Source organism: Lepisma saccharinum, chromosome 7, assembly GCF_977018435.1.
Source record: "Lepisma saccharinum chromosome 7, izLepSacc3.1, whole genome shotgun sequence".
Taxonomy (NCBI): Eukaryota; Metazoa; Arthropoda; class Insecta; order Zygentoma; family Lepismatidae; genus Lepisma; species Lepisma saccharinum.
Window position 1 is genome coordinate 472,874 of NC_139235.1, and position 144,179 is coordinate 617,052.

General features: G+C 38.1%; 2 protein-coding genes across 6 annotated transcripts; both read right to left on the bottom strand.

The window, feature by feature from the left end:
* Positions 1-13,108: 13,108 nt before the first annotated feature.
* On the bottom strand, positions 13,109-61,358 carry LOC145989673 (32 kDa beta-galactoside-binding lectin-like). 5 transcript variants are annotated; one of them, XM_083124880.1, is made up of 6 exons: positions 61,213-61,358; positions 33,738-33,826; positions 28,107-28,314; positions 23,808-24,026; positions 21,610-21,698; positions 13,109-14,876 (listed from the first exon to the last, which is right to left on the bottom strand). In XM_083124880.1, exons 1-6 carry the CDS (start codon positions 61,294-61,296, stop codon positions 14,552-14,554), a joined length of 1,014 nt encoding a protein of 337 aa, XP_082981006.1. In that variant the 5' UTR covers positions 61,297-61,358; the 3' UTR covers positions 13,109-14,551. The 5 variants fall into 5 exon arrangements, with proteins under 5 accessions (XP_082981006.1, XP_082981004.1, XP_082981007.1 ...); XM_083124878.1 differs by lacking the exon at positions 61,213-61,358 and adding an exon at positions 51,999-52,285; XM_083124881.1 differs by lacking the exon at positions 61,213-61,358 and adding an exon at positions 51,828-51,870.
* An 18,019-nt stretch (positions 61,359-79,377) lies between these two features.
* Positions 79,378-113,870, bottom strand: LOC145989674 (HMG box-containing protein 1-like). The gene is made up of 7 exons (XM_083124883.1): positions 113,656-113,870; positions 109,402-109,673; positions 107,342-107,862; positions 105,441-105,710; positions 101,483-101,618; positions 99,517-99,732; positions 79,378-93,884 (listed from the first exon to the last, which is right to left on the bottom strand). The coding sequence occupies exons 2-7, from the start codon at positions 109,659-109,661 to the stop codon at positions 93,734-93,736; spliced, it is 1,554 nt and encodes a 517-aa protein (XP_082981009.1). The 5' UTR covers positions 109,662-109,673; positions 113,656-113,870; the 3' UTR covers positions 79,378-93,733.
* Between the last annotated feature and the right edge of the window lie 30,309 nt (positions 113,871-144,179).

Consider the following 144,179-nt stretch of genomic DNA (forward strand, 5'->3'; position numbering starts at 1 on the left):
TCATGATGAAATTGAGCTCCCAACAATCAACATGGTGTTTGTTCATATCATTCATTAAGAGGAAATGATGCCTCTCGCTCGAGCGCGACCGTCTCCCGAGTTTTCCCCGTTTACTTCTGAAAGAAGTAATCAATTCCACTCTTTCTCCGTAACTATTGGACTTACGACCTTCAAATTTTTATGGGACACTTTTCAAAGGTTTATTTCATAATCTGTTCCTTAAAATTTTCATTATCACAAATGGTTTGATATTTGGTTTTATTTACATTAAATTTGGCAATGTTCTTTCCAAATGCCATAAACAGGCGAAGTCAACCTCGACCCTTTACACGGGATGGGGTCTTTCCCGGTGGTTGGAGGGTATTTTTCCCCCTCATTTCGGTAGGACCGCGAGGGAAGGGAGGGGTGCTAATGGCCTGCCTGCTTTTGACCACGGAATGCTTGAACCTCCTTTCAGTGTGTTTTATGAAGCAACGGGAGTTTGTGTTATTTGTAACAAGTGTCAAACCTTCGTTGGAAGAGTAAACCTTCAAGAAATGGAAGATCGAAGAGAGAAAAGGCGCAGAATACCATATTCAAAGGTTCCAAGGAAGAAATCTCGGCAGGGTGCTCTTCTTCGGAATTACTGGAAAAACCGCAGAGAAGCTGAAGCACACATGTAGGCAGGCAATCATATGTTTCTGACATTTTTCCTGAGTTCACAATATTTTTTATTTGCTTTATTTTTACTTCAACTTTTGTGCAATTTTGGCTAATTTGCGAAGATGGGGATGAGTGATTATATGATGAAATTGATGAATGAACACTCACAAACATCCATGACCAGGTCGGGAACCCCAAACCCCTGGCGTTGGAGCGTAATGCGCTAACCACTCCGTCACGGGAGCCGGCTGAGTTCACAATAAAAATTGTTTGCATGTCCGGGTAAAAACAAATATTTAATTTTGATTTTGTGGTTTGATTGAATTGGTTTATTTTATTTGCTTTTCTGCCACTTTTAGCTAATCGTGAAGATGAGGATGAGTGATGTTCTGACGAAACTGATGAACGGACACTCACAAAGAACACTCATGCAAAGCCCTGGATTCGAACCTTGCATGCCTGGCATTGTTGCGCACAGTGATAACCACAGCGTCATGTAGGTCGGCGATTTGGTGTATTAAAAATAAACAGAGAATCCTTGTGTATTAAATCATTCTTAAGCGAAGTGATAGCAAGGGACACCAGATCAGCAAAAATAAAAAAAATAAAGACAAAATGAAATAAAAGTAAAGAATATGGCTTCGGTAGTCTACTCGGTAGGGCGTCTGACTGCCACGCGGGAGACCGTGTTTCGATTCTCGAGGTGGGTCGGAATTTATCCGGCCTTGTCACCACATAAAGCGGCTCTGAGGCTCACCTAGCCTCTAATCAATGTGTATCTGGGGGCAACCCTTGGGATAAAGGCGGCCGGATCGTGGTGCTGATCATATGACCGAGGCCCAGAATGTGTGGGGCCCTACCTCACATCCCCTAAATGTGCGTTATGGCACGGTGCTATATGCACGGGGAACTTTGCTTTACCTTACCTGTGAAAGTAATGACGTCCTGTACAGAAATTTATCCACGCACCCCTAACGACCCCGCAAAATTTCTCAACTCTCACCTAAAATTTTTCACTGAAGTCCAATTTATGATTATTTTGGCTCTAAATTTACCCTTACACTCCTGTAAAATTCTAGGTTGACCCCTGGTCATATAAAATCAGTATCGTTCGGCTTGCAATTGCAAAACAGTGATAGACTTTTTGCTAGATTCCTAGTAATACAAACTTTCTAGTAGAACAATATCAAATTCTTACTTATTATACTTGGAAAATATTTCTACTTAGTAACAACTTTTCTCCCGAAAATTTTGGCCAGGGTATAAGGCCGGAGGCCACTCACCATCGTGAGCAAATTGGGGAGCTACGAACGATTAGCGTAACCCGGTCGTGGAAACCTGTAACAACAACTGAGGGTTCGTCGTGCTAATCACACGTCATCCCGTAACTGGTAGCATGGCAGAGGCGCAACCACGAATTTTTTAATTTTTGTCTGGGGGGCAAGTACGATAATAAACGTACCAATAATAATAATAATATTATAACATTATGATTGTTGATTTTCTTTATTTTACTTTGCTTCTTGTGTCACTTTTGACTTATTTGCGAAGATGAGGATGAATGATATGATGAAATTGATGAATGGACACTCACAAACATCCATCCTCAAGTCGGGATTCGAACCCGGGACCAACATTATTATTATTATTATTATTATTAGTAGTAGTAGTAGTAGTAGTATTAGTAGCGGTAGTAGTAGTAGTATAAAAGACGTTATTACCTATGACAGATCATAAGTTCTCTAGTTGAAAATGTTGTATATAAAAATAATCACGCTGTACAAATTATAACTTTGACAGCGCTGCAAAGAAAAGTCATATTGGCAATCACATTGTATAAAATAGAGGAATAGGAGGGTGGAGATATTCTGTGGCTTAGCTTAATGGAAGCGGTGGTTGTAAGTTTTTGCGATGCATGTGAATCGCATTGTTTTCTAACAAATTTCAAGCATGTTTGCATGTAAAACTTAATAAAAATCTGAATTTACTAACACCAGACTTGTTTTTTGACATTTTTCTTGAGTTAGCGTATGTGGTTGAAGCCTGAAAGGTAAAAATCCAAGTAAGGAAGTTGGTCCCCTGCGATTCTCCAGTTGCCAGAAGTGCTACGAGAATAGGTAGGCGGTCATAAAAGATTTTATGAGACTCAGTACGCTGTCTCAAAGACTTTTCGTCTAAAGATTATAATGTGAAATATTTTACATTATCATCGCAACTAGTTTGCAAAAACGAAATATGTGATTCCACGATTGTGATAGTGTTCAACTAGTTCTTGTTTGGTGCAAAGTGAACTTAAGTTGTTTTAAGTGAAAAATAAGAAATATGGAGCAAATATTGGCTGAATTGCGAGCAATCTCGAAGTCACAAGAGGAACTTAAACAGGAGTTGGGACAAGTGAAAGCAGAATTTAAGTGTGATTTAAAGAATCTAGAAAAAAATATAAGAGCTGATCTGAACATCCGACTGAATGTCATGCAGAAAGATGTGTCCCTACACAGGCAGTATTTAACAGTAGAACTAAAAACTATGATAATAATAGAAACGTAGCAGTAATTCAAACTAAATGTACTGATCAGTCTAAAGACAGAGGTGACAAACTCAAGTGCGAGGTTGTTGATCATTCCAGCACACAGTGTAACTCAAAAAGAAATGTAATCACCAATGCTAATAAGTCTACTTTTTCGGGAAACGAGTAAGTCGCTCATGTCGAGAGGGAGGTGTCATGAGTGTACCTGCTAACCCTCCTTTGCAACAACCCAACTCTAGTAATCTTAATCCCACACGCAAAAAATTTTACAATTCAGTCAAAACAAATACCGAAGCACAGGTCATTGAACCCTTGTACAATAATGTTCATTTGCTAGGTGATTCCATGATGATCCGCGTAGCAGAAACCTTGGCAAACTACACTGTTTCATATGATTCACTAGGTAAACGGAACATAGGGTTATGTACTAGCGGCCAAACTATTTCCAACCTATCTCAAAAGATCTGTCCAGATACCAAAGTTGGTAATAAAGTGATGTTGCTTATTGGCACCAATGATTTTTTGAGATATACAGAGCTACACAAAATGAAAAGTGACCTCAAAGGTTTAATACACAAGTTATTACCTTTAACGAATCAGTTAATATTACTCACGTTACCACCAATCCCAAAGTTGTTAACTGCTGACAATCCTGATTTGTGGAGTAAGTGGAGTCAGTGGAATAATTTTCTAATGGAGTTGGGGAATGATGAGAATCTCATTGTAGTGAATATTAGTCATCTGTTTTTGAATGCAGATTCCAGTATAAAATTGGATCTATTTGAAAAACACTTAGGAAATCCAAGGAATGGCCGAATTGATTTAATTCATTGGTCAAAGTCTGGGATGAATGTAGTTTTTGATTTCTTGAAACAAAAAGGTCTGTTAAATGATGTCAATCAAAATGAAATCACAGTCCAGGCAGACATACACCAGTTTAACTCGTTAAACTAGTTACGAGCTCATGTCAAAAAGCAGGTGATGTGAGTGATGCGATAAATCCTGCTATTCATTTTATAAACTTAAGTGAATGTGATGAAATAGATTGCAGTGCAGAAATCAAAAATTGTAAGCAACCCATAAATACTAATAGCAAGCGTAAACCTTCTGCTCACATAAAAGTAAGAATAAACAATAAGGAATATACTTCTTTACTCGATAGTGGCGCTGAGGTCAGTGTTCTCTCGGAAACCCTGTGGAAGTCTATTTGTACTCAGGCTTCTAAACCACGGCTATTGCCAGTTACGGGAATTAAATTAGTTGATTATACAGGGAAAAGGAAAGACAAACTAATAGGTTCCACTCATTTGAACGTTGAAATTTGTGGACTTTCCTTTTACATTAAATTCCTGGTAGTCAGACATTTAAAAGTAGACATTATTCTCGGTTTAGATGTCCTATACAATATTGATAGTACTTTAGACTTTGTCCAGCGAGGCTTACTCTTGGAATCGAGCGAAGGAAGCAAATTCTCCAAATTTATCGCTGTTTCAAATGAAAGTTGTCCGGAAGAAGAGTTAGATTTCAGACCTTCTGTATCTAACATATCCCCACGGTCATCCTCTCATCCTTCTGATGAAGACTTGTGGAGAAGGGTTAAAGAGTGTGAGCATTTAAATGAGTCACAAAGGATAGCTTTAGTTCAGTTGTTAAAACAATATAAAACATTGTTTTCTGAATTACCAGGTCTCTGTAACAAGTATACACACACAATAGAACTGGATACTTCCACACCAATAGTTAACAAAAACTATCCAATACCATTAGCATATAGGGATGAAGTTGGCAGGCAAATAGAACAAATGTTCAACTTAGGCATTATTGAATATTCTGAGTCAGAGTACCTATGTCCTCTCCTAGTTGTAGTCAAGCCCGGAGGAGGCATTCGTCTCTGCTTAGATCAGAGAAATATCAACAAACATGTCAAGCTTGAGCAATTACATCCTATAAACATAAATGAACTCTTAATGAGTTTCCATGGATGTCAATGTTTGTCCTCCCTAGATTTGGTTAATGCTTTCTGGCAGGTCCCCTTACATCCCAAAGCAAGAAAGTATACTGCTTTCAGTTTTCAGGGAAAACTTTACCAGTTCACAAGGGTAGTGTTCGGATCAATCAATGGAACGTCTGCTTTCATTAATGCTCTGACACGAACCTTGGAAGGTACGGAATCTTTTACAGTATGTTATGTAGACGACGTAATTGTCAAAAGCACGTCTTTCGAACAACATCTTTTTCACTTAAGACTTATTTTTGACAAGTTACAAGATGCCAACATGACACTGAGACTGGATAAATGTAGGTTTTGTCAAGTCAAGGTGGAATTTTTAGGGCATTCTATCAGTGCACAGGGTTATGAGAAATCTCCCAAGTATGTTCAAGCCATAAAAGACTTACCTGTCCCTTGCAATATCAAGCAACTGCAGAAAGTCTTGGGAAGTTTCAATTGGCTATCAAAATATGTTAAAGATTATGCCATCATGGCACATCCCTTGTACCAGTTATTGAAAAAAGGCAAAAAGTGGGAATGGGATGAAAGTGCACAATGCTCCTTTGAGTTGTTGAAACAGTCCATTATTGCAGAAACAATGCTTTACCATCCAGATTTGAACAAACCATTCTTTGTTCAAACTGATGGATCAAATATAGGCATTGCAGGATATTGTTTTCAACTGGTAGACAACAACATGCGTCCGATTGGATTCGTGTCAAGGATTTTGAAACCTTTTGAGAAATCATATACGTCCACTGAAGTAGAAGTGTTAGCAATACTCTTTACACTGGACAAATTTAAATCACTGTTGTTAGGTAGAAAATTTACTGTTATCACGGATCATAAATCCCTCACGTGGTTAGAATCTGCACACACTTGGAACAATAGGCTGACTAGATGGTTTATTCAAATACAACAGTACTCATTCCATGTCGAATATTGTAGAGGTAAAGAAAACCTCTTGGCAGACCTGTTGAGCCGATCTTTTAATGACCATGATAATGAACTCATATTCATGAATAACTTTGAGTATCTTGATGAGTCATTAATATGTGATAAAAACAATTTTGTTAATGAACAAAATAGTGATCCGTATTGCAGTGGTGTTAAATCTGTTCTCGCTGGTTGTGAAAGTTCACAACAGAGCAAACATCGAAACTGGAAGAATATATACCTTATTCACAATGATCTACTTACCATCAAAGATTTTCACAATCCAAACCGGATAAGAATATGCGTGCCTCAATCATTAGTAAATCTTGTACTGCACAAGTATCATGATCAAGGTGGTCATTTTGGTACAGACAAGACACTCGGTAAAATTTACCAAATATTTTACTGGCCTCATATGAAAAGAGACACAAAATCTTACATCACTGATTGTGAAATTTGCATGAAAAATAAACCAGATAAACATCCTCCTAAGTATCTGGAAATCATGCACAAACCCTCAAAACCAGGTGAAATATTATTTATTGATTTACAAGGTCCATTCATACGTTCCTCCAAAGGTGAAAAATATTTACTAACAGTATTAGATTCTGCTAGCCGTTATCTTGTGGCATATCCTATTGGCAATAGTACAGCTTCCATCGTAACTAGAAAACTAACACATTCTTACTTCATCCATTTGGGAATACCAACAATCATTATATGTGACAATGGTCCACAATTTCGTGCAGAACATTTTACAAAAGGTATGCATGCTCTCAATGTAAAAATTTTTTACATACCCAGTTATCATCCAAGTGCTAACTTAGTGGAGAGATATCACCAGGAAATAAATAGATTGATGCGTATATTTTGCAATGGTAAACATAAGCAATGGTCTAGCCATGTTGCTGCCATTTTACATCTGTTAAATAATTCAATTTGTTCCAGTACAGGTTATGCTCCTATAGAACTCAGGCTAAATATTGAACCTCAAAATATCTGTAAAAAAGTACTAACGGATCGCATTCCTGATGTAGAGACGTGGAAAAATAAGCTGCTTATGGCAGAAACATGTAGTTTCAATAAGAGACAAAAACATATTATAAAACAGCATGAAAAACAAGCAACAAAAATTCCAGTAAAGCAAGGCGATCTGATCTTCATAAAACTGCATCCTCAAAGTGACACTATCACTTGCATTATAAAAAAATATTGTAATTTATACCAAGGTCCTTTTGTTTGTATGCAAATTCATGATGATAACACAGTGAAAGCCATATGCTGCAACACTGGAAAAGACATTACAAATATTTCCGTAAAAAATATCAAAGCTTGGCATTGTTCATTGGACAAACAAAAACTTTGGATAAACAAACTTTTAAGCATGCGTAACGATTTGCAACTTCATGAGTTAGGTTTGGAGCAGTTGCATGATGCTGTCTAACGATATTTATTAAGAGCATGATAACAAATTGTAAATTATAGTGGTACCATATTTGTGATATGTGGAGTTTGTGCATACATGTTGTCTATTGCATGTTATGAATGTATGCATGCTAATTTATGTATGCGAGATGCATATGTTATGATTTTATCTCTGCATGCAAATTGTACATGATGTGTTTTCTTTTTTTTACTGATGCATGTAAACTGCACGTGTGTTGTTTTGTGTTTATTCTTGAAAATTGTACAAATTTGGTTCTGCGATTATGCATACACACTGTACACATGTGTATTCTGTTTTGTGTTTATGCATGTTAAGTTATTTAATATATGAATTTGATATTTTGTCATAATCTTACATGTTATATCTTTGTTTATGTGGTGTTTGTTTTGTAACTAACTTCTTGCATGTAAACAATGTCATAATTTTAGTAATGCATGAAGTATTTGACATTTCTTCTTGATTCTCAGTAAGAAAGTCAAATTTCCCAACCCCGGGGAATTTATGACAGATCATAAGTTCTCTAGTTGAAAATGTTGTATATAAAAATAATCACGCTGTACAAATTATAACTTTGACAGCGCTGCAAAGAAAAGTCATATTGGCAATCACATTGTATAAAATAGAGGAATAGGAGGGTGGAGATATTCTGTGGCTTAGCTTAATGGAAGCGGTGGTTGTAAGTTTTTGCGATGCATGTGAATCGCATTGTTTTCTAACAAATTTCAAGCATGTTTGCATGTAAAACTTAATAAAAATCTGAATTTACTAACACCAGACTTGTTTTTTGACATTTTTCTTGAGTTAGCGTATGTGGTTGAAGCCTGAAAGGTAAAAATCCAAGTAAGGAAGTTGGTCCCCTGCGATTCTCCAGTTGCCAGAAGTGCTACGAGAATAGGTAGGCGGTCATAAACCCTCGTAAATTATGCAAGAAGGGGGTAGAAGTTGGTGCTAAAGCATTTGTTTTCGAACAAACTATCTAAATTATTTTTTTCAACATATTCAATTTCACATTAATAATGGAAAACAAGTACTCAAACTATTTTTGAAAGATAGTAATGCTTGATAAATGCATTCCAAATATAATTCCCTTTTACATTAACATGTATAACTCATGCACGATATAGGCCTATGTTTCGCACATATGCAACATGGAGCGACGTGGACACTAAATTGTGTACGTATTCAAAGTTTCTTTAATGCATATTATATACAATATAATATATTATTTAAATACATTGCACAATAAATTCATCCATCTCACAATAAACCAACAGCAAAAATTACATAAATTGTGCACGCTCCTTTTCCTCAACAATTGCTCATACATTTAAAACAAAATCAATTAATAAAAGTGTTACTTCTCTCTCTGGTAATTTACAATGCATTACAGAAAACAACCTGCGATCAAGAATATTTTTAGATCCAATTTTTTTACCGACTGAAATCAATATTGATTTAACAGGGCGTAAATAATTTCACGAGACGCCAACGCATTCTCTCTTTTACAACTTTTTAGCCTCCCCGATGGCGTAGTGGTAACGTCGTCACCTTGTGATGGAGTCCCGGGCTCGATACCCGGTGGAGGCACATGGCAGTGCTTCGGATCCCACTTTAAACTGTATGTCCAGTCCCTATTAGCCTTTCTTTTCATAAAGTGGACTTAAAACCACAATTCATCTCTTTTCACTTAGATCGTTCGGCGCCCAAGGCCGACTCTCGCCACCCCCAGCTACGGTTCGGAACTTGATAATACTAAGAAAAGCAGGTGCGAGCGAAGCGAGGAAGAAAATTTTACGAAAAGTTTTTTTATTTACATAAAATTTGAAGTTGTGGGCGGTAATTGTCTCTTGCAGATACACTTCGCCGTCAATGTTTGCCCCCCCCCCCTAGAACTCATTTCCGTCCAAGGTTGGGGTGGGGGGCAATGCCCCCCTGTAGTTGCGCCACTGTTGCATGATCTCCCTCTGCTGAGGCATGTGGGAGTGATGCCGGCAGTATCTTGGCCTGCATGGACCTTTGCGCCATGGGTTATAATTATAATTATTGTTTACAGGGAGACAGAAATTGTATTGTATACGCTTCATCATCCTCATCGTCGCGATTAAACTAAGAGTTATAAAAGCAACGAAAATAATAAAAATACAGTCAGTTTATGTGAATTATAGGACTCTTTTTCCCATCAAAGTTGATCTAGCGGTGAGGTGAATATAAGTGTAATAAACTTAAATATATTGCTCTTTATATCATTAGATTAAGAAAGACGAGATGGAGGAATAAAAATATGAAACTGGGAGGAAGAGCCTCCATTATGGTACCATCTTAGAATTTATCCAGAGTGATTAAGTACAAACTGATATACGTACCTATATTTCTACATTTAGTGGACAGCCTCAGTGGCCAAATGATTTGAGTTATCGACTCAAAATCTCACCGCCGAAGATTCCAGGTTCGAACATCGTCCTGGGTAATGTACACGTTTTCTTGAAAATTCTATTAATGTTTGAATTAGTAAGATTTCTGGACAGATTTCATTAGTGTATATCCCACGTCATATATTGATCGCTGATCATATAAATTAGAAACTATCTGTTGAAAATATAAATTACAAATTTGCGCTATCTGGGTATCGTTCAATTTGTCTTTCGAACATGGATTCGCATAAAGTGTACGCAATTTAGGCTTTTCAAATCTCATTTCACAGTGGATGTTTTTTTATGTGGAAGCAATTCTGTGAAGACTGAACTAAATATAATCTAAAAACTAATTTCTGACATAAGCACAGAAATAAGCATAATATTTCTAATGACGCCTTCTTTGACGAGATCCCAAGAGAAGAAATGGAGGACCTCTTCAACCTGGACATTAACGATAGGTTAATTATCATCTCTTAAACATGTAATTCAATTTCTGTAACAGTGCATTAATTATTATAACAGGCCCGAACCCGAAGTGACATTGGAACATGCTCTTCACAGGAATATTAGAAAATGGAATCCAAGAAGTTAAATGAAGATAGACGTGTTTAGTGTTCCAAGGTAAAAACCTACAATTTTCTGACTGTCTTCGTTTGGATATCACTTTAATTCATTCCTGAATTAACAAACTTACGGACAGAAAACGGCAACAAAAGTTTCACTAGAATAACTTACGAAAAAAGAAGCTCAGTTGTAATAAAATAAGCCAACTATTTTTTTCAGCGAGTTTGCAAGTGCTGAGTATTTAGATTCAAAATAAAATATTAGTGTTGAACTAGTGTTTATTGACTAAATTATATATTTTGCACATGTACATATTTGTTGTGTGTATATGATAAGAAAGGGTTTCGCCGATAAGCTGTCATTCTTCTGCTGGCTTCCTGCTTAATTGACTTCTATAGTGAGTACAGTTTTAATTAAAATTATTGATTTGATTTGCTTTCTTTTACTTCGCTTTTTGTGCCACTTTTGTATAATTTGCGAGGATGCTGATGAGGAATGATATGATGAAATTGGTGAATGGACACTCACAAACATCCATGCCCAGGTCGGAATTCGAGCCCAGGACCCCTGTCGTCGTAGCGAGATGTGCTACCCACTCCGCCACGGGGGCCGGCAGTTTTAATTAAAAGCAACACAATTAAAATCAATCAATCTAATAATACAATAATCAATTTTATACGGAATAATAATATATATTTTTGATCAGAAAGGGGTTTGTCAATAATAACGAACAGAAATTAATTTAATGATGATGGCTTGAGGAACTTATATGCTATAATATTGCATTGGTCCAGTGATTGGTAACTAATTTAAATTGATATTTGTCAGTTTTGATGATTATACCATACTGTCCAATTGTTAGTATGAACTATAAAAAAATTGAAAGGTATTTACGAATAAATTTGTTGGGACTGGGCATCGTCCTATAAAAGAAAAAGATACTAGGCCGCGGTCTCGAAAAGGTTGAGAACCATGGGGATAGAGTAACCATACTATCTGCTCTGTGCTCCTATGGTCACAAGCAAGTGGAGAATAGAAGCTGCTGCGAATTTTGTCACGCTGCTCCTGCCCATGGCTATGGTAAAAGGCCGAGGCTATTTATTCTGGAGGAGGCAGTTCACCCCCCCCCCTCCCCTTTCTCTCAATCCCTCCCATCGGGCGAAACACTAGAAACCACTGCCCGCTCGGTCCCCTCGATTCTCGAAACCTGTTTTGTTTACCCTCGCTGAAAATGAGGAAGAAAACGGACTCTGAAAGTGAGAAGTAGACCATTTAGCGAGGCAATTGTACGCTGTTGCCAAACTCAATATAATTAAAATCAAGTATGAAATCATTAGTGCTACAGAGAATTTGAGTGAATAGATTATGAAATAAACCTTTGAAAAGTGTCCCATAAAAATATGAAGGTCGTAAGTCCAATAGTTACGGAGAAGGAGTGGAATTGATTACTTCTTTTACAAATAAACGGGGAAAACTCGTCTTTCTAGGAAAGGGAGGGGGAGAGGGTCGCGCTCGGACGAGAGGCATCACTTCCTCTTAACAGGCACATTATCAACGTGGACACCTCATCAAAAAATTATGTAAACCTCATACATAGCACATTTTCTAGTCAAAAGCAAATCCAAACAGAACTTGAACATTCAACAAACACTAATAATAATTCATTATGTTCATGTTGCTGCTCATGATCATGTTTATACAGTAAGTCAGAGATTAGTGAGGTTGGCATAGATCAATCATAGTTGAATTTGTAACTAATGACCATACCAAAATTCCTACATTGCTCTGCTTGTATATTATGAGTGTAAGAGGGAGGACAGGGGGAGGGATATAATTGCACAAGAGACATTTTAAGGATTTTTCATAATATATGAAAACAGACATTTCTTTCTCTGTGGAAGAAAATACATATATCTTAATTATTTCATTAGTTGATGGATATGATTAAATGCATTTAATGAGTAAAAGAAAGATTCAGACTATTGCAAGATGCATATTTTTACAGATTGTCCATGTAAGTGCAACCATATTAAACAATGTAAGAATATATCTATTGTAATGTTCAATGTTTTGTCACAAATGCATGCAAGTATTTCTCAAGAGGAGTGAAAAAGAAGTATGTTTTTTATATTAGTTTTAATATTTTAATATAAAATATTTTTGGCTGGTAAGTGTAATGTAAGCATGGGAGAGAAGTGTTGGTGTCCTTCAAGGATAGCCGAGAAATCTCTCTTTGTTAACTCATTAACACAATGTTAATATTGTGACTATTGATCGGACTGGTTCTTAATAGGTGTTCCAGGAATAAATAATAATAATAACCCGTGGCGCAACAGCCTGTGAGGGCCGGGGCCTACCTACTGACTGCCGGCCTAATCCCCATCTGCCGAGTTGGAGATCATTCAACCAGTTACAGGGTGAAGTGTGGCAGGGGTGCCCACAGGGGACGATTCATGAAGCGCCTGCATCATAAGAATTTTTTGGGGGGGGGGACAAAATTTCAGTTTATCTACCAATTCTACATATCGTCACACAAAAATGAGTGGATCATTTCGTTTGATTGACTTGTTATTGATTTTTAGTTATGGTTATTAGATGTTCAGCATCCATCTACTTCATGATTTAACAACTTCCACATGAAACCTGTAGCAAACATGAAAGCAAACCGTACTTTTTCTATCCTTAGTATTTTAATTTCAACTGCAATGAAAGGTTTCGAATGTCATGCACCTTTCGATTGTTGGCATCTCGGCCATTGGTTAACAGTGCCTGGTGTTTTCTTTCAGTTTTAGTGTTGGATGATTTTAGGCACGATTAGTTTCACTTGTATGTGTTCCTATGCTATGACTGACTGGATAATTGTAAAACACTGTCAGTTTTTGTTGTCTAAAGCTTACATATTTCGAAAATTTAATTTTTCAAAAATGAAATCAAATTATCCACATTCAAACAAAAATCAACAACTGCATGTTTATCCAAACTATATTTGTGTGTGGGGGGGGGGGATTTTGATGAACAATTATTTTGTGGGGGATTTTGATGAACAACTTTGGGGGGATGCATCTATGGCCTTGGGGGGGATGGGCACATCTGAAGTGTGGTCACCATGATGAACCCCCAGTCCAGTCATTGTTGTAGGTTTCCATGACCGGGTTATGCTACTCACTTGTAGCTCCCCAATTTTCTTACAATAGTGGGTGGCCACTGGTCCCATACACAGGATGAAATCTCAGGAGAAAAGTTGTTAGCTTCCTCCCCAAGAGGCTGGAACCAACATGCATTCCATAGCCTGAGTCCACAGTGTAGGACTGCAAGAATAATTATATTTAAAAAATGAACAGGGCATGGACTCATTAAGAGGGCAGTGGTGGCATATCTACCAACTAGCAATATAAATTACAGGAATTTTAGTGTGCTTTGATGATTCAATAACAATGGCAATAATCTCTCAACTGTGTGTGCAACCCATAAAGAAAGCTTCAAGAGATACTAAACATTACAGTTAACACAAAAGTTATATGTACAACAGTTTCATCAAATCATAAACATAAGTCAAAAGTTAATTTCAATAAATAATGTGCTTCTTTTTTCATTCAGTTCATTATCACTGTAATTAATATAGTATACAGCTTACTGACCTGTTAATCGACACTTTTGACCTGTAACCTTCATCACATCCACTCATACATGCATATAAAAATATATATTTTCTTCAGGCAACACCTGGAGGATATTTTACACATTTTTTACATGTTAGCTGACTGAATAAAGCAATGGCTAAGCTCATTATCAAGTACATTGTAAAAAAGTTAGAAAAAGGAAAAGCTTCATTGACTAGTTGATGCAACTCATTATTATAAACACACAATTCTTGGTTGTAAAATACAGTTGACACTCAGATTGTGCTTCGGTTGTACCACACTTGTACTTAAATAGCTCAGCAGCATTAAGAAAGGGGCTTTAATATTCGATGTTCCATAGTGATGAACACACATCATTTTTCCGCATCTGTGTGGGGAAAAAAACGCCTGTTATCGAATATAAATGTCTTTCACCTGAACATCACCTTGAATGAGTATAGTATCTATTATATTGAGTTCCATTCGATGTTTAAATTTTGTGAACTGTTTGTCATTGACGTGGATTTCATAATAGTCCTTGTTGCATACAATTTGCAACACAAAGTCTTTGCCTGGCACGAAGGGAGACTCTCCGTTTCTTTCTTCACTTCCCCAGCTTCCCTTAGTCCACGTGTTCCTCACCACGATGTGACCTTCTCGGAAACGAGGGTTGAAATGCAGAGCTACTGTTGGATGGGGGTATACTTGCTTCCCCTTCTGAAGATTCACATAAAAACTGTAATGAAATGAATATATTATTAATTAACTACTACAAATTACATTAGGAATGCAGCTAATCTATACTGATTTTGGATCACATCCAAAAACGTAAAGTTTAATAGTTCTCTGAATGTTAGTGACAATGGTTCTACATTATCATGCAACGTTAATCGGGCATTATCCATTGCCTAGTGCATTAAACTATTATAATAATAATAACAATATCTTTATTTAGTGGGCGAGGTTCAGCGCATGCTGTTCTCCCACCTAAACATTGTCATTATACAGTCTACAGTCTTGTGTTCCGGTGAAATTTCTTTTGGCAGTGGTGTGAATCAAACCTATGATTTTCACTACAAATCCGGTGCTTTAACTAATTACTCCACAGTGCCCTAGGGAGAGAAGAGTTGTTCTCCCAAAACGTAGTGTTAGAATAAGTATAGTTTAATCCAAGAAACCAAAACTGGTTGGCACAACGTAAGAACATACCGTTTGGCAATGGTAATTTTGGCCGTGGTTCCAACATTGGCCCAACATGTGGTTTTTACGTTGGACCAATGTACTGAAAACTAAAGTATAGATCGGTTTGTGTTCCGATACATACATAAGTTATTGTGAGGCCAAATGTAAACAATAGTACAAATTATTTCTGAAAATTAAAAAAAATACACAGCACTTTCTCAGTCACATGGTATCGTTGTTTTCAAGGCACCATACCTTCAAGTGGTAGCACAAAAACCTTCTAGAGTTTACTTAGTTTTCCACCTTTCACGGAATTTAGTCTGCACACAACATTGCTTAACCACCTTCACAATAATAATAATACCTGTATGAATGTTCTTGTTCTGCTACAGCTAAACAGACCAACAATAAGCAATTCCCAATACATCCATGGCAGCTGACAAAGGACTGGTGAGCGACTGCAAGTTAAAAATAGCTTCTACTTTGAATAAAAATATATTATATTTTCAGTATGTGCTGTGACTGAAATATTTGAAGAGACACTGTTACATGTCATTTATTTCGCACACTAGAATTTACAACATACTCTTGAAAGTTGTCTTAGCATGAGGAAGTTGTTTGTAAAACTGATTTTGACTCACTTTTCCATGGTTGGGCAAATGTTGCCAAGCACTGTTGGCCCAACGTAAGACCAACGCCAATTTGCCAACCAATGTAAAGCCAACCTTTCCCACGTAAAAACTGACATTGGCCCAACGGTTGTGGTTACTTGGGGAAGCACTACACTATGGATAATGTGTAATTAACATTCCATGCTAACTTAATGTTTCCATAATTATAAGTAATATATCAAAAATTAAACTAGGAATGGGAGGTTTAATATGATGTATCCAATTCCACAATTGTTCATTTCCAATTGAATTTGAATCTTGAATCCATATCCAAATCTTGGTTCTCAACTTTTGGAACCAATATTGAATCCTGGTTCAAATTCAAATTCTTTATTTACGTGGGCGAGGTTCAGCCTGAGGCTGTTCTGCCACCTAACCCGTGTCATCGATTACATTTAAATTTACATTTCTTATACATACGTTATTACAGTATTAATACAGTGTGCAATAAACTGTATGATTTAGTTACAAAATCTACTGATAAAATAATTCTAATAAATGTATGAATAAAGTGATACAAAAATTGTTAAAAGACAACTACATAAAAATAAAATAAAATGAATGAAAAATAAATAAAAATAAAAACATGTAGACAAAATACATAACATAAACATACAAGTTACATCATAGTATTTGAACACAATCTCTGCTCTTCCAAAAGAAAATTCTTTACTTCATTTCGGAAAGATTCTATTTTAGATATGCTCGACATGGTCTTAGGTAGGGCACTCCATATTTTTGCAGCAAAATATGAAAACGACGACTGATATGCTTGTGTGTTGCAGAGTGGAAGGTTAAATTTGAAATTATTTCTTGTATGGTGGCTGTGAATACTGGTGCGAGGGATCAACATGTCTGCCAGATACGACGGCTTGCCAGATGTAATAATTTTATGTATAAGGCAATATGTATGCAGTAGCCGCCTACGGTACATATTGAGGATATTCTTATTATTTATGGAAGGTAAAATATGTTCACGTCTCGGGATGCAAAATATGAACCGCATGCACGCATTTTGGCATTTTTGAATCTTTGCTTGTAAAGTTTTATTTATTCTACCAGAGTACACTACGTCACAATAGTCGAGAAATGGATATATAAGTGTTTCAACTAATCGCTGCTTGATTTCTGAAGATAATAGTTTTTTAAATTTAAACAAGAATCTAAGTGTTCCAAATGATTTATTGATTTGGCGGCTAATATGCTCATTCCATGATAGACGAGTGTCAAATATCAGTCCAAGACTTTTAACTACTTGAGCTCTAGGTATGACATCATCATTTATTGTAATTGTTGTATTAGTGTGCTCGACCGAACCAATAGCATTTCGAGTTCCAATAAATGTATAACATGACTTATTAGCATTAATTTTAAGGCCATTTGCATCACACCATGTTTTTATCGCACCCAAATCATTACTTATGTATTCAATACTTATGGCAATTTCTGTTGGATTGAATGATTTGGTTAGTTGAGTGTCATCAGCATATGAATGTACGTTACAGTATTTGACAACTGAAGGTAGGTCTGCAATATAAATCGTAAACAACAAGGGACCTAGTATAGATCCTTGAGGAACACCAGATGAAATATATAAATTATTAGATAATAAAGTAGGCGACAGTTTTACACGTTGATTTCGGTTACTTAGATATGAAAAATACCAGTTAAGGGTAGATTGTGAAAAATTGTAATATTTCAGTTTACTGAGCAGTAATTTATGTTGTACCGTATCAAATGCTTTGGACAGGTCCAATAATATTAATGCAGTGAGGAATTTCTTATCCATAGCCTGGAGGATGTCATTTGTGACTTTCAGCAAAGCCGTAGCAGTGCTGTGTGCCGGCCGAAATCCTGACTGTGAGGGTGGAAGAATATTGTTTTGGGCAATGAAGCTAAATGTCTGTTTATAGATTATTTTTTCTAGTAGTTTTGAACACACAGGCAGAACACTAATAGGTCGAAGGTCGTTTACATTAGTTGGTCGGGTCGTCTTAGGGAGTGGTGTTATCAAAGCTTCTTTCCATTTCCTGGGAAATACGGATTTCTCGAGCGAAAAGTTAATAATATGTGTGATAATAGGCAAAATAAAAGGTAGCGATAACTTCAGCATCGTAGTTGATATTCCATCTGCACCAATAGCAGTAGACTTGATTTCGTACAAACATTTTCTTACAGTATAGCCATCCACTTTTTTAAAAGCAAATTCGGGAAGCATATTATTAAACTTTTGGTTACTAAATTTTAAACATTCTTGAGATATCAGACGTTGGTCGATATTTAAACTATCAATTGAATTAATAAAGTGTTCATTTATCTCGTTCGCATTGTCAAACGTGGAGGGGAGATCATTTTTATTTGAGCCAATGCCTACAGATTTCAGCTGCTTCCATAAATGCTTTGGTTGTCTTGGTGTTTTATTGATGTTATGCTCAAAATAACACTTTTTTTCTTGCCGAATAACGGATGTCGTGAAATTTCTCAATTCTTTGTATTCTTTCCATGCAGATTCAGTTCCGATTCGCTTGAATTTACGAAACGCATTGTCCCTTAGTTTCATCAACAGCTTCACATTCGATGTAATCCACGGCATACGTTTGTTACGAACTCGTGTTTTACGAACTGGCGCGTGCTTGTCAAAGAGATCAAGTAAGTTGACATTGAAATACTCTACTTTCATATCCAAGTTATCGGTGTTATATATTTTTCCCCAGTTAATTTTTTCTGCATCCTTCACGAATTTATCATAATCAATATCACCGTATTTTCTGTGGTATATAATTCTGTTCACGCTTTCTGGTTTGGTATACGCAAGTACAACGTGGGTCATTCTATGATCGCTATTGCTGACTGGCTCACCGACACCATGTTGGATTATATTTTGCATGTTGCTGACAAACGTCAGATCAATTAATGACTTAGTCGTGGAGGTTATTCTGGTCGGTTTATTGATTATTTGCGTTAATTGAAATTGATTAAACAAATTTTGAATGTAAACGACGTCAGCACAGTCTGGATGTAAGAAATTAATGTTGAAATCTCCAGCTATAACAAGGTCATTAACTAAGGGATACATTTCGGTCAATATATCTTCTAAAATTGACAACTGTGTATATGGAATACGCTTAGGCCTGTATACGGCACAAATACCGAGACGTTCCTTTTTTATTTCAACCGTAGCTGCAAGGTACTCGACGTCAAACTCTCCTTCAATTTCGAAAGACAACGGATGCAGTTTTAGTCCCTCCCGTGCGTATATGCAGACACCCCCACCCATGCTGTAATGGCGATCAGAGCGTATTAAGTCATAACCTGGAATTTTCAATGCATTATCCGTTATATTGCAAGTTAACCACGTTTCTGTTATAACAAGAATGTCAATCTGTTTCTCTGTAATTTCGATGCATATTTCCTGAAGTTTGGGGAATAATGACCTGACGTTTACATTTGCTATTTTGAGACCCAGAGAGCAGCCGGTTCTTTTGTCATCGGCGAGAGGGCGACGGAGGACATGCCCTAGAGCAGTGGAGTTCATTTCAAGGGGGGTGGTAGGTTCTGTTGGAGGCATAACGGTAGAAGTAACTTCTGGAGGGTTGCAGAGCAGAGAGAGGTTGCAAACTCACTACATTTATCCGCAGATGCATAAAGGTTACAAATACAAATACAAATAAAAGTTTTCTGCTTTTTACGGTACTTTTGATCATTAGAAACTTATGAATATGTTTTTTTGATTTACTAACAATTAAACTTTGCTTATGTACAAGAACGTATCTCACATTTACGAAACTAAACTGTAAAATTATGCAGTTGCGATTAAAATATTGAAAGTAGTAAACAATAATAAAAGAAGCAAAACACGTATATATCAAAGAAAAGAGAAACTTAAACATTTAGAAGCTACAACTTAAGACTAAATGTGTTCCCGATAAATAAAAATTATAAGAGTAATGTGAAATTTAAATTTTATGTTATGAAAGGTAAAAGAGATTTTAAAAATGATAAAGTTTATGGATGACTCATATCTTCCCGGCAAGCGTTCAAAGTTCATCTAATTGCTTTCTGCAAGTGATGAAGTGCTTCACGTTTCCAATGTTTATTACGATATTCCCATCTTGGGTCCAACAGTTCTTGTAATGGTATTTGCTCGTCGCCAGTTTCAGAAGCTCGAGACGTGCGCGGCAGAGATCTTCTGTGATGGTGATATTAGAACCCTTCAGTTTCCGTTTATTTCGAAACACACTTGCTCTCGCACGGTAACTAGTAAATTTAACAAGAATGGCTCTTGGCTTACCTCCGTTCTTCTGTCCTCCTACCCTGTGGCTTCTGCAAATATCACCATGCTGGATTTTGATGCCCAGTTGCTGTTCAAACAAGGCGGTTGCCTTGTTGTCGGTATTCTCGTTGGAAGTTTCGGGAATACCGAATATCCGGATGGAGTTCCTCCTCTGGTACTGCTCTAAGTCGTCCAATTTGTCCCTGAGCCCTCGGAGTTCCTCATCCTTCTTCTTCAACTCATCCTTCATGCTGTGCATTTCTTCAACGTTAAAGTTTAGTGTTTCCTCCAGACTTTGAAGCACTGATTTTGTCACTGCTTCGACTATCGAGTCCACCATAATTTTCATCATTTCAGGTGCCTGCACAGCAATCTTCACTTCTTCACAAACACGTTTCACAAATTCTACGTTGTTGAAGTTGGAAACACTGCTTGCGCTATTCGGTGATCCCTGGTTCTTTCCAGATTTCTTCGGTGCCATACTGAACGGTGAATTAGAAAATAGTACAATACAAGGCACAAAGTAATAAACCGAAGGCGTGTTATTTGCAAATGCACTTCTCAGATATTAATCTCACCTTACAATAATAGTTTGACCATTAGAATGTTGATTTACTGCAGTTGTTTACGTTATTTCGGGAGCACAAAAGTTACGCACTAGCGACCAGCCGCCATCTTACTCCAATAAGATTGGATATCTCAATCATCAAGTCCTGAATCCAATATTTGAAACCCAAATCCTGCATCTGATATCTGAACACTAGGCCTCGTACCCAAATTTTTATTCTCCAAATCCATTAGAATTTGATGCACAAATACTCAAAGATTTGAATTGACCCATTCCTACATTGAATCTCTCATTTTGCCCTCTGGGATGGAAGAAGGATGGAGAGCCAACAAGAGAGAATAATTTTTAATTATGATATCTTTGTCAAATTTCGTCATCTTATCTGTCGAAAAATATTCTGCAAGTGTTTCAATCCCAGTAATTAATAAGTAAAAACCTTATTCTCTAGGGATGGGGTCATATACATGAATCACGGTACTTTTATTATCATGTCACATGATTGTTCAGTGCCAAATCACATTTAACTAGTAAATGTTTCTACAATTCTTTCATCACTTATTGTTGGGCTAATGAATACAGGAATTGAATGTCTACTACTCCCATTCTGTGACTTTAGCATAATTTCTTTCTAGTGCATCATTAAGACTCTCATCTCCCAAATAGGAAAATGGTTAGCACTCCTGTCTTTGCCATGAGTTGTCCTGGTCTAAAATTCGCATGTGTGACAATGGAACAGAAACATGTCAGAAATTGATCCAGCCTGATTCTTACTCACCAATAAGGTAAAATTTTCAGTCGACCGATGATTAGGATTCTTTGTCCAACTTCCAGACCACTTGGAAAGTCACCAATGAAAGGCACATCCTACAAATAGACATATACATTGATTATTCTTTCCTAATTCCATTTCACATAAACCAAAAACTCAATCATTATCAATATTACAAAGGTGGAGCATGCATTCTTCAAATGTTTCTAGGGAAAGCCTTCCCTGAAGATTGCCTTTAAGATGGTGTGAGCAATGCCCCCAACCAAGGTGCAAGGTTTCATACATACATTTTTTGGTATGATAGAAATGGGTAAATTTTCATACTATGTTTTTTGTTTGAATGTTACAGAGACACATTACAAGTATGAAAAGGTTAACATTACAGAAATTCTTGGAATCATACAGTCAAACAAGTGATGGCATCATACAGGGTGGGCATATGCCCCTGGTCACTTGATGTATTCCCCCCTCCTCCAAAAGTGGCCAAATAAAACTAGATGATATTGGCAAAATGAAAATTGCCCAGCTTTTGAGATAAAGTCATGATTTGATGTTTATTGCAAAAGCTAGAAATATTTATACGGTAGCAATTTTACACACTGAGAGGATGTACTCACTTACACACATTGAAAATATAATTTCACATATAATTAATCACAAAATCCATTTCTCCCTGCAATGCTCTTGCCAAAACAGTGGGTATTACCCATGGCATTTAGAACAGAATTGAATAGGCTTTTTATTTTCTGCTGAGGAAAGTTCAGCCTAGGCCTGCTCTACCACCTAATTTTGTGCAGGCCCTGAGAGATTCCTGATCTCCTGAAAAAATCAATTGTTATCAGTGATTAATTTTGTATAGCTCAGTTATACGTAATATATGAGGTTTATTCTTTAATTAGGGGCTGTTTTGCGCTCACGATGGCAACACTGCGTGCTCGGTGGTTTGTGCATGTGTGTTAGTTACCGACATGTCTTGCACGTAAACAAATGCCATTTGCACTTTGTGAAATGCTTTGTGTGGTTGTAGTGGACAATGGAAGTGGTGCAGGTGATTGAAAATCCCGCCGAGTGTGAGATACGATCAGTGATCAGGTTTTTGACCACGAGAAATGAGAAAGCTGCAGATATTTATCGCCAGTCCCTCTACACCCCCAAAAAAACAACAATCTAAGGAATGGCACCACACAACAAAACAACAATCCAAGGAATGGCGCCACACATCATCCACGACAAAGGCGAAGTTCAAGAAAGCGATCTCCACCAAAAAACTCATGCTCAACATCTCCTGGGACAGGTTCAGGGTGCTTCTGATTGAGTTTCTGCCGAATGGACAAACAGTTAATGAAGCCGTATATTGCAACACTCTCAAGAAACTTCACCGAGCAGTACAGAATAAACGACGAGGAATGCTGTCTTCCGGTATCATGTTGCTGCACGACAATGCATGGCCACACACTGCAGCTGCCACACAGTCGCTCATTGACTCATTTGGCTGGGAGCGGATGGACCACCCTCCATACAGTCTGGATCTCGCCCCTAGCGATTATCACCTATTCCTCCATTTCAAGACTTTCTGGGAAGCGATTCAACAGCGCCGATGAAGCCAAACAGACTGTGACGGATTGGCTGTCTGACCTGGTGGCAGATTTCTTTGATGAGGGTCTACAAAAGCTCATCTACCGCTATGACAAGTGTCTCAACAACTATGGGAACTACGTTGAGAAGTAGCTGAATGTACATATGAACAGACACAGAGGTAATTAAATTTATTCCTTTGCATGTTTCCGTTTTATTTCAAAACTGCTCCTAATTATAAAATAAACCTCGTAGTTGCAATGTTAAGCTTTATAAATTTTATAAACAAATTGAAATTGTTACAACACAAGTGTTTGTGTTGGTGCGCATTGGTAAGATTATCAATATTAGTATGAAGTCTGTAATTTTGACTCATCCTTGCACCACTATCATCCCATATAATTTAGATTTCCTGGCAACAGGAACGAAGGTTGCATCTACAAATTACAATTAAAGCCAACCTCCATGAAAGAGTTGTTAGCACATCAAGATACGATGCCAGGGATCCCAGCCTGGGCATGAGTGTTCTTTGCGAGTGCCCCTCCATCAACTACATCACATCATTACTCATCCTCATCCAAAAGTGGCAAAAAAGCGACACTAAATAACAAAAACCAAATTACACTTACTGGTTTAATTATATGCTGGCAGAAACCAACCAGATTTGTTGGACATGAAAGCGTAGGAACTGGTATGGTGATGCTTGATGATCCCGGTGTTGGATACACGTCAACGCACCGGTGCTCTATCTGAAACACCTGGATATCTCCGCTTACGTGCAGCGAGAGAATTTTCACTAATGAGACTCGGTATGCAAAGGAGCAGAAATGAATACCATTTACAGCCATCTGGAACAGAAAATAGAAATAAATGTCTACATTGAAATATGTTTATGCAGTTCTATTATTACCACTTCTCTGTGTTTCCTATCTGTAAGTTCCTGCTGGACATTGCGCCTATTCCAGCAACTATTCTATAATTTAATTTTGTTACTTTGAAGAATCAAATCATTGTTTCTCATCGTATGGGGCATGACCCACTGCTGGGTCCCGAGGGGTCATTTGGTGGGTCATGAAGTCAGGCTCGAAAAATTATTTAATGTGTCTTAAAAATCTATTACAAGTAAATTTAAATTACTAAGATTGTTTTAACCATTTAAATTCGACTCGTGTTGTACGTAGTCTAAACTAAATTTCTGTTATTCTGCTCTACCATTGCACATTAGTCACATCATGGTGAGTGAAAAAATATTTTGTTTTGAATTTCAACAGGCGTGTTTAATTAGAGTAAATTAGTCTTTCAAATTACATACTTTTCTAGAATGAAGTATTTGTATTTGTTTAAGCAAGCATAAAAGAGGACTTCTTAAAGTGCTCGATGTTAGCAAAAAATATGATTACAAACTGGGTGCACACCCCTACAAGTAATTCTGTTGGCAGCCATGCATATGGGTCCCATGAATTGTAAATGTAATATCTTTCAAGGTGGGTCCCAGGCTGAAAAAGGTTGAGAACCTTTAGATAGATAGATTAACCCTCTCCGGGTCTGTCATACATTTTTTGTCCAATAAGACAGGTGATGGGCTATAATTCTATTGTGAATGAACGATGAGCTATAATTGGACCGTGTCTCTTGCGCACATGTTTTGTAACCACCTCTTTCAAATTCCAACAACAAAATGTTATGTTTTCTTTGTTCCTTAATTTTACTTCGACTTGTGTCGAATTAGGTGGCACTTTTGTTTATACTCTTGAAAATGGCATTGAATACCTTATATGCACATTGCATTGTCTAAATTTTTTAAAAGGATTCTGCTTTGTATTTCACATTTAGTGACGATTTCAATCCCAAGTAGTAGTTTTATGGCTATTTTTAAGTAATTATTTTTGCATTATGTAATAAAATGTGTTTTCAGTAACTTTTAATACAATGTTCATTTTTTCTTTCAAAAATCGTTACAAAAAAAATCATAAATGTGAGAAAATTTACACAAAACGTAACATATTCTATATCTGTGGAAAGAGGAAGTGCAGCAGATTTCAGAATAAAATGTTAAATAATAACATACTTAACAACATATTTTATATAATTTTTTTGCAAGAGACTCATCCGGTAAGGGTTAAAATAGGCCTATATGGAAGAGAGGTTGACTTTTCAGTGCCTTCTAAAAAGATCTTCTCAACCAGAAAGATTAGACCGGATATGTAATGAAATAAGAGAACTGTAAAAAAAAACAAGATAGCATAGAAAATGTGCTGTGGGGATGTGAGGAGGATGGAGAAGAAGTAAAAGGTATGAAATTAAGAGGGAGGGGACATGGAGGAAGACCACAGACAAGACAACTACAACAAATTTTGAACAGAATGGGAAAAGGAGTTAAAAATAGAGGGACTTTGATACAAAATAATCCAGAGAATTGTAACAACAGAGGATCTTGGAATGAAACAGTTTTGTAAAAGAAAAAAAAAAGTTGTTGATGTGGGATAAAATGAGTGAAAAATTCAGAAAAAAGGATGTTCTTATAAAATAATAATTCTGAAAATTTGAAAGCAATCAAGCAAGTGTATAATGTATAATTATGATACAAAGACACATTACATTATGTACCAACAATTTTTCTATCTGTTTGTGCATATGTTAAATACATATCACAAAAATTCCTAGTAATCATATGTCATATGTACATACGTCATACACCTTCTGTGATTTTGTATGAAAGGAACTTTCTTGTATTCCTAATTTAAAATAGATCATATTTATAACAAACATTTAGTGAAATTGAACATACTTTGCACTTTATTTTTATTTTGGACACGTATTATATCTTTTTACACAAACAGATGGAACATCTGAGGTCAATCTCCTGACTGACTGTAATAGTTGAAATATCCTGTTATAAATGTTATTAGATAGAACAGGGCATAACACGAAAAATCTAAGATATACGTTTGAAAGTGTATGGAATGTACTTTCGAAAGAAGCCACCAGATGGTGCATGCAAACAACGGGGGGGTAGTAAACATGCACACAAGTTCAGTCGGTGAGTGAGAGCATTCGAAAATGGAGGTCATGAAGCAGGAGCAACGTTCCTACGTTAAAATAGCAGTTCTCCACGGCAGAAATGCATGGGAATGCTATGCAGAGCTACAGGAAGCACTGGGTGTGCATGCCATGCCCTATAAAAAAGTGGCGAGGTGGGTAGAGAGAGGCCTTCAAATGGGCCAGAGTGTCAACTGCCGATCTGTCTCTCGCAGTGGGCATCCTGTGTCCAAGGACAAAGATGTATGGGTAATGGTAATTGAACAGTGTTTACATGAGGACAGGTGCCATGCCTTAATAAAACACAAGTGGATAACCTGGGTGAATACTTTGAAGGTTGTTAAACAGTGTAGTCTTGCGTACTTCTTGTTCATGCCATAATAAAACACTGTTGTCCAATGTCCTGTGTTCAGCCTCTTCCCTACGACAGTCTCCTGCATCCAGACTTCATCTGGTGGCTTCATTCGAAGGTACATTCCATACACTTTGAAACATATATCTTATATTTTTCAAGTTGTCCCCTGTTCGCGAAAAAAAAAATAGTTGCCATGACTTATGACTTAACCCTCGTATATTTTACAATAAATATAATTGATGATTCAAGGCAATAGCTCTGCACAAGTTTGACTACTACAAATCTATCCATTAATTCACTTAACTACTATTTTGTTATACTATGATAAATGTATATAGACAATAGACAGTTTCTTTCTATCTATGAAAAATTATTTTGCCCATTTCAATGTGATGTTTTGAATTGATCCAAAAGTTTACAAAACTAACTAAGGAGCATTCTTGTTTGAATTTGGTGGTAAATTCTCAAAGGAGAGTGAGGGACATCCAATCAAGACAGTAACATTTATTACTTGCAAACATTTTCTGGTGAAACATGCTGAAGCAGTTCATTCAGGTTCCTAACTCTAGCAAGACAATACAAGTCTTATCTAACCCAGGAGAACTTCTTTTACCCTTGCACCTATAAAGCCATTTTGATTTGCATTAAATAAGAACTGGCAACATCAACATTGCCTCTTGAGGTCAACTTGCTGAAGCAAAACCATGGAAATGTAGCACACTTGAATTGACATGCAGCTTTATGAAAGGGTACAGACTTCTTGTACCTCAAGCTTTGTTCTTGAAAGTTGGGTTACTCCCTACTCCCTTGTTCCTTGCATAAAACTTTTGTCTTTGTTTGTTACAGAGGTTGTTCACTCATTTTGTGCATATATTCCACAAAAAGCCCAAATTGAGCAAACAGTAAATAACTTTGATATTAGCTTATCATTTTCTGCCTCTCATCCAGTTAGGCACATAGCCAGGGGAGACCTCGTGAGCTGAAGCCCCTCTGAAATCTTACAACTATCTAATTTATATAGTGTATAATGGTTATTAATTTTATTTCCTTAGCAGGATTAAACATCTTATATAATAAGTTGTAATATACTCATAAATTAATCTTCAGGGCTTCTACCACCCCTTTTTTCACCTTTAGATGGTGCCTGTTGATAAGGGATGAGCCCCCCCCCCTCCTCCCTTATCTGAGCTTAAAGTGGCTGTGAAAGAAGCTTGTTTGCATCGCTTTAGATTGGCGATCAATTTGAATTAATATTTGAACATTCAGTATCAACCATTACCTTGGATTGTTTTTAGATTCCTGATAAACTAATGGAACTATGCACAAAAATTACTAAACTTATGCTAATATACATATGTCTTTCTAAAACACAAAATAGTGAACAGAAAACCAATCCTAATACACCCAATTTTCTACTAACTATAAATACATGCAAAACTGATGCATATGTTTACAATCCACCACTACATGAATTCCCACATAAAAGAAGAAAACAGACTTATTACCTAGTATCACCATACAACTGGTTGCTCACCATGAATTCATCGTCAGCCGAAAAGATGTAGAGGTAGAAATCCTCACCACGATGGAAGGGATTCTTCTGATACCCTGATATTTCTTCTTCGCCCCATTTCCCAGAGAAGCGGCAGTTTCGGACCACAAGGTTCTGGTCAAAGCGTGGATTGAAATGCAATGCTATGTCTGCATTTGCAGAGGACCCACAAACCAAATCAACCGAAAACCTGTGAGAGAAAATAGGCTTTGATTTTGCTGAGAGTTGCATAACATTACAAATAACAAAGTTAAATATGTGAAAGTAATAGCTGTGAGGAATACATGTTTACAGAGAAAACAAAAACAAACTCATGGCAGAAAACATTTTGCTTACTATTTCATAGTATAGAAAAACAATATTACAAATACGCAGTAGCACAGACTGTATGAGCCTAGGCTGTAGATCTGTAGTTACAGATCACAAAGAAAAAAAAATGGTGTTAAGTACCTAGAAAAATGTAGCACTTATAGAACTGTGATCATTCCATGTCAAATCATCCTGGGTCTGAACCTTGACATCTCAGAAATAGATAATTTTTGGTGCAGTGGTAGTACCAGTAACGTTGACGAAAACTGCCAAATTCTAGATTTTTTCGGCTCTTAGTTTTTGAGTTATTGACTTTCAAAAAAGCAAAAATCCCAAAATTTGACGACATATTTAAATATTTAAGCAGCTGTAGATCAAAAACTATTTGACATAGAGAGCTCAAATTGGTGTCATTCCCTTCTGCTTTTAATGAGCTTTCATTTGAAATGCAACATAACTGTGGTATTTGAATTTTGTAATTTTTAAAAGACTTGAAAAAAAGTTCTTTTGAAAATCTCAAAAAATTATTTTGAATTCTTTTGAAAAAATGTATGTTTTGAAGACACCAATTGACTATTTGTGTGCAAAATTTCATAATGGGATGGCAATGGGTTCCTATGGAAATCAATTTTTTGTATTGTAACGTGTGCGCAATTTGCTAAATTTCCATGTAAGTTGAAGTCTTCATATTAGTCTATTTTATAATTTTTGGACTACAAATAACATGAAAATACCTAAAAATTTATCACTTTTAATTTCAGGTAAGCAAATTGAAAATTTACGAGGGGAAGTAATTAAATAACAAGAATTTTATTCTAAACTTCGTGGAGATTTATGCACAATGGAAATTTCTGTTTCGGCACTCAAAAAGCTTCCTTATCAACACACCATAGAGGTGCCGTGACGATCGAGCAGTATGCGCCTGCACAGTAGTGCATACAACATGGCCACTACACTGTTGACTTGCACCGTAGAAGAGCAATGAAGTGTTATTAGTTTTTTGTGGCCAGACCCAGAGGGAGTGAAACCTTCTGAAATCTACAGCAGAATGGAGGTTCAATACGAAGGCAATTGTTTAAGTCAGGGGGAAATGTATGAGTGGGTGGAAAGATTTAAAGACGGAAGACGAAATGCCAGTGATGAACATCGGAGTGGGAGGCCAGTTATTGTGGCAACTGAGGCAGTGAAACAGCAGATCAATCAGCGAATCCGTTAATTTAGTACACTTTCGCCAGACTTGCAGAATTGCCTTCGTACTGAACCTTCATTCTGCTGTAGATTTCAAAAGGTTTCACTTCCTCTGACTACAAAAAACTAATAACACTTCATTGCTCTTCTACGGTGCAAGTCAACAGAGTAGCGGCATTTTGTACGCTCTACTGCGAAGGCGTATACTGCTCGATCATCACGGCACCTTTATGGCGTGTTGCTAAGGAACTTTTTTGAGTGCCGAAACAGAAATTTTTGTTGTGCATAAATCTCCATGAAGTTTAGAATAAAATTCCTGTTATTTTATAACTTCCCCTCGTACATTTTTCAATTTGCTTACCTGATATTAAAAGTGATAAATTTTAGGTATTTTTATGTTGTTTGTACTACAAAAATTATGAAATAGACTAATATGAAGACTTCAACATCAACCACTCAGCATATAGTTGTGGTTTTAACATGGAAGTCAACAAATTTAGCAAATTCCGCACACATTACGACCACTTCCAACTCTAGTCTAATCCATCAACTCAGTTGTGGGTTGATGGATTGGAGGTTCATGGATTCATCCACAAGAGTGCTGGGTCCAATTTTACATGTTGTACCTGTTATATTACATGAGTGCAATTTTAGTATCATGTTATAATGATATTAGTATTACCTTTATATTATCTCTCAATATTTAGAGAATAGTAACATGTTTTACTGGTGTTACTTTTATGTATAGACAGTATAACTAATACGAGTATACACCTCCAAGCATAAAACTGTAATAGGCTAAGGTATCATTTAATTGTATATTACATTATAATAATAATAATAATAATAATATATCTTTATTGAGCGGGCGAGGTTCAGCATACGCTGTTCTCCCACCTAACCCTTCATTGTATTAGTATATTGTAATGTTTGACTGACATGTCCAATATCACAGCATGAAAATGCAAATGTGATTCATGGATGAAATAAATCTAAATCTACAAAAAAAAAAAATGATTTCCATAGGAATCCTTTGCCGTCCCATTATGAAATTTTGCACACAAATAGTCAATTGATGTCTTCAGAACATATATTTTTCAAAAGAATTAAAAATGGTGTTCTTGAGATTTTCAAAAAAAAACTTTTTTTCAAGTTTTTAAAAAATTTCAACATTCAAATACCACAGTCAAGTTCAGGGGCGCCGACTTGTCAAAATTATTGGGGGGCTCTGATCACTGAAATAAATGAATGAATGACTCACTCCCTCTCTTTTTTAAAAATAAAAATTACGTCTTCGTATAGCAGTTTTTAAGCAGCTATTATATTCCTCATGCAAATGAAATGTAACATGAAAAACGTTTAGAAAATGTTTCAAAGTCTCTTTATGTCTACTGTGTCTGCTCATTTGTTTCTTAGATAACAATTACCATTTTTATTGAAAAGTATGTATTTACATTAAGAGACCAACCTAACAGTTTTTATGCTGGCCTCGGTGGCCGAGCGTGTTGGGTGGTGGACTCAACCCGCTTTGATCCAGAGGTCTCGGGTTCGAGTCCCGGCGAGGGCATGGGTGTGTTTTAATGTCCGCAACAGACATGTGATGGGTTGCAAATAACCCATAAAATAACGAATATTTACAATATTTAACAGTTTTATTTAATTATTTACATAAATGCTAATACAAATCTCAGGAAAATAGTTCTACTTTTTTGTTCTTGGTACAATATTTTACTTTTTAAATTTAATTTTGCACTAAAAAAAATAGCATGTACACTAAGATATAAATTGACTTACACAACAAAAACATATGAACATGATTTAAAAATAAAGCAAAAGTTGCTCTACCCAGTGCGTTATATTTTTATGATCTCAGGTCCAAATTATCAAGCACAGTTTGATGTATGTGGAGTACCGCTAAGGTGCTTAGTCTCTTCTGCCTCATTGTAGATCTCAAATATGTCTTCAGTCGGCTAATAGCACTGAATGACCTTTCGACTGTGGCTGTCGTCACGGGCACAGTGCGGAGGACCATCATGAATTTGGCTCCTGGAGGGTGCTGTCTTCCAAATGAAACTTCCTTATGTCACGCATGGTAGTTAGAACCACTTTCTTCTGTTTGGCGATATCACCAAGCATGGACATGTGTAAGGAGAGCCTATCGGCATCCAAATCTTTGCGAAAGAATTCTCGCGTTTGCTGAAAGTTTGTTGTGCAACTGTTCACAGCTGAGATGCATTCTTTCTCTACGGCTGTTACTTTTTGTAGTCCTGTAGATTCATGTCCTTGTTTAACAAATGATTTTTCTGTATCACAAACGTCAGTGTATATTGATTTATAATACTATTTTGGCGAGGCTCGGTTTGCCCCCTGTGAATTTCAGCCAGAACTGCTCAAAACACATTCGCTTTTCTTGAAAGATGTCAGTCAAGTATTTTAGTTTTGATTCCACTTCTGTAGCACCAATGCGTGGAGACTGAATCTTACAGTTTACCTCTTCTATTGGACCCATCACATGGCAGTAGAGGGAGAGAAAGAAAAATGTCTTGAAGTGAAGCATTGTCTCCAGATATCCAGCACATTTTAATGTTGCGTCAGTAGAATCTTCTTCAGAAAATTTCTCAAGAAAATTGATAAGGTTTTCATAGTTCCTTAAGATCTGTTGCATACTGGAGGCTCTCAACGTCCACCGACGAGGACAAAGTGGTCGCAGTCCAGTATGGCTAGCCTTCTCATTCACATCAATAATATTCCTAAATATTTGCATTCTTTTAGGGGATTCCCAAACAGTCTTTAACAAGTCGTTGGCTAAATTCATTATGTCTCTGATTAATATATGTATAATAGTACTGTAAATAATAATTATATACTTAATATATAAGTATATAGTATAAGTCGTGTGTTTTGCTGTCTCCGGTCATAGCCCCCCCAAAGTTGATGGTTTAGCGGTCTCAGCACCCCAAAGTTGATTGTCTAGAACATTTCAAATGTGTATTTAAAGTTAAGTTCATGTGGCACAATTCAGAGTAAACTTTACAAGAGAAGCAAAATAATACATTAGATCCTCTTAAGCAAAATTATTTGGGGGGCTCTGCCCCCTCATCATTAACATTGGGCGGGGGGGGGGGCTCGAGCCCCCCTAAGCCCCATGGAGTCGGCGCCTATGGTCAAGTTACAATTCAAATTAAAGCTCATTAAAAGCAGAAGAGAATGACACCAATTTGAGCTCTCTAGGTCAAATAGTTTTTGATCTACAGCTGTTTAAAGATTTCAAAATGTTGTCAAATTTTGGGTTTTTTGCTTTTTTGAAAGTCAATAACTCAAAAACTAAGAGCCGAAAATATCTGAAATTGAAGTTTTTGTCCTCTTGATAGGTACAATGTATAAACAAAAAATCTAAATAATCTGAATCCTAAAGGTTCAAAAATAATTTTTATCGGTTGATTTGACATGGAATGACCCAATGTGTACTAGTTATTTGTTTCTTTTATAAATTGATTTTAATTCCATGTTACGAAAAATGTAATTTCATTCACTAATCGATTTTGGTGACCATCACCTTCTCAATTGATAGACAAATAAAATATGTGTCCAGGAGAAGTTTTATGAAAAAAATCAATTTTTCACCCCTTTTTGATAAATTTGATCTTCAGTTGGCTGTAACTTCAAAATGGTATGATTTGAATGATCTCCTGTGTGAGTAAGAAATTCCTCTTATCGCTGGTAAACCCCGAACGAAAGGCCATCGTTCCAGGTGGTTGCCAGCTCGGGCTGCAAGTTGCAAACTTCAGGAGAACCTCCCGTGACTTGGTAAATTGACACCAGGGCCCCTCATTGCATTACGCTACCTGATTACATACAAGTAAACTAAAATTCACACCCTAATATTCACAGAGCATTTACCTTGTAAGAACTAGATGTTAATGGTTTTGGAGTATGGTAAAATAAGGCAGTAGTCAATAACTCAGAGATTCTGGAAATATGATTGGAATTATTCATTGATACATCAATCATTAATTTATATAAAAATAGCGTTGAGTGAAAATTGAACAGTGAAGAGGGTTATTAATATCAAGTAACAGATGAAAGCTTACCTAATATAAGGATGCTTATGCTTACCTGGATGCATCAGACAAAACACCTCCATCAATTGCAATCATATGGCCTGGGTGAAGCTTCTCTGGCAATTCACCCTCAAACGGCACTCCCTGAAATTTAATAGAAAAAACACATTGGATTCCACTTGTGAAACCAGAGGTGGAGCATCTCCATGTTCACCAAGAATTTTTTAAAAATATTTATCTGATCTTGCCTCATTCGACAAGTAAGCCAAGTCCATACAACTCTTATATGGGGCATTCAAAATAAGTTTTCTCACCGAGTCCATAAGCTAGAAACAGGCTGTTGTTTTGGATCTGAAAGTGTGAGCAGGCGTGTAGGCGAGAAAGTGGGGTGCACTGAGTATGTATCATCACCCAGTGTAAAGCCACTTGGCAGGGCTTAGTCCTCAGTGGGCTGTATCCACCACGGTGTTTGGTTTTGTTTCAGATAAAGACAAATGATCACAACAAAATTCACAGTAGTTAGGTGCATAGTGGAAGTATCCCACATCAATCATAGGATCAACACAGGGATGTTTGAAGAGAAGGGAGAGAGGGAGGCAGGAGACAATAATGTCAGACATCTCCTCATATCCCATGCCTCAGCGTCGTTGCCTTGTAATTCAGGGATCCCGGGTTTGATACCAGGTGGAGGCACATGGCAAAGTGATTCTGATCCCATTAAACTGTAGATCAAGTTCCGATTAGCCTTTCTGTGCATAAAGTGGTCTTTTAAAACAATAATTCAATCAATGAATCCCTGCCTCAGCTTTGCTTAACATCAGCTCTCATGACTGAGTCCAGGCATGTAGCTAGGGGAAGGGCTCTGAGGCTGAAGCCCAGCCGGAAATCCTACAAATATCTAAATGAAAGAGTGGTAATTAAGTTTACTTCTTTAGCAGGATTAAACATATTGTGAAATAAGTTGTAATATACTGAGAAATTTATATTGAGGGCTTCTGCCCCCAACTCTTTCGCCTTTAGATGGCAGCTGCTGATTAGGGATGAGTCCCTCCTGAAATAAAATTCTGGCCACGGACCTGGTGTGAAGAATTTGATGTGTTGGTGTACATTTTGGACTTTTGACTATTTTAATTTCGAAATCAATGGGGTAATCCAGATGCTTCGAATTTAAATGGTGATACAGGTTTCTGATACCGAGATAAAATTTTATCTAGATCTTTTTCTGCATTTTTCTTTCTTATGTCGCTTTCCTTCCACTTTGACTAATCGGATCGATCGGAATGAATGGTGTCCACTTTGTGCTCAGATTGACTGATCGAGACCGGACCTACAGTTTGAAGAGGTATCTGAATCAGTATGAAATGTGCCTCCACCTGGGATCAAACCCAGAACTCCTAGATTACAAGGCGACAGCATTATCACAACGCCATCAGAGAAGCTCAGGATGACTGGTGATTAGATGGAAAGAAATGGGGGGTGCTGAAGTAGCCCAACCTCCACAGCATACATTTAGGGGTATGCGCTTATACTGGTCGCATTTCCAGCTGGCGGCTGGGAAACAGCGAATCAGCGATGAGTTGACTTTTCTTCGAGTGACATTGGGCATTTTCAAGTTGCAAGGCACTGAACACTGAGGTTGTTGACACCCATTGGGCCACACACCCCCGAAGACGATTGGGGGACAGAAAGAGTCGGAAATAGTCATGAAAGTCAACTGCCAGGTGGAAATGCGACCATTATAGTGCCCTGGTGCCTCTAAAATAAACCAGGGCGTCTTATTCGCGGAATTTTACGATTCCCAATTTTTATTTTATTTATATTATCTATTTAATAATTCAGTACAATATGATTACTACTACTACTAATAATAATAATGAAAGGTGCAAAGTGCATAAAGTAGCTCACGGTGCCGTACATACCAGTGGCGGCGATTAGGGAGGGGCGAGGGAGGCAGTTGTCCCCCGCACTATGTTAAGCCGTGTCTACAAAGGGAAATATACTGTCTTTGCCCCCTAGATTTAGCACCTTGCCCCTCCCCCCGGTTTTGGAACCCAATCGCCGCCATTGCTTAATGCACAAGGTGCAACATCACTGAAGCTTGGTGTGGGGTAATATAATTAAGCCTTGTTTCCATATTAAAAACCATAAAGTTGCTGACCAAAGCAGTTTATTAAGTTTTAAAACACTTTACATGTAACGTTTCTTCGTCTGAGGAAGATCCTGATAAAGGGTCATTACAGTAAAAATTGGCATCTCTGAGAGTCCGATCTGCCACCTTCCAAAATATTTTTTTCTTAATTATTAAGGGCTGTGCCCTCCCGTCCCTACGCTTTCGACGCCAGTATTGCCATGAAGCCAGAAGTACACCCAGCGTAAATAAATTATTGTAGTTTAGTGAAACAAAAATAGGGGACAGTGCCAGTGGCGTCAACTTAAATGAGCCTGTGGGGCTCGAACCCGCACATTAATTTGCCTGTTATATATTTTTTTAGAAATAAAGTCTCTGCGATTAAGGAAATTTTTCATCATTAAAGACTGAAAGAATTCTCGCAAGTTTAATTACTAACTGTTTTCAAAATGTTACATAATTTTTATATGAGACTTTTCAGTGTCCTATATAATTTACACCATCCGCGGTCATCACTATTATCAATCTAAGTGAGGTTAAATAAGGGCTTATAAACAGGATGAGGATTGATAGACACTAAAAACTCGCAAAATAAGCAGGCAAATAAGAAAACAATACAAAATGGTACTAATCGTTCTGCACATCGTCCTACGACGCCAGGAGTCCCATGTTCGATTCCTGGCCTGGACATGGATGTTTGTGAGTGTTCATTCATCAATTTCATCATATCACTCATGTCCATCTTCGCAAATTAGCAAAAAGTGGCACAAAACGCGAAGTAAAATGAAATCAAATCAAACTAAACGTGCTGAACATTTTTCATTATTTTCATGGATTAGACACTGAAAAAGCTGTTATCTTCGAAAGAAGCACTTGTGATTAAAATAGTCACAAAATAACACTATACCTGTGGAACATGAATGCCACTCACTGATGCACATAGCGGTTCTGGTAATTTACACTGCATTACATTGAACAATGATGCGAGCAAGAACATTTTTTGATCCAATTTTTTTGCAGGCTGTAATCAATATTGATTTAATAAGGCGCAAATAATTTCACGGGACGCCAATGCATTCTTTCTTTTACAACTTTTGTGCCTCCTCGATGGTTTTTGATTGATTGATTGATTTGTTGTTTTAAGTCCACTTTATGCACAATAAGGCTAATCGGGACTGGACCTACAGTTTTTAAAGTGGGATCCGAACCACTGTGCCATGTGCCTCCACCGGGTATCGAACCTGGGACTCCTTGATTACAAGGCGACGACGTTACCTCTATGCTCCTCCTCGATGGTGTAGTGGTAACATCGTCGCCTTGTGATCAAGGGGTCCCGAGTTCCACACCCACTGGAGGCACAATGGTTCAGACACCTACCTCTTTAGAAACTATAGGTCCAGTTCCGATTAGTCTTACTGTGCATAAAGTGGACTTAAAACAACAAATCAATCAATCAATCAATCAATACCACTCAGAAATGTCACGAGACGATTTTAAAACATAAACGCCTACATTATCTGGCCAAGGAACAAGAAAGGGCATTTTATTGCAAATCGTTAGCCTATTATTGCATAAAATTTAAAACAAATCTCCGGGAACAGCCCACAAATTTCCTAAAACCGTGCCAAAAATGAATGGATGCACGAGGACAACATTTCCAACACCCCACGTGACACGTGCTTACTTTGAATGTAATTGTAACTATAATTCTGAGAACTTGAAGTCATTTCGAAGCTAGCTGTTTCCATAGCGGAGATATCACACGCGATTTGACGGGAGTTGGCGTCCGGGCGGCCGTTAAGCGTGCCGCCGTCAAGGCGCCCAAGACTGAACGGAGGACCCTGTATATTTGAAGTCAAAACTAATTGATTATATTTTTCTTATAACAAAAAAAATCCCCCTAGAATTTGTTGGTGGGGGGAAATCTCCACCCCCACCCCATGATTTCGCACCCTTCGTGATGCATATACTAGACCAGACGTTCGGGGAGCCAGAACGATATATCGGTAGTTGAAATGATGGTGGGTAAGGGAAGAAGGCGACATAGGAGGAATCTGGGTTACCTGATGTAAAGATGCAAGCAGTGTTTGGAAGTAACAGTTACTTTTTTGAGAAATTGTAACTGTAACTAGTTACTTTTAAGAGTGAGTAACTGGTTAGTTTTTTACGATAGAAGTAACGTTTTAACAGTTACATCTACAGTTACTTTGCGACACTTAAATTGCTATGGAAGTTTCATAAAATATTGGCGATTTAGGACTCAAAGTGAGCTGGAATTTAGTTTCTGCTGTGATATAAAAGCCCATCTTTGATACATTAATTCTTGCAAACAATAGATGAAGAGGAAAAGAGAAAGCAATTGTAGTAAATTTGTCTGACGGTGGTCAGTCGGTAGGCTCCAGCCAGGTGCCAGGAATTTTCAAGGTTTATCGTATGTTCCATCTTTCGTTTCTTAGACCTGAATTCCAAAGCGATATACACACCTCGGAAGAGGGGTGGATTTCCCAGAAGCAGGAAGATAAGCTTCTAGGAGGAGAATTCCTTCCTATTGCTGACAGTTTGCCATTGTCAGTTGTGTGCTGTGAAGTGTCTCTTGTTTCTGTAGTTTGTTCCTCAGTCACCTTATAACTTGCCCCTTCTGTAAGCAGCATCCGATAGTTTCTTCCTTTGCTATAATATCGGATTAAGCTGAAAAGGGACGTACTGTAATATTTCAGTGTTTTCATGAAAGAATTCAACAATACTGGTAGTATGAACGAAACTGAAGAAGACGAGAGCTAGCAATTGCGTATATGAATGGAAAACAATCCAATGTTTCCACGTGAATTCATTTATCTGAATTCCTGATAATTTAAAAATGAAAGTAAAAATATTTCCGGTTAGAATTCGCTTATTTACGATTATTCAACATTTCCGGACATTTTGAAAAAAGTAATATATTTTGGTTAAGTGCCATTCGTTTAAGATTTAAATGAGAACCTATTTTCTTGCAACAACAGATACCACAGATCTCACCATTATTATTGATACAACAGTGAATTACAACACTCGAGTGGCAAACGAAAGAATCAGGAATACCCTAACGATCATTCTCGCTTGTTTATGTAATCGTCTCAGAGAGAACTGAAGGGGTAAGTTTAAAATGCCATTTTCACCTTCATTGATAACGCACAATTATAGGCTACTACATTATAATTTTTATCATTTTCTGGTTCATAAACACTTGAAACTGTACAACAAATTTTTCTCTCTGATACGCCCTCTATGCGAAACAGACCTCTATACGCGAGTAATATCTCTCTCTCTCTCTTTCTATAAAGTTTTTAGAATCCCTGCACTCCAATGGATATTCCTTAAGAACAACAATGATAATAAATACAAATGTTTAAGTTGCAGTAGCTCAAGTCAACCTCCGTGGCAGAGTGGTTAGCACAATGCACTCTATGTCAGGAGTCCCGGATTCTAGTTCGTTTCGAACATGGATATTTGTGTTTGTTCCAATGAGAATACAGAAAACAGAAAATTGACATACGTGAAAATTGAACCGCCTCCAACGCCCACCCAGCGTCGTATAAAGTGGGTATCTAGAGGAAATTCTGGAAGGGGGGGGGGTAAAGGATGCCAGGGACGTGGTGCTGATCACATCACCCCCACCTTCGGCCATGATCAAAAAAAGTGTGGGGCTCTAACTCCACACCCCTATACACCTTCATGGCGTCGCGCAAAGCACAGGAGAGCACTTTATTTTGTAATAAATATAAATATATTTATTTATTTATTTACGACTTTGCTTACATGGCGAAGATAAGGCATTAATGCCTTCTCTTTTATTATTTACCAGTAACATAAGTAAAATACATGTTAGTTTTCACAAAATATAATATAACAATTAATGATCGATTTGTGTAATTTGGTAGCAAGAAAATTTTCAGCAGAAAGTAACTGTAAAAGTAACTTACAGTTACTTTTGAAGTACATGTAACTGTAACTGAGTTACTTTTTAAAATGAATAACTGTAACTGTTACTTTTTTAAGCAAGTAACTGTAACTAGTTACCTTTTTCAAAGTAACTTTCTGAACACTGGATGCAAGATAGTGGTTTACTGGAAGCCAGCAAGATTCTTTCTGGAATTGATGATGGTGATTGGATGAAATTGCCAGCACAGGAACACCCAAGCCAGGACTCGAACCTGGAATCTTAGGTGGCGAGATCGCGCTCGGCCACCTAAAAAGTGAGAATAAGAAATAGCGCAGAACACTGCAATAGAGTGGCAGAAGCAATCGTTACCTAAATCCGCGAAATGTGCGAACGAGATGCTCTTGTAGAGTTTAATCTCTGCGAGGGATAATACCTCCGGCTTCTGTTGGCACGGGGCCAACGCCTGCCAGGCGCACTGCAGAGAGGCAGGCTACGATTAGCAGGCGAGAAATGCCATCACGCAATAAAAGGGTGGCACCCCGCACAGAATTCTGCACGACTTTCGCTTAACTCAAAAACAGACGGATTAATGTGGATAATAACATTTAAATTAATTGATTTTGTTTTATTTTACTTCGCTTTTCTGCCACTTTTGGCCAATCGCGAGGGTAGGAATGAGTGATGATATGATGAAATTGAAGAAGGGACACTCACAACACCCATGCCCAGGCCGGGACTCGAACCCGGGACCCCCGCCGTCGTAGCGCGATGTGCTAACAACTCCGCATGGTGCATTATTATTGTGAATATCGTTAGTCATTTTTTTTTTACGAATTGGTCCTCCCGATTTTGTGGTGGTAACGCTATCGCCTTGCAATCGAAGCGTTCCGGATTCGATCCCGGTGACTGAACATTGCAAGGTGGTTCGGATTCCATCTTAAACTGTAGTCTCGATCAGTCCATTTGTGTGATAAAGCCATACCACTCAACGTAGCCGCTATTTCGAAGTTTTGGAACTTTATAGTATGAGCACCAGAAGTAACACGTTAGGAAATCAAGTATTCCTGGCTCGTCACGTGGTTTTGTTTGCATCGACTTCTTTCTTGCAGTGGATGGAGAATAGTTCCGAACACTGGTGGTTATACAGTGTGGCTACTCACCGGGAATCCCTTGAATTCCGGGAATTATACATGAATTATTGTCTCCGGGATATCTGCGTGAATTTTTCTCCGTAGACGTGAAAAATTGCAACTTTTATTAATCCAAAGTAGACTTGATAACCCTTACTGGATATTAATTTATTCATAACGACGCTCGGCTATTGTTATTCTGTCATTTTTAATTATGATTAATGGTTTTTAATTCCTTATCGAGGGGTGACGCTATTGTTAATTAATCAAGCGCCACGTGTCGGGGGTGGAGGAGGAGATGAGTCATCGATGACTCATGCACACGTGTGAGTTTGGAATTAATTAACAATAGCGTCACCCCTCGATAAGGAATTAAAAACCATTAATCATAATTAAAAATGACAGAATAAAAATAGCCGAGCGTCGTTATGAATAAATTAATATCCAGTAAGGGTTATCAAGTTTACTATCCAAATACCATTGAATTTAAACATATCTATAAATGCCTCGAGACAAATTTTTTGCAGTTTAGCTTGGATTTTTATCGAGGAAGAAAAAGAGAGCTGCGTGGAAAATAAGACAGAATTCTCTCAACCCGTTTACTTTGTTAGTGTCCTTTGCAGAACAATCCGACAGACTGAAGATTATTCCATGATATCTTGAAGTTCATTAGTTAAATTTGACTTTGAAATTATTATACAATTATGTAGATTAGTATAACCCCTGACATTTGTGACTTGTGTTTGTACATGTATTTCGAGTCTGACTATGTGAAATGGCTAATGTATATGTACTCAGCCCCTTAAATTTAAATATATTTAAATTTAATTGAATTTAAATTTTTGGATACATTGTAATCACACATACCCTTTATATTGTTAATATATCTTTGTGTGTGGAAGGGGGGTGAGAAGCGGCAATATGTAAGGTTGAAAACATCAGCCTGTACCCTTGAATTTTTGCAAAGTTCTCCTTGAAAATCTGGAATTATACGTGAATTTTATCATGGTCCTAGAGTGGCCACTGCGGTGCGAAGCCAGGTTTTCCAGGATCGAAAATTAGATTTGTTTCCCCACTCGTTTCGCGATTCATCGTTGCGATTGAGAAGCTACAAAAGCAACAAAAAGTAGATACACAATTCAAATGTAAGTTTGTTGAAGTGGGTGCGGAGCTGATAATAAGGGGTGCGGAAGTACCCCTCATGCACCCTTCTGGCGCCGCCCATGGTAGTAACAAACCCAACCGACTGAATATATACTCTGTCCTGGCAAGGCCAGGCAAGGCCAGGCCAGGCCAGGTATAGCGGCAGAGAAGAGGGGGAATCGAGTGGGTAGAGCCAATCACCTACACGCTGCTCGAAGGCTGGTAACTGCAGTAGGTTTAACCCTCCACGCAATCCCATTCCCTCTCTCGTGTTCTCGCGTCACTACTTGCGCAGAGACTTGTTTTCGTTCTCTTGCTCCAGAGATAGTTGGGACAGAGTATAGCCACTCCAACCATCAAAAGTGGAAGGGGAATAAATTAGCAAAATTCTTCCTTCGTTAATTTGCACACGGCTGAAGCATAGAGAACATGCTGGTGGACAAATCGACGTACCCGAACTAAAAACTTACCTCGATCATGAGGAAGAACGGCCTGGCCAGACGTCGGCGCCTCCTTCGCGACAACTGCGATTCCCGTTTCAGTATGACTTTATCCGGCTTCACCCAACTCAGCTGAGCAAACCTGTTCCAAGCCATGCGAACGCCCTTTGCTACATGAAACCACGGTCAAGTTGAATCTCGCTGGGAAAATTCCTGGCACTCGTCTTGGACGACAGAACAAGCAGAGTTTATCATCGGAGAGATTAGACGTGACCTCCGACTCCAATGCATTTACTCAATGCAGTACACTCGACCGCCGTGTGTACCTTCAGGCAGTCCTCAGTGGCGGGTTACAATCATATCTCGAAGGGTTTCAGTGGCGTGGTATGGCCAGGATTTTCGAAAGGGATGTTGTGTCTAACGTTTTAGTAGTTTGCTCTATATTTTGCAATATTTAACAAAATTTAAAGTTATTTCTTTTAGAGATACTGAGCCGGCACCCATGGCGGAGTGGTTAGAACATCGCGCTACGACGCTAGGGGTCGCGGTTTCGAATCCCGGCGACATGGATGTTTGTGAGTGTTCATCATCATATCATCACTCATCCCCATCTTTGCAAATTAGCCAAAAGTGGCACAAGAAGCGAAGTAAAATAAAGCAGATCACTCAATCAATTTAGAGATACTGAGCCAAATGGGGTATAACACCCACCAAGCCCCCCTTTGGCACGCCACTGAGAGGTTTGATCCACTTAGTTTATTTAACGTTGCATTTCTGCCACTTTGGATAATCGCGACGATGGGGTGACATGTGAAATGGATAAGTTGTGGTTCACAAATCTTTCAGCAGCCATCCAGTTACCCAATCACACCAGAAAGTCTGGAGCCGCCACTGTGGCAGGACTCTACGGTAGACTATGTCTTGCCACAAAGCTATACAGTTGGCAACTGTGCGCATATGTCGTCAATTCGTTATCACACGTACATTACTCACAAGTACATACACAGAGCACGAAGATTGCTGCGACGCGTTGTAAAGATAATTAATCACCTGATAAAAAGCCAGTTTCAGTTGCGATTCGGTTACTGTTGTGGAATTAACGGCACGCTTGAGTTTACGACATATTCACCCCGTGACTTTAAAGAGAGACAAATTAAATGGATATTTGAGAATCGCAAGTTAAGTTTGTATCTTTCCTCAACGCTAGATACAGTAATCTTCTGCTCGTCAGTAGTTTAACATTATTGTTATTGCCTGTGAACCTTTCAGTTTATAAGCACATGCATCGCCACAAATTTACGCAGGAGTGTGGGGTCAGGGCAGGGTTGTTAAAGGTCCAGGTACCCATACATTCTAATGGGTTCTATTGGGTTCCGCTGCAGGGCCGGAATCTTTTTCTCGCATAATTTAAATTCGGTCCAAGTTGCGTATTATTTTATTTAAAAAATGTTCCTGGACCGTTTTAAATTAATCAGGAAAGAATGTTCTTGGACCGTATTTAAATTGATCCGAAAAAAAATGTTCCTGAACCGAATTGAAATACTTTTAAAAAAGTTCATTACGGTCCACAACCCATTTACGATTACTGATTTTCTCTCCCGGACTGGAATTGAATTTATTTAAAATTCCTGGACCCTTAACAACACTGATTCAGGGGCCTTTGGGTATAAAATTCAACACCAACAATAATAATGTAACAATTATTGCAAACGAATAACAATAACTATTTTATTGCAAACTTATTATTATTACTAATTATTACTTTTTCATTACTGATAGCAACATTACTTCTACTCGAATGAATATCTAGCAGAGCTGATTGTTCTTTAATTTTCCCAATTCATATCATTAATATACTGATATGCATATACAAGGTGAGTCACCTAAAATTACCACCGGAAATATTTCGTGAACAACAATAAATATTGAAAAACTGCTTTCGCAGATACTGTATATAGGTATGAGAGGGGTTCATGAAATTAGTGGACACAATACGTTCAGCTACGTAAGGAAGTACGATTTTCAACTAAAATTTAGATTTTTTATGAAAATTCATTATATCAATTTCATTATATCACACACATCCTCATCTTACGCTCTTTCGGTGCTCTACAAAACAATAAATTCACGAGAGCTTCCCTCATGTTTTCAGCCCCTAAGCTCAGCACACCCGTTTGCCACCCGTTCGCGGGACAACTCTGCTGACCATTCCCTCCCGCAAGACAACGTTTTATGGAAATTCCTTCACGGTTACTGCTACCAGGGCGTAGAACGACCTGCCAAACGACATAAGTAACTCTTCTTCTCTCGGCCAATTTAAATCAAAATTTAAAAATCACCTTCTGGAGTTAACTTACAGTACTGAAAACAGGGAAACCCTATTTGCAAACTTTTTGTTACTAAAACTCATTTGTTCTTCTGTATGTTGAGTACTTTTGTTATGGTGTGTGTGTGTGTTGGTATGTTTTACGTATAATTTTAACTTTTCCTACAGTGTATGTTATAATTTTTTTGTTTTTATTTTATTTTGTATTTTAATGTCTAGTTTTTATATATATACATATATATTTCGCCAACAATTAGCTATTGTAATCAATTTGTAAAATCTTAAGTAGAGATGGTTAAGTGTTTAAAAAAGATGCCGGAAAATACATTAAAAAGTTTTTAAAAAAAGTCAAAACCACCGTTCAGTTCCTTGATACACCACTAGAATCTTCGATTATATAAAAATGACTATTTCGTTACCACCTTTCCTGTCCAGTTTAGCTGTTCATATTGAATATTGTTTTAGGGTTTCCGTGCACGCTCCCCTCCCACTGCAACCCTCTTGTGGCTTAGCAACTTATCGTGTTCTATTTGTGTCAAAGGAATCACGCAATCCTTTTTGGCGGCTGCAGTGTCGACCTTTTTAGGTCCCTTCCTACGAAGCATGCACCGGTGCGGGACACAGAAAGGTAAATATTATAGTTCAACCACAAGCAAAAGAACCTGCGCAGAATCGCGTGCAAGGGAGGGACAGAGTAGAGCAGGCTTCGCCGTGGTCCGAACTTAACGGATGGAGGGGAAGATGCGCGAAGGCTTCTGACCGAAGATTATTTTGCTATGGTCGCTCTATACCATTTCATACAACACAAAATGTTCGTTTTGACTGTACAGGGTTAACATAAAGTCTTTCCCTGATTATGAATATTTATATTTCAACTTCCACGGTAGATAGGCAAATAAAACCTATGGCAATAAGTAGTGCAATACATCAAGTTTTTTTCCCATTTCTTTGTTTTGTCTGATTCTTATTCTAATTCCCATATCATGGCCACCGCGTTCGCCGGACATAACCCCTTTTTTTTATTTGGTTACGTTAAGGACACAGTGCTTAGTTTACTAGTTCCTGATATGCAAACTCTTCATACACGAATGCGGGATCATATAGAGACGGTGACGGAAGAGATGTTGGCAAAGACATGGAGAGAAATTTAGTATCGCCTAGACGTTCAAAGGGCAACAAAGGGAGCACATGTCCAAGTGTACTGATAACAAAACATTATGAGTTAAGCTACCATTTCCAACAAACCGCATATCTGTATCTAGCATAGTTCTTTAGCAAGAAAAGTTTGTAATCAGGGAAAGACTTTATGCTCACCCTGTACTTCATATGGACAATTATTAAAAAAAAAGTCAAAGGCAGAAAAAGATGGCAAAATGAAGAATGACTACTATTTTCAGTAATAATAATAATAACCCGTGGCCCGACAGCCCTGGAAGGGCCTTAGCCTATCTCCCGACAGCCAGTCTCCCTCCCACAGTCCTACCTAGAGGTGTGGAGGAGATCTTCAACCGGAAATGGGGTGACATGGGGTCAGCACATCGAACCCTCGGCCTCAGCCGTTATATGAGATTTCCGAGACCGGGTTACGCTACTCACTCGTAGCGCCCCAATTTCCTCACGATGGTGGGTTGCCACCGGTCCTGTGCACAGGCTGAGAACCCAGAGGCTGAACCCATAAGGATATAAAGTACTAGACAAAATAAAATGTTTGCCTTTAGCTGCGAAAAGGAGATTCTTGCGTCTGCCAAATTATTTACTACTGTACTCCTTCGAAATGAAGGAGGGTATAATTCACCCATTAACCGTCCCATTCCAGCGCTACCCATTTGCAGTCTAACAGACATGCAAACGAAATCAACATATACACAAGTCGAATCAATATTGAACACCACACACGCCTACACGGCACGAAAGCCGCGCTACACGGGACACTAATGCCTCTTAAAAAGGCTCTAACGATTCCACCTGCCTCATCCCCACGTGACTCTTACGCAAACCGCCTTAACGAGTGACGTGGCCTTATCAAGCAACAGCTGGACATAAAGAATCCATCCTCTTCGTGAGGTGTGAGTTAAAGTGTTCCCCAAGAGACACCATATCTTATTTGAATTTAACGATCTCAAGAGACTACTCACCGTGAAGCAATGTATACGAGTTTACGGACAGTTTCTTCGAAGAATTTAACATTTAAATTGTTCGAATTACATACTAAAACAGCACAGTATACCAGTGACGAATTGGGAATAGAATTTTGTTCTGACCTTTCGTTCAGTTGGCACATAAGAATATGACAGAGAAACATTGATCCTTCATTTTTGTTAGATAATTACCATTAAAAAAATTAAACAAATTGAGGAAAAGATTACCATATTTTTTGGAGGAAGGTAATTGATTATTTTAGCCTTTACTCATCAAAATTGAAGTTGCATCGAAGTTATAGTTTTTGGTGACGATGTTTCTGCTGATTCGTTTATCCTATAAGTCGTATGATATATTATTAGAACTTTATTTGCGATTAAAATTAAAGTGATGTAAAGAACTCTTTGTTAATTGAAATTGTGTTCTCAGTTTTTAGGTTAATAATGGATTTTATTTAGATGAAGCAGAAAATTTGTAAGTTATTTTTTACATATCTATACCATATCCCCGGCAGGGGAGAACCGGGAATTTTTCAACCTGTTCAAGCGGCTCCGGCGCCCACCCAGCTTCGTATAAAGTGGGTACCTGGAGGAAACTCTGGGGGGGGGGGGGGGTAAAGGCGGCAAGGGACGTGGTGCTGATCACATCACCCCCATCTTCGGCCGTGATCAAGAACGTGTGGGGCCCTAACTCCACATCCCCTATACGCCTTCATGGCGTGGTGCAAATCACAGGGGAGCACTTTACCTTTTTTATATCTATACCTGTACAAGATCTGCCAAAAGTTGTCTGTACAGGCAACCAGTGGCGTGCCAATGGAGGTTGTTTCGTGTTTTTTTTTTAAATAATTGTCCAAATGAAGTACAGTCAAAACGAACATTTTGTGTTGTATGAAATGGTATAGAGCGACTACAGCAAAAGAACCTTCGGCCAGAAGCCTTCGCGTATCTTCCCAACATTCTTTTAATGTTGAAAAAGAGAACATCAATCGCAGGAAAAGACGGAAACATAGGGCTACCAACTAAAAAAACAAAAAAGACAACTCCCCGTTATGGTTATAATAACCTACCCCCTCCTCCGGCACGACACTGGTAGTGTTGCCCACGAGACGAGACTTTGGCCTGTCTCGTCTCGTGGAGTCTCGTAAAAATGTTGTCTCGTCTCGAAAATATTCGTTTGTCTTATGACACATGGTCAATCTCGTCTCGTCTCGAATTTTTAAAACCTGTTCCGTCTCGTCCCGTGGGCAACACTAGACACTGGCCGGAACTGCCAATCCGGAACTAACACGAGTAGGTTGAAGACTTGCCTCTCTGGCATTCAGAAACACGAGGGTTTATCTTTATTATCGCGCCAACACAAGTTCCCCACCCATCCATGTAGCCTGCCAAAATCATCCTTACCATCCTTCCTAATTCCACACAAATTCCTCTGCAGGAAATCGAATCCAGGGATTCTGAATTCGAGATCGCAGGATCCCGCTTTCTTTCCGCCGTCCCGAAATTCCAAGATTATATGCATTCGCTAGCCCTCGTGTCGTCATTACTTCGCAGAGAGTGAATTGACGGAAGGGTCCCATGAGACCCATGTAACTCTTGGAACAAAGGTAAATTTTCACCCTCCAGGAATAATTTTATCCCCTCCATAATACTAATACTCTAATACAGATATTCCCATTACATTTTTAAATGTAAACTTATTCATTGTCAATTTTCAAATAAACAGGTCCACATTTTTTTTCTCCCTGCATTCGCTATTCTAGCAAACGTGTCGACAAACGCCTAGCGACAGCTATAGCAACTTGGAAGATACAGTGTACATGGTAACATCACTAAATCTGACCTGCCTAGTCTACTCACGTATGCATCTAATAGCAGATATAAATATGTGAACAGTTTAGGTTTTGTGCTGTTACCGTATTTTGCACAGCAGACAATAAAATTGTGACGTCATAACATCTCCCATGTTGCTGTGGCTGCCGCTATGCGCTCGTTAAGTGTCGCATGAAGTTTTAACTTATTGCCAAATTCGTTGCAGGGGGCGTAATTGTATTCACGCCCCGGGCATAGAAATCTATAGCTATCACTCTAGAAGCAATCTGCGTAAAAATTGCGTTTGAAATACTCATACATACATCCTCTCACCCAGAATTCGAATCCATGACCACTGGCTTCGTATCACACTACGGTAACCACTCAGCCGCGGAGACTGGAAAAAAAATTCTTTCTTTTTCAACAACTGTGGCGAACCAGTTGAACGAACTGACAAAGGAATGCAGCTATTACTATTTTCAAACGCAAGTTGTGACTACTTTTCAAAAATAGCAGGTCCTGATTACTGATAAGAACCCAGAGGGTGCGTTTCGTGCAGTCGGGTCGTGGCGACTGCATGACGCGTCGAACGGTATATCCACACGAGACGCGCTCCTTGACGCATTCTATTGATCTCGGACCGCGGCGAAAGAGATTGCATCGAGTGCGATTACTTCTCGTTCCTTAGCTGTGAGAAAAGTGCGGTGCAGCACGCAACTTAGTTTCAGAGGAAGACCCTGGTTCACCACCCACTGCTGGCCACGCCCACCCCAGCCCCCGGAAAATGAAGGTCCACTTAAAAAGTATTTAAATTTTATTTCACACATAATTTCATTTCAGTCACAGTAATTTCTTAATTATTATAAGGGTGTTGAAGGAACATGGTAATTTCAGACTTAAGCAGTGTTTTTTTCAGGGGGCATCACTATTATGGGAAAAACTATGCCTCCTTCCCCTCCCCCCCGGAAAAAATTACCTCTCTTGCCCCTCCCTGGAAAAAATCCTGCGGACGTTCATGTAGTGCTGGCATATGACATGAGACGATGTTGGCAGCGCCTCGGTCTCTTCTCGAATTGAAAATTCCTAGTTTTCGTCTCGAGAGATGCATGGAGAGTGAAACCGAGACATGGTTGCATTTGTGTACATAAATCAACGTGTCTCGGATTTAATTCCAGATCATGTAGTTAATACACGTATTATAGTGCTCTATAGCGAGTCTTATTACTAAGAAATTACGCATTTCCGAACCCATATTGATGGATTGTCTTTGCAATTACTAACTTTTAACGACTTAATTGCTAGCAAGGTAATACTTTCTGTGCGTTAAAGGTTTCCTCAGCTTCAAACTACTTCCATAACCAAACCATTACAGTATTCTAAAGTCATTCCTTATCCTCCTGTAAAATCGCATACACAATCGAAAACATGATCTTTTTAGTACATATTTACTTGGAAAGTGTTGTTATCTTTTGATAATTTCTTCGCAGACTTTCAAGTTACAACTCTGTGAGGCTAAGTAGTAAAATGTTTTTTACAGATGCAGGATAGGGTGGGTATACGTTGTAGAAATTTCGGCTAGAATTGACAATACCGGAAGCCTCTATAATTTGTATCCTACTTCTTATACTCACGAAATAATTAGTCGCGGTGGTTTATCTGATGTTCACATGTTGGGGTGAAGTGAAGAAATTAATTATTGAGCTGTAGGAGTTGTATAATAAGCTTCTTCATTTTGGCATTCATTCTCCTTATACAAGTATGTAAACCATGTTTGTTGACATAAACAATTGACGATCGCAATCGGTTACGCTCTCTACAGCGTTGCAAGACTGTTGACTTGAAACTTGGAAATCATGGATCGTGCAGGAATGGCGGAAGATAAGAGTAAGAAAGTTGTTAATGTATCGTGAAATGGAGTATGGAGGAGTATGGACGAGGATTAATTATGATTCAACGTAAATATACATGAGAATTTCAAATAGAATTCAACTTTTTTTAAATCATGTTTTCATTCGTATTTTTCAATGTTTTCATTAAAAGGGACTCTATAGAAAAAGGCGGGGCCGCGGTAGCGGTTGGGGGCGATAGGTCAATTACCCCAGGGGCGGAGCCCGGAATCGGGGGGCAATTGATACTATTTTTTTTCCAATTTCAATTCTTTCCTTACCTTAAATTTTACATTTATGGAATCCTTGATTCATAGACTTTCCAACAATGTATCAAACATAAATTTTAAGAGGGATCGATTCGACATCCTTAAATCTTTGATTAAAAGTAGGTTTGGCAACAGTGCATCGAGCATACAAATTTGCTAGTTACGAAAATGGCGTCTTCCGTGTAGAAACCTTGAAGATATAGTACTACTAAATTAAGATTTTTCAATCGTTAAGTGATGAGACTGTCCTATTCTCAAACTGTCATGTTCAAAGTTAATATTATTTATGTTATTGATGTTGTTTTTAATTTATGCATGTTTGTTTTATAGATATTGTTATAATCATCTTATCACGCTGTATAAAATACAAGAAATGAAATTGATGTAACCATAGCAACGAGAAATAATAAGTACTAAAATGGTGATGGAAGTAGTGAGATTTTCTGCGCCTGTATTGTATTTATTTTAATTATAACGGTAATTTTATTTGCATTGATAATTGTTCTGCAAGTTTAAGCCCAGCGACGGTTATCAGTGATCGCAAATTAGCAAATTCACGGTAAGGTTATGTTAGCTTAGGTTAGGTTATGTCGTGGTAATATGAAGAAAACATATTTTTCGTTCTGAAGCCTAAATATTGTGATAAACATTGTTTTCGTGGAAAAATCCAGAGTTTGTGTTCTGATCAGGGAGAGCTAAATTTCACTTATTTCGAAATTTCCAGACGTGACCCCCAAATTTTAACTTCATATTCGTGATTAGAAGGTCTCATTTAGTGTGTAAGCGAAATACGTATTAACAAAATCGGAGAGGCTTCCGGTATTGTCAATTCGCTCGGAAATTTCAACCTGTTTTTCAACAAGTTCCTAACAACTGTAAATTTCGCTGACTGTAAGAGTGATATTTGCTTGATACACCCCAAATTTAATTTAAAAAACGAAAGCTTTCACTTACCGATTTAGACGACATTGCTTCAAACGTGCTTAGCCACACAGCTTTTGAGATAGACTCTAAAGAACACTCGATTTTCGCAGAGAAAGAAAAAGGTTGAAGAATTGGAGGAGGGGTTATCTATCATATATCGAATTTATCAGTGAGTGTTATCTGACTTATCTTGTAACTTACCTCGTCCTCCAATGGTGAACAAACAGAGTCTGAGCTTTCGTCACAAAATGCGTTTTTTCGCAAGAAGGAAACCAGTGACCCAATTGCTCCCACAACACATTCGAGACATTCAAACGATTTCTGCTTCAAGCTATTTTTCTTTTGCTTCCCTCGTCTGGCCTTCAGTTCTTCCCTTATATCACTATTAGAATCACTACATTCACTAGAAGAAACAGAACTAACAGACACGTAAGATGGACGACGTCTCATGTCAACGAAATTGAAATGTTCGACGAAAGCAAGGTAAATAGCGTAAATAGGACGAAAGTATAAATCATCATTATACACATATTTGTTGGGCTTAGATCTTTACGCTTGGTTGTTTTTGTTCAACATACTCGGCATAAAGCATCTTCTTCTTTCTGACCCTATCAACTATTAGTCGATTTTAGTCATCTTTCTGAGTTTTTTGCAAAATATATTTATTTTACTATGAACTTATTTTTCACAAGAAAGAAAGAGACCTATATATATATATATGCTTGATACACCCCAAATTTATTTTAAAAAACGGAAGCTTTCACTTACCGATTTAGACGACATTGCTTCAAACGTGCTTAGCCACACAGCTTTTGAGATAGACTCTAAAGAACACTCGATATTCGCAGAGAAAGAAAAAGGTTGAAGAATTGGAGGAGGGGTTATCTATCATATATCGAATTTATCAGTGAGTGTTATCTGACTTATCTTGTGTGTATATATATATATAATACTGTTTGCTAGATCGTCAAATTGCATCTTCTTGCATATCCATAAAGAAGCCATATAATGCGAGGAATGGGATCCGTGAACAGGGCATGTAGGGAATGGAACTCCATGGCGGCGCAAACCATTATATAATTTGTCTCGTTCTCTGTCGAAATTAGGACATTGTAAAAAAAGATGTGATTAATTTCTCCACATGTGCAGGCTTCTTTTGTTGTAATATGTAATCGTGCTAAATGTTCATTAATGCGAACATGACCTGTACGTAGACGTATTATAAAAATAATAACTGATCTTGGAAGATTATATGAGTAGTACCGAGGTTTATTTTGTGAATGTTCTGCAAACCATTTATATGTATTGCCCGCGGATTGAAATTGTTCTATACACCACTGTTTCCATTTATCTTGAAGTTTATATTTAACTCTTGGGAGTAGGTCCGTGTGTATGGAAGCCTCGCAAGTGAGGTAGATTCCGATGATCGGGCAGCTTTGGCATATACGCCCACCCGTTCATTTCCCGTATTTACTTCGTGAGCCTTTACGTAACTAAACTGAACGTTGATATTTCTTCTATTAGCATACTGGGTTTGTTGGCTTATAAGGATGATAAATAAAGGATGTTTACAAATCTGAGGATATGAGGAACCCAGCGCCATTAATACGCTTAAAGCATCTGTTATGATAAGAATTTTTGTGTAATTATTACGGATATCGTATGCGAGAGCTTTATATCTTGCGTAACTTTCTGCAGTGAAAATAGAAGTATCAGGTGGTAAACGGAATTGTTTGTTTATATTTCGATCTGGAATGAAATATGCACAACCCACACCTAGGCGATCTTTGGATCCATCTGTATATATGATTAGGTGTGTTGGCCATTTCTCTTTATACATGATATGCCTTCCGAGATCCCTGAAATGGATGTTGCGTTGAGTATGTAAGGGTCTAATTGATAAATTAAAGGATGTAGGAAGGTGAAAGACTTTGCACGGGTTTCCGGGTCTATGTATTGGCAATATGCAAAATATAAGAAAGTATGTTTAGGATCTATAACTTTGGCTTCTGTCCATTGTTTTTGTATTTCGAACAATTTATTGAATGGATGCGTATGATTTTCCCAAGTTTTGAGCAGAAATTTTTGATTTTGTTTCGCTGATGGATAGACCTTCGTTGAAAAACCACGCTCTTATGGTGGAGATTAAATTCTGCATTGAGTAGCATAATCTGTTATGTTATAGAAACAAAAATCATCTACATACTGAAGGGAATGAAATGGTTGAATTGATAATGCATGTATCTCATTCGTATAAATATTGAATAAGAGAAGGCTCAAAGGTGAGCCTTGAGATATGCCGATTGAAGTGGAACAAGGATCGCTTAATTTATCGGAGAACCATCCAAATATAATTCTGTTGGAATATAGATTCCACACAATTGTCGAAAGTTTTGGGTTTATATGAAGATATAAAGCATAACCCAACCAATAAGAAGGCAGACATTTCAACTGATGATAAAGGTTAAGCGCCTCCCCGATGGCGCAGTGGTAGCGTCGTCGCCTTGTAATCAAGGGGTCCCTGGTTCGATTCCCGGAGGAGGCACACAGTGGTTCGGATCCCACTTTAAACTGTAGGTCCAGTCCCGATTAGCCTTACTGTGCATAAAGTGGACTTAAAACAACAAATCAATCCAATCTGATAAAGGTTAGGTCCCAATATATACAAGCAATTTCATTGGTCGTCTGTAAAATGTTACTTTTTTGGGGTAACTAAATGAGGGAATTGCTTGTTCACAATAATATGTAGTGCATAATTGTCGTTGCTTTTCTTCCACATTCGGTTGATCGCGACGATGAGGAGTGATAAGAGGTTAAATTAATCATACTCGCAGAGCGTCCGTTCATGCCCAGAGCCTTGATTTGAACCCGATGATATCGAAAATGGACCACTTAATCCGTTCTGATTTTCATACAAATTTTAATGAAATACGTTAGATAATTTAAAAAAGTATCTATGTTTACCTATTCATGGAATTATAATAATTAACACCTATTTTAATGATAAAATTTATTATTAATAGACTTATTCATCTTAACTATAAAATGTATTATTGGAAACACTTCATTACAGTGCGATTAGCCAAAAATGGCAAAAAAAAGTGACGTTAAATAAATTAAATCAAAGTTTCTAGTTGATAATTCTAAAAGAAAAATGTTATTTGGTGAAAGGTAATCGATATACATTTAACTTTCAAGGTTTCCTTTAAGTAGAGTCCAAACAGTTAGCTGAGAGGTCGTCGAAATGAAGAATTACACCATGCGGTCAACTTCTCTGAAAGCAATAGTTGACGTGAGACTCACGAGCAACCACTCCAAAAAGAGTTTTCATTCTAAAAATAAGCTCCACCCGAAAGCCGCTGCAAGGCTACGGAAATTAATTTTCCAAAACATTCTGCTTCACATGTGGAGATGAAAAGTTTATGAGAAACTTCAATGCATTCTAGTCGTTATTGTATATTTTAATGCCCCGCGTTAAACGAGACGCTTGTAATAAGCACGCGTGGAATTGCAAATTTGCGTTTGCCGTAACAAAATATTTAGTTGCAAAAAAATTCCACAAATACAAAGAACATAGAAAAGCAGCTTTATTTCTGTGTAATGTAGACGAGACCGAGACGGCCTTGTAAAACAATTGACACGAAAACGAGACAACGGCCCTCGAGATTTGGAAATTTTACGTAGACCACAACTATGACTTCTTCAGACATACAAAACTGACACCTACCCGATTATTTACAGATAAGGTAAGCCATATAATTTGTTTAGAGTCATTCAAAGTCAATCCATCAGTGGCGACTGAGATTCTGTGCTGCGTGGTTGCATGCATATGCCGGTTACCACCCCGGTCCCGTGGGCCTTACCGCCGCCACTGATCTTGAAGTAAATATTTATGGTATTTCTAGTGGTAACTTAGGAAAGTAACAAAAAAATCACAAGGATTAACTTACAAATTATGTACTGTACGCAGAATTCGTTTCTTATTGTATGCATTATGACGTGTACTATGACGTAAAATACGTGGGCGGTTGATTGACGAATAGGCACACTTCGTCCTCGGACGTGTTCGGCGTTTGCTGCAATCTCACTCGTGACCAGCTAAGGTTGCCAACTCTGGATAAATATGTCTAGTGCGTACATTTAATTTTTTGCCTACGGAGAAATTAGAGACGAGACGTTGAAGTTTCGATCTCTTCTATAATCGTAAATGTCTGTCTCGTTCTCGTCTCTAAGGGTATATCGGTCTTATCTCGGTCTCGAAATAAACAACATCGTGACACCGCTCGAACACAATACTCGTGTTTGCGTGCTTTTGGCAACTCAAGAAGTGGGTCAAGGACTTTTCGCTCTGTCACCGTATTGAAGTTTTCCGAAGTTTCGAAGTTGTGTTTACTACTCATCGTTTCTCAGTCAGTTTGTTTCGTGCACACAACAAAATCCCTCCGCTCGGCACGTGTTTTAACATTTCTTCCAGCACTATGAACATGAATTCATGATTACCGTAATACCTATGTCCAGTTGAATTACGTTAAATTCTACAAGTATTATAATTAGGGGAGGCACCATGTCAAAATGATCCCTCAAAGGTGTAGTAAACAATATAGTGCACATATTATTTCAGTTTGTTTTAAATCCACTTTATGCACAGAAAGGCTAATCAGAATTGGACCTACAGTTTAAAATAGGATCCGAAACGTCATCTGATGATTGTTTCAGAAATGTTGAAGGTCGGCTGGATCTTTGGCCGACACAAGCGAAGCCGGTTTTGAAACAGGGTGCGAAATCCTGGGAGGACGGGGGGGATTCCCCCACCCCCCAGCTCCACCAACAATCTTGGCCTGAAAAATCCCTCCACCAAAAATTTCCGGGGGCGGGAGAGTTTTTGTTACAACAAACAAAAGATAAGCAATTACTTATAATTTCAAATATACTTTACTAAGAATAATATCGGAAACACACACACATTAGTGTAGTTGTGAGCAGTGGCGGCTCGTGGTGAACCAAAGTGGAGGGGCGACAGCTCACAAATTTGCTCTACTTGTAATGTGAGTTTAATTGATTAATTTCGTATATAACAGCCAACATGATAAGAAATTGATATATTCGTCTTTACCGAATATCATGCTTTGCACGTTTGCACATATTATGATAAATTAATAATTATTTAACAGTAATGCGAAGATTACGAAAGATGGAAGAAGAAATAGAGTTCTAACAGATTTAGTTGTTTGTTTTTTAACTTAACAGAGGGGAAAAATTGATAAGCACAACGACGAATATTTACGTGCATTGAACGTGAAAATTTTTAGTAAAAATGTTACACAAAAAACGTTTCCTGTCCAACATGACTAATTGATATATGAAATAGGGCAGCAAAGTAAATATCTCACTGGAAAGGTGATATCTGGGTTACCAGAAGCTCAAGCTCTACAGTAAAAACTTCAAACTTACCAGAAATCTTCTTCAGACATGCTTGTTCTAGATTCAAATTTGGTCTAGGCCTAGGTTTTTTATGTTTATTTTATTCATCTAGACTTCTGGGAAAAAAACTTCGCACCAACAAGTTCTCCACATAGCTCATCGCAACAAACGCACAACTACAGCACACTACCGAAAAAGCTTCACTTTTCCATGGAAAACGAAGAAACAACAAGCAAAGAGAATCGAGTATTCTCTTTGCAACAAGTGTCAATGCTATCGTCTTCCCATGCAGTCATTTTATTGCCTCGGGGTTGCCAGACAATTTTGCCAAATTTTCAGAAATTCGTAGTACACAGGTTTCTGTAGCGGCATTTGGTGAGTTTAGATGACTAGTTTCTAATTTATTTAACAGCCGGATCGAAAAGAAATTGTGAAACTTTGTCACACTATCAGGGGTTTTTCAAAACGTGCTAATCAAAACATGTAATTAAATCTAATTTTGTGAGTAACACGAAGCTGTAGCCGACTTCCGTGGCTAGCATACAGCATTGCAAAGCCATGGTTCCTGGGTTCGAATCCCGGCCTGGACATAGGTGTTCTTTGTGAGTGCCCTTCCATCATTTAATTATCGTCGTGATTACCGAAAAGTAGCAGAAAGCGACGGTATATAACAAATATCAAGCACCTGTCTGTACTTTTTTCAGTTACCGATATTTTCTTTCCTCATTGGAAATTGCATTATTTATTGCTCTATGGAATACAGAATGATTTCTTTCGACGGTTGGTAATTTTCCTTCTTGTGTTAACTTCATTGCTTCTGGCAACTCTTCATTGTTTACCGTTCTCCGGAGAGAGGGCCAGTTTCGCCTAGGGGGTTGGTTTCGGACGACAAACCCTCCGTCCTCCCAGCCCATTCCCAGCCACAGATCCCGCGCTTGTTATTCCGCCAGTTCCCTCGCCTCTTACCCCTCGCGGCAGCGCCTGAAAATGCTCTACGTCTCGTAAGGTGGGAGGACGCCGCCCCGCCAGATTTCTCTCGAAGTTCCGTATTCCCCCGCACGGTGGCCTGCAAACTTCGCAATTGTCGCGGAAGAATGAATACAGAAACGACTAACCAACGATCTATAAGCAACGGAATATTTGTAATTCAGACAATGTAAAAGATATAAATGTTAAAGTAATGTTTGTTCACTTGTGATTACACACGGCAGTGCGGCGTCCGTATCGTCCTTATGAGCGGCCGCCCCTGGTTGTGAGTATTGAATGCTTTCTCTCTCAAGAGATATTTAACAAATCTACATCAATACGCACAATAAAAGTAAAACAAGAATGGGAAACAATAATAACTATGAAATATAACTGATTTATGTTTACATAAAGCATAAACTAAACAAAAACTTACACATAATAAGACCACTTCAACTATTTCATAATTTATTAACATCTTGAACCAGTCAGTAAAGGAATTAGTTAGCTGCTTTACAATATCTGACATGTACAAAAGTAGCAAATTAATTTCCCCAATGTAAATAATAATAATATATTTCTAATTGAGTAATTTATTTTTACTTTTAATAACATTACAAATACGTATATCTTATAATTTACACTTATGTATGTGGGGGAGGGGGTTTTGTAGATTAAGAAGTTTCTCCCCCCACCAGTTTTCAATGATTTCGCACCCTGTTTTGAAATTTCGTCTTCCTTCGAAAAACCGCTATGATATTCCAAAATCTGAAAAATTACATCAGATTAGAATTCCTTCTAGAGCATTCAGTTCAATCTTCATGTGATTTGCTTTGGCTGTTATCTAGATAATCACAACATATTAATAGGCTTACGTAGCCAAAAACTATTTTAAAGATAAAGTAACGTGGAACCCAGTTATTCAAGATCAGGCAAGTTGCTTAAAACTTGAACTGTTCTTCAGAAATTCGATCTTCACTTGTCAACCTATCGTCAGCGACCTTGAAGACTGGCTGGCCGACTGCCACACATAAAAGTCACCCTGTGGAACAGCTCTCACGGCAGAAGTTCAACTGTTCAAGGTATTGGATTATTAATTGAATAATATTTGCAGTGGTTAACTGCACGGAAGTTTGGTGCAGCTTTGAGAAACAAGATCTTGCTCAATGTCCTAAGACGACGCATTTATCATCCTTCCTAACTCAAAAGTTTATCCAGAATTCTCAATCTGCGGGGTGTAATGGTCAATTTAGAACAAAATGGCAAAAAAGAGCTTCTGCGATACAATTAGTGACGTTAGAGGGTGTGGGAAAATCAGTGACCCTGCTAAATTTTAAATTACTGGAAATTTAGTTCTTTTCAGCTTTTACTGATTTACAGAATCATTTGTGAAGAAATTTCAAATTAAGTTTTTACTGAATTACAGAACAATTTCTGGAAAAAAATCAAATTAGTGAAAATTTGTTACAATCTTTAGTGAATGACGGAACAATTTCTCAAGGATTTAGGTTTATTTTGACGAAATGCTATATATATATATATCACAGATTGTGCAAAGAGGAAATGACTTTTTCCTATAAACGTAGGGATTTCCAAAATGCATGGATGATGTGGAAGAGGAAATGCTTCAAGAGAAAAGGATATTGATCATTTCCGCACAAAGAGCGATAAGTGAACACAAAACGTATGACCATTAATATTGTGGAACAAGGTTAAACGTTTTGTGTTGCGGTAGGCAAGCGCCTTACCAACAACCTGCATTCTGTACAACGACTCGGTGGAGGCGCAAGAGGAAAAAGTAGGGGGGGTTACATGGACACACTTTTTTTTAATTTTTTTTTCCTGCTACCTTGTGCTTTTGCACCACGGCATGAAGGCGTATATAGAGGGTGTGACCCTGGTGGTATTTACCTCGCAGAATTTCCTCCAGGTACCCACTTTATACGACGCTGGGTGGGTGACGGAGCCGCTTGAACAAGTGGAAAAATCCCGGTTTACCCCCGCCGGGGGTTCAATCCGGGTCTCTCGCATGGTAGTCAGAGGCCCTAACAACTGGGGCTCATGGTACCTCCAAAATTTTTAGGAGCGGGCACAGTGCACTTAGGTCCTTTTATCCTAATTGTATCCCTTGTAGAGGTAAAGTTCCCCGTGCATATAGCACCACCGTTACCTCCCAGAGTTGCCCCCAGGTACCCATTGATTTGAGGCTGGGTGAGCACCAGAGACGATTTATGCTGGGACATATGCCATATTCCCATCCCGGGAATCGACCCCGTGTCTCCCGCGTGACGGTCAGACGCCCTACCGACTAGACCACCGCGGCCCTCGATCCCCTCCCCGATGGCGTAGTGGTTAAGCTATCGGCTTGTAATCAAGAGGTCCCTGGATCAATTCCCAGGTGAAGGCACATTGTACAGCGGCTCGGATCCCACTTTAAACTGTAGGTCCAGTCCTGATCATCCTGTTTGAGCATAAAGTGAATTTAAAACGAAATTCGACACCTCCGGGCATGCCACTAATAACGGTATCATGTTTCTTCTAAGCCTTGCCTGCTTTGGTTGCTGAAAATTCGAATCTCTGTAACGCCTGATCATTATTCGTCCTCATCGTCGCGATGGACGTCAAAAGGTGTGGCTTAGTATTTTTTGTTATTTAGTTGCTCTTTTCTTTCGCTTTTGGCTAATCGCGAAGATGATATAATGAAATGGATGAAGGCACACTCACAAAGAACACACATGCCCATGCCGGGATTCGAACCCGAGAACTTTGGTGGTGAGATCGAAAGTCGGTCGGACATCCAGCTCGTCAACAGATATAAAACGACTGAATTTTCATGTTCTTTGCCGTAAAACGAACTTCCGGAAAGTATGAGTGAATAAGTAAAAACACGTGCATAAACACGAGACACGGTGCTTATCAAAAACTGAAAGCAGTTTACTTCGAAATCACTCCATAGCAGAATGCACTTCGGACAAGACTTAATTATTTGAGCACACGATGAGTCACTCATAAAACAGCGTCCACTCACCGGGTCCACGATCTGTCCCTCCTCTGGATACCCCCGGATGATAAACAGGTCGTTGCCGTTCGCCTGCGCCTCGTCAGCCTCCATCGCTATCCACCTTTTCCACACAATGCGGCAAACTAGCGCACCCACACCTGTTACAATGATCCCCCTTGCGGACACTGCACGCACTGCACACGACAGGCACCGGTCTTCCGTAGCTGTCAGTGTTGCCAGCTCGTGACTCGATATCTGCCTAACTCTCGCGTGCGAGTCACGGCTCGGAAATCAATTCCGCCCGCGGTGTGGATTTCGTGTCTGGAGCAGCACGAGTGAGAGTTTCAAAGTTTGAAGTGGTCGCCATGGGCGGGTTAGGGGACATTTGCTCCCCACAATATGTCTTAAACTAACAATAAAATCGCCCGTTGACGTCTAAAACTAGGTGATCAACGCACTGACATATACAATTGAGTGATCTCCCCCACATTGACGTTTGAAATTAAAACAAATCAGTACCTTAATGTCTAAAGCAGGATTGTTAAAGGTCCAGGAACACATAAATTCTAATGGGTTCTCCTACAGGACCGGAACATTTTTACTAGCACAATTTAAATTCGGTCCAAGTTGCGTATTGTTTCATTTCAATACGGAACTTTGACCTATTTAAACTGATCCGAAAAAGGTTCCTGTGGCGTATTTAAATTGATCCGGGGGGAAAAGGTTGCTGGACCGCATTTAAATTCATCCGAAAAAAATGTTCCTGGACCTAATTGAAATATTTTAGATAAAAGTTTATTTACGATCCCGAACCCATTTACACTTGTTGATTTTCTCTGCTGGACAGGAATTGAATTTTAAATAAATTCATGGGCCTTTAACAACCCTGGTCTAAAGTTAGTCGATTGCTCCACTGCGTGATCTGAAATTAGCTGTATAAAAAATCCAATAAATTACGAATTAATATCGACCCATGACATCAAAAATTAAACGTTCAATATGACAACTGTGTGGAATTGTGTCTAAATGTCACGGTTCATAATTTAATTTAGCTTTAGAAATTTAGAAGGCAGTGATTGATTTGTTTCATGTGGGAGAGTAAGTTTTTCTAGGGATTAGTTATTTAATAAGTTTCCAACACATCTCAGATTACTTAATGTTGTTATTTCATTTTCTTTTAGGTAAGTCCTCAAGCATATCCTCAGAAATTTGTGTCATCCTACAAGTACACCACAGCGGAACAGTTTGGAATACATTTGGTTAAGTTCCAATACTTTGGAATATGGCTTTCGAAGTCTTTGGCTTTTTTGCGTTGCACAGTGTGTTTCATAGGCTGTTTTGCTATGGACCGACCACAAAGGAACCTTCGGCCAAAAGTCTTCGCGCATCTTCCCCTCCATCCGTTCAACTCGGACCATAAGAAAGCCGCTCTACTCCTTCCCCTCAACGCGCGAGTACGATGCATACAACACGCGGTTCTGCGCAGGTCATTTTGCCTGTATTTCCACTATTCGCGATATATATTATCTGATATGCCATCTGGTGAGATTTTCAGGAACTACTGTATGGCACTATTCTGTGTTCAAAGTCGTTCAAAGCATGGAGAATGTACGAAAAAGTAACGTCTGCTGTTCACATCGTTTTTGCAATATTTTAAAATGCCGCGTAACTTCAACGTTTCTTCCGTAACAGCCATGACAACACTCTACTACAACCTGAAATTAAACAAGGGATGTGTCCTACGTACAGCAGCCATATTGGAAACGACACTAGCGTTACGGTGGTAGTTTTTATCGCAAATAATTGGTCTACAACGCTGGTGTTTCTGTGTGTGTTCTTTGAACAATCAGTGTCCTTAAACTTGACTGAACTCGGATTTAGCAATCCTGAATGGACGCTAAATCCATTTTCTGGAGACAATTTATGTGATATGGCTCCACTTTTACAAGTTACTAGTTCTCGGTTTACATTACTTTGAACAAGCATTAACTATACAAACAGCAAGTCTCGGACATGTACATGATCTTAAACTCGACAACACTTTCTGGTTATCACAATATAATTTGTTATGGCTGATTGATATGTAAGTTGCCAAGACCCTGCATAGCTCCTTAGCTAGATATTTTGGCGCCCTAGACAGTGATGTAGTTTGGCGCACCCCAGCGCACTGCCAAGCACCGACATTTTATATGCGTAAATGGACGTCCGGAAAGGGGGCCCACGGCCTCCCCACCTGGAAAATTAAAATCAACCAAAAATTACATATTTCACACATATAATTTCATTTGAGGTAACAAAAATATGTGTCAATTATTGCATGAATATGATAACTCAAATTGACGCAAAGTTTTTTGAGGGTACAACAAGTAGGGGAAAATGTACATTGTTTGTCCCCCCCCCATGGGAAAAATATCTTGCTTGCACCTCCCTGGAAAAAATTCTGCGGACGTCTATGTGTGCATCCTACTTATGCCATGACAGTTACATCCAACAAGTTTTGAAATGAGGAAGCAAAGAAAAACTCATTAATATGGGTTATATTTTTAAAATTCCTAGTTTGCATTTCTGATTTTAAGAATATATTTAATACAGTAGAACGTCGTTTATCCGCATGTGAATTATCCACAACGTCAGTTATCCGCACACAAAAAAGCAAGATTCAGTTTTGAACAAATTTTAGCAATTTAAAAATTCCTCATTATTTTTCTGCATAAATAACACAGTACAGGTACAGTACAGTGATTTCTCATGTCTTGTTTTCTTGTACTGTATACGTATGTAGTACTGTGTACTGTATGTATAAAATAAACCTGTACTGTACGTGCTTTTCTTTGTTAAATGAACACATGTTTGATTCCGCAAAAATCGTTATCCGCATAATCTTCGGTCCCAATTAATGCGGATAAACGACGTTCTACTGTATTTCAGTTATGTCTTGGTGTCTGAAGAGTATGTTTAAAAGTGTACTATTGTCTATTAGTACTACTTTGGGAAACAAAAAAACAACATTATACGCCTACAAGTAAAAGAAGGAAAAAGTTAAGCTTCATTAAAATGTTCTCGGTAGAAAACATTGTAATTTAATATTATTGAACTCTGCTTGAACAAAATTACATCTTATGTATTACACATTATTCTAAGTACAATTTACAAAATATGTATAAACCCCAACTGATTCCGCAGAAAGAAAATATTTAGGATTTAACTTTTCTTGATTTCAATAAGCAAACTCGTCAATGATCCTATCAAAATTGACATTTTTTTCATTAAAAAAAAAAACATTACAATATTGAGAGATTATTTAACTTACCCTGACCCACGGAGTTGAATGGCGACATCTATTTTGTTATGGTGACTCGCCAAAGGAAGTATCTAAATGATAGGGGACACTTCATCACTTGATCTTTCAAAAACTCAATATGCTGACCAAGGCAGAAATTTATTTTATTATAAAACATAAACTAAACGTAACGTTTCAAGGTCTTCTTCAGACTCTGCACCAAGTACAAATGTTAGAGTCTGAAGGAGACCTTGCTAGAAGGTTGAAACGTTACGTTTAGTTTACGTTTTATAATAAAATAAATTTCTGCCTTGGTCAGCATATTGAGTTTTTCATATCATGGAAACAAGGCTTAATGGTGTTATTTGTACAGGAAGTGTTCAGAGTGACCATTTACTACGATATGTGGAAGACCATTAATGTTACTGTAAATTGAAAAGCGAATTTAAAAAACAATTTTTGAAAATTTAATTCTGTGAAAGTGAAAAGTTGAAATACACAGTGCGGCAATTTGAAATCGAGACTGATTTTTTTCTCGGTAGGTGGCGCCACTGTGCAAGCTTTCTGTGGTGCGAACTAGTAACGGGTATCTCACGAACAATCGACGCAGAGCTCGTTGACCTTGAGCGACATTGCCGTTTGTGGTGTTGTTGAATGTGGGCACGTGTCGTGATTTCAACATGGAACAAAGAGCAAACATCAATTTTTGTGCGCTCTTGGGTAAAACTGCTGCGGAAATGTTTCACATGTTGTAGCAAGTCTATAGGGACAATTGCTTATCCTGTACGTGTGTATTTGAATGGCTCAGGCTTTTCAGTGAAGAACGGGAGCCAATGGAACACGACGAGCATCCAGGTGTGGCAGGGACGGTGAGAACACCAAAATTGGTTGAGAAACTGAGGATAATCATTACTGAAATTTCAGACAGACTGTTACTGCTGCATTTTGTGTTGAGGTACTGAAACGTTTGGTGCAAGGAATAACACTGTGAGGCCCGAGTATCGGGATGATGGCAGCTGGCGTCTGCTTCATGACAGTGCCCCAAGTCACAAGACTGTGATTGCGAAGAACTTTTTGACCCTAAATCGACTCTGTGTGTTGTCACGCCCTGCCTACTCACCGGATCTGGCTCCGTGTGATTATTTTTTATTTCCTAAACCAAAATCTGCACTGAAAGGTTCCTACTTTTATGATGTACCAACAACCAAGAAGGCTACGACATGTATTTTTAAAAGCGTTACACAAAACGAATTCCAGCAATCCTTCTATGAACTGGTAGGCATTGCTCTACGATGTGTGGATGCAGGATGGTCCTACTTTGAATGATCCAAGGTAAGGAACTTTCTATGAAGACTTGTTTATTTTTTACAGCACCAGTCTCGATTTCAAATTGCCGCATTGTGTATGATTTTTGTTCAAAGATTTGGGTGATATCCTTCAATAGACATTTCATATTTAGTGGCCGGCGAGATGAAATAGTTTTCCAAATACAAGATTTTTTAAAATTGCTCACAAAGATTATTTTTATTTCATTAAAACTAAAGTTTGTCTCAATTTTGCAGAAGTAAAGCAATGTGAAAATCTTAAGTATAGAAGGAACAGTAAAAACGCAGTTAAAAATAACACCAATTTTAAATTAATAACACCGAATTTTGCCCTACAAAGCGAAAAATAACACTGGATTGCAGTAAAAATTAATACCGAACTTTATGGGAAAATAACATGAAAACTTCACGTCCCTACTTGTGGGCACGGGCGGCGGCAGAATTTTTCGACCGGGTGGGCAGAAGCTGTATATGGACAGTGTTAAAATGTAAACATAAACATTGGTGAGGTCTTGCCCGGTCCCCCCGGAACTTCCGGTTTAGACCAGTCCCCGTTGTTGCCGGTGCAGATTCGCCACCATACGAAGTAAGAAATGAGCGCTTGTTTTCATCAGTTATGCGAAGATAGTCAAGAAAGGTATTTGTTAAAGTTCTACTATGAAGCAGTGAACGTCTAGAATCCGTCGGATGATCAACTGCAGAGCAGATTATGTCTTTGTGGCCGCCAGTTGTATAGCATAGCTACTACATACAAGTATCTCATGTACACGCACGACGAACTCAAAACGTACGAAAGATTAGATATATTCAATTATTTTGTAAATGGAAAAGTGAGGGAAAGATAATTCTATAAAACTAGTGATATATTATAAACAGTAGCGTGGCCAGGATTTTCGAAAGGGAGGGTTATGTGTACATTTTCAGGTAGTCAGTCCTCATTTTGCCACATTTCCCTGCCTTTGACGCTCTTTTCTTTAAAATACTGGACACAAAGGGGGGTTATAACCCCCACCAACCCCCCCTTGGGCACGCCACTGATTATAAAGTATGTTTAAGTGAATCTTTGCCAACAAATCTGCAGAAGTAATGACACATAACAAATGCTAGTAAATATATGTGTTTTCAAAGTCGCCTTTCAGCCTGAGAGATTTAGGGAAAACCTATGATATGGCATGCCACTTTCATTTGCATGAATTTACTTCAAACAACAAGGGAGTTTTCAGACTGAAGCGACAAGCGATATCGGGATTTCGCACAGAAACATTCGATCTAAAGCAAACAATTCACCAGTCACGCTTGCGCAAATAACAGGCCGGGGCAACACAATGCACAGTAATGATAAAACGGCCCAGTCCAAACGACAAGCGACACCTGCAATTCGTCGTGTCGCTTTTATTCGGAAGGTGTTGTTCATTTTTTAATGTTGGTTTCCAAGACACTCGTATCGCTGCAGTCTGAAAGCTTCCTTTCGAACCAATTCACCAAGAGAAAATGCACGTGTAGCTTGGACTGGACTGTTGTTTTCTCAATGCCATGCATCGTGTCGCCTCGGTGTGTTGTACTCGTATGCAAAGTGAATTGCTTCCTTTAGAGCTAGTGTTGCCCACGAGACGAGACGAGACGAGACTTTGGACTGTCTCGTCCCGTCTCGTGAAAACGCTGTCTCGTCTCGTGTCTCGTCTCGAAAATATTCGATTGTCCCGTCTCGTGTCTCGTCTCGAAGGGTTCTGTCTCGTCTCGTCTCGTCCCGTCTCGTTTTGTCTCGTAAAAGTGATCCGGGATATCATGCCAAAAAAAGTCAAAAGTAGCAGAAACACAAAATATTTTTCTGGAAATTGGGATAAAGCTCCAAATATTTACCATTGCGTGGTGAGAATAAATAAGGTTCGTTAATCATGAGGACATTAATATTAAAAATGCAGTTTCTTGGTTACTGATTGCTAGGTATCTTATGAAATCTACCTTGTGTTTTTTCTCGCTTCCATACAACTGTCTATCCATCGTACATTTAAGTGAGTCTCTTTTTCATTACTGCGATATGTTTTGGAAGTTTTGAAATGTTTTCCTCTGGACCTTCTTTCTTTCTGAATGTCGAACTTCCGTGCACTATGAAAATTTACATTTTTTCTTTAAATTATATGCTTGACGCTGGGAGCAACAAAAAAGTTTTTAAATGTGTAGTACTAACACAAAAGACTATTCAAAATTGCAATACTTAGTACATTACAAATATGAAAGCATTTATTGTTCTTAATGTTGTTAAACATCCCCTTCTATGACATAAGTTTCATAAAGTGTTTCTTTGTGATATTGTGCTGTTTCTTATTTTCAGCTTACGACGCACATACTTGTTTGTTTTCCCTTTAGCCTCTAAGCCCGGTACCACCACCGCTTGATAAAATTTATCCTTTGGCAGGCACGCATCTAGAAATACATATATTTCGGGGGAGGGTGTCTGAGCCAAGTGTTTCAGAAAAATGGATAATAATAACATTAACGACAACAATGAAGCAAATGTTTAAATTAATACATTAATATAATTCATAGGTCTATTCACTTGAATATGTAAATTAAGCAAGTCTACATATTATTATTATTACATGAAATGTTACAAAGACTGTACAAGAATAGTAATATAACAGCACGAATATTAGCTAATATCTGGCTTACGCCAAAATTTGCATAAAAACAGCAGTCCTGGCAAGGAAATTAATGTCAAAAAAGGAGATGAATTAAATATTTGCTGAATAATTAAAAAGGATGTTAAATCCAGTTGACGAAAAAGAAAGTTCCTAATTAATATTTTATACTCATTATTATAAGTGGTAGTGTACAAAAATCTTCATTGATAGCTACTGTCATTCAAAGCCGTATGATCCCAATAGAATCCTTGTTTTCTAGTAAGTTCGGCAGGAATAAGTAACCCTCGATTATGCTAAACAAATATATTTTATGTTTAGCTAGAGCAAGGCCCCAGGCGAATGCAAGAAGCCGTTCCTGCAAAAGTGTATGTTTCACGAAGCGAAGAAACGTGACAAAACCACCACGTATTGAAGGCAAAACCATTTATTTTATATCGCACATTTAAGAGCCGTGCCTCCTGAAGTTATAAAAATCCCAACTTCAATCATTATTTTCGACATGCTATAGTTGAAAAAAATATGCAAAAAAGTGAATTATCAGATTATGCATATAACGTGTTATTGGAATCAACATATTTGTGTACATTGGATGCCTCCCGATGGCGTAGTAATAACGTCGAGGTCTTGTAATCAAGTGTCCCAGTGTTCGATACCCAATGGAGTCACAAAGTGTATCTATCGGATCGCACATTAATCAAATTTCACGTATCCCTCTTCATCCTCGTTCATAGACTTCCTGCAATACTCTTGTGCGTGTGTGTTGCATCCCACCAGGTGCGAGAAATGTGAAGAGTTATTCTTTCCCTGTACTGCGTTATTTCTTTTCATAACAGTAAAGCTAAATTCTCGTTTTATCTGAACTTTTAAAAAATGCGCAAAATACGTCTCTATCTTTAAACAACCACTCTTTCTCATGTATGTGTAAAATAATCCCACTATGTCTCAGAAAACCTCTTCCTACGATCAAATGACGGAAATATCTCTCAAGTCCCAACAATTATTAATTTATGCTTAATTTTCCTATCGTTTATACAAACAGTAGCACATACGTATCACATCCTTTGGTGTAACACTGTCAACAGCTGATGTTACTTTCCACGTTCTAATAAATTGACTTCCAACGGCGCCAGGGAAATGTGACGGGGGGGGGGGGCGGAAGGGAGTCAACAAAATATTGTTGGGGGCAGTCACATTAAAACACATATAATAATACTTATGATAATAATAATTATTATTATTATAATTATTATTATATTAATGTATGGTGTTTTGTGTTTGTCCTTTATTTAGAGTGGACGTTTACTGCCTAAATTTACTTATTGATTAAGAGTTTATCTCCATATGATTCGTTTTAATAAAGGCATTAATTCTATTTTATTCGTTGTTTCTAGTAGTCTATTTCAGTATATGGAAGAGAATTATAATTTTATAATTCATTGTCTTTCTTGAGATGAAACTACTGATATAAATATTCAAGTTATAAGATAATAATATAAATGACGAAAAAAAATGCTTGGAAGAGTTTAATTTTCTTGCAAAATAAACGTGACGTTGGAAGCGGCCCCGGCGCCCACCCAGCGTCGAATAACGTGGGTACCTGGGGGAAACCCTGGGGGTAAAGGCGGTCAGGGGCGTGATGCTGATCACATCACCCCCACTCACGACCGGATCAAGAAAGTGTGGGGCGTTACCCCCACACCCCCTATACGCCTTCATGGCGTGGTGCTTTGCACAGGGGAGCACTTTACCTTTTTTTTTTAAGTATTAGAAACAACGAAAGTCACTTAGTGAAGTGCAATTCTCCTGTAGTAGAATTCTGCTACATGTGCTTTGGAGAACACATTGCCCACCTTCGGTACGTCCAGGACTTGACATTTCTTCTCAATACCAAGGACAGCCAAATGAGGCAGCTGGCATCCAGCATCCTGTTTCGAGCAAAGCTTTTCAAAGGTTTCAAATACGAAAAGGTTCTTTCACACGCTGCATTGGAAACTGGAATTGTTACAAAGCATCCAACTAGAGTGTGAACCTTGTGAAGTACCAATTTATATTTTCCTAGGATTTCAAAGAAATCCATTAAGTGGAGTACTTCCGTGCCATCTTCGTAACGCTGAAGAGTTTTGGGCAAAATTTGTATTTCACCTTACAGGGAAAGGTTATCACAGGATTAAAAAAATCTGAAAAAGGTTACAGTTATCTCATAATTCAAGAAATATTCTGACCCTGGCATTACTTACTCTTACTCTACCACTCCAACGTATGTCTGTGCTACACAATTACAGGCACCTATGGTGGTCGTGGGAAGAAGTTCTTCGATTGATTCATTCATTTAATGTTTGAAGTCCACTTTATGCACAGTAAGGCTAATCGGGACTGAACCTACAGTTTAAAGTGGGATCCGAACCACTTGTGCCTCCACCGGGTATCGAACCCGAGACCCCTTGATTACAAGGCGAGAACGCTACCACTACGCCATCGGGGAGGCCCAAGAAGTTCTTCGATTTTGATATGTACGTGAAATAGCGAACCTGCATCTTATGATTGAAGAGTGGCAAATCCTAATAAGCGTTCTTTTACCTGCCCGCGATATGTTTTGAATCTAATTTTAAGCGTAATTTGCATTTTAAGGTTCAAGTTCAATACATTTCCAAATAATATCCCCTCATTTTGAAATTAACTTCAACAGTATCGAAAAAATTCCCTTTGTTAAGGTTTGACTCAGACTCATCATCTCGAAATTCAAGTCCCTGAATAGTAAGAAATGGCGATGAATCCACAACAACTGACATGTAGTGTCGGTTTATCTTCAATCACCCTTGGTCCCGGGTTCGATAGCCAGTGGAAGCGCTTTAAATTGTAGGCCCAGTTCCGATTATCCTTACTGTGCATAAAGTGGACTTAAAATACCAAATCAACCAAATCTTGAACCAACTTTGAATGTCTTTTACTAATTAGCGTTGTCACTAACGACCACGATTAGAATAATTTGCCCTTGCTACAGATGATGTCTTGTGGTCCTCAAAATATTCGTGATGTTTTAAAACCATCCACATTCAACACTTTTTCCCAGTTCTTAAGACTGGTTAAAACTTAGGTTAATCTCGGTTATTACAGGACATAAATGAATGAGAAATCACCTATGCCCAGGTCGGCGCTCGAATCTTGAACGAAAGTCACACACATATAACTATATATACTAAAACAAATTAATATTTGTTAGTCAAGTTGGTATTATAAGCAGGAAAGTGATATCATGCAGAATACACCACTTTGAAAAGGTGAAAATCGTCATACTCTTATAAATGAACACTCTTATTATTCGATATTTAATTTACTTCAGTTGAGGGACGGAGGGGGCGAAGTATCTGACTTGGGGCGCCCCCTGCCCCCTCTGGCGTCGTCACTGCTTCCAACCCTCTAATAACTTCGCTGCCGATAGCCTCAGCTTCGAAATGGAAGCTTGTGTCTCCGCAAATAATACAAAGGACTTATGTTCACTGTCCCTCTTTCATTCAAAGTCTGGCGTTTTCTCAGCTTTTCCTAGCAACTGAAAATAATCCGTGTCCCTCGTATTATTGTCCCTGCAAAACTTCCTGTCGGCAAGCAAAGCAAAATACGGAATTTTTATTGCCCATCCCTTGCATCAACCATCATTCCTGGCCTGGATTTATAGCACTTACCCGCCACTGCAGATCAACCTCGCCCCGATATTTACACCCTGAAGCAACGGTGTCCATTGTCCAAAGCAAAACCTCTGTCAGTGGGAAGCGGCGAAAATTAGTCTCGAAATACGCCCTGACCGTAACCAGGCAGAGCTCCCGTCCCCCTGACATTGCTGTCAGTTTACTTCTGAAGTTCGATAAAACTACTTTGTGAAATTTGTTTAGTAACGAGTAGACAGTAGATACTACATGTATTTTGCTCAAAAACTTGAAAGAATAAAAAGAATAGCTACAATAAACTAAATCAGGATGGTCTGAATCTGATAAATAACTGGAAGAAGAATCTGGAAATATTTTCTCTTAGCTACTTCAACGCAGCATCTTTTGTGGAGGAAGGGAAAGCTTCCCGCTACCAAATATTTTGTTCGTGATCCTTTGTATTTTTTGCTTGAAAATTGTTTTCAATGAGGATACATATAATACACAGATATTAAAAAACATACTGTTTCGGGGGGGGGGGGGGTGGAGGAATTTTGGACTTTGAGGTGGATACGCCGTCAACCCCAAAGCCATCACCTGACTGCGTCAGGCCAAGATTCAACGTAAGTGCCGCTCACATTAGCCTTCTAATAGTAATAGTGAGTAATATACTCAAACAAACTTATCACTTCAGTTATGGGAGTTAAACCGGACCTCTAGATTGTCGGTGGTAACCTAACATCACAAGGTCAATTGCAATCTACTACGAAGAATTAGCCGCGGACTCCAGTCTTGAGAGAAAGATAATAAAGCTGCAATGGGACACTCAAAATTTGTCACTCAATGAAATGCCGCTTGGAAAATGTCATCCCCTCCCCAAAAGAAAAGGTTGCCACAGGCTAATGGACCTCAATATCATTATTCATAATTTTAACACTGCAATTTCTTTTCAATGGACCATTGATCATATATTTCTCAAAGATTTTTTCAAGAAACAAGAACCATTTTTTTAATAGATCATCAGTGCTTGAATTTGCATAAGCATCCTCCTCAACCTACTGAATTGTCTTCAAGTTGTTCCATGCAAGGATCCTTCCTTCTAACCCCAAACTCGAACAACGAAATTCGCAGCTATGAATTTTCACTTCGAACACTGGAGATCAAAAAATCGTAACACATTGGAAAAAAAGGACTGGTTCGACAGAAATGTCCAACAAAATATCAATATGTATGAAAAATGAACTTACAAAAGTACATATAATAATGGTGACATTCAACTCATACACTGTTGTACCTTGCCTAGCAGAGGAGGGGATATAAAAGGGCTCTTAGAACAATGGGATAATTGCTCCTCGGCTCTGAGTTTTTGGGGCCCCTTGAAGTAAAACGTAACAGGTGTAGACAATGTAGGAAATTCATTTCAGCTCTTATTTCAATATGAAAAGGTTTGGGGCCCCTTTGAAAATATTTAGTGTGAAGTTACATTTTAAATATCACGTGTAATACTAATATTAGCAATTAAAGGTCATGAATTACCAAGTTTGATGTTTATAGTGTATCATTAAGGAATCGACTGGTTGAACAACTAAATCCTTCTACTGGATTCATAACTGTAGATAATTAGCATATGCACTACGTTTACGACAAACTGTGTAGCTACAAAAGTACGAGATGAGGGATATTTTCCTTTCGATTGCTATCTCCGAAGCAAGTAAGTTAATTCTGCATTTCGGATGGGACCCATATGACAAGTTACCCGGGCCCCTCTGGCTGAGACAATATGCCACTGCTTAGTATCGCAGACGTCGTCATATGATATGTTACTGGGAACCAGATTCTGTTTCGTAAATTGACATTTTTTTTTAGAAGCGACACTATCTGTGGAACTTCTGCGATTATATAAAATTTCAGGAGCATATTGCTGGGCCCCTACACCTCGGCGCCCGCCCCCCGCATTGCGGGGGCGACCGCTACGCCACTGTCTGAGGGAAACAACAAGAATTTTCTCATCAAAGACATTTCCGAAATTTCCATAACATTCTAAAAATTTTGCAACCCATGCAAATAATCATGTGGTAAAATCTTGTCATGGTTTCCTGTAAACACTAAAATCATCAAATTAGTTCTTTCCATATTTCCCGTATTTTCTCGTCCTCTTTAGCTCTCAGCTGCTCGGAGTGGGATAATGCAAGATTATTTGTCGCTAATTATCACCTTCTCTTAGTCTTGCTGTATCTTGAACTCCCTAAATAACTTTCCCAACAACTCCTTATTAATTTGTACTGCCACGTTTCATACAATGTTTTTCCTACTTCCTAATAACATTCACTTCTGTACACCCTTTGATGTAAAAATTAAATAATAATAATAATAAACCCTATCCGTCGGTCCGTTTATCTTTCCAACCTATAAAGCTGAGACTATTTTTACAAGATACATCTCGGACTCAGACACTCCACGATGTTCTGTTCCCTCCTTCCACCTTCTCTGCCTTCTCTTTTCTTGATGTTATTCAGAATTGTATTAGTATCTGGAGTACTATCGTAACAGAAAATTATTAACCTGGAAGAAATTGAAAAAAATGGGGAGTAACGCTGTGTTTCTAAAGAGTATAGAAAATAAGTTTAGGTATTCATTCATTAATCTCTCTAGAATAGTCTTATTTTGACTTAATACACGCTTATCAACGTTTCTAATTGAAATACTTTATTCCAAGCAAACAAGTATTTGCAACTGATTAAATATTTTGCTTTTCTTTTTTTCGAGACATTCGAGACGAGACGAGACGAGACGAGACTTTTCAGAAGCCATCCCGTCCCGTCTCGAAAACGAGACGAGACGGGACATATCCCGTCCCGTGAGCAACACTATTTAGAGTAAAGGGGCTGTTGCTTGTCGCTTCGGTGTGTAATCTCCGTGTCACTTAAAAGTGAATCCTCAGTGATCAATGAATTTTTTCGAACCGAAGCGACACGACAAGCTGCACGTGTCGTTCAGATTCCCAATGGCGTGCCCCCTGAGACTTGATTTCCCATGAGCGGGAAATGCTTATTTATAGACTAAATGGGCCTGTGTCGCTTGTCACTTCGGTACGAACCACTGTTGTCGCGTGTCGCTTCGGTTTGAAACCTCACTAAGAGGCGTGCTTTTCACCACAACACAATACGCAGATAAACGATCAACATGCTTGTAACAAAATGCAAGTCGTACAAATCCTTTCCGGGTACCAATCCTATCTTCGTTCTGCTTGCATCAGCAGGTTTCGTGTCTCTACGTTCTTCGGAAACCTACGAAGTGATACTTCACTCAATAAATTTGTTCCCGATCGAACTGCGTAACCATATGCTACACAGACACCCTATTTCCTTGTAAAATAATCTCCACTTTGCCCTTTCATATAACGTCCATAGCACCGTAAGCGTAACCGGATGTTCGAGGGGGACCAGACGAGTGTGCATGCTCCGCAGTAGCTCCGCCTTTAACACCGTCTATTGATAAATTAGGGTGGACAGTACAAACATAAGGCATTAGGTGAGTTTGACTAACACTTATCCCCCCCCCCCTCTCACTCGAGATTTCCCTCTTACCTTGTGTAGAAAGCGATTTGGACACAAAGAATTCATCAAATCGAATCATCGTATCCAGTAATTCGTATCTTTTTTACAGATCATTTGGGCTGTAATGTGACCATTTCGAACACACTCAATGTCAATCTCCCTCCTGAATAGTACACCCTGGAAACTGTATTTTTGTAGGCAAATTAGTCTCTGGCGCCTGTAACCGCAGTCAAGATAATCCGCTTGGTGTTTTGTGTCTCATTGCGTGTTTGTGTTCGACCCTTCATGACGATCATATAATTACCATTCAACCTTACCGTCACCATTGGTCAAAACTAGCATAAAATTGACTTGAAATATAACAATGAGTCAAATCAGCCTTGATTACTTTCCACAAATAGAGTATCAATAGTTCATAGCACTTAGAAAGTTGAAGTAGTAATTTCAACTCCACAATGCTTCATTTTTTATCAAAACAGATAACTCGGTGAACAAGAATGTGGTTTTATCTAAATCTCAAATATTTTTGTCGGTACGTGAAAGAAGTAGTTTAAATCTCAGGCCAATCCATGGGTGTCCGGAAGAAGGGGGTGCACGGGGCACGCCCACTGTATAATGGACCTTACCATAAACGTATACATTGCCCACATATATTTCATTTCATTCACAGTAATTTATGTTAATTATTGGAAGGGTGCTGCAGGTACATCATAGCTTCAACTTTAATAAGTGTTTTTTTGAGGGAGCAGCACTATTATGGGAGGAATATGTATCGTTTGCCTCCTCTCTGGAAAAAATGCTGCAGACGTCCATGGACCAATCATAATAATAAAAAAAAATCACTCCTGGTTTATTATCCTGTTTATTTATTTTATTTAATTTGGCTGCCTCATTATAGGTCTCTGATACCCTCGAGTCAAGGTTTCTTTCCACCCCTTCCCTCATGATCTTTGAAATTCATGCAAGTTAATCATAAGAACTGCATAACTGATAGTGAAAATTTATATGTTGGAGGAGAACTTGCAAATAGTGCTATCCACTAATAATATCAGTTCAGTAATTCTGTAATTTTTTCCAAACCTACAAAACTGTTACGTTAAAATTTGGTCACCTTGGTATGGTAGTCATTGTGATTACTCGTTATTAATTACTCCCTCCCTCCCATAATTATAGTCCTGTATGCCAAAATGGTAGTACAGGAATGACAGACGAAGAGGCAGATGGAAAGCACAATTTGTACTGATCCTTGAGGAATAAAGTTGTATGACTCATTCCCGTGTTTCATGTTCTTTGTCTGTATACACCAATGTCACAGTTTGAATATCGGACAATTATTATGACACAACAAACAAAAATGTACCGGACAATAATTATGGGACAGAGGGAGTAGAAGAAATAAAAAATTGTAATTTTAGAAACATTGCATTATTTGAAGATGACAGTTATGTAAAAAGAAAACTGTGATAGAATAAAGAAAGTGACACATCAAATTACCCACGGAGTGGTTATCGGAGTGCGTTATGATGCCAGGGGTCTCGGGTTTGAATCCCGGTCTGAGCATGGGTGTTTTTGTGAGTGTCCCTTCATCACTTTCATCATCATCATTCATACTCATCATTGCGATTAAGGCAAACAAGATGTTTTTATTTGTTTATTACTTTGATCATACCCAGGCCGAGATTTATGCGGAGATATACGTAAGAAAAGACATACCGACTGAAATAAAAGGAACTTGTGAACTTTCTAGTATATATAATATTCACAAGTAAAATATACATCGGAGTGAGGACCAGCCTATACTTACAGAACAATTTACATTTCCCTAATTCTATATATTTATTTAATTTGATTGGGTGGGCACCCCTGTCACTGTCCCTGCTTGTGGGTCATTGTGTGCTGCACTTGTTGATATGGGGAATCTTTAAGTCGACATCCATTTAACCAGCACAAAAAAATCTTCCAATTTTTCTTCATAACCAAGTGATACGTATAAAAGAAAGCATCAGTCATTTTTTTTTTAGTTCTCTAATGTGAGTTTAGACCATCTTGACCCTCTTTCCTCAATTAAAACAAGTGCAGTGTTTGGAAGTAGCTAGTTACAAATAACAGTTACTTTTAAAAGTAGTTGTAACTTACTTTTTTACCTTATGACACTTGAATTTTTAACTTGAAAATTTGCAATGGGGGGAAGAGCTAAATTTGGTAACCCTGTTTCCATTTTTATTGTGTCTTCTCTGGATGCTAAAGTGAAAGGATTTTCATGTAATCGCCTAAGGCAAGAAGTCTAGGTTTCGTTGCATGCTAAATTCGCTCTTTCTAATTGCGCACAGAGTTTTCAGTGTTTTGGGCAGGGCTCAAAATGGAACGCTTTCAATAACATGATAACAACTAGTGAAATGATGTGCTGTATTAAAATTAATAACAGTTAATATTCTATTAAAATATTTACATGAACATCAAATAATGCAAAATACATTGGACAAGAGGGTTCTGGAATTTTCTTCTTTTTAAAATTTAACCCTCCATAACCCATGCGGCGGGGTGGAAATAAGAATAAAACGACTGTACATTGTTCGGAATATAAATTATATATTATTAAATATATAGAAACCATTGCAGTACCCATACAAAATGTCCGAGTTGTCAAAATAACGATATTGAGAAGTGAAAACATTCAGTTCCTTTTATTTCAGTCAGTATGTCTTTTCTTAAGTATATCTCGTAAGAGTAAGAGAAACATTTTGAGATTTGAACATTTAAAAATATTTTGCAAGTTTCTTCGAGTTGTATTTTCTACATTTGATTGCTTTTTCTGCGAGTCAGGGAATTTGACTGAGAATTTTGAAAAAAAAATAGTTCCCTTCTAATCCCATTTAATTGTAGGTACGATTTCAATTCTCTTTTAAAAATACGTTCAAAATTTTTGAAAAAATATGTTGAAAAGTTTTGGAAAATACGTTGAAAATCTTGTGAATGGCAAGTTAATTTTCTAGTTCCTTCATTATATAGCACAATTTTAATTATTTTTAGAATATTATTTTGGTGAATTTGCTTCAAGAGTCTAAGCTTGTAATTCTATGAGACACTTTCATTTCTTTTAATTTATTTTAATAACTAATAAGAATATCCGAAATGGACACGTTTGCGTTCACGTATATTTCGTCTTATTTCCAGTAAGTAACATCGATTTGCATCAATAATTAATGTAAATAACGTTCGTTTTAATGGGCAGCACTGAGTGCCGCACCCGGGACATTTGTGCTACTTTGAGGATGCGGATGACGGAGGGTTAAACAGATACGAATCATGAATGATAGTCAGCTCAAACAAAATGGGAAAACTTTGAATTTAAATGTATATTTCCTTAATACTTTGTCTTAATAATACTACTAAAAATCAATTTGTGCAGGTTAAAATACTTCAATACTGTTATTTTGCATGTGATCAGGGATTGGATTTATTGTTTGACTGACTTGAAATTTTACTGCTGGGTTTATCAGGACAAAGAAGAAAGGATGACTGCAAAGCACTGAAAGTGGGAAATACTCTGCTAAACCCCTCGTCTTCTCACATCAAACTATGAGGGTCTTCGTAGTAACAGCATGAAACTAATGCCACAGGCATTTCACACTCTTGTGCACAGAATATACATTCTTAGAGGTGTAGAAAAAAAATTAAGGACCAATGAAGGAAAACTAATGAAAAAACAAAGCATGTGTATTGAACATTATGTTTTATTATTCCATTATAAACACTTTTGTTTTACAGAAATAGCAAGCTCAAATATATCTATTGAATGATACACAACTTTAAAAAAAAACATCATGATGCATATAACAAACATATTACAAAAAAGAAAGTGTAGCCTACATGTATAAAATGTTAATAATTCTTTCATCAACATACTTTTATGAACTGTTGCACTTAAGAAGAAGGAAATGTACAAAACAATTGTGCTTAATAATCATAGCAGCCTCCAGTAAACACACTAATAAAACAATTACGGTATGTAGAGGCTGGAAAGCACAGTATTAGCTGAGATCTGGTTACTACTTGTGATAAATTGCTACCCTGAGGTACATGCTTCTTATTATACGCATGCATTCTTCTAGTTTAGAGAATTGAGATGATTTATTCCATGACTAAAGCAGACTTGAAATGGGGAACAAATAATTAGAACGCTCTGAAACAGAGAATTCAGATCACTGTGGAATATTCTAAAAAATGATGGTATTTTTTTTTATGTCTGTGTGCATGAGAAAACATCAGCTACGTGAAATATTTTTACTCAAAGAGATAACATACACACTGTCCCAGCTATCACTGGAGCATGCAAATGAAAACAAGTTTCTGTGCAACTAGTGTCACAAGATGGCCTTACTAATGAACACGAGAGAGGAACAGAATTGCGTCGAGTGGGGGAAAGCAAGTGCAGTTAAAAGCCTTTGCAGCAGCATATACTGCTTCGCTCTGCCTCTCCCACTTTTCTGCCGCTATACGCAGCCTTGCTCCAGAGATAGTTGGGACAAGGTATAGCTGCCAGAGAGTTTGAATGCAAGATTATTTTCTGCCTGTTAGAGCAAGCCGTATCTCTCGTGTGAAATTAGGAGTACCTAGTTGCCACGCTATAAATTTTTAGCATGAGGGATAATAGAATGTGGAATTGGTGGTGTTGCTGTGTGCATCAGTTTGTTCCCTGCGTTCGTCTCTGTTGCTCGCTCCTAATCAATTCTTCTTTAAGCATTGTTAAGGTTCTTGTCTCGGCCAGTGCTCAAAGCGGAAGTTTCTAACTGGGAGGATGCTTGTTCAAGTTAGGGGGATATTTGTACTGATCAATATCGAGACGTTGCAGTAGGTGAGGGGATGTCTATGCAGATTATTCTAGCTGAGGGAGGATAGGATCTCGCTGCATCGCCTCTTTCACTCAACTTCAAGCACTGGTCTCGGCACCAATGCTTTGGAGAATGTATTTTCTTTAGATAACAAATACTGATTAAAATTCTTTGCAACTGTCCACATTACCAGAGAATTCATTTTGTGAATTTTGATTTGTATATAAAAACAATGCTGCTTCTGTGGTATTAATGAATGTATGCTTGGAAAAAATTACATGTTTAGGGCTACCAGATCTTCAGAAAATCCTGCAAGGAATTCTGGTGTAGGGGAAACAAAGCGTGAGATTGCAGTCTGTAAGAAAATGCTCTGCGCTTGGCCATAATTTCGAGGAACTTGTTGCTTCACTGTTTGACCGGCTTCTGGTTCCCATCTTTTTACTGATCACCACTCGTGTCACCAGCTTACCTAGTAGTTAATATCGGTTGTAACAGTATCCAAATATGGCACGCTTCTACATTAGCGATATTTCATTTCTCCAAAAAGTTAATTATGATAACTAGGGAACGGACTATTTTAAGGTGCAGCAGCTTTCCAAAAATATATCTGTTTTCATACAGATCATTTGAGATATGTATTTAAGGTCATGTTATGAAGTAAAATGAACAAACTTTGTTGCACCTTTTCGTAAGATTTACACATTTATTCCCTTTTTCCCACTCTTTGATGCTTCAGCACCTTTTTCCTTCCTTTTCTTTCATGTATTGTTAAAAAATTCGAAAGAAAAGTTAATGATTTTCCTTCTTCTTGAGCAGCTACATAAAATCCTATAGTCTCATTTTGTAGAGCAGAACGAGAGCTACAAAATGGTATAATATAATCATTGCAGCTCCAATAGTTCCCAAGATAATGCAGCAAAACCCGCGAGAGAAAACACAAACTTCAACAAAACCTATTCGACAGAATCACAGTTCTCTATGCGGTCCGTGCGCATTATATACAGAAGGTGCAGAAGAAGAGAGCATTGAATAAAAGCATTTTATCAGCAACCTTTTTGAAAACATTTTCAGAACCTCCTTCTTCCCTTTCCCGACCATAATTTTGCACCTTAAAATCCTTTCCCTAATGATAACCGATCCCACCAATGGACTTGCAATGAGCTGCAGCGGTCTAGTCGTTAGGAAATCTGACTTCCACGTGAGAGGCCCGGGTTCGATTCCCAAGGTAGGTGGGTGATCTGAGGTTGGAATTTTTCCAGCCTTGTCCTGCATAAAATGGCCCTGGGGCTCACCCAGGCTCAAATCAATGAGTATCTGGGGGTAAAAGATTGAGAATGTGTGGGGCCTAATTGCAAATCCCCTAATTGTGCCCTCGTGGCACGGTGCTATTAGCACAGGAAACTTTACATTTTAACTTACCACTGGACTTGCTGAACACATCAAATACAACAACCACATAATCAAAGAAGTGCTTAAGTTTGTCTCTGTGGATCTCCCTCACGGACACTAAAACCAAAGAAGCACATGCACTTTCCGTATGGATCAAACATCAATAACGGACACATGCACCATATCTGCATATTGTTACTGACACAACTATACACCAGCTATGATGGCACACCTCAGTAGCTCTCAGCAAAAAAAAAAAAAAAAAGTGAACCCAAAACCTACAAAGCAGTTACAGAACAATCTTTGTGTAGATGCATTTGACATTGTTGCCATATCGTACTACTTTTGCAATTCTATAAGCTCAATTTTGCTTAGTCATTTTTTGAAAAAATATATATATATATGTTGATAAAAATCAGCCCATCAATTATGATTCAATATTGCCGAGATCTTTTTCAGAAATTAAAACAGGAGATTTATGTTGTTGTGGCAACAAAACTCAAAGAGTAATTTTCGAGACATTTTTACAATTCTAAATCATAAGTTGAACAGAAATGCAATCTGGATAATTTTTGCATATTATGGTATTTGTTCTAGCATACATAGTGATTCCAAAGTCCGGCAACATAGGACAACTCCGTTATTAGTGCAGTTAGCTGAAAATGGGAAGTTGTTGCAAACATGTGGTTTTCAATCTAAAGTTAACTTTCGCCCCTTTCCATTTTTCACAAGCTGCACTGAGTAATCCTATGGTGCCAAAACTTTTAAATCACCCTAAATATTACATAAATTTTGTTCTTGCAACATAGTGAATACAGGGACTCTACAATATGTACATTTCAGCAGAATACATTTTGAGCAACTCGTCCAAATATTGCTTCCCAACGTACAGTTACTTTCCACATATAGAATCAAAAACCTAATGATACATTAATGATGTTTATATTAACAATTGTTCAAAGAAAAAATCATATGGATTATACATACTTTTTAACAAAGAGAAGCACACAGCACTACATGCACAAAAATGAAATTAAAACTTTCAAAGTAACTTTCTATGATTATTGCTGTTTTCTTTTTTAAAATAGATTTACTGTCCTAGAACACAACAGATGAAGAAATAATATGATAAATGCACGAATGCATATGTGCCAAATTAAAATCCCTACATAAAAAGTGCTAAATATTTCTCTAGTACAAGCCAAGATCATTTTGAAATGTCATACCAGACTGTGCAAAAAAATTCTACATTTAACCTGTAATTGTTGCATAATCATTACTATCTGGGGAGGGAGTTTTTCCACAATTAATACAAGAACATATTTTGAAGTAAGACTTGAAGCTTTCCTGGCGACGAATGATGAACAAATTCTCTCGGGCTATCGACCAGGTGAGTTGTGGAAACGATTCCAAGCTTTCGAGAGCTAACGTCACTCTCATCATCAGGGTAGAAGTGAGAGTGACATTATCTCTCGAAAGCTTGGAATCATTTCCACAACTCACCTGGTCGATAGCCCAAAATAATATTTTCATCGTATTTTGAAATGTTGTCAGATGAATGAAATAATGACACTTCTGATAAATTTTTTTTGCAGACTGATCATCCTTAAAAATCCACATTCATGACATTGGATTCAGTTCTTGACAAAATATGATTTATTCTTATTTTCATGAAATTAGTTCCAAAATGAAAATCTGATATTTTCTTTGTCAGATTTATTGACTTTTGAAACCTTGATTTTTTATACCTCAAATTTGAAATTTTAGACCAACTGGATCAAAAGTTCGACATCTTTTGTAAATTTGCCATTTTCCTATTGCATGTTTTAATAAAATGGTGTATACTTTACTTCGAGCCAAAATTGAATACCCTTTTCCACTTTACTGTCCACAAAAACTTAAGCCCTGAGACCAGCTGGATCAAAATTATAAGTAAAACTTCCCATGCGAATCCATCACTTTTTAAATATGGCAAATCGATTTTTCCAAATAAAAATTAGATAGCTTTTTCCAGATTCTTTCACCCCAGAGACCTAAACTAAATCAAAATGCAAATTAGACTAATTGTGCAAAATTGCTAAAAGTCCCACCAAAATCAAGATGTCTGTAGAGACACTCTCTGAACCTCGAAATTTCCATGGGTATAGGCTGGATCTAGTACTAAAAGGACAGCAGAGTATGATGATAAAAATCATCAAGTTATGGAGTATGATGATAAAAATCATCAAGTTATGGAGGAACTTCCTGGTATAATGACCATGAGCGCATGTAGAACATCGCATGATTTGTTGCCACAAAAGCTTCAAGACACTTGAATTATTTATTTAAAAATAAAGTGTTGCAACACACAGAAGATAAAATAAGCAGAAAATTTATCAGCTACCAAAAGAGGGCTGTTACGCGATTACTTCAATTACAGGTTATTGCTACAAGTAGGCACAGCTGAGTTTCCACAAAGTGAAAATAAAAGATTGAATTTGGCACATCCAAAAAATGTCATAATCTCTTGTTTATTTTGATAATTTGCCATAATTCTCAACAGGCACTTTTTTAATGGCTCAAGTTACCAAAAATCGGAAATTCACTGCAATCAAGGAGAAAGTATTTATAAACTCTGGCTCACTAACGTACACGTCTACCACTGCATGAGATCAATTAAGAAAAAAATGCATACAAAGCCATCAAACAATAACAACTAATACCTAAAAAAATGTACAACTTGAATAGCAGGTTGTTTACAGACTTCCATGCAGTTTTGATAGAAATGCTTTGAGATCAATCATGTTATGAATGGAAGCCACATATGCTCACGTAAAAAAAAAGCTACTGATTATCACAGTCAAGAGTGGTCTGATATGCAGTGCTCTGTTTTTTTTCCTTTAATAGTATGAGGCAGTTCGTTAAACTATACTTTCATCGCAATCGTTTCCAGTTATACAATTTACATAAAAGCACTAGTACGGATGTCATGCAAAAATATAAGCATTCATAAAGTTACAAGTTAAAATTGCTCTAGAACAATTAGTGTTGCTAGATTGTCACCGTAATATATGCATATGTTACCAACCATTTAAATTTAATTCACAGAAGTCTACAAGATGACACCTTTAGCAAAAATTATTGCATAATTATTTACGATAAATAATGTATCTCACACTTACTTTATTTAATTGGTCCAAGGTACTGTGTTTGTACACAGTATTTTAAATCTGATGGAAACTTTTGAAATATTGTGTAGAGAAAGAAAAATGTGTGTGCCAAAAATATGAATTAAACAAAGAAAAATGTAGATACATATGTAATTTATTTCTAACAAATTTATCTTATGTCAAAGACACACTAACGTTTCTAATTCTGGAAAAAAATATAGACATTTTTCATTCTTCATAGAAATGGGTCAAATTAATTGGCATATTGATAATATTGCCAATAATTTTAATGATATAAGTGGACCCTTTTTAATTCAAACTCCAAGGGAAAAGAAAGAAATTTGAATTAACAAAAACATACATTATTAAAGAAAATAAAACTACTGTACTGAAGTATTAACCAAAAAAATGAACATGTAGTGGGCTTTACTGTAAAAATTGCCGTATTTTGTGCAAGGTTCTACAGTGCAAGCCAAAAACAATTTCTCTCGCAATAGCAATGAAGTTACCAGCAGTGGCAGCTATTAGGGGAGACAGTTGCACCCCCCACTACACTAAACCTTATCTACCAAAAGAAAGTAACTGTCCTAGCCCCCAAGTTTTGGAATCTAATCGACATGAGTATCCTGTATTAACACACAAAATCACATGCACGTGTAACAATATTCCTGACACCTCTTCTTTTCTATTTCGCTTAGAACTTCTACTTTCTTCTCTAATGTTAACCAAGTATAAGCACCATGCTTCGACATTGTGAACAACGTATCCTGACGAATCACAACTGACAAATGAGGGTAGATAAGACTTACAGAAATCCTTCTCCTTGAACCCCCAATAGAGAACGATTTCTACGGGGTGGGCAGTCCCATGTTATTGAGAGGGTGGAGACTGCTTAACAGGAAACATAAACTTTCTCTTCCCTATGGCTGTCTCTAGATAGCTGCCTTCGAATTATCCAAATAAAAGGTTTAAAAATTCAAATTACATAAGAATTTTTAACAATGGTTTCAGGGGAATAAGTTTTGTTTGAATTACCAAATAACTCAAATTATCCACTTTCGAATTAGAAAGAGTCCACTGCATTAGTGTCAGTTTTGGCAAAAATTCATATATTTCAGACCTAATTGTTACTAAGCATCGTGTTTTATTCACTCGTCTCCTCAATATTCATAATAGAAAAATAAGCTTACAATGCCATGGAACTTTTATGAAATATCTAGGCAACAATACGTGCATAGATGCTCATGAATAATTCATTATAGATAGATTTAATTTTGTAACCAGAATTAGGAACATTAGCATGTAACTTTCAAAACCAGTAGAAGGTTTCAGTCAAGCCTCAAACCTTTTTTCTAAGTACAGTGCGACACTGGAAAAAACCTACAATCATAGCAAGATTAACTTCTCATTGCTTTACACTTTTCCACAAATAACTGAAGACTTTGGAGACCACTACATACAATAGCAGGTCAAAAATATTGAATTACCTTTGGGCACTTTGAAATTGTCATCCCGTATCAATATTTTCTACTACTGCTAGTCAAATATTTCTTGCTTAAATGGCAAAAATATCACCAACTTAAATTTTCCTACAGATAAAAATCAGAAAAATTGTTTTTTAACAATATTACAAAAGCTGCTGGTATCCGGAGACAAATAAATCCATGAATATAGATAAGTACCACAAAATATCTTATGGTATATATTTTCACTGTACCAATCAGTTGTGTGAATAAGTACGAAACGTTATTGCAGCCTTACTTCATTCGTCTATTTTAAAGTTAAACTAAAATATTGCAATATTCATTTAAATAATATTCACAATATTGATTATGTAATTTTTCTAACTACATAATAATTTCTTTGCAGTCATTTCCACATGTAATATTGAAAAAGTAATTGCTAAGGTTAACGAGATAGTGGATAGTCAAAAATGTATATGCTTAAAATTAACCTAATAAGAAGCAAGTAAATGATGATGTGAAATAATCCACATTACATCGTAAACAATGTAATAAAACAAGTCAGCAAAAAAGATTCATTCTACATATAAGCTAGAGGGATCAACAATTCATTTTACACCTAATGCAAAGAGAAAAAGTTTACATACATAATAACTTGGTGGCAAAAATTTAATTTATCTCAATAAAATAATGTTAAAACAACTTCTTTATTATTAAGAACAACTTTCAGGCAGCGTATAAAAACAATTATCTCCACATTTCTCTAACCACTTATTTCATTTCAAGGATTCCGTGTCATAGTATGAACACTTAAATTACACAAAGCTTTATGAAGAAGAAGATAAAATATAATCCAACTAAAATTTAACATATAGATTTCTAACTAGATACAAGCTTTTTTTTTAGTTTGTTTCATTAAATTATGCTATGTATATAAAATTTACTATATTTCAATATAACATGGTTTCGTCGGAAAGGAACTTGCTTTTCAGGAGAATCAATTAGGCCATTTGGTCTTTTTCAGCACATAGGCAGGTCTCGCTTATCGCACAAAATATAAACACCTTCGTGTTTTGACGTCAGTGCAGGTTAGCTTTAGTTCTCTTAGTAGGGATGGGGCAGATTAATCGGTACTGTATCAGTATCGGCCGATATGGGCATATCAGTAAAATTACCAATTGTTTTACCGATCCAATATGTCTATAAATATCTTATAATTTAGTGCAAAATTATGCCATTTTGTTATAATTTTCATGAATAAGCTCCATGCTCTACTTTTTAAAAAAGTAAAAATGTCTAAATATGCAACCTCTCTTGCACTGCAGTCACACACATTTATCAACGAGGCTAGTGAACTATTCAGGTTCTTCGAGGACCATTTGGAATTTTATATCAGATCATTTATCGGTATCAGAAAATTTTATGTTGGTCCTTTCCTAGCATAAATAATACACGCCCCAGTGAGGCCCTGAAAAATTGCAGTGTATTTATGCTAAGAAAACTGATCCTAAAAAACCTAACAACAAATACATTCCACACTGACATCAGAACACAAAAGTATTTATCTTCCGTGTGATGAGTGAGACTCCACATAGGCCGAGCTAAGTAATTTGCAATGTACTACTTGTCCCAGTGCTTTATAACTGCAAGTGCCATCAAGGTGGAATAACACAGGATTCGTCACTGGTAGTGAATGGTCATTGGTTAACGAGAAACATAAAGTGAAGATTATCAGAAACGTAAGCAAAAAATTGGTACGGAACAAAATGTGGTGTTTCTAAAAAAATAAACAAAACTTTCAAATATTCCATGCTTTCACACAGGTCAGAGAAGGGTATGATAAATATGCCTACTACAATAAAAGTTTTATTTCAAGGAAGTTTCATGACAACAGCATCAAAGTGACATGTTACATATCAAAGGTGAACCCAAAGTTGAGTTAATTTCAACTAAAATTTTGATTTTTTTGCAACACATTGTCACACTTGACTATGAGGTTTGGGCTAAAATTGCATTTTTTATCAACTTTATACTGCAAGGGCATGATGCGGGATGCACATACCCAAAAGATTTGTACGTTCCACAGGTAAAAATAAACAAATTTTCACTTGTAGTGTTCAAGCTCGTGCATCTCTCCATGTTTAATATTGTACGTGTGCCCACACCTACCAAAGAATTTGAGGCACTTCAGAAGTGGTTTCTTGTTAACTGGATGAAAAACAAGATTCTGCCTACAATGGAAAGAATTAACACTAGTTTCTAAACAACTGATGGACACGCCTGTGATTATTCCACCTTGTTCTCAAGCAAAAATTGACTGGCATTAGCAGATCATCTCAATTAGACAATGAGGACAGTAGATAACAAAACATAAATCTGCAAGCTCGTACTGCTAGCCTTAGGAAATACAGAAGAGCTATCAAATGACATAAGTTCAAAGCTTATTTTCTGTGTTCCATTTTAATCAGAATTGGGACTGAGCCGATAACAATACTATTACAGATTCATACCAATAGCAATGCTTGAAAATTGTAATAATTAAAAGTTGGTCAAAATACTAATGTAAGTGCGTAAATATTCCATTCCCATGCTTCAATTTTACTTTAAAATATTCAAGAATTACCATATTTCCCAGCGTGTAAGATGCACTTTTTTCCTTTAAAAATACGTCTGAAAAACAGGGTGTGTGTTATACGCCGATACAGTTTTTGATTGCCTTCATTTCTGGAAACATTCTCTGTTCTGAGTTGGATGATTTCTTTCTTGTTTCCTTGCGGTGTGTGACAAAGCAGATTAAAATATATATATACTTTCATAGTTACATTAGGTAGTTATTTGTTGAAAGTAGACATACATATTGCTTTACATTTGAAATACTGTAAATTAATTATTAGGGGTGGGACAAATTAATCAGTAATCTTTCGGTATTGGCCGATATAGGCATATCGGTGTATCGGACAAATTATCAATTAATTTACTGATCTGATATATCTGTAAATCTTTTATTATTTAGTGCAAAATTCTGCCTGTTTGTTATAATTTTTGACAAATCTCCATGCCCTACTTTTTAAAAAAGTGAATGTCTAAATATGCGACTTTCTTTGAAGGACCATTTGGAATTTTATTTCAGATCATTGGTATATCAGTTATTGGTAGGGACGTGAAGTTTTCATTTTAACGATAACATCGTAGATGAAGCAAAATAAAGTGTTTAAAATGTGGCTACGTAAGGATGCAAGTTTTCGGTGTTTCAGAATCGTGAAATAACGCGAATTATGCCATTTTTCAGAATAATACCGGATTTTCCACTTTAACGCGAAAAAATGCCACGAAATATGCAATATAAACTGGGAAAAACATTCATTCTGTTCAAAAGTAACTACCTAAAGCACAATTACATCAGTCATTTCTAGTTTAACTGGTGCAACTTCGATTCAAAAGAGATTGTCACGTTTCATTTATTGCAAATTGGCACAGATATGACTGACAGTGTTTAACCTCGTCCTGAAAAGGAATTTGCTGGGGGATCTTCCCAAAAGGGAAGTTTCGTAGGAACGGGAGAATTTTTAGGGAGAAGCACCTATTGTGTTGCAGGGGAGGGGTTTAGGGGGCAGGTATGTGTGTGTACACAAAACAGTGTTTTCAGGCAGCAGAGGTATTTTTTTTGACATTGTTAGGACACTGATCTTTGTGAAAATTGCAACACCCAGAAAAAATGGCCCAAATGAATCCAAACTCTGAGGATGTGTAGAACAGTGTGATTAGGATTGCAGCACCCTCTCTTGTGTGACCGGAAAGGTCAGTGTTACGGCAAGCTCAGTCAGTGAAGAGCTGTCAAACGAAGTGGAAATGTGAAAGTAAGTGCTGATATGCCTCGTCGACGTCAAAGGGTGCAATATCAGCATGTGGGTGAGTACGAACGGGGCAAAAAGATCGGTCTCCGTGAAGCGAGTTTGTCATACCGTGACATTTCGGCTCGTACAGGGCATGCTGCTACAACAGTGATGCGTGTGTGGAACCAGTGGATATAAGAGGGTCGTACACAGCGACGGGCAGGTACTGGACAGCGCAATGTGACCACATCACGGGATGACCGCCATCTTGTCCGCATGGCTGTAATGGACCGTACAGCTTCTTTCCACGGTGTTGGCTTGATGCTGGAGCACTGCAACGGCTGTGGACCTGTCTGCATCGATGGTTCGACGCCGTCTGCTGCAGGCTGGACTGGTGGCATGCATCGTCGGCTTCCATTGTCCAGAAACCACAAACAGCTCAGACTGCAATGGGCATTGAAACGCCGTTGCTGGCATGCTGAGTGGCTAAATGTGTTTTCGGACGAGTCCCGTTTCAACTTGTCCTACAGTGATGGCCGCATACGTGTTAGACACTACCGTGGTGAATGCAATCTGGCAGCCTGCATTGTAGAGCGGCGTAGTGGACAAACTTCAAGTGTGGTGGTTTGGGGCACCATTGGATACAACATACGATCTCGCCTCCTACGTATTGAAGGCAATCTGAACAGCAACTGCTCCATCAGAGAGGTTTTGGGGCACGAGGTACTGCCCCTCCTTCAGGCAACTCCACATGCCATATTTCAGCATCCGGCCACATGTGGTGAGGAACGTGCAAGCCATCTTCGAAGAATAACTGGTACCACTGCTTCCCTGGCCTGCACGTTTGCCTGACATGTCATCCACGAACATCGACAAGTTGGTCGGCAACTTGTTTGTCACGGTCCTCCAGCAATCACCGTTGATGCTTTGTGGACTCGCATACAAGCTGCATGGAGGGAGATTCCCCAGGAACATATCCAGGCCCTCTTTGATTCCATGCCACGACGTGTAGAGGCTCTGTTTGCAACACGTGGGGGCTTCACACCATACTGAATGATCGAGGTCAGAGATCATGTATAGTTCTGTAATCCTAATCATTTGTGTATTGGCACGTACCTAATCTGTGGTATAAAGTTCATTTCAATCACATGTATCCTTCTTGGTGTTGCAATTTTCACAAACAGCAGTGTAGTTTTCCAAATGGAAGAAATTTGCTTAATTTCCCACAAAGGTATGTTATAAATTTATTTTTTTGTCATTAAAACTAAAATTTGTCTCAATTTTCAAGAACTAATGCAGTGTGAAAATCTTAAGCATAGATGTAACAGCAAAAACGCATGTAAAAATAACGCAGATTTTAAATTAATAACACCGAATTGTGCCCTAAACTGCTAAAAATAACACCGAATTGCAGTAAAAAATAACATCGAAATTTAGGGAAAAAATAAAATGAGAACTCGACATCCCTAGTTATTTGTATCGTTAAATTTTATATCGGCCCATCCCTACACATTAGAAATTCTGGGATAAAGTTCTTTCCTCAAAAATTTGTGCAAAAGTAATATTAAAATATGTGTTATGTCACCCAACAACCAATTTTCTGCAAAATATAAAGAAAATTCGAACTTTGTTGAATTTACAAGATAACTGAACTCCATGAAAGTATTGCGTGGCATTGTTGCCAATATTGTGAAAGATAAAAGCAGCTGGAAAGGTGTCAGTACATAAATTCCAACTGGTACATTCTGATACCCATGCCACCGGTATCGGCTCAGCACCAATCAAAAATATTACTTTTCAGCGTATCACAACTCTGCATAATATAAGTACTCTAGGTAGACTGCAACTGAAGGCACATCCGTGGATACTTTCGGACATTCACTCGGCTACCACGGCAGGGTTGAGCGTAAAGCAGCACAAATCCTGCCATTCGCAAGAATCAAAATATCACATTTTGAATGATTCAACATCGTTCTCTATCCAGGCCCATCCACGAGAACTGTCTCGTACCATATAAACATCTAATGAATTAACTATGAACAGAAACAGCTATTTTATTGAAATTTCATTTAACAACTTCTAGTAAAAGACTTTTATGTCAACATCAACTGTGTAATATTACTTTGATTAGAAATAATTCTATTCTAGCAACAACTACTACAAATAGCAACTGTACAACATAATAGAACTGTCAACTTTTCATATAATGAAGCATCGAGAAATAATCACATGTTCTTTATGTATAAATGTATACAAATTAAGGAGAAACTCATGCTTACAACAACTAGCTATATATATTTTTTATATATCTAATAGCTATATATGTATATACCTAATTTCTTCACACAGAACGTTTTAAAAATATATATAAAGTGGTGCTAAAGCTATTTCAATAAGGCACTTAGAAGAAAAATCAACACAGCTTTTTGTATCAACAATCATTGCGAAAAATATTTTCTTTTTCTTTAAAAAATGAAGAATGCAGAAATTCAATATTTACATAGTTAGTAAAAGCACCACTGTCTTGTTCTGCTGAAACACTAATAATACTCCTTCTATAACTACGATAAAGACATTTAAAAATAAAAAAAATGCAACAAACTACACACATGAAAAGTTCTCTCCCACTTTCTCTCTCACTATTAAAAAAAATGTTCTTGAAAGACTTGGTTTAGGCAAATAAGAGATCATTCAGCTCAAATTGTTTCCCCAAAAAACTCCAGATGCAATAACAATGCCTGACAATCACTGCACAACACTGCCTTGTTATTGAACTCACGTCTCGTAAACCAATCTCTCAAAAGTTCGAAACAATACATTTCATAAAAAAGAAACTGGACAGCACCTCTCACTATTACAAACATTTACATAAAAAAATCTTTGGATACAAAAAAATGTATATTAACGTGAGATACACACTACTACAATAGGAATTATCAGGATACTCCTTTTCTTTACAATAATAATTCATTAAAAGCTTCTTTTTGCGCAGACAAGGTGCATAAAAGCAAAATCGTCTTAAGCATCAGTTCATCTGAGTACAACCAACAATGATACCAGGAAAATTTAACTATGCCACATTAATGGCACATGCATGATACATATATTTTAAAAAAATTACATGCTATATATTTTGTAAAAACAAAATATGAACGCTGACAAAGTCTAAATGTCAGTCTAAGAAGGTCATAAATTATGCTTCTACGATTCTGATAAAATACCGTCATTGAGTAACAAAATGAAGGGAATTTGGGCAGTAATAGTTTGTGCATATTCCTACTAAAATATGCACACCTGAAATATGGCAGCTAAAGACGTATTCTTTTGGAATATGACACATTTTTCCCTTTCTTCCATACACTTTGAGCACAGTTTAATAAAGCTGTAATTTCAGTCAACCTCTAACAATCTCTTATCTTTATTGAGTAAATGTATACTTAGCTCGTCGAGTGCGAACGCTTTCTCTTCCAGCAGTCTGGGTGCAGTCGTTTCTGTTCCTGGGCAAGAGTTTTGGCCTCCAGGATGTAGACCTCCTTTTGCTGTGGCGGCAGTTTCTTCCACGCATCGCCTAACATCACACTGATTGCTCTGAAATTGTGGAATATTCACAGGTTAAGATGACATCAGCAACAACATGTTACAAACAATGCCACAGTGGTTTAAAAGTAGCAAACCTAGCAAGGAATGTACGATGGAGGCTTGAGCACCTGGAAAGCCTCTTTGGATGGTAACTTTCATGCATGTGCTTTTCAAATTAGCCACGATGTAACAAAAAAAAAAAAGAAGTTTATATCTTGGTTCGAGAGCTAATTGTCGTAGAGGTGATTTTTTTAATGAAACAGCTTTTTTTTAAATTGTGCCTCCCAATACTGAGTGTTAAAGGAAGAAGAAAACTGAAATTTTTCAGAAAAATCTGTGGCCACCAAAGTGAATTTAATAAATGTAGTATGTACAGGGTGTTTCACTCAAGGTAAGAGGATATTTCTCCAAATATATTGAAGGGTGCAAAATGGCCTTAAGTGCCGATGCACCCAAAAATTTCAATTAATTAATTCATTCACTCGCTCTCAGCCCCTGATTTTTGCTTATAAAAATCAAACTATTGGCCATAATGTAATGAAATTTGCCTCCGTGTATGAGAAGCATGGTGACGTTACAATTGTTGCACAGCAGTAACACGATATGCATACAGCTTTGCTTTTTTGACAGCTCGTTGACATGTGCTTGTGGAAATTCCCATCTCCTGCGACAGTCTCTGCAACGACTTCTTTGATGAGGTCAGCAATGTGTTGCACCGTTGCTTCTGGCAGTTCTGGACATCCTCCTTCATGCACATCCAAAAATATTCCTGTTTTTGACAGTTTCTACACCAAATACTGAAAGCAAGACTTTGCGGGCAGTTTCCAGACCACAAACTGTGTAATAAATTGTTGCTGGCACGCCTCTATGGACTCCGTTTTTGGCATTTAAAGGCAGAATCGCCCAGAAGCACATGCATGCCCACCCATGGACTGGACAGACTGTGGCGCCATCTCCAATGATGTCACCGTGTTTCTCGTACATCAAGGTATGTCTGTAGCAAATTTCATTACATTATGGCCAATAGATTCATTTTTATAGGCGAAAATCAGGGGCCTAGATTAAGTGAAACACCCTGTAGTAGTGGTATATTCCTGCAAGCATCAGAGTCAAGTGTTGGTACGAATTGGTAAGAGTATACGCATCAGTAAGAATGCCAGTTCAAAGTTGTATTGGTTCAGCCCTATAATTTAAAAACTTAATCATTGGTAACAACCAGGGTGGATAAAATTTATGATTTTTATTGATTTTTTAATTTAAATCGATTTTTTTTATTTTTTAAATAAAAACATGCTTAAAATTGCTTTCATAGATATATGTATTTATAGAAAGGCTTTTTCCAGTAAACGGCCCTGTAAAATATTTGAACAGTTTGATTAAAGCAAATAAAAAAATATACGTGCAGCTCACAGCTCATGAGAAGATCCCCAAACGAGGGGTGACGGGGAGCGGGTGTGAAAGGAAGGACCGGTCCATTTGCAGATTTTAGGGGTAGCAGAAAGCCTTGAGCTACGGCTTTTCGAAGTGAGTGGGAGTTGATTTGCGTCAATCACGCAGAGCGTGTGTCCACAGCAACAGTTTGCTGCTTTTCTTTCAGTGGCCAGAATACTTTTGTATTGCTCATCCTGTGCATTATTTAGACTGCATTTCAAAGAATTTTAAAAAGAATATACGGCAACGACTTTAGGGTTAGCAGATGACAAACTTTAAAAAAGAAGGCATTCTTAGATTGCAAAATGTTGTTAACTTTAGACGAAGACACACGTTTTGTGCTTACTGGTGTTTTGATGGGTTTATAGATCACAAAGTAATTTTACACCGTTTCCGTATAACTAATAATAGGCCTCATTGTAGGCAAATGTCTGAATATTCTAATATTTATTCACTATGCTCCTAATATTATACGGTTGTGAAGCTTGGTCTCTTTTACTTTAAAAGAATAACGTAAATTGACATTCTGCCTCGGAGTTTTTTTCTTCCAGGCCTAAAGTCAGGAAACCGTTTTTGTAAGACGTCACTAAAAGCACATTTGCATTTTGGCATGGTTCAGATCGCTGATCGACAGAACTTCACTTCTCCACTGCCATGTAACAACTAAGAGTACGGCAGTTAAAAAATACTGTTTATTTTTTTAATTCTGTCATGAAACTCAAATCAAAGTAAGCCGCGGCGAATTGCATATTCTTACCTATTGTCAGAAACTTGCTGCTCACCAAGAGTCGCGGTAGATGTCACAAATGCTTTGGGATCAAAACCTCACGCGGCGCGGCGGTGGCAACAGAAGAGACGCAAAGGTCCAACAATTTTCTTTGCGCTTGCAACTGAGTGTGTTGTATTTCTTTACTTTGAAATTGAAAACGGAAACAATATTAACAATTGTTTACAAATAACATTTTGTTAAAATCTTGAAGTTAAGCAGCTGTCTATACCCAAAAAATAGGATATTTCCAAATTTGTCTAAAAACCCACCCCGAGCATTTTTAGTACCCGAAAAACAGGAGTTGTCCCGGTAAAAGAGAACTTCTGGTAACCCTAAACGACTTGCGTCGCTGCACCGGTTACAGCAAGCCCACATGTGTTTTTCACTCAGGGTGCACTCCCCCGGCCCTAATAGTGGAGTCGCCTGCTGCTACGTACTTCACTTCTGCCAGGGATCTTCTCCTGAGCGTTCAGCTGTGTATATATACTATTTTCTGTTTCTGATACTGTAACTACTATGGAAATATTTGTTGAGTTTGTTAATGAAACTAATAATAATTTTAGTAACTTTTCTTCCAGTGAAAATAAAACATTCTGGATGTAGTCTATAATTGTAAATTAAAATATTAACTTAAATATTTTTGTAGTCTTTGTAACTGAAAATTGGGAGATTTTTTTTAATGATAGTTTGAAAAATATCAGGTGACATGTTTATTTACAGTATAATGATATTAACACTATTTATGGTTAAACATGATTAGTATTTTGTATATTTATCTACACAAAATGTTTGCAATTTTTGCCACACCATCAGTACATATATTTTATTTCCTTTATTTTCCTATCTTAGAACCTAATAATCACCATTAAATGATTACAAGAGTAACGTACTTTCACCAAAAGGGTTTCTGATATCTACACAATCTTTATGTACATTATTTTATAAATTATTTATTTAGAGTGATTTACATAATCAGCCTGGTAATAATCCATTTTAATCTGTTTAAAAATTCAAGTACTTGGGAAAAACTGTATCAAATGAAATGTATCAATTTATGTAATGCATGGTACTCTTTTTTATTCAATATCAATGGCCAAGTTTGTTCCAAGTCCATTTTATGCACAGATAGGTTAATCAGAACTGCACATATAATTTAGAGTGTCATCTGAACCACTATGCCAACGGGGAGGCCTCAAATATCATGAAAATAATGAATCTAAAGGCTACAATATAAACACTTTGTCTACTATCTGTGGCTACTGAGTACATTCAGGCACTCTGACAATAAAAAGGGGAGTGTTATGGCATTAGACATGTTCTATATTTTATGATGTTAGAAGCCAATGATGCAATTTACAACTCTTTGGAGATTAAAACTTTGTTTATAGCAACAAAACATGTTTATTATGGTATATTTGAAGGGCATAGGCCTAAATACACCATACAGTACAGAACAAAGTCTGCGGGAAACAGAATTTCATCAGTGGTTGACTGCCTTTTCTTTGGTAAGTTCTCTTGTTGACTTCTAGCCTCATTTAAAACCTTGCATTCTGCTATTTTTTTTTTATTTTTTTTTTTTGTGCCTCTTGCCTGTTTAATGAAGTTTTACTGTAATTTCAAAGGCTCGCTGTCTTGGATGCAAGTTGTATTGTGTTGATGTTTTCTTTGCAATAATCTGTTGGCATCCACTTGGTGGTGCTAGTGATGTGGGTGCTACGAAAGTTCCAAGCAACTCTGCCACGTAGAAGCTCCGAACGAAGGTGGTATTACGAGTATTGGTGCGGATAGCGAGAGAAAAATTGTGATTTTGGGTGGAGAGCAGTGGTTGTTAATTCCGAGTTTGAAAATGATGGATGTTTCCGCAAAGTAAAAGCCACCACAGAAGTAGCATGTGAGGACGTAGATAACTTTGAACATGTAGCAAGTTTCCCTACACTATGGTTGGCCACAAAATTCAGATAACATCAAAATACTTAGATAGCTATTTACTTTCTCAAGTTCAGTAAGTTATTCTGATAAGAATGGTTTCTGAAATTAAGGTTAAGCAAAGGTTCCAGATTATCCTTGCACAAATGATTCATGGAAGAAGAAGAAGAAACATGATAATTCCACATGAACTTTCTTTTTCGCATTTTAAAGAAAAATTTCATGCTTGCTCACTCAGGCACACCAAACAAAGTTGATCTGCTTGCCCCTCTGTCTTGCTGAGAAAGGAAGTGGCAACAGGATGGTTGTCAGGCCAAGTGATGAAGAATCATATGTTCCTTCGGCATTACTCCATGACATCCCAGGCTACAGGTCATTGGTACATCAAATTCAGAATGTTAAAATTTTCAACTATCTCTTTTGTGATTTTTCTTTCATGTGTGTACAACAGAGAACTTTGCACATATATACTGAACTTAATAATGCCCAGATCAGATTTAAGCAACAAAAAGTAAACATTTAAAGAATATGCGGAGAATCTGTTTGGTAGAAATTAGAACATAACAAATAAAAAATTAAATTATATACGAAGAGCCCATAAATCAGATAAGCTGTTCAGATATCCAGATTAATTATCTAGATAAATCAGATATCAGAATATCTGGATATTTGATATCAGGACCGAAAATCATTCAATATCTGGATAAAACTTTATCCAGAATTGGTAGAGGCACATATTTTTGGTAAATAAAAAGGCAAAATTTCGGTACAAAAACTGAGTCAATTTTGGGTTCAAAAGCGGTAAATAAAATAAAATATTGGTGTTATAGCGGTGAAAAATGGATGAAAAGTGGTATATAAAAAGACATATTGGTTTTAAAATTGTGAAAATAATCCTAAATTTGATTTAAAAACTACACTTATTCCACAGAATTAATATTTCACTTCTAATAGCACATTTATGTAGTTATCAGAGTATTAAGTTTATTTCTGTATAAAGGAGTCCATTTTTGCTTCTCCAATATTAACAGCAGAATTAATCAATTTTCCGGGAATTGCATAACTCTCAGGATAATTCAGACCTCTGAAGGTGTCGCGTCTGTGAATAAACCCTGAATTTTGTGTTTAAGAGTTAATTTCGCTTTTTGCAGTTCATTTCGCATTATTTCGTCACAAAATATGGTCACAAAATGCACCTCACACCTTTCAAAAACATGAAAAATTAACACTACAATGTGTTTTTTCAAATTTCGTTTTTTCGTCAAAAACAAAATATGCATGCCCCTAAGAATTGGCTATCTCTACCTCAAACATGTACAATCATTTTATCTAATGATAAAATAAATTGAGATATCAAATTGAACAATGGAATTACACGTGTGGTACTAAAATGTTATGAAATGCATACAGTCCGATTTCACATTTTCTGGAACCTTCTGGTGAGACAACATATGAATGCAGCATATATATTGTTCTCAAACATGCATAGGCATTATGTTGGAGACTCTACGTTACCTGTTGTCTTTTCCCGGGTGCAGCTGAATCAGCTCCAAGCGATACTTCTTCGCAAAGAGCATGAAGGCATTCATTGGTCGTTTGGGCTTGTCTGGATCCCTCACCTTCTTTGTGGGAGACGTTGGGGGAGACAACAATCCATCTGTCTTCGGGCGACACAACGCTGGCTGCACTCCGTAAGTAGTCAATGGGCCATCCTCAGGAGGAAAGCGGAATCTGAAATATTTTGTTCATTCATTAGCTCTTAAATGTAAATTCTATATATATAAAAATGTCTACCCAAGAAAATTTTGAGGTACCTAATACTAACGATCACCATCACACGCAAGCAAAGAAATTCCTAGAACAAACACGTTTTACTGACTTCTATAGTGAACCCAGGACTTTTGTTTTCATACTTGTTTTTCAAAATTTGTTATATTCCTGTAAAATATTTTAAGAATAAAACAAAACTCCGGAAAGAGTTAGGCCACGGAACTCAATCTTTAGTCACTTATAAGGCAAAGGACTGGAGAATGGCTATAGAGAAACTATCAGAAATATTAACATGTTGAAGACTGAACTTCCTCCCAAATTTATGAAGAATATATGGTAAAGTCTTCTGATAAAAGCGAGAACTGTCGTCAATTAGTGTTGTACAAAATGGTCTATAAGTATATTCAATTATTTCCAATGCAGCAGTTGCTTCAAATGTAATTGTATTATTCTTCCTTGCTTTGTTTGGTGTATGAATTAACCAAAAGTTTGTTTTTATTTTTTTGTTAATATTTTGGACTTTTACTGCTATCGCCTGCCCCGTGGCGGAGTGGTTAGCACATTACGCTAGAACGCCAGGGGTCCTGGGTTCGAATCTTGGCCTGGGCATGGATATTTGTGAGTGTCTATTCATCAATATCATCACTCATCCCCATCTTCGCAAATTTGCCAAAAGTGGCACAAAAAGCGAAGTAAAATAAACGAAATAAAAAAATATTAAAAAAAATTACTGCTATCCATTACTAATACACTCGTTCTTTTTCTGATAAAAGTATCTAACTGATCACATAAAAAATATTAATATTGCTGCACACCTACGAAAATTTTCTAAATTTCACTAATCAACCTGACGTCATCTTGCATCAGTAAATACCCTGAGCGACCAACCTGTATATACTTATCTTGATTATGCTCGTAGATCTTGCAACATGGCACTAGGTTGCCATGACAATGGTGCTGCCATCTGTTATCGAAAAATTACCGCAAAATCAGCTTTAGTACGGCCTTAATTAATTGTACATTACCTATTGAAAATATGTCTTCAGTAACTGTTATACAATGTTATAAATTTTATGCTTTCAAAAAATTGTTACAGAAAAAAATTCATAAATGTGAGAAAATGTATATAAAATTGATTGATTTGGTGCTCTAAGTCCACCTTATGCACAGTAAGGCTAATCATGACTGGACCTATAGTTTAAAGTGGAATCCGAACCACTATGTGCCTCCACCAGGAATCGAACCTGGGGTTTACATAAAATGTAGCACATTATATGTATGTGGAAAGAGAAAGTGTTGTAGATTTTAGAAAAAAAATATTAAATAACAACACACTTATGTTCTATTATTTTTTCATAACAGCAAAAAAAAAAAAATCCTGCGGAAAACTCAGTCCCATCTGGAAAGAATTATTGTAATGCAAAATTCAAATACAAAATTTCAGTTTTAGTGAATTTCAGATATAGAAAACCAATTATCTGAATCCACAGGGGTTCAGTATAAGCAGCTTTGACTGTACTTGATTTCAAATTTTGTACTGAAAATGCCCAAACGTTGAGACTAATACATCAAAAAACAGTTTGAGCATATAAGTATTAATATAAGTTAAACCTTGTTGGCAAAACATTTCTAGCAATAAAAAGTTGATGTAAACATCATAGTGCATGATATTCCGAAGTTATGTTGGTTTCCAATAGATATAAATCCTCACCTTCTAAACCTTTCAATAAAATCAGGTGACATCATTGGTAGTTGAGATGGCATTAAGCAAATATCCCCTCGTTCCAGTGGTCGACATGTAACACCATAGTGCTTCAGCACTTCATCTGGATACACTGCACACCACCCTACAAAGAAATATACACAGTTTGCATAAATTCATGGAATTTGTAACTGAAATGCAAACTAACTAACTCTAGCATTCATAAACACTAGGGATGGGACGATATGAAATTTTGGATGATACCGATAAAGTACCGATATAAAATTTACCGATACCGATAACCGATATTCTACCGATCCGATATAAAATTAGAAATGGTCCTGGAAGAACCTCAAAGGTTCATTGACCTCCTTAAAAAATGTGCGTTTCAAAGCGACTGCAGTTCAAGAGAAATTGCGTATTTAGACATTTACTTTTTTAAAAAGTAGGGCATGGAGATTATCCATAAAAATTACAACAAAAATGGCAGAATTTTGCACTAAACTATCAGATATTTATCGATATATCGGATCGGTAAAATAATCGGTAATTTTACCGATAAACCGATATGCCTATATCGGCCGATACCGATAGAGTACCGATTAATCGGTCCCATCCCTAATAAACACGAAGGTTTATGGCTGCAGCAACACAAGCCTTCCATCTGTCCATATCCTGGGCAATATCAGCTCAATCTTTTCCATCCCTTCAGATTTCCTTCAAGCCCATCTCAACGTCATCTCTCCATCTTCGTCTTGGCCTTCCTGCAGGTCTCTTACCATCAGGATTCCCAACAAGAATTCTGTAAACTCTTCATTTCTCTCTCATTCATGCCACATAGCCTGTCCACCTAAATCTTCTTGATTTAATTTTTCTAATAATATCTAGACATGAATAGAAATATGCACATGCAAAAAAAAAATCGATAAGATAAGAAATTCTACAGCACTTGACACTTTACTAAGGTGACCAATATTGGGTTTATGTTGCATACAATACGTTTGTCGCGGTCTCATTTAAAAAAATTGTTCTTCTGGACACAAGCAAATTGAACTATGAATTTATTATATATATTCAATCCATGTTAACAAATATAATGTATAATAATAATAATTGATAGCAAAACATGGGAATTCTTCCGGGGGAAATAGAGATTTTTGTCTTGTGGGAGGGAAATTCTACAAAAACATAGAACAGTGTTCTCCCTCATTTTGGTCGAACAAATCCTCCACACTATTTTAAAATAAATTAATACCATTCCATGGCATTTTAACATACTTAAAAGAAAGTTTTAATTGTTAAAGCACTTGCTGTGAAGAGAATAAATAGCACAGCACGCTATCACAAAAGGTCCCTGGGTCTGAATCCCACTTTATACAGAATATGTTTCATCAAGAAAAAGAAAAGTGAGCACTTCATTTTTATTCCCAAATCCTGGCTAGTACAAAAGATGCTTTATTTTCCCTACTTTTCCAGCTTCTTGGGTGCATTTTCATTACTCTTTCACCCACTGGTTGATTTCCATGATTTCTTTTCAGGTGGAGTCTCTGACCTACCTTCCTAAATAGTTTCATCAGTCTTACTGCAGTACTTAATAATAATAATAACCCATGATGCAACAGGCCGTGAACGGCACGGCCTACCTACTGACTGACTGCCAGCCTCACTCTCACCTCAGCCAACCAGTTATGGGGTGACTTGTGGTCAGCATGACAAACCCTCAGCCGTTGTTGTAGGTTTCTGTGACCGAGTTACACTACTCGTTCGTAGCTCCCCAATTTCCTCACGGTGGTGGGTGGCCACCGGACCCATACACAGACCGAAATCTCAGGAGAAAAGTTGTTACGCTTCCCCCAGGAGACTCGAACCTGCGTGCATCCCATACCCGGAGCCCAAAGCATGACATCTTAGACTCTTCTTTCCTCTCCCATTCGTGCCACATGGCCTGCTCACCTAAGTCTTCTTGATGTAATCATTCTAATAATATCTGGACATGAATACAAATTATGTACTTCTAAATTATGTAACCTTCTCCAGTCTCCTCATCCCTTTTAGACCCAAATATTTTCCTACGGATCTTACTTTCAAACACTCATAATTTATGTTCCTCTTTCAATGTAAGGGACCAAGATTCGCATCCATATAATTAGGGCTGAGCCGATATCGATTGAAATTTTTTCGCCGATACTATTGTTTTTGAGTCGCTAGAAGCGTGGCCAAAACCAACATTTGTTTCTTTTCAAAGCTTCGTTCACCTTTTCCAACTTTCGTTTGGCTTTGAAGAAAAATGAAAAATACGCATTTGTGCATTTGTTAATTGAACATGAACTCAAGTTCCGTGAACAGCAAGTACGTGACAAAGATCCATACGCAGATAAAACTTGCGGTCAAGTATCTTGCAAACCAAGGGTGACGAGAAATTATCCCCATAGGAGTTCCTTCGAAGTCTACCAGGCTTTGTTCCTACAGATGGGGTCTCGTGTCACAATAATCCCAAAGAGGTCCTGGTAGCCACGAGGAACCTGGTGTATTGTGGACATTTCTCTGTTTAGAGACCTCCCACAGTCAAAACAGTCATCGCCCATGTGAGTGGTGCATGTGTCTCAGACATAGTACATAGCATATTCCTGGAAATTCAAATACCTGAGCTAATCCTCTTTTTCCTTTTCAACTTTAGACTTTTGTTGTCCCGACCTGCATAACTGGGTTTCAACAGGCATGTTTCGGCACAGAGAACACGGCAAGGGAATAATTTTATTTGAACGACAGTTGATGGCACTTACTTTCTGGAAAGTACAGTGGTGGGTTTGGATTTCTTTCCACTCCAAAGGATAGTACTAAGCATTTAATACCTTTTTAGAAATCATTTGCTGAAAGTATATATGTTGAAAGCAAAAGTCAAGTCGGAATATCACTGTACTGAAATCAATCACCTGATATACAAGCAAGATCAAGAGACTGGCAAGTTATCATTCTCTCCTTACATTTTGTTTATTATTTATTATTCTCTTTGTTAAAGAACAAAAGAGAGATGAGGTAGAGTTTACATTACAGTTTTACTGTTAGTTTTTTAGACATGTCCTTAGTTTAGAGGAGGTTGAAGAGGCATAATCTCATTTTTCAACATTGGGGGGGGGGGGGGGTGGAACACGATCGCCTCGCTCTTAGCTTCTCATAATATTTTTCTCATATTTGAAACATCTGATCGATTGTCCCTGATCTATAAAAAATCTGTAAAGTTGTGATGCATTGTTGCAAGAGAGCATCCTTTGGTGGGTTAATTTATTCATCGCCCCTTGTCAAAAATACATATCTACAAAATGTAACAATACTAAACACACACACATGTAATAACTAGCCTTTGTTATTTTTAATTGGAATTATACAAGAATCAGTATCGGTTATATACCTATAATATACAGGTATCGGTGAGAGTATCGGCATCGGTTCAAAGTAGTATCGGCTCCCCTACATATAATACTACAGGCAAAATTACTGTTTTGTATATTTTAACTCTTAGTTTCTTAGATATTATACAAGAAGATAAAAGTTTATGAAGAGAAAAGTAACACACATTTCCTGAATTCAGCCTGCTTTTTATTTTCTCTTTAATATCATTTTCATTTGTTAGTATTACTCCTAAGTACTTGAATTTGGAAACTGGTTCAAATTACTTGCTATCAGTAATTAATTTTGATTATTACCCAACACTTGGTTTCGGCCTGTAAGCATATATTTAGTTTTCTCCTTGCTAACTTCCAAACCTACGTCTTTAGGCTGCTTTTAAAAATATTTTAGCATTATCCTTAATTGTATTTATATCATTCCCTAGTAAGTCTACATCATCTGCAAATGCTGACAACTGAGTCACACAATTTAATTTTAGTCCTTCATTAGTTTATTTTACCTTCCCAACAGAGTATTCTAACATAAACAATAAAGAAAGAAGTATCACTAGAGACTCTACCTTTATCTTTCACGAAGAACGGATGATGTGCCACACATTCAGCTATGATCTCCGTCTCCCACGGAGGACTTGTGCGACGATGAATGTCGCTGAACTTGATGCGAATCCTCAGACCCGAGCCATCGGCACCGATGTTGTGGACAAGTTCCAGCTGCTCCATCTGCAGCGGACCCTGGCACTGAGCAGCTCTTGAGCCTTGACTGGAGTGAAGCACTTCTTCCGCTAAATGCCATGAGCTGTCGTCTTGAGTATCAATCCTGATACGGGTACCTGGAAGAGTTTTGATAATGAGGATTTCATATTTACATTACCGGAAATATATATATACGTGATGGACATTCAGGTAATCTGAATATCCAGATGAGAGATATAATATATGACATGTAATATTCTAAAACTCAAATAAAACATTGTACAACATACAAGAAGAAAATTGTACACTGGTGTGTTCTTTCAGTGATAAAATTGCTGACAATTTTACAGAATCAACATTAAATAGTTTGAAATCTGTCAATTTGTAATCTTCCTACGAATATTACAGCACATTATCAGTGGAGATCTCCTGATAGTGTAGTGGTAACATCGTCACCTTGTAGTCAAGGGGTTTTGGGTTCAATATCTGGTACACATACACACAGTTGTTTAGATCACCTGAATGCGTATTGTCTAGTAACCTGCAAGCATATTGTCTCGTAACCTGTATGCACATCATATTGTAACATATATCTAGGGTGTTAAGTCACAAACTGTGATTTTCTGTTACTTGCATTAATTCACACCTGAACCAATTTAAGAAAATATTACAAGTATAATTTTATATCGGACATGTGTAAAGATTCTTAACAATAATGATCCAACACGTATATCATGCCTGTACTGTTTCCTGTTAAAATAATAAACACAAAAAACTGCCTGGTGCAAAATGTCATTTTTTGACTTCAGTGCTTTTTCCTGAACACCCTAAAAATGTACGTTAAGTCTCAATTAGCCTTTATGCACAAAAATTGACTTAAAACCAAACTCAAATTTCTCAGTGGGGGACTTCGACGTTTTGCAAACACAATAACACTGAAATGCACAAAGCACTGCACGAACGTGTCTGCAACAATACATACTAATCACACTTTTCATGTATACCAAATTATTTGAATTATCCTTTAATACAAATTTAAAATTTACATTTTTTAATTTTCAAACCAAACAAGTTTGTCTGCAAAGTCACATATTGTAGAAATACTAATAACAGTAGGAGGGAACAAGAAATAAATTGCTAACCACTAAACCTAACCATCTATATGTCCACCATGTACACTCCTGTTCACATAAAGTGGCACATTTTATAAGGTTGGACAGTTGAAGTATGTTCCACTTTATCTGAACAGGAGTCAAACCTCAATTTGCCTATCCTAAACATGAAAGTAAAGGAAAATGAAAGAGATATACAACAGAATCAACAACTTCAAGCCAATAAGTACCCAACTGAGTAAGGAATTAATAACAGCTTCATGTCACTGTTATTTTGATACCTTTATATCCTATAAATCCGCATCTTAGTGCAGGGGTTCCCAAACTTTTTAGTTTCACAGTGCCCTTAGTGTTCCAAGATTTTTCCTCGGCACCCAAGTCAGAATGTAGGCCTATCTTCCACTTTCAAGGCTCAAGTTAGTGTGGTTAGGTTGCTTGTCTTAGGTTAAAAAAAATAAACACACATTTCAAATTCAGAAATATGTTGTGTAAAAAATACTAAATAAGCACATATCTCAAATAAGTGTCATTTCAGTGAAAATATCGGAACATTTCACGGCACCCATGGAAGCCAGACATGGTGCCCCAGGGTGTTGTGGTGCACACTTTGGGAACCACTGCCTTAGTGCATTACATCTGTCCTAAGCTTAACTCACCTGGCAGAAAGCAATGCCAAGCGGGGGAAGGCCACGGTAGAGACCAATCAGCTGCAAGATGAGATTGCATGGTGCAACTTGGGGACGAGGATGTTCTGTAATCAACATTCAGCTCCTCGCGACTGCTTTCCAAAGATGACGAAGGCTGAGACGGTGCCGGACTTAGCAACGCCGACGTGGTAAACTGAGTTGGGCTCAACTGACCGTAGGAGATCACCGATGTAAACGTGGGGCTCCACGTTGGAGTCATGGTCAGAAAAGAAGGGCTTTGGCAATCTAAAGGTCTGGGTAAATTGATCACCCGTGGGGAATCCGATCCGGTCGACGTGGATAGGATCCTCACGGGTGGTGAGGGTGATTTTGTCGTGGGTGTCCCTGAAATTTGACTGACAGAAGGGGAGGAAAGACAGGATGCCCCTTCATCTACCGAAGATAACGAGCCTTGAACATCCACTTCTGTGTTTGCTGACTTTTGAGGAATCTGCTTTGACACGTCATGTATGCCTGAAAAACTATATGCCCTGTGAAAAGAAAGAAAATTATCAATATTGTTGTTACCGCACAATTTTAAATTAAACTTCGGCCTTTGCTTTCCGAATTTGAATACTAATTGCAAAACTTTCATTCAAGATCAACAAGACGCATGCCAAAATTGGTGTCAAGTAAAAACTGAAAAAGGATCAGGCTACTTGGTAGTCTTGCACTACTGGCTAATACCGGCATGTTCTATTGGTTTGAATTCAAGCTTTACAAGCATGTGCTGTCATAAGATCGGCCAGGTTATATCTGCATGTATTTTGAACATTTTGAGATAAATGGTGATGTAGACAAACAAATGCTGACTTAGCCTAGTTGATCTCCCAATAACACACGTTTCTATGTATTGGCTTATCAGTAAATATGCTTGGATAATTTTATGTACACGGTGATTTTACATTTTCCCGTATACATTCAATCTTTATTGTTTCAACGTAGCAAAAATGTTATAAAATTTTCCTCGATTTTACATTTTCCTGTATTTTAATTTTTTTCAGGGGGCAAAGCTGCAAAAACTTTAAATACAGGAATTAAAATCAGGGACACCCCGTAAATGTAAGGAATTAAATGGTTCTTTTCCTTGCCAGGATATATATATATATATATATTAGCGATGGGACTTCTTAATCGGTACTCTATCTCTATCTTTTGCACTGTAGTCACCTTGAAACACACATTTTTTAACCCTAGAAAGCTAACATGTATGAAAAGTTTCGTTAAAGCTAACGTATCGTAAAATTTACGAGGGGGTTAAAAAAAAACTATGACAACCCATAGTTTTTAAGAAAATTGAATTTTAATGAACATTACTTGTTAGACTACACCTTGACAAACATTTTGGTTACAAAAAACTGTTTTAAAGTTCATCAGTGCAGTGCACACAGCATTTTGCCCGATGCTCCCCACAGATCGACTTGTTGCAGTGGCAGCAGTACAATGACATCATCCTCCTCTTTGCCGATGGACAAATTCTGCAGATTGTGCGTGGCTGGTTTTGTGGATTCATTTTCGGTGCTAATAAATAATTTGAACTTTAATTCAATCAAAACATAACCCTCACTAAAAACTTCACAAACTACACACAATAAGGAAAAAAAATTATAAATTTGCAAGAAAGGTTTCCAGCAAAAATGCAGGCGGAGAAGCTAACGTGTTGTAAAACGTACGAGCACGTTCTGAAAACAACTATACCTGTGGCCAGTTGACACCTGAGTGTGCCATAAACCGACACAAAAGGCAACGTGGTGAGCTGATGCGGAAAAGTCCATTGGCACCGGCTAAGGGGTGTACGGTGAAATATGGTCATCTTGGAACGTAGGTTTTACGATACATTAGCTTTCTAGGATTAAGGAGGTCAATGAACACCATTTCTAATTTTATATCGGATCGGTAGAATATCGGTAAATTTTATATCAGTACTTTATCGGTATCGGCCAAAATTTCATATCGGCCAATCCCTAATATATATGAAACCAACCACCTCTTTTGAAATGCAGCAATAAAATAAGCACACAAACTCTTACCTCTTGCGAAATGGTAAATTCTTTTGCATCAAAGGACTCTTGGGACTGGTGGCTAAGATAGCAAATTCCTTCAATGCACTGCTCGACTCAACAGCCTTAGTCTTGAGATTGAGAGGTGGTGGAATAGGCTTCAGTTTCTTTGACTTTAGACTTAAATCTTTTGGTTGGCAGTCTTGATCAGGATCATCACTTTGGTTCTTCACTGGAATCTCCACTTTTGTGAATTCCATTATAACTCCTACTTCTCTGCTGACATCCATTGTTTGCTTAGCCTGCCAAGAAAAGGAAATAGATCAGATAATGGACATTTCCACTCAATTTTTTAAAGCAATTTCAAAAACTACACCCTGGGAAAATGACCCTGCAATTTTTCGTGTTTCTCTGCATTCAGTTTAAGGGGAAAACCAGTCTTCCAAAGTTGCGAGGCTAGCGTTGCGCTGAAAAACACACCCTGCCATGTTAATACGTCACTACTCAGAGAGAGCTCGTTTGCCGTCTGCTTCGAGCGTCCAGTTTACTGGGGGTACCCCACGGAGAGGCAACATGTAGAGCAGTTTCGCAAATCCGTGTACAGTTAAAAATAATAGAAGAAGGAACGATAATGGAAGGGAAATCTATGCTTTATAATGGTAATTCTTCTATTAAATATCCCTGCTACTCACATTGATTGATTTAGTTTATTTTACTTCGCGTTTTGTGCCTCTTGGCTAATTTGCAAAGATGGGGATGAGTGATGAAATTGATGTTGTTTGTTTGACTCCTCGTCAATCCTTCTAAAACTGGATATTATCCTGCTTATACGTGTATATGCAAACCAAACTGCCGATTCAGAATTACCACGAATGAACTGGCATTGTAATTATTATACACAAAATTCATGATTTAACTGTTCCAGGTTTGACACTCGAGCTGGGCATGACTGTTCCTTTGTCTATGTCCTTTCATTGAAGTGGAAGTTGTTTGGTGGAGTGGACAACTGACAACAAAGAGCCTCATCTCTAAGGACACTGAACACAGCTATCCCCAGAACACAAAAATAAGACCGACTTGTTATTTCTTCTCCATTTCTCATCGGCTTTATACGTATATAAATATATTAATATATTAATAAAACACGTATTAGCATTTATATGTGGATTTTATACAGGAAACTATTATCTTCTCTTAATGTCTATTAATTGTTGTCCCTCCTTCCTTAGGCAAATCATTGTTCATAAAATCGGTAGTAGCTACATTAAACAATTTGCAATTACATTTTGAATGAATAGGGTTACCAGATCGCTACAAGAGAAAAGTAGGATATAATGTCCCAAAATGTAGGACACAAAACATTCGCAATAAATAATACACATTTCTATAACACGTTAGAAAGTAATTTAAAATGGACACTTTTCAGTTTTAAAATAATATGATTTTATAATGAATCCTTAAATGCAAAATTTCTAAACTTGTAATTGATACTAAACAATACACTTCTTGCTACATGTTTTAAATGGTACTTCTGAGATAAGCCAAATATTCTCAAAATTTGAGGTCACGTATTTATGAGAGACTGAACAAACTCTTTGAAATTACACTACAACAGCAATTAACTTTTTACAGACTTTATGAAAAAAATATTTCTACTGAATAAGAATGAGAAACACCTTGCTCCATCAGTATAAACCCAAAGCAAATAAATTTTGATCAGGCACTGAATAGCGACATCATCAGAACGTAGACCCAAAAAAATGTTCATAAATTGCTTCCGGTTTTGTTCTAGCAGGACAAAATTTTATTTTATTTTTGGGCAATCTCCGATTCAAAATAATTTCACTATTGAGTTTGGGAGCGCAGTCTATAGACTTGTTTTTTAACAAACATGATTCTCTTTGTTCAACTGAAACACATATTTTCCTAATTAACATTATCTGATGCTCAAAATGTAGGACATTTATGATATTTTTAAAATTCCTCCCGGACGCCAGACAAAAGGTTAAAATGTAGGACATGTTCAGAAATAAACCGCACGTCTGGTAACCCTATGAATGAAGGACTATCAATATAATATGTATATAATTTAATTTCATTATTTAATAATTGACACATGTTTAATAACATTATATATACGTGCGTGTGTGTAACTGTCTGCTGCTTCCCCACCCCCACCAATCTGCAGTGATTTCACACCGTCTAAACGTATTGTTATTTTAAAAATTGTGAAGAAAATATGACAAAAATAATTGAAATTCCAGAAAAGACATTTTTGTAACAATAATTTCTTGCCAGTCAGAACCTATGTATTGGCAATGAACAAGGCTGTTCACGTGTTCAGCCATTGACTGTTACCTTACCAGCATTGCTTCGTCAGCCTTATGAAAACCCTCTACCGAGTGGCTGAATTATAGTACGTAAATACTGCTATACTGTTAGGGTATAATTCATATCCAAGAAATGGAGCACACATTATTTTTGCACTGGAAGTTATAACAAGATACTTGTTATGACTGTCGCTTGCACGGCCCATGCTAGTTTACGGGACGAGCAGAAGTCCTGCCTGCACACATTTCTAAAGGATGATGTCAGGCCTGTCTAGTCTGTGCAGAGAACGTTTTCAAATCTGTGACGTAGGAGGTGAATTTCAGGAGGATTTGAAGGCGTGTATATCTAAAAGCAAAACAAATATCGCCAAGATATTTTGCACATTTCAGTTTGGTGTCATTATCAGTAAAATGAATAGATTTAAAACGTTTTTCATGTCACAGTGGAAATGTCCATTTGATGTCTTTTGCATGAAGGCTTAGGTATTCTAATTAATGTTTTACTGGTAACTCATATTTGTTGCGTGTTTTGATAAAAACATAAGTAAATGAATGAACATTTATATATAGCGTCCAGTAAAGGGCCTGATCACCCCTTACCCATGATAAACTAAAGGCTTGGGTATAAGAAAATAAACGGTACCAGTGCCATTGTTCATTTCGTCATTTTTAACATTCGTACTTACCTATTCTGCATTGCGAAAGATTCTTTAAGGTGGCATTTTGCTTTTTTAACTAAAATAATTTCAATTTTTCACATTAACAGCAATTATTTTTCTTCCTTTTTTCGCTTCCGTGACACACAATATGGCGGGCACAGCTCGAGTCGCTTCGTGGATCATGTGGGTATGCAGTGTTTCCAACCTTCATAACCAAAAAGCCCCATAAACCATTTACAGATAGCCCAAAAACCATTTACGGATAGCCCCATGAAACATTTCCAGCAAGGTTGGGTTAGGGAAGCATAGCTAAAATTTTGTTCGTAAAACAATGTGATACAGCTTTTAAAAAAAATTAACCTTCACTTCTTGCAAAACAACGGCGTAGTTGGAAACACTGACAGGGGGTTATGTCATGAAATGTATGGAACATCCAGTTCTCGTAGAGGAAGCAAATACAAGGAACGGTCATTGTGCGTTTTCGTGTAAAAAGCATAATGGCACCTTGAACTATGTTCCGCAATACACAATTTCCCACAAACCATTGATGTTAGCCCCAAAAAACATCCACTGGTAGCCCCATGAACCATTCACACGAGGTTAGGTTAGGTTCCATTAGCACTCATTTCACCCCTAAATTCATCGAAAAAACAGGGTTCTTACTAGAATTGAACATCATAAATCATTTTCTTGTAAAACATGGTGTGGTTGGCAACAATGACAGGAGATTACATTTTCATTCGTAAAACTACGGATATACACCTACCAAAAAAAAAATCAATCAGCTTTTTTCAAATTTCCAGACGTGACCCCCCGGTTTTTTACAACAGATTCGTGATTAGGAGGCCAAAATTAGTTAGTATACCGAAAATTAACAAAATTGGAGACTTTCTCTATATTGTCAATTCGCTCCACCATAAATCTTCATACACACAGACTTATCGAAATACACAGATAACACACATTCCAATAAGAATTTTTCTAGTTTTCATTTATTCTGGGGTACTAGAACGCATAAAAGCTGTGACATTTTCTCCCTATTGGTGAAGAAATTTTCAAGGTTACTTTTGCGCTGAACTTTAACACACGACAATACACTTGGATTGATTCATTCATTTATCAATTTATTTACGAATTTATGATACTCTTCTATTAACTTAACAGTCAACTTTACAGTGAACCGTACAACATGATCTATGGTGAACTCATTTCATTGTCAATCCTCTCAGAATGAACTTGTTTACAAATAGAGCGATAAGTTCCCCACTGGTAAATACGGTACATGCTTTTCTTACCTTGAATTGTCATAGGCCTTCAATTGCACAAATGATAAGACACAAATGCAAATCCAACAGATTTACATGTCACTATATTAAAAGTCACGAGATCTTCTAGTTGCAAATGATACCACACTCATTCTTGATTTATGTCAACATAATTTTTGCAGCTTCTCCCCTCCTTCAACACAAGTGACTTGATAGCACTGACCTCTACGATGACGTCACTCCAAGTCCAAGTATAATGGAAAAATGGCGGACTCTTGATGTGTAGTACTGCAGGGATACTAAATGTATGTTTAATGAGCTTTAATTGCTTGTAAAACATGCAATATATGTATATTGACACTAGAGAAAATCAATATCCTCTTTAAGACTCGATTCACTTTCCGTCACAATAACTGTAGATTTTCATTCATTCTGCTTTGTGCTTGGTGTGATAACGTAGTAGAGACCACATGTCTTTGTTTGCCAGCTGCCCCGAGCGCGAACCATATGCATCTTTATCTTCAGAGCAAGTAATTTACTTGAGATTTTAAAAGCGGTGAAAGCCAGACAATGTTTCCCAGTCAATAAAATAAGACAATATTTAATCTTTCAATGAAAAGACTGAGTGCATAATTATTGATTGTGTGCACAAGCGTCTGGAAGGGGCATAGGAGGGCCACGCCCCCCGTATTTTTAAGTCCAGCGAATATTCCATTTTACATACCTGTAATTTCTACTCATTGACACTTACACTGCCAATTAAAATTATTACTAGCAAGGCCGTCCGCAGGATTTTGCTCAGGAGGGGCAGCAATGCTTAAAGTGGGGGAAAGGAAAGGTGGTGTGGGGCAGTGGCGGCCGGCGGCACGTATGATGGGTAGTGCCAACGTGATCAAGAAATCGAAAAAAAAAAACTCCGCAATGCCCCCGTCCCCTCCTTGAGGTTGCCCCACTGGCCAAGATGTTTATCCTCGTTTGGTAACGTGGAAAACAGTGTGTGTTTAAGTAATAACACACTAATACGATTCATCTTCACTCACTAACCTATCTTTATACACTACAGGACACTTCACTAAAAACACAATTACAAGAGGAAGGGAAAACAAATATTCACACCTTCTTGTTGAGTTGGTGTTTTAAGTCCACTTTATGCACAGTAAGGCTAATCGGGACTGGACCTACAGTTTAAAGTGGGATCCGAACCACTTGTGCCTCCAACAGTGGCGCAGGAACGGGGGGGGGGGTGGTACAGGGGTACATTGTACCTCCCCAAATTTTTGAAGGGGGGTACTGTACCCCCTAAATCCGTAAATCGAGTTGTACCCCCCTTTGTAATTTGACGGCAGACGCAAGGTGCTACTGTTAAAAGAACCTATTTTAAATTCACCCAATAAAAAAGTGAATATTTTTTATAACTTATAAGCATTTATCTTCCTTACCACCGAAATTCAAACCATTGTAAACTGATTCTACTACATTGTGCTTGCTACTAGTTAGTTCATTGACCTATGTTCTTAGATAAATCTTTAAGGAGATGAAAATTGTTTAAAATGTGTGTGGAACGATGGAATCAGATTTGCTCTCAGAAAATCACGCTGCATACGAATGCTCCTTTGCGTATGGGGGGTACACTTTTCTAAAGAAGTGGTCGCGTCGATTCGAAGATAAAATACAAATCTTCATCAGAAGAGTGTATGACTGACCCCATTTTCTTTTGAATATTGAAAATGAAATTTTCCGAAACGTAATACTTACACGAACGAGACGAGACACGACAGACCAATTTGGGGGGTACAATGCACTCCTGTACCTCACCCATATTTTTCATAACTTTGTAAGAGGGTGTTCGGAAAATTATACTTAAACTTATATATTAAGAGATTTTTTTATAAAATAGAGTCCAGAGTAACCTACCTGAGCATGAAGTGAATTTAGAATATGTTCTAGCAACTTCAAAGTGGAAACCGAAACAAAAATAAGCACAAACAAGAACGAGAAGGACGGACCTCACCACACAGGAGACGAGATGAAGCTGTGACAGTTTTCGACTCATCGGATTGCGATATTATTCCTAGGTGAAATGAAATTTTTCCTAGACATTTAAACAGGGTGGAATCTGCGATTTTATCAGAAGGGGGGAGGGGCTTATTTTACCTATGTATTAGGTATACTTATAATTGGACATTAATTGCTTAAAATTACTTACTTACTTACTCTAGTCCCCTTCTGCCATCATAGCGTAGGGTTGGTTGCCTCGATCCACCTCCTCCATTCCTGTCTGTTTCTCATCATTCTCTTCATCATATTTATTGTCTTATTCCTTTCTCTTCCAATCTTTTCCATTCTGTCTTCAAACATTATCCTTGGTCTTCCTTTACCTCTCCTACCTTGCACCTTTACTTCTAGAATTTGCTTTACCTTTTTTTCTTCATTCATTCTGAATACATGTCCCCACCACTTTAGCTGTCTCTTTTCAATTATTTTCTCTAGCGACTCCTGTTCCACTTCTCTTCTTATTCTTTCATTCCTCACTTTATCTCTCCTAGAGAATCTATTAAAATCTGATTTTGATATCGAATGCAACACAAACACAACGCCATTTTTTTAAGTTAAACACTGAAGTCAAACTGTAAGAAAATTTCATTAGTCAGATGAATGCACGAGATAAATGAGACTCACTGCAGGTTCTATTGGTAGATTTTGGATTGGTTTCGCTAGGTCTTTGGAGTGATAGGAATGTTTGATATATTTATTTGGTTTATTTTACTTCGCATTTCTGCCACTTTTAGCTAATCGCGAAGATGATGATGAGTGATGATATGATGGAATTGATGGACACTCACAAATAACACCCCATGCCCAGGCCGGGTTTCGAACCTGGGACCTCTGGCGTCATAGCGCACTATGCTAACCCTTCTGCCACGGAGACCGGCGAGGCGGGAATGTTTTTTGGATTTTCTTTGTAGATTCAAAAATCTGTGAAGCGCATGCTTTTGTTTACATTTAAGTTCAGTTTTTCACATAAACAAGAAATTTACATGTCACCTTAAAACACACGCATGTATCTGCATTTAATACTATTCCATATGAAAATAAACCTTGGCCGGCTCTTCATATTGTCCACACACAAAAAAAAAAAAAAACCACTTTTGAGCGTATGGCTTTTCTTGCTTCCTCTGAGATCTGAAGAATTTAGATTTTGTATATGTAATGATAGTACTTTCAGTGCTTGAAGAGTGTCATTAGCTAAATATTAGGTTAGTCAAAAAGTAAATGCAATGTTTTTCTTTTCTTCCGTAGGTTGGCTGTACAGCTTTCTGCGCTGGCAAGCCGATAGATAGTATCGTTGCCTTCGCCTGTAGCAGCTTACAGCGTCATCACTTCAGTTCGATCTGCAGTGTTACCAAGTAAACATGGCTGCGCCACTGTCCGTGTGCACCACAGAAAAACAGCGTTCTGTAATCCGTTTTTTGTGGTCTGAAGGTGTACCAGGAGCTGAAATCAATAGAAGACTTTCATCACAATACGGTGACAATGTTTTACCTCTCCAAAGTGTTTACCACTGGATTGAAATGTTCAAAAGCGGTCGAACAAGTGTAAAGGACGAGTAAAAAGCAGGTCGTCCAGTCACATCCACTACTGATGACAACATTGAGAAAGTCCGTGAGCTGATTCTGAATAACCGACGAGTGACTGTTGATGGAGTGGCAAACCATATGCACGTTAATCATGGTTCTGCATATGAAAATATCCATAACAGGCTAAACTGTCATAAAGTCTGTGCGAGATGGGTTCCTAAAGAACTGGCTGACGAGAACAACCGAAATCCTGTGAGAAACTGTCAGAAATTATTGGACAGACATGCTAACGAAGGTGAAGCCTTTTTTAAACAAATCATCACTGGAGATGAAACATGGATCCATCACTTCGAACCTGAGAGCAAACGCCAGAGCATGGAAGGGAAACACCCTGAATCTCCAGTAAAAAAAAAAAAAGTCAAGCGTAAACACTCTGCAGGTAAAGTGATGCTCACACTTTTTTTGGACTCAGAAGGGGTAATTATGGAACATTATGTGGAAAAGGGGACAACAATAAACAGTGAACGATACAGTGATATGCTTTCGAACAAGTTGAAGCCTGCAATTCGAAGCAAACGACGAGGTCGATTGTCGGAAGGCATTCCTTTGTTGCATGGCAACGCGCGTCCCCATACCGCCGCCAACACCGCTCAAACTCTTCAGAATCTTGGCTTCGAGGTGTTAGAGCATCCTGCATACAGTCCCGATCTCGCCCCGTCGGATTACCATCTGCTCGGTCCAATTAAAGATGCTTTAAGAGGCCGATGATTCGACAGAGATCAACAGGTGATGGAAGTGGTGCATACGTGGCTTGCTGCTCAACCGAAAATCTTTTTTTCTAAGGGTATCGGAAAGCTTGTGTAACGTTGGACCAAGTGTATTGAAGTGCAGAGGGACTATGTTGGAAAATGATATCATTGTAAGTTTTCTATTGTTGCTGTGAAAAATTTTAAAAAATGATTGCATTTACTTTTTGACTGACCTAATATATAACAAATAAATGCTTTGTCAAATGTTTCACAAATATTTCGAAGTTAGACTTCATCGGGAACCATCTCAACGCAGTTTTTTCTTTTTTAATACAACGCCCTATAGATGTCTGAGAAAATACCAAATAGGCTACATGGCTTCTAAAATGCATTGGATGTGTGGTATACATTTGCCATAAATTGTTTAAAGATATTTTTATGCGTAGCTATGGGACTTTAAAATTAGAATGAACTGATCTGAATTGGAACTCTATAAGTATGATAAACTGATTCAGTGGGTGGAAGATGATTATTCTTGGTTGGGGTGGCTCAAGATCCTCCTCTGCTACTTTAATCTCAACCTGCATCAAAATGAAAAGATGTATCTTTCTTCGCAATTTTCACATTTCGAATTCCTGATTTTCCGTTCCGTTAAATCCAAATAAGCCCAGAAAGAGGTCCAGAGCTTTATATGTTTCACAATTGTTATCAGGTTTGTTTTAAAAAAATCTAAGAAAAACAAAAGAAAAATATATTTATGCAAATTTTGCATTAAATAACAGGACAATCGCATGTGCTGTTCTAAAATAGAATGTTTCCCATGGCTTCACAATGTACCTAGGTATCATGGACGTATTTGGAGGGGGTCCAAGGGGTCCGGACCCACCCCCCGAAAGACTTATCATGTAGTAAAAGTAAATAATCAAAATATAATTGTGTAGCATTAAATATATAATCGATGGCTATTTCCGCTCAACTTATTGGAAGGCAATGAATTTCACTCATACGGTTTGGAAGGGTTCCAAATATTTATGCACAGTACTTATGATGATATCCATAAAATATTGATCAGCAACTTTACTTTTCGTTAATTGGATCTAACCCCTTTTTTGTTATTCAATAAATATTCAATTATTTTTCTATTTGACATTAAATGCTTACCAAGGCAGTTGTTTTTATGCAAATCTTGGCGATCTTAACTACATGAAAGCTATAAAACGTCAACCGTCGGAAGCCGAGCGAGTTAAGAGAACCGGTCCTGCGGGAGTACTTGCCCACCTCTGGAACTCCGGCTCATCCGAACGAATGTAGGATGAAGCCTGCACCGAGTTAAAGCAATTCATGAGTACGTGCTGGTATATATCTATTCTTTCACGATCTTTTACCTGTTCATGTAATAATAATTAACATTAATTAATTTACATATTTAATTAATTTTAATTTAATATAATTATTCTAATTATTATTATGTATTATTATTGCAACACTTTGTTTGACCCCCCGAAATGTACTATTTCTAAATACGTGCAGTAGTGTGTATATAATATATGAGTATATATATATATATATATATATATATGGGAGGCTGAATTTTGTACCCCCCTAAATGAAAAACGTTCCTTCGCCACTGGCCTCCAACGGGTATCGAACCCGGGACCCCTTGATTACAAGGCAATGACGCTACCACTGCGCCATGGGGGAGGCCCTATTCTCACCTTCTCCTCCACCATGCACACGTATTCCAACTGTATGTTGAAAATATTCTAGAAATTTGATGTAAAAAGAAATGGACATTTCCACTCTATTTTTTCTACAACAATTTTAAAAACTACACCCTGGAAAAATGACCCCTGCAAGTTCTCGCGTTTCTCTGCGTCCAGTTTAAGGCAGAAACGAGTTTTCCAAAGTTGCGAGGCTAGCGTTCCGCTGAAAACACGCCGCCGCAATGGTAATACGTCACGGCTTAGAGAGAGCTCGTTTGTCGTCTGCTTCGAGCGACGTAACCGAGCGACGCTCGAAGCAGACGACAAAATCGGTACAGATTTGTAAAACTGCTGCACATGTTCGCTCGCCGCGGGCTACCTGCAGTAAACTGGACGCTCGTTTAAATAATGGAAGAAGGAGCGATAGGAGAAAGGAAGCTATGCTTTGTAATGATCATTCTTCTATGAAATATCCGTGCTGCTCACGTGCAAGATAAATGAAAGGGTTCAGCTGCGTGTGTGTTCTCAGCCCATGCGAAAAATATTGCTTATAAAATTGGTTGCTGACCAGACACTCAAAAATATTTTTTAAACTTATATTTATCGATATTTACCGTAACCTATGTAGTGCAAAATAGGAATTTTCACATTCTTCACTTTATTTATAAAGCCTATTTAATTTTTCCATAAAGCAATTTCAGTTTTTGTTCCATTTCTGTTGCGCAAATTATGATCAAATATTTTTGTGCAGATAAGAGAAAATACACTGAAAAGATTACATTAGTTGCACAGTACATATCTATACTTAGTTTATGTATAATTATTACAAAGAAATAATGTGTATAACCATGGGCGTACTTAAGGGGGATTCAACGGGCCCAACACCCCTCTTTTTTTGGTTCACCAAAATTACCAGTTTCCTTGTTCTATCCGCTTCTTCATAAAAAATTCCTTCGAACTTATTTCATTCTCTTAAATTAGAGACGTATAGGACGGGATACGGATGGGAAGAAAATTTCGTAATTCCACACACCAGATGGGACTGCAGACCAATATCTGCAATTTCCTGATAGTTTCGGAATTTCTGTGATAAGAAACTGCATTGAGACTGTCAAATCAGTTATTTTCCCCCTCGAATCATATTAAAGAAATTTGGTTCTTAAAAACGTAGTGACACAAGATGAACAGAAAAGTATCAATACTAGCGTGACTTCGTGACTACATACGCACAACTTTGTTGGGTCCAGCACCCCCTGCTCCCCAACAAGCTTCCGGCAGCAGTGTCCTGGATTTTCACTTACGAAATAATGCAACCCTAATCATATCAAAAGTTGATCCATCCCTCCCCCCCGTGAACTATATATACGCCCATGTGTATAACAATATCCCATACTGAAATGGTACGATATAATTATTTTGAATTTTGTACTGCGAAAAAAGCCACCTCTTCTCGTTACCCCGAACGCATTTATTGGTTGGTTCACAACTTCACCACTAAGAATCCTATCGAGACGAGACATGGCAGCCTTGGTCTCGTTCTCGTTGAGAGTTGTAAGTGTCTGTCTCGTGTTTATTTGTAAATGTCTCATTGACAGTCTCGTCTCAATTTATAAACATCCGTCTCGGTTTGTGAGGGCAATTCTCGTTCTCGTCTCAAGTCTAGAAAAATATAGAATTAACACGTATACAAAGGCTTATCATTATAAATACAAAAAAAACTTTCTTTTTATTATTTTTATTTTGACTCCTCGTTTCGACGGTACAGCCCTCGAAAACTAAATATTATCCTGCTTATATATCCAAACCAAACTGCAGATTCAGAATTACCAGGAATGAACTGGCGTTGTAATTATTATACACAAAATTCATGATTTATCTGAGGAAGTCGCATGTTCCAGGTTTGACTCTCGGCCTGGGCATGACTGTTTCCTTGTGAGTGACATTTCATTGAACTGGAAATTGTTACATGGGAGGATGTTTGCTCGAGACTTTGGGGACAGCTAGGAGGATGTGTCTATTGTTAATGTTAGTGTTGCTCACGAGACGAGGCATGTTCCGTCTCGTCTCATAAAAGGAAATGGGACAAGAACTAGTGAATGTTTTCGAAATGAGATGGGACAGAAGAAAAAGTTCGTCTCTTATCATGACAGGTTGGGTGATACTTAGATTGTGCAGTTGGTTGTAGTGTGTGTGTGGGGGGGTGTACTCCTGCACCCCGACTTCGAATACTGCTTGTACAACCTTGGTGACAATGAAGTTCGACCAGAAAGGAATATGTGATTAAATGCACAGAGGCATAGGCGGTGGAATGGGTGACCCGCAGAAGTGACGCATGTGTGTAAGAGGAGGCGTGTGAGCAGGCAAGAATCGTGATCCCAGCATGTTGCACCCAAGGTCACGTAAAGAACGAAAACGGGGAACTATACGCGTGACATTGAACTTCGACCAGGCACCAGACCCATACGGAAAAATTCCAGATAGTGGCGCATTCGACGGACGCATGACGTCACGGACACGATAAGAGAGTCCGCCGTATATAAGCGCGTGCTGTGCACCGAGGGACCGCAGTGCATCATCACCATGGCCAGGGGCAAACCTATTGACAACACCGTGAGGAGAAGAGTGGTGGAGTTGCAACGGGATGGACTCAGTGAACGGGAAATATGGCGCCAACTGAACTTACCCAAGTCAACCGTCCACTGCATCATCAAACACCACCAAAATACGGGTACTACAGAGCCAGGTAAGGCCCCCGGTCGAAAACGCCTGCTGAGCGTGCGTGACTTACGGATATTTAGGCGCTATATCCAGACCAACAATCATGTTTCTGTGGCCGAATTACGACTGTGGACTCGAGAACGCTTTCACATTGAAGTGTCAACCAGAACCATTCGCCGTTACCTACAGCGATGCGGTTACCGAGTGTACAAGGCGAAACGTAAGCCCTTCCTTTCCGTGTTGAACAAAGGCAATCGACTACGGTGGGCACGAATGTACCGGGGATGGACATTTCGGCAGTGGAACAGGGTTTTGTGGACGGACGAATCCATTTTCAATGTTGTGTACGGGAAAATACGGAAAACAGTCATTTGTCGGAAGGAGGAACAGAATGAAGCAAAATGTTATGCACGTCGGGTACAGAAACCTGCGTCAGTGATGGTATGGGGATGCATGACGGTATCTGGGGTTGGCCCACTACACGTCTGTGAGGGCATTGTGAATGCACACTCCTATACACGCATACTGGAGCAGCATCTTCCCACAGTGCGAAGGCACCTGTTCCAAAGGCGGCGTCTCATCTTTCAACACGACAATGCCAGGCCTCATACAGCGCGGCTGACAAGAGAATGGTTGACTCGCCATCACGTGCGAACTCTGCCATGGCTACCATCGAGTCCCGACCTCTCGCCCATTAAGAATGTGTGGCGTGTTCTTAAGCGACGTGTGCAACAGAGGGGACCCACGACAGTGGCTGCTCTTATCGCCTGCCTGCAGGAGGAATGGCACCTCATCGATGTGGAATACCTTGAACGACTCGTCCGCAGCATGCCCCGACGCATTGCCACAGTTATTCGCCGACGGGGCGGCGTCACACCATGGTAAACAGGATCCCCTCTAACAGTGGTCGAACTTCAATGTCACGTGTAGATGGACGAAAATGTTTTATTTTGTGTGGACACCATACATTGCTGCGTTGCAGCGGAAATTTATGTTTTCCTTTGTTCCATGTAGCCTGCTGAATAAAATATGTTCAGCATATGCATGTGTTCTCCTTCTTTCACAACGCACTCCTATATTTGTGACTGGTCGAACTTCATTGTCACTAAGGTTGTAGTTATTCATCTTCATTGTAGCGATTAGCCAAAAGTGGGAAGAAATGTGATGTTAGAGATGATACATAATAAATTAACCATGCGTTCTCATCGTTGTGGTTAAACAAAGTGACGGAAAAGCGACGTAAAAGTAGGCTAAATACAAAAATTTTCAATATATATTAACTGAAGAAAACTGTCATTTACTGGAGGAAATTTAAAAACTCACCGTACCTTTTTATATCGTATCACCTCTTATATTGCAGAAATTGGCGTGTAAACCAGTGTGTTCTAAAAGTATTTTCTTAAAATTTGTGAAGAAAATATTATGACGAAAATAATTGTAATTCCAGAAAAGGCATTCCTATAACATTAAGTTCTTGCCAGTCAGAACTAACCTATGTATTCGCAACGAACAAGGCTGTTCAAGTGTTCAGCCATTGACTGTTACAAGGTTTGCTTTGTCACCCTAATGGGAAAACTCTCTACCGAGTGGCTGAATTATAGTAAATACTACTATACTGCTAGGGCATAATTCATCTCCAAGAAATGGAGCAAAGATTTTTGCACTGGAAGTTACAAGATACTTGTTTTACACAGTAACAAGTGACTTTACTGTCGCTTCCGCGGCTCATACTAAGTTGACGGGACGAGCAGAAGCCCCGCCTCCATGCATTTCTAAGTGATGACGTCAGAGGACCTCCTGTCTGTGGAGAGGACGTTTTCAAATCCGTGACGTAGTAGGTGAATTTCAGCGATGTTTGAAGGCGTGTTTCTCGAGAACCGAAACAAATATCGCCGAGATATTTTGCACATCTCATGTTTGTGTCATTATCTGTAAAATGAATGGATTTAAAACGTTTTTCATGTCAAAGTGGAAATGTCCATTGTCGAAATGTCAAAGGAAACTCGCATCACCATAGGATTTTTTACTTTTATATTTTTAAAAAGTCTGGATGGCCCTCTAGGCGTATCTATCTATTATCAAAATGTTCATTTAACTTTGGAAAAATACTAGTTTCGTTTCTCCAAAAGTTGGCAGAAAAGTAGATAGTACCTTTTTCACGAATTACTTCCCCAACGGGTCTTAGAAATCCGTCGTATTTAGCGACTTATCTCTGAAGATGGCAACTGTGTCAACACTGCGAAAGTTCCCTCGCTGTGCCAAGCGAAAACGGGCACGGCTGGTGTCTTATGGGCTAACTCCATTGGCTAACACCAACCCCTGCCACCTTCTTCCCGGCTCATGGTGGAAATATTACTCGCTGAGACTTCTCCAACCCTCTGCACGTGTTTCAACTTGGTTGGGCCAGCTCTTGGGTGGCGCGGACCGCTGCCTCGTCGAGGGTACGAAACAGCTGGCGATGCAGTGAGGAGGTTGGGGCGGTTCATATCTACTGTAAACTATCAATGTATTAATTTAACAATACTTGGGCTAGGTATGCATTTCTTCTGAGGGTTGTGCCATTGCACGGCGGCTCTCCCCCTTGAGCCGCCGCTGGTGTGGGGTAATGCTTTCTCCCAGTTAAGAGGATAATTTGCATAGGCAGTTATTCTGCTGCGTTTCACAGCACCCCTCGTCCATGATTTTCCTGCTACAATTTCAAAATTTGCTCCCCTGGGCCACCTCTGCGTTCGCCCTATGATTACGAGCATAAGTTCACCTCACAATTCCAAATTCAATTATTTCGGGAGGTTTGTCCAGGAGGAGGGATGCGGGGGGGGGGGGGGTGATAAGCACGGCGCGCTACAACGCTGGGTGTACCGGGTTCGAATCCCGGCTTGGGCATAGATGCTCTTTGTTAGTGTCCCTTCATCACATCATTACTCATCCTCGTCGTCGCGATTAGCCAAAAGTGGCAGAAAAGCAACGCTAAATAACGAAACTCAAATCAAATAATTCAAATTCCGGTGAGTGCAACGTTGACGATCACCAGGTAATGATGGCCCCAGTAAAAATAGTGAAGAATTGTATACACCCATGGCATAGGCGTCGGCAGTGGTGACGATTGGGTTCCTTAACTGGGATGGCAAAGTACCAAAAATGGGGGGCAAGGACAGTGGCGCAACCACAGGGGGCAGGGGCCCAACCATCGACGGAAGTCAATTCAAGGGGGCCAAACGTTGACGGCGAAAGGCACCTGTAGGGGCCACAGAGGATCAATTGCCCCCTTTGATTTCGAATTTTATGCAAATAAAAATATATTTCATAAAATTTTCTTGCTCTGTTCGCTCGCAATGCCTGCGTTTCTCAAGTCTTGTCAAGTTCAGAGCCGTAGCTACGGCCCGGCGGGAGTCGGCCATGAGCGCCGAATGATCTAAATGACAAAAAGTTGTGAAAGAGAGAATGCCTTGGTGCCCTGTGATATTATTTGCACCCTATTAGGGGCAAACGATGACGTCCAATGTCACCTGCAGGGGGGGCACAGAGGAGCAATTGCCCCCTCGATTTCAAATTTTATGCAAATAAAAATATATTTCGTAAAATTTTCTTGCTCGGTTAGCTCGCAATGCCTGCGTTCCTCAGTCTCATCAAGTTCAGAGCCGTAGATAGGTGGCGGAGAGATTCGGACATGGACGCCGAGCGATCTCAATGAAAAAAAATGTAAAAGAGTGAATGCTATGGCGCTCCGTGAAATTATTTGCGCCCTATTAAATCAATATTGTTTTCAGTTCCAAAAATTGGATCTAACAATTTCCTTGCTCGCTTCGCTCGCAATATAATTGTTTTCTGTAATATATTTAAATAATATGTGTTGTACAGTCACGAACACTGCCGGTTTGTAATGAATACATTGAATGCCAATGTATTCATTACATGCCGGCAGTGTCCATGACTGTACATATGTATTAAATAAGCTTTGAATACGTACACGATTTAGTGTTAGGATGTTGCATATGTATTTTCTTATTTTATGTCGCTCCATGTTGCATATGTGTAAAACATATCTTGTAAAGTGGTGGAAAAAAGTTCTTCCCCATAAGACTTTAATGGCAGTAAATAATGCCGGAAGGGTAGGCAACACACATTGCACGTTTAGGTGATCGGGTGATTCTGTCTGTCTCAAGAGCAGAAGCGTGCGGTAAGGAAAGGCGGGGCAAGCGCCGCTTGCGTTGTTTTTTAAAACACTTTTGATATCTTAAGTCCGTGTTTTTCAATCGCTTTATACACCTTAGAATGGAATTTATTTACTGTAAGATATTTACATTACAGAATTTTCATTTCCCCTATTTCCTGTTCTATTGGCTTGAAACATAAACTGGCTGCACCCTTGACGACGCTGGGCGATGCGGCACGACTGACCGCGTTAGAAGAAGAGGACTGCTCGCCTTTCTCCCTGCTTTTCGAGTGACTTATGCAGTTCTTGCATGGTCACTGTCGATCCCCGTTCACGAAGAAAAAAGACCGAGGGCAAGCGACACCAAGCCCGCATCTGTCTTTGGCAAGGGTGTTGTAAAGAATTCGTCCACACTGGCCACAAGGTCGCTAACTTCCAGAATTTTCTGTGCGTCCGTAGCACCACCTCACGCGGTACGATTTTCATGTTTGAAACTCTATAGTGATTAACAAATTACATTATGAACTTAGCCAGTGATCACCAGTCGTGTACTATTTATAAGAAATAAAATCACAGCCGGTACTTGAACATATCCGTAATGTAGTCAGTTACTCGGAAATATGGAGGGTATGTAACACTGCAAATAGGGTGAAACGGAAGAAGCGTGGGTGCTGCGGATGCGTGTTGTTTTTTACTGTGATATTGTGCTGTGTTTTTCTGTTCTTTGTGTAGTGTTTTTGTACCTGATGTAAAAGTATGATTCTACATTGAAAATTTCCGTCATGATTGACATACCAGACCAGCCATCGATTTGCAGTGTTGCAGGTAAGGACTTGATTATTAGGGGCCTTCTTTCAAAACCATTCAGTTCGAGAACACAAGGTGAAAGGTTGGAGCTTGTGAACCATGAGCGACCGTGTCCTGAATTGTTCATAACCAAACCAACTATGAAAGATGGGAAAGTTTTCATTAGGCAGTTTAAAACATTTCAGTACAACAATATTATGTAATAGCAATGATTTTAATAAATTATTTTGTTGGCCATGCGTTTTATTCCATACAAATTTAGGAAGATGGAACTCAGTGGCGTGCCCGAGGGGGGGGGGTGTTGATGTGGGTTATAACCCCCTTTCGCCAAGTATTCCTAAAAAAGAACGTCAAAGGTAGGAAAATATGACAAAATTAGGGCTGACTACCAAGAAAAAGTATACATAACCTCTCCCTTTCGAAAATCCTGAGCACGCCACTGATGGAACTATACAGGCTACGATGAGTGACTTGAGCAATTTTTATAATGCAGTGCAAAGACATGAACGTTCGCAGAATCACATCTGCGCTTGCATCCAACTGAAGACAAGTCATGATTCATAATTCTAGCCAAGTAAGAAACCGAAACCCGTCCGTTTATTTAATATCGAAACTTTATGCTAATAGGATGTTTATTATTTTTAGGGTTAAAGAAGAACGTAATTTAATTTACAGGTGCCCTCAAATATCAAGTAAATCATAATTTTCTTCATGGTTGGAACTTAAAAGTTATATAGAAAGGCTGTTTTCCTTCTTTAGAAACCGTGCAGCGAAGATTTGATTTTACGGTATGTATGCACATCACACACTCAAGCCAGATACGTCACCGTTATGCACATTATTGTAAATAGGGATGTGTGTAGGCCTATATTATATTTGAAATTGTTATAATTAACCGAAACGAAAAATTCACCCATCGCTTGCCTATCACGAAAGGTCACGGCACGCCCCTGCGTCAAGAGCAACTCATCTTTCATGTAGCTAATAGCCAACAAACACAGGAAATGTAGGAAAGTCACATGACTTGTCAGGTGGAATGTTGTTCGTCAGAAAATCGCCTTTTCTCAAGCCAGGTTGCAGAACCGACAAGAGCTACACGTTATATGTCCGAAAATGATTCGCCTAAAAACGTTGAACGAAACGCTAAAATAACTCTTGCCTTAATTACATAGTCTACTATACTACTATATGTGCCACAGTAGCTCAGTCGTAAGGGCGTTTTATTATCATGTGAGAGATCTGGGTTCGATCACCGACGGGGGAGAATCGGGATTTTGTCCACCTGTTCAAGCGGCTCCGGTGCCCACTCAGCGTCGTATAAAGTGGGTACGTGGATGAAACTCGGGTGGGGGGGGGGGTAAGGCGACCAGGGGCGTGGTGCTGATCACATCATCCCCACTTTCGGCCTGATAAAGAAAGCTTGGGGCCTTATCTCCACACCCCCTACACACCTTCATGGCTTGCTGCAAAGCACAAGGTAGCACCTTGCTTTTTAATTTACTATATACATCCCGATGTTGTCGTAACAGAACTCGCTAATCTCTACGTGTGCTTTTTACCAAGTTTCATAGGGATGTGAATAGGCTCCAATTTTTCTTGACACAATTCAAACATGTTATATTTCATTATAAGAACAACAGCCGATTTCCTTTGTGTGCGTGTGGGGGGGGGGGGTATAATCCAAACATGTGAGGTGATCCTTTTCTCACTACTCCATCCTCAGAAATAAATCTCAATTCCACACACTGAAAATGTAGAACTTTCTACATCTTAGCATGCAAATATCTAGTAGCAAAGTAATGTGTGGAAATAGAAAAATTAACGATTTGTAACGGCACTCTGGAAGTAGTTTTTTTTCCAATTTGAACTGACATTCATAATATTCATTAACAATCCCAATATTGACTAAAGAATAGCTTAGTCGTTATGCTACTTTCAATTCTTCATTAGCGTAGTCACCGTAACTCTCTCTCTCTCTCTCTCTCTCTCTCTCTCTCTCTCTCTCTCTCTCTCTCTCTCTCTCTCTCTCTCTCTTAGCCTTCCCCATGGCGCAGTAGTAGCGGAGTAGCCTTGTAATCAAGGAGTCCCGGGTTCGATAGCCGGTGAAGACACATAGTGGTTCGGATCCCACTTTAAACTGTAGATGCAGTCCCGATTAGCCTTACTTTGCACAAAGTGGACTTAAAATACCAAATGAAAATAAAAATCACCGTTGCTCTCTACAAAGCCAGAGGATCCAGGTTCGAAACCTGTTGAGGCTTAGATGTAGCATTGCATTCGTATCATTACCCATCATTTTCATCGTCGCGATTATCGCAAGAGGTAAAAATGCGACATAAAATAAACCAAACAGAAGCTTGGAATCAATCTGAATATTGGTTACGTTGGATACGTGGTAGAATTGTCTTAAAAATCACTTCCTGTGATGTAATAGGGATTTTGATTAGAGACCATTTGTATAATACATATCGTTGTTGCGAACAATAAGTAGTTTCACGTTCACCACACTCTTCGGTTGTTTAGAAATCGTAAGGAAGAAGGATCTATAATTTTCCGCTTTCATATGTCAATGAAACTTTAACATAAGTTCAGTGTAGGTCACAAAAGAGATTTACATATTGTTATGATATCTTTTAAATGGCAGGAAATCTAATTCCAAAAGAATACACGATACTGCTCCTGACGTTCCTATAAATGTTCACCATTAGTCTGGCGAAAAAAAAAGTAAGGAAGATTTCCGTGTTTCCTTGAGCAGAGATAAGGCGCCTGCTTGTAGCAAGCAAACACCAACTGTTTCGATCATGACCTTCACTGCCAGAGTGACTCACAGCAGGCCTGCGCTCGTTCCAGTGTGCGTATAAAACAGGTATTTTATTTCGTTTGTTACACAGTTATATCAAGCTAACATTCTAATATTTTCGTAAAATATGTAGTAAACAAGTTGTATACATTATGGTCTTCCAGAGTGTTGTTGCCTGCTATTTACACGCGGGAGATGGGGGTGTTGTAAACATTTCTTAACCGAAAGGTCGAGCATGAAGGAAAAGTCGTGTAAGCATTGGAGGTAATAACAAGGTAATAGAAGTTGAAGGAGATGTTGGAATAAATTATATTAGAAATTAAGTAAAAACAGTTTTCATCACAAATAGGGCTATCAGATCACTCTTCAGCGGAAAGTAGGACAAATTATCTCAAAATGTTGGACACGAACGCATTTCCAGAAAATATAATAAGTTACTAGGACATCTTAGCATATAACAAGAATATGACACATCTTCAGCTCAAAAATTAATATTGAAGTGAACGGTTGAGTTCAAAATTCCTAAACTGCTAATTAATAGCACGGCCGTATGTGGTATCAACTTGTGTATGTAAGACAGAACGTTTTTCGTCGAGACGGGGCCAGGAAGGGAATACAATCCATGAATTCGGGAAGGAAAAAGTTCACAATTTCGTAAACAAACTCTGGAAGTTCTTGTTTATTGAAATGTAAAAGACTACTATGCACTGGGAAATAACAGAATTGTGTGCATTATTTCTCCAATAAGGACTGTTTATATAATTTCTGGAATGAAACTTGTTACTTCGAACAAATTACGGACACTTATAGTATCGATAAAATTTCACAAGTAAGCATTGTTATACATATATCCGGACTTTTCCGGATCTAGAAAATCGGGAAGTAATTTCTGAGCTGGGATTGTATTTTTTTTCCCGAACATCCAGTAGCAATCATACACAAGCATACTTCTCCAAGGAACCACGTTATCTCAGACTTCCCTCAGATTTTCAGTTTCTCCATCTAATTTGAAGTTACGTGATGCCCAAAATACATATAAAACATTTGTGATTTCTTTCAAATTCCTTCCGGAGGCCAGACACAACTCTAAAATCTATAGGACACGTCCGGAAATAAGAATGCTTCTTATAACCTCTTTTCATTTTCTTATTTAGCGTCGTTTTTATTTCACCTTTTGCTAATCGCGACGACGAGGATGGGTGATATGAACACCCTGGGCCTCACCGATGGCGCAGTGGTATCGTCGTTGCCTTGTAATCTAGAGGTCCCGGGTTCGATACCCGGTGGAGGCACATAGTGGTTCGGATCCCACTATAAACTGTAGGTCCAGTCCCGATTAGCTTTACTGTGCACAAAGTGGACTTAAAACACCAAATCAAACAACGAACACCCATACCCACGACAGGATTCGAACCCAGCACATCAGACATCGTAGCGCACTGTGCTAACCACTCCCGTTACGGACGGAATTCTTATAGCCCTATTCGTTCTATCTTTAACTACACACGATACTTAAAGAACAATCACGTAAGTAAACAGGTGCCAGTTCACACTCTAACCGTAAAGAAACATATGCATGTGAAAATGCAATATAATATTTAATTTTAGTTAGTTGTGATTTATTATTGTTTATTAAGGCGAAGAGGGACAATTACGCACTAAGCATGCATTTATTCCAATATCGTCGGAATGAGCAATGCTACTAAAAAGATCTCCGCCAGAAATGAAGAGTATGAATTTCCCCCCATGTGGCAAGTGGAAGCGGTTTCCTAAGTTGATTATTAAGCCTTGTACGATTTTTGAAAAATATGATGAATTAGTATTTACCGAATCCCATGTATTCCTTATGGGACTTCAACTTCAAGTTATGGCTCATTAAATGGGAGTTTCGACTTTTCCTACTACTATGACATAGTTCAACGTGTCCTTTTTCCGTCCATGTACTTTTCTACGTCATCGGATGTTTGATATTCCCGAGAGAACGACTAAAATAATGGTCCCATAAGCCTATTGCATTTCTCCTTGCCTCCTACGGCCATCCTGGCAGTGTTGCCAAACCTGATGTGCATAATAGAGCTAAATTTCACCATTAATATAGCTAAAGATGACTTTCAAGGAGCTAGATTAACGAAGGCTGCATAAAGTGCCTACTAGGGTAATTTTAGTTGTCAGAGGGGTGGGGGTGCTGCTATCACCGCCTAGATTTGGCGGCATCACCCATCTCAATAATCCAATGATGTTAATATAAAATCGAAAATAAAGGGTTCCCGGATAACAAAATTGTCATCTTCATCTTAGCCACAACGCTATATATAAAAATACATGGGGAGGAAAGAAGAGGTGGGTGACGCAGCCTATAGCTATACGAATATCACGTCACGTGCAAAATATACGCTCATGGCAAAAGTTGATATTTATGGGCCGGAGCCAGTGGTGGCATCATAGTAGGGCAGAGGGCGGGTGCCACATTTCACAGTCAAACGAGTGCACGAAAGAGCCAGATCTGGCTCCAAAGGAGCGAAGTTGGCAACAGTGATCAGCGGCTGCCCCAGCGAGAGAGACCTAGGGGAAATTGTCCCTCCTTGCCTTAAAGAAATATATTAGTGATAAAATGACGGAAGTAGAGGAGCGTCTCCAATGAAACACTCATCCCTTATGGATATTTGTATTTCTTGCCGAACAAGGTTCCGAATTCGAATTTCGACCAAAATCGGTTAATGGACATTTCCACTCAATTTTTTTACAACAATTTTAAAAACTACACCCTGGAAAAATGACCCCTGCAAGTTCTCGCGTTTCTCTGCGTCCAGTTTAAGGCAGAAACGAGACTTCCAAAGTTGCGAGGCTAGCGTTTCGCTGAAAACACGCCGCCGCCATGTTACTACGTCACTCCTTAGGGAGAGATCGTTTGTCGTCTGCTTCGAGCATCCAGTTCTGGATGGGTAGCCCACGGTGAGCGAACACGTGAAGCAGTTTTACAAATCTGTACCGATTTAAATAATGGAAGAAGGAGCGATAGGAGAAAGGAAAGCTATGCTTTGTAATGATCATTCTTCTATGAAATATCCCTGCTGCTCACGTGCAAGAAAAATGAAAGGGTTCAGCTGCGTGTGTGTTCTCAGGCCATGCGAAAAATATTGCTTTTAAAATTGGTTGCTAACCAGACACTCAAAAATATTTTTTAAACTTATATTTATCGATATTTACCGTAACCTATGTAGTGCAAAATAGGAATTTTCACATTCTTCACTTTATTTATAAAGCCTCTTTAACTTTCTTTTCCATAAAGCAATTTCAGTTTGTGTTCCATTTCTGTTGCGCAAATTATGATCAAATATTTTTGTGCAGATAAGAGAAAATACACTGAGAAGATTACATTAGTTGCACAGTACATATCTATACTTAGTTTTTGTATAATTATTACAAGGAAATAATATTTAAGGACATATTTAAGGAGGATTTAACGGGTCCGACCCCCCTCTTTTTTTAGTTCACTAAAATTGCCAGTTTCCTTGTTCTATCCGCTTGTTCATAAAAAATTCCTTCGGACATATTTCATTCTCTTAAATTAGAGACGTATAGGACGGAATACGGATAGGAAGGAAATTTCGTAATTCCACACACCAGATGGGACTGCAGACCAATATCTGCAATTTCCTGATAGTTTCGGAATTTCTGCGATAAGAAACTACATTTTCCCCCTCGAATCATATTAAAGAAATTTGGTTCTTAAAAACGTAGTGACACAAGATGAACAGAAACTAATAAGTAGTGTGACTACATACACACAACTTTGTCGAGTCCAGCACCCCTTCCCACCCTGCTCCCCAACAAGCATCCGGCCAGCAGTATTCTGGATTTTCACTTACGAAATAAAGCAAACCCAATCATACCAAAAGTTGATCCAACCCCCCCCCCCCCCCCGTGAACTATATACACGCCCAGGTGTATAACAATATCCCATACTGAAATGGTACGATATAATTATTTTGAATTTTGTACTGCGAAAAAAGCCGCCTCATCTCCTTACCCCTCAATTTATAAACATCTGTCTCGGTTTGGGAGGGCAATTCTCGTTCTCGTCTCAAGCCTAGAAAAATATAGAATTAATAACGTATGCAAAGGCTTATCATTATAAATACAAATAAAACCTTTCTTAATATATATATATATATATGACTTCTCGTTTCGACGGTACAGCCCTCGAAAACTAAATATTATCCTGCTTATATATGCAAACCAAACTGCAGATTCAGAGTTACCAGGAATGAACTGGCATTGTAATTATTATACACAAAATTCATGATTTATCTGAGGAAGTCGCATGTTCCAGGTTTGATTCGACCTGGGCATGACTGTTTCCTTGTGAGTGACATTTCATTGAACTGGAAATTGTTACATGGGAGAATGTTTGCTCGAGACTTTGGGGACAGCTAGGGGGATGCTTCTATTGTTAATGTTAGTGTTGCTCACGAGACGAGGCATGTTCCGTCTCGTCTCATAAAAGGAGATGGGACAAGTGAATGATTTCGAAATGAGATGGGACAGAAGAAAAAGTTCGTCTCTTATCATGACAGGTTGGGTGATACTTAGATTGTGCAGTTGGTTGTAGTGTGTGTGTGGGGGGGGTGTACTCCTGCACCCCGACTTCGAATACTGCTTGTAGTTATTCATCTTCATTGTAGCGATTAGCCAAAAGTGGGAAGTAATGTGATGTTAGAGATGATACATAATAAATTAACCATGCGTTCTCATCGTTGCGGTTAAACAAAGTGAACGGAAAAGCGACGTAAAAGTAGGCTAAATACAAAAAATTTCAATATATATTAACTGAAGAAAACTGTCATTTCCTGCAGGAAATTTAAAAACTCACCGTAAAAGGTAAAAAAAAAGTAAAGTAAAAGGTAAAGTGTTCCCCTGTGCATAGCACCACGCCATGAAGGCGTATAGGGGGTGTGGGGGGTAACGAACCACACTTTCTTGATCCGGTCGTGAGTGGGGGTGATGTGATCAGCATCACACCCCTGACCGCCTTTACCCCCCAGGTACCCATGTTATTCGACGCTGGGTGGGCGCCGGGGCCGCTTCCACCGTTAGAAAAGTTCCCGGATTTGAACCGGCCGGGGATCGAACCCGGGACCTTTAGCATATTAGTCAGACGCATTACCGACTGAGCCACCGCGGCCACAAAGCCACAAAACTCACCGTACCTTTTTATACTGTATCACCTCTTATATTGCAGAAATTGGCGTGTAAACCAGTGTGTTCTAAAAGTATTATCTTAAAATTTGTGAAGAAAATATTATGACGAAAATAATTGTAATTCCAGAAAATGCATTCCTATAACATTAAGTTCTTGCCAGTCAGAACTAACCTCAGGGGCGGCCGCTCATAAGGACGATACGGACGCCGCACTGCCTTGTGTAACCACAAGTGAACAAATATTACATTAACATTTATATATTAGCTTTTACATTGACTGAATTGCAAATATCCCATTGCTTATAGATCGTTGGTTAATAGGTTCTGTATTCATTCTTCCGCGACAATGGACATTTCCACTCAATTTTTTTACAACAATTTTGAAAACTACACCCTGGAAAAATGACCCCTGCAAGTTCTCGCGTTTCTCTGCGTCCAGTTTAAGGCAGATACGAGACTTCCAAAGTTGCGAGGCTAGCGTTGCGCTGAAAACACGCCGCCGCCATGTTAATACGTCACGCCTTAGAGAGAGCTCGTTTGTCGTCTGCTTCGAGCATCCAGTTCCGGATGGGTAGCCCACGGTGAGCGAACACGTGCAGCAGTTTTACAAATCTGTACCGATTTAAATAATGGAAGAAGGAGCGATAGGAAATACGAAAGCTATGCTTTGTAATGATCATTCTTCTATGAAATATCAGTGCTGCTCACGTGCAAGATAAATGAAATGGTTCAGCTGCGTGTGTGTTCTCAGGCTATGCGAAAAATATTGCTTATAAAATTGCTTGCTGACCAGACACTCAAAAATATTTTTTAAACTTATATTTATCGAAATTTACCGTAACCTATGTAGTTCAAAATAAGAATTTTCACATTCTTCACTTTATTTATAAAGCCTATTTTACTTTCTTTTCCATAAAGCAATTTCAGTTTGTGTTCCATTTCTGCTGCGCAAATTATGATCAAATATTTTTGTGCAGATAAGAGAAAATACACTGAGAAGATTTCATTAGATGCACAGTACTTGTCTATACTTAGTTTATGTATAATTATTACAAGGAAATAATATGTATAACCAAGGGCGTATTTAAGGGAGATTCAACGGGTCCAACCCCCCCCCCTCTTTTTTTTGGTTCAATAAAATTGCCAGAGTTACCTGTTCTATCCGCTTGTTCATAAAAATTTTCTGGGACTTATTTCATTCTCTTAAATTAGAGACGAATAGGACGGGACACGGATGGGAAGGAAATTTCATAATTCCACACACCAGATGGGACTGCAGACCAATATCTGCAATTTCCTGATAGTTTCGTAATTTCTGCGATAAGAAACTGCATTGAGACTGTCAAATCAGTATTTTTTTCCCTCTCGAGTCATCTTAAAGATATTTGGTTTTTAGAAACGCAGTGACACAAGATGAACAGAAAAGTATCAATACTAGCGTGACTTCGTGACTACATACACACAACTTTGTCGGGTCCAGCACCCCCTGCTCCCCAACAAGCTTCCAGCCAGCTGTGTCCTGGATTTTCACTTACGAAATAAAGCAACCCTAATCATACCAAAAGTTGATCCATCCCCCCTACCCCGTGAACTATATATAGGCCCATGTGTATAACAATATCCCATACTGAAATGGTACGATATATTTTGAATTTTGTACTGCGAAAAAAGCCACCTCATCTCGTTACCCCGAAACGCATTAATTGGTTGGTTCACAACTTCACCACTAAGGATCCTATCGAAACGAGACATGGCAGCCTTGGTCTCGTTCTCGTTTAGAGTCGTAAATGTCAGTTTCGTGTTCATTTTTAAATGTCTCATTGACAGTCTCGTCTCAATTTATAAACATCCGTCTCGGTTTGTGAGGGCAATTCTCGTTCTCGTCTCAAGTCTAGAAAAATATAGAATTAACAACGTATGCAAAGACTTATCATTATAAATACAAAAAAAAAAAACTTTCTTAATATATATATTTTTTTTACTCCTCGTTTCGACGGTACAGCCCTCGAAAACTAAATATTATCCTGCTTTTATATGCAAACCATGTTCCAGGTTTGACTCTCGACCTGGGCATGACTGTTTCCTTGTGAGTGACTTCATTGAACTGGAAATTGTTACATGGGAGGATGTTTGCTCTAAGATTTTGGGGAGAGCTAATGGGATGCTTCTATTGTTAATGTTAGTGTTGCTCACGAGACGAGACACTTTCCGTCTTGTCTCAAAAAATAAGATGGGACAAGTGAATGTTTTCGAAATGAGATGGGACAGAAGAAAAAGTTCGTCTCATATCGTGGCAGGTTGGGTGAAACTTAGATTGTGCAGTTGGTGGTAGTGTGTGTGTGTGTGTGGTGGGGGTGTACTCCTGCACCCCGACTTCGAATACTCTTCTAATCATTCATCTTCATTGGAGCGATTAGCCAAAAGTGGGAACAAATGTGATGTTAGAGAAGATACATACTAAATTAACCATGCGTTCTCATCGTTGCGGATAAACAAAGTGAACGGAAAAGCGACGTAAAAGTAGGCTAAATACAAAAATTTACAATAGATATTAACTGAAGAAAACTGTCATTTACTGCAGGAAATTAAAAAACATCGTACCTTTTTATACCGTATCACCTCTTATATTGCATAAATTGGCGTGTAAACCAGTGTTCTAAAAGTATTATCTTAAAATTTGCGAAGAAAATATTATGACGAAAATAGTTGTAATTCCAGCAAAAGGCATTCCTATAACATTAAGTTCTTGCCAGTCAGAACCAACCTATGTATTCGCAATGAACAAGCCTGTTCACGTGTTCAGCCATTGACTGTTACAAGGTTTGCTTTGTCACCCTAATGGGAAAACCCTCTACAGAATGGCTGAATTATAGTAAATACTGCTATACTGCTAGGGCATAATTCATCTCCAAGAAATGGAGCACAGATTTTTGCACTGGAAGTTGCAAGATACTTGTTTTACACAATAACAAGTGAGTTTGCCGTCGCTTCCGAGGCTCATGCTACGTTGACGGGACGAGCAGAAGCTCTGCCTGCACGCATTTCTATGTGATGACGTCAGAGGGCCTCGTGTCTGTGGAGAGGACGTTTTCAAATCCGTGACGTAGGAGGTGAATTTCAGCGGTGTTTGAAGGCGTGTTTCTCGAGAACCAAAACAAATATCGCCAAGATATTTTGCACATCTCATGTTTGTGTCATTATCTGTAAAATGAATGGACTTAAAACGTTTTTCATGTCAAAGTGGAAATGTCCATTGTAAAGTTTGCACGTCACCGTGCGGTGGAATACGGAACTTGGAGAGAAATGTGGCGGGGCGCCGTCCTCCCACTTTACGAGACGTAGAGCATTCTCAGGCGCGGTCGCGAGGGGTAAGAGGCGAGGCAACTGTGGGAATAACACGCGCGGGATCTGCGCGTGGGAGGACGGAGGGTTTGTCGTCCGAAACCCACCCTCTAGGCAAAACTGGCCCTCTCTCCGGCCGGAGAACGGTGAACAATGAAGAGTTGCCAGAAGCAATGAAGTTAACATAAGAAAGAAAATTACCAACCGTTGAAAAAAATCATTCTGTATTCCATAATCTTATTCACTTATGACTAGAGCCCGGAAGTTTGACAAAATGCCTCTTTTTATCTACTGGATATATTGATAAAATTTTTCCGGATATATGTTTTTTATGTTGTTTCGAATGTTTTAGAAGCCTTTTCATTTTGCCTATTTTTCCTATTTGGGACCCCACTGCCTATTTTTAATTATAATGCCTTTTTTTGCCTTTTTCAATGAAATTGGACTTTTTTTTTAAAAAAAAAAAAGTGTGTGTATAAATTATTTTTCTCCCAAAAAACGTTGTTGGCATTTATTTTTCTTCCGTTTATTATGTGAATAATTTTCGCCTTATTTAAGTAATATTGAACTCAGGCATGTTTCAACATTGCTGAAGGAGAAAAGTGCGAGAAAAAAGTATTTCATGCTGAGTTAGGATATTGCCTTTCGGTTAACATTTCCTTGTGCATGATTGACTGCTGAAAACATGTTGCAAAACGTCTGCACAATTATGTCATCACGTCCAGCGTCCGTGTCAGGACGTTATTGACAAGAAACAGTACTAATGCCCAAGGGCCTTTGCATGGATTCCAAAATCAACTTCTCTATCTTTAGTTTAGTTCAGCACTTTGGAGGGAAAGGATTGTGTAGTTGTCATCATGCCGAAATTTAATGTGCCATTAAGTGGTAAATTACATGGTTACGTGCGTGAATTTGGTGAAAATTGAAATGCTCTTCCCAATGTAGATTTTAACATTTTGCCAGAAATGATAGATAAAAAAAGTAAGCGACTTCCGAATGTGCCTTTTTTCGGTTTATTTTGCCTTTTTTTTACATTTTAGTGCCTATTTTCCACATTATAAATGCCTTTTTGCCTGCCTATTTTAACGAACATAAATGCCTGAACTTCCGGGCTCTACTTATGACATAAGATTAGAGCAATAAATAACGCAATTTCCAATGAGGAAAGAAAATATCGGTAACTGAAAATGTACAGACTCTTGCTTGATTTTTGTTATTTACCGTCGCTTTCTGCTACTTTTCGGTAATCACGACTATGAGGATGAGTGGTGATATAATGAAATTGATGGAGAGGAACTCACAAAGAACACACATACCCATGACGGGATTCGAACCCAGGAGCCCTGGCTTCGTAATGCGGTATGCAAGCCACGGAAGTCGGCTATCGATTCTTGTTACACGCAAAATTATCGTATATATGCGTTGTATTTTTTCTGAGTTTAGTGAAAAGTACATTTGGATTACAATAATGTGGAGTACATCATGTAGATTTAATTACATGTTTTGATTAGCACGTTAGAAAAAATTCCTGATAATGTGACAAAGTTGCCCAATTTCTTTTCAAGGCGGATGTTAAATAAATTAGAAACTCGTCATCTAAACTCACAAGAGCCTCTACAGGAAACTGTGAACTACAAATTTCTGAAACTTTGGCAAAATTGTCTGGCAACCGCGAAGCAATAAAACGACCGGATGGGAAGACGATAGTATTGACACTTGTTGTTTCTTCGTTTTCCATGGAAAAGTAGCTTTTTCGGTACTTGTATGCTGTAGTTGTGCATTTGTGGCGATGAACAGTGTGGAGAAATTGTTGGTGCGAAGTTTTTCTACCAAGAAGTCTGAAGAAGTCTGGATGAAAAAATAAACATAAAAATCCTAGGCCGAATTTGAATCCAGAACAAGTGTCAAAGAAGGGAGGTCGTGAGTTCACTCGCAAATTTCGCGTTGAAGGACAGAAGGATGAATTTCAGTTACAAACATGTCTGAAGATTTCTGGTACGTTTGAAGTTTTTACTTTAGAGCTTCTGGTAAAGCAGATATCACCTTTCCAGTGAGATATTTATTTTGATGCCCTATTTCACATATCAATTAGTCATGTAGGACAGGAAACTTTTTCTGTGTAACTTTTTTACTATAAATCTTCACGATCAATGCACGTAAATATTCGTCTTTGTGCTTATCAAGTTGTGTAAAAATTAATATCCCTTCTGAATTTTCCGCTCTGTTAAACGACTAAATCTGTTAGAATTATATTCTTCCATCCTCTTCGCATTACTGTTAAATAATTATTAATTTATTATAATATGTGCAAAGGTGTAAAACATGATATTCGGTAAACACGAACGTATCAATTTCTTATCACGTTGGCTGTTATACGAAATTCATAATTTAAACTCGCATTACTAGTAGAGCAAATTTGTGCCGCCCCCGTGGCGGAGTGGTTAGCACATCGCGCTACGACGCCAGGGGTTCCGGGTTCGAATTCCGGCCTGGGCATGGATTTTTGTGAGTGTCCATTCATCAATTTCATCATGTCACTCATCCCCATATTCGCAAATTAGCCAAATGTGGCACAAAAGGCGAAGTAAAATAAAGCAAATCAATAGAGCAAATATGTGAGCTATCGCCCCTCCACTTTGGTTCACCACGAGCCGCCACTGACTAACCTATGTATTCGCAATGAACAAGGCTGGTCACGTGTTCAGCCATTGACTGTTAAAAGGTTTGCTTTGTCACCCGAATGGGAAAAACCTCTACCGAGTGGCTGAATTATAGTAAATACTACTATACTACTAGGGCATAATTCATCTCCAAGAAATGGAGCACAGATTTTTGCACTGGAAGTTGTAAGATACTTGTTTTACACAGTAACAAGTGAATCTTCTGTCGCTTCCGCGGCTCATGCTAAGTTGACGGGACGAGCAGAAGCCCCACCTGCACGCATTTCTAAGTGATGACGTCAGAGGACCTCGTGTCTGTGGAGAGGACATTTTCAAATCCGTGACGTAGTAGGTGAATTTCAGCGGTGTTTGAAGGCGTGTTTCTCGAGAACCGAAACAAATATCGCCAAGATATTTTGCACATCTCATGTTTGTGTCATTATTTGTAAAATGAATGGATTTAAAACGTTTTTCATGTCAAAGTGGAAATGTCCATTGTGTATATTCATTCATGTTTTTAATGTAATCATAAATCGTCGTCGTGAATAATTTAACTTCAGAGGAAGAAAACTGAGGTAATTACTATTAAAAACAATAACAAAACAAATTTGATCTTAAAGCCATGGCTTTGCGCTACATATTTCATCATGGGGACTGGCATTTTACGTAGGTTGTAATGATGCGATCATTACTGGATCCTTTTTTATGTTATAAATTGTGTATGGCTATGTATTCCTGTACTTTTGGGTTCTTGGCCGTTGGGGAGCGGTAAGTTTCCAGTAACGGTTTAGGTCATTAGCGGGGCCTATAAATAGAAAGGGCAGGGGAGCAGTCGGCCTCAGATATTTGGCGGAGTACAGCAATGTAAGAGGTATATTTTTCTCTAAGGGGAGCGGCTGGGCGAGCTTTCTTTCCTTACTATGTGAACCGACGGCGGGGATGTTAACTTTCTTTCTTTTAATACACACACTTGCTCTTTTCACATTATTCCAATAGTTTATTTCATGTGGGAAACCGGGTACACAACACACATACCTTCAGCCACCTTTTTTGGTACTGAAGGTTATATTTTTTTTTACTCGTGGAGCCAGTGGCTACGCGAGTCTACACTCTCTCTTCGGGAAGGGGGGGACAGGGTACACCGGAATGTAATTTTGCGAATAACGGCCAAGAATTAACTTCTGTAAATATAATATGAATAAAACCTATATATATCTAAAAGGAAATGGGCGTCAAGTTGTAATTTGAAGAGGTCTATTGCCTAAACTAGCATCCACAGAACTTCAGGTACTGCAAGTTTTGAACCTCGGGACAAGGATTCAAAAATGTATGGTTGTGTATATTGTGTATGTTGCTGAGAATCAGCTTAAAAGCACAAACTATACCGTTACAAGGTGTAGACACGCTTCGTACAATTTGATGATATCGCGATTACATAATGGATGTGCAGCCACTTAACTGGATCCCCAAAATTCCCATTTTATTACTAAATTCGAAATTAGCATAATATCAGATAGTTTACCTATTCATAATATGGGCCGCTTTGGTGTACTTTGTGGATTGTTTCGTTGGTTGGTTATTTTAATTAATGTTGCATTATTCAACATCAGGATAATCGCGGCAGGCAAAGTGGAGGGAAAATGACAATGAAGCAGAACGAGGAGAGCCCTTGGATCTCAATTAAAGAAACTCTTTCTACATGCAACTGAGTCGCTGCGTGAAATCGCTAAAAATGTCATTTATTAATATCTTAATTTTGCTTATTTTATATTGCTTTCCTATCACTTGCGTCAACAAAGGCGATGAAGATGATTAACGAAGTTATGAAATGGATGATAGGACATGATGATCCATGCCCTACACAAAATTCTAAGTTAGGACTAATGAATATCAATTCGTCTTATGATTTGTCAAGTAGTTGTCTTTAACTCCAATCTTTTTCAAGGAGTTCTGGGTTGACAGTATGTGTATTGCGCGATGATGATTTGATGAAATCCACCATTTTAGTGAACTTCTTGACAATGACTCTAATATCAGTAAAGAGAACATTTCCTTACGAGTAGTTGTTGTTAAGAAACCAATTCCTGAAACTTTTCTGGAGGTCTCACGGCACCCAGCTGTTGTTTGTTATGGCTGGTCCTGGGGGTATGACTCACGCTGCTGTCAACTCAATCGTTCCCGAGAAACCAGGTTCAATAGGCAAACCTAAACGATAACTTTGATATTTGGGTTGCATAGACAAAAGGCTTTAAGATATTACGATATCGTAGTTCACGTGGCCCATAAACTACTTTCTCTGACTGTACATGAGAGTTATACATGTTAAGTACAAAAATAAATTATCTTCGGATTTATAATTGATTTTCTACCATTCAAAAATACAGTTTGTGTGTTTGGTTTCCATTATTAGCTAATATGAAATTAAACGTGTTGAACGTCAGTTGCAATTTTCACTTTTTAAGTGCTCTATTCTTGTGAAACTGGTAGAGAGTAATACATAATAATTCCAGGCGACTGTACTTTTATTTTTATAGGTGTTATTTATTAACTGACTCCGTTTCTTACGTGATATCACACTTTTCCTCATGGCTAGTAAATATGGTTCTTTATTTTATACATACACATTTATCGAGAATGGTTATTACAAAAAAATATTTTATATTCTGTTTCATCAGGTTTCATGTCTCGCAATCTCTACCGTTTTCTTATTTACAGGAATTATAATTTAAAAATTATTTTAACCAAAGAGAGAGAAAAAGGACGAAAACACGAGGGGAAAATGCCTGCTTAATACAAGAAAACATACATTAATATTAAGTTATCGGATAGGGTACAGTGTCAT

Excerpts from the sequence above, each read along its gene's own strand:
- LOC145989673 (XM_083124878.1), bottom strand. The coding sequence starts at position 52,247 with ATGAGACGTCGTCCATCTTACGTGTCTGTTAGTTCTGTTTCTTCTAGT. Across the intron at positions 33,827-51,998 it reads GTTCACCATTGGAGGACGAG|GGAGTGCCGTTTGAGGGTGA; the intron begins GTAAGTTACAAG and ends ATTAAATTTCAG. Across the intron at positions 28,315-33,737 it reads GTTTTGTCTGATGCATCCAG|GTTTTCGGTTGATTTGGTTT; the intron begins GTAAGCATAAGC and ends TTTCTCTCACAG.
- LOC145989674 (XM_083124883.1), bottom strand. The coding sequence starts at position 109,661 with ATGGATGTCAGCAGAGAAGTAGGAGTTATAATGGAATTCACAAAAGTG. Across the intron at positions 105,711-107,341 it reads TTGGCATTGCTTTCTGCCAG|GTACCCGTATCAGGATTGAT; the intron begins GTGAGTTAAGCT and ends AAACTCTTCCAG. Across the intron at positions 99,733-101,482 it reads TTTATTGAAAGGTTTAGAAG|ATTCCGCTTTCCTCCTGAGG; the intron begins GTGAGGATTTAT and ends AAAATATTTCAG.